Genomic DNA, 144,179 nt, shown 5'->3' with positions numbered 1-144,179 from the left:
GACATACTATCTTACACCTGTCAGAATGGCTAAGATCAAAAACACTGAAGACCCCAGGCAGTGGTGGCAAAAGTCTTTAATCCCAGCACTTGGGAGGCAGAGCCAGGCAGATATCTGTAAGCTCGAGGCCAGCCTGGTCTACAGAGCAAGATCAAGGACAGGCACCAAAACTACACAGAAAAACGCTGTCTCACAAAAACAAAAACAAATCAAAACAAACAACAACAACAACACAACAACAAAAAACAAAACAAAACAAAAACAAACCCCCCAAAAACACCGAAGACAGCTTATGTTAGAGAGGATGTGGAGCAAAGGGAACACTCTTCTATTGTTGGTGGGAATGCCCAAACTTGTACAACCACTTTGGAAATCAGTATGGTGACTTCTTAGAAAATTGAGAATCAATCTAACTCAAGACCCAGTGACACCACTCAACTCAACTCAACTATGTTCATAGCAGCATTATTCATAATAGCCAAAACCTGGAAACAACATAGATTCCCCTCAACCAAAGAATGGATAAAGAAAATGTGGTAATATACACAATAGAGTACTATTCAGCGCAAAAAAAAACAATGACATCATGAGGTTTGCAGGCAAATGGATGGATCTAGAATATATCATCCTGAGTGAAGTAACCCAGACAAACATGGTATGTATTCACTCATAAGTGGATACTAGATGTAAAGCAAAGGATAACCAGACTACAACCCTCTGCTCCAGAGAAGCTAGGAAACAAAGAAGACCCTAAGAGGGACATATAGATAGCCCTAGGAAGGGGAAATAGATGAGATCTCCACAAGTAAACTGGGGATGAGGGGGCGTGTAATAGAGGGGAAGGGATGAGAACATGAGGGAATGGGATGGTCAAGCTGGGGGAGGGATGGAGTGGGAGAGCAATGAAAGAGATATCTTGATAGAGGGAGACATCATGGAGTAAGGGAGAAACCTGGTGCTAGGGAAATTCCCAGAATACCGCAAGGATGACCCCAGATTAGACTATGAGCAATAGTTGTGAAGGTGCCTGAACCGGCTTACCCTGGTAATCAGATTGGTGAATACCCTGTCATCATAGAGCCTTCATCCAGTAACTGATGGAAGCTGATGCAGAGATCCACAGCCAATACCAGGCCAAGCTCCAGGAGTCCAGTGGAAGAGAGGGAAGAGGGATTATTTGAGCAAGGGGTGGGGTGGGGGTCAAGATCATGATGGGGAAATCTACAGAGAAAACTGAAGCAAACTCATAGGAACTCACAAACTTTAGACTGACAGTGTGGAATCTGCATGGGACTGGACTAGGCCCTCTGCATATTGGAGACAGTTGCGTAATTTGGTCTGTTTGAGGGGCCCCTGGCAGTGGGATTAGGATCTATCCCTGGTGAATGAGACGGCTTTCTGGAGCCTATTACCTATGGCGGGAGGCCTGCTCAGCCTTGATGCAGAGGGGACGGCCTTGGTCCTGCCTCAACTGAATGTACCAGGCTTTGCTGACTCCCTATGGAAGGCCTTTCCTTTTTGGAGGAAGGAATGGGGGCCAGGGCAGGGGAAAGGCTGTGGAGGAAGTGGAGGAGGGATGAGAAGGGGATGTGTGGTTGGTTTATAAAATGAATAAAAACAATTTTAAATAAAAAATAAATGATATGCTAAATTTTTCCCTTTTATAGTTTGTTCTACTTCTGAACATCCCCAAAGCCATTAGCCCAGAATAGAAAAGCACCTCTTTTGTGTCTCACTCTGAATTTCAGCCTTTTCCCACCTCACTCTCTGATAACAGGCCTCCAGCCAGCCACTGTACTTCAGTTCTTCAGGATGCACAGGATGGCCTTGGCTTTTAGGTAGCCTTGCAGTGATCATGAACTTGCCTATGAATCATTTCTCAAGAAATACTTTGGTAAGTGATGTTTTTAGAACTCAACCAGAGTTTTCCACTTTATACAAGGCATATATCTATGTGTATATCTAGCCATTTATGAAAGTGGACTCCAGTCTGCAGCGCACTTCCAGGAAGGGCTTGGCTGAAAGAGAGGTCTGAAAGGCAGATACTCAGGACAAAGTGCTCTGTCTTTCTTCATGGAGTTCTCTGTATGGTAGCGAGTACCTCTTCACATCAAATTCCATTTCTTTGAATTCTATTTTACTCTCCACTGTGCCGGCAGACCTCTCCCTCCATCCCATTGAGGAATCTGTCATTAAAGCACTCCTACAATAAAGTGAGATTATAAGTATGACCCTAAGGGTGTCCATGACCTCTAGAAGACGTCTGTCAAGAGTGGAACCTGAATTAGAAAAGGGATGGGGAGGAGCTGACGTCTGAGTTGAGTCTGACATGAACCTTTGTAGTATATCACTCAAAAGTTAGGAGGAAGAAAGACATAGGCAGAGGGGAGCAACAGTCAGAATTTCTGGACCCAAATCAGAATGCTGCAGCATGAATGCTGGCCCTGCCCCAGCTGCATAAGAAGCAATTGAGAGCTGTCACTGTAGAAGAGGATCTGGATGGGCCCTCTCCTCTATTCTTAAGCAGAGGAAAGTTAACACTTTATTCCAAGAGCACAGAGGAGCCAAGGAATGTTCTAAGAGAGATGTGATAGTAATACAGTCCCTTATACAAGTGGATTCTATGGTTATAGGTGGGATGGTCTAGTGGAGGAAATGATAGAGAGAAGTTTACAAAGTGGTGGGAATTGAGGACTGAGTTGGAGAAGGGCAGTGGGCACAAGGAACAGTGGCAATGTGGTCTCACTAGGATGAAGTAATATAATTAGCTTACTGTGTACCAATAAAGGGGGAGAAGAAAAGGGTGAAGACAAAATTGTAAGCCTGGGCAACTGCAAGAAGGAATCTCAGAATGGAAACTGGTAATGCAGGAAGAAGGAATTCAGGAGTGGAGATGGATTAAGAGATGTGACACAATACAGAGACACAATCACGAGACGTGTGGATACGTGGGGCTAGAGAGATGACTCAGTGGTTAAGAGCACTGGCCACTCTTCCAGAGGACCCGGGTTCAGTTCCCAGCACTCACATGGTGGTTTACGACCATCTGTAACTTCAGTTTCAGGAGATTTGACCTCCTCCTCTGGCTTCCAAGAGCACTGCACACACATGGTGTACACACATACATGCAGGCAAAACATCCATACTCATAAAATAATAATTAAAAGATGTAACTAACAGAAATCAATAGAGAAATAAAAATAATTAAAATTGAGCAGTCTTGAACTCCAAATCCTAAAGAGAAAAAGTTTGAATAATCTCTAGATCAGTGTAGGATGAATGAGGAGGAAATGGCCCACTCTGTCACATTCAGGAGGACATGACTTTGAAAAATTATCTCAATCTCTTTGCCTTGGGCAAGGAAATGTCTTCCTAGAAAATGCCTCTGGAATTGTGTTTATAGTGCCTTACATAACCATCAAATATTTACTCTCTAACAAAGAGATTCTAGTCCAAATAAAAAGGACCCTTGTGTTTACTATAACACAAAGTTTAAAAAAAAAAGCCAGCTGCTTCTTCAAGTCAGCACACACTCAAACAGAGACACCCTTGATTGTGTCCTGTTAATATTTCATGGAGAAAGTAGCACAATCAACTTTCTTGCCATGGTTATTATCTCAGTTCAGGACTGGAGGATGGGTGGCAGTCTTCATTGCAAAGCAACTAATGTGTTGTGCCCACCCACAACATCCACATCTCCCAGTGCCCTTTACTTTTACCTCAGTAGCCTGCTATAGAAAGCATACAGGTCACTGCATTTTAAGTGGGTTTTACAGTGTAATGAAAATGTTTTGACAACAAATGATTACTCTGTTTTTTCAATCTTCTTTCTAGAGTTTCCATTTACAGTATCTGGCAATATGTAAGATAGACAGAAGCTTGGTAGAACTCCAAAGAACATGCAAAAACTTTTCCTGTCCAGTACATGTTTGGGACTTAGGTACCATGCGCTTTGTTAAATGCATGCCATGGGCTATTGTATTTATTTCCACAATGACTTATTAAGGGGCATTCATTAATTACCATCAGCTATCACTACTCAGGCCTTCTGAATTTACAAATTCATCTTTGTAACCCCAAAGTAAAAATTCATGGTGATTTTTTCACTCACTCTCAGACTCATGTAGACCAGCAGACAGTTTAAGCCACCTGAGTATATATTCCCAGCTGAAGTGAAACAAGGAGGTATCCTGCCTTCTTCTCTCAGCTCCCATACTATGAGCAAGCATCCTATTCACAAGGTGCTCAATTTTGAATCTTTGTGTTTTATAGTGGTGACTTTTGCTGTCTAAAATGGCTGTTAAATATAGTGGCGAAGGGCCAGCTAGCATTCCCTAGTGTAGGAAGCTGTGATGTGCATGATATCTTAGACAATCAGAGTGCAGACAGGAGTTATAGCACTGACAGGTGTGAGATCAGTGCTAATGAATCCACAATGTCTACTAAGTATGGCATATTTGATTTTATTATGTTTGCTGTGCTAAGGATTGAAGCTGGGATCTCATACACACCAGGCAAGTGCTCTATCATGGAACTCGTATTCCAGTCCACTGTTTCTTGAAAGTTTAGAAGCCTAATGCCTGGAGAGACCCACATGCGCTCTGTAAACTGGAAGCTGAGATTCAGGGCCGTGTGCTTAAGGATTTCTGAGTCTGAGTGAGACTCACACTGTTCAGTTTAATGAACTCAATGCTTTGATGCTTCTGAGAACCTCATCAAGGCTGGGTATGGTGGTGTACATCTTTAAATCCAACATTTGGGAGGCAGAGTGATCTCCAAGAGTTTGAGGCCAGTCTGGTCTACATAATGAGTTCTAGGCCAGTCAGGACTACATGGTGAGATGCAGTCTCACAATAAAAATTATCTAAAACTGCTTCCTTTCTCCTTTCTATAATCTCCCAGTGTTTGCATTGTCTACATCAGCTATTTGAATTCTGAACATTTCTTTCTCCTAGAGCATAAATGTCTCGTTTCCTGGCTGCCACTGCAGTGTGGGGACTGGGGCTACCCTTTGACGCTGGGCATTTGGCTTTCTCAGTGGCTGTATCATCTCCTCACCCCGGCCAACAGGGCACCGGGGCGGGCCAACAGCACCCAGAGGCATGGGCAGAATAACAAAGGCAGAGGAAATGTCAGAGCTTGTTGGCTCTTATTCCCAGGAATTCTAAGCACAGTGTCTCCATGACACTTTGTGTTGTTGCCTACATTTTATTCCTTGAACAAAAACTCATCGCTCAGCTCCTTGCTTCAGCTCACTAGCAATTCAACCACAGCTTCCTGGGCAAACTTTCCTGCTCTCAATCACTTAGCAAACTGAAACATAATCCCTAGCAACACAGCAGGGTTAGCAACAGCATACAGCTTTGCTTAACACTGAGTTGGTACATACGTATCTTAACTTGCTGAGCCTTTGTTCCCCTGGAGCACTGAATCTCCAGTAAATATCTGCATGCTCCAATTTATCATGTGGCTTACAAATGCTTTTGTGTGAATATGAAATGACTGTAGATTACTGGAAAATGTAAAGACAAAGAAGAGGAGTATCAAGGGGTTTGACAGTCCTGTTTCTCACACGCAGCGCCTCTCAGCCTGAAGGTGTGCTTTCTCCACTGTCAATCTCTCCTATGGTTGGTACAGTGTGTGTGTGTGTGTGTGTGTGTGTGTGTGTGTGTGTGTGTGTGTGTGTGTGTATTGAAATGGCTTCATGGTATCCTCAAACCCATGGACCTCCAGCACCCCACCTTATGAGATCAGATGTGCACCACCATACCCGGTTAAACTTGAAAAAATTCCAATGTTATATTGTAGATGTAATTAATACTATTACTTATTACTTTCTGGAAAAAGGTCCCACTGTGTAGCCCAGGCTAGCTTTGAACGTGTGATCCTTCTACCCCCGCCTCTTGGGTGTTGGTATGATAGGCCTGAACCATTGCTCTCAAGCATTTAATGATACTTAATTGACAGTAGAATACTGTCAGTGCAGTTTTATCATAAAATATGTAAAAATCTCACATAGATTTATGTTTAGGTAGTTTACTGTTTTATGATAGACACCAGCTCTACAATAGCAATCTTGGCAGCAAAACCTTTGGACACATCTCTGATTGTTTTCTTTGGAAAAATGATTCAAGATGAAATTGATAGATTAATAATACACACCTTATTATGAAGGCTTCCACACTGCTGCATTATAAATATTGGTTAGCATCCAGTTTGGACTTCTGAACTGAATTCTCTGTACCCTAGTAAGTATACTTGTGGAAGGCCTAGAGAAATACACTTATTGGACGGTGCTCTTTCAAGCATTGCTAATAGACAAGGAAAAGTCTCTGTGTGTTTATATAGGAGTTATAAAGAATGCTTTACCTACAGTAAATTTTAGGCCAGTCTGTTGTAATGTATTACTTGAACTTGCCTGGGACCTGCTTGGAGTAGCTGTTATGATGGGATAATGACTCTGAACACTGTATGCTAATTTTCTATGGATTTTGCTGTTGCTCCTTAAATTTGTCTAGGCTCACTCTTGAGTTCAGGATTCCATTAAAAACAACCAACACTGGCGTGGTTGCTGAAGCACAGAGCTCCGCTGGGTAGCCTGAGTGGGGGAACAGAATGGTCTCTCCCCTGGAGAGAAAGCCACTATGCCATCAGTGGCCAGTGTCATCGACTAACCTGTGACTAATACCCCTGGAGAAATCCACCACTGCCTGACACCAATCTTCCTGCTTAAGGATCGCGTCTCAGCACAGGATATATGCAGCTTTCATGTCTCAATGAAGAAGCAGCCTGGACCACGAAATTGTCCTTCACGTGCCATGAGTGTGAAATGAGTGAGATTGTATAAAGCTTTGGCTGCGGTTTATAAATCAGATCCAAAGTCCTTCTCAAGGTCTGTGCAGATCAGAAGGAAGCTGGTACTGTGCATGTTTTCAGTGGGTGAATGCCCAGATTGTCACCAAGAGTTTTGTCCATCTTTTGTTTTCTGGGCACAGTAGTGATAACGAATGGGCTTTACTCTGGACCTACACTCATGCTGAGGCTCAGTCCATGTGCTGACTGGCAACTTAGGTTCTGACTCTTGGGGCTAGAATGGCAGGTTATTTGTGTTTGAGACCAACACTTCCTCTTCTTGTACATTTTCTTCACTTCCTGTTGTTCCTATTTCCTCCTTAGCTACCTTGTCATAGACAGGAAGGACCTGATAAGTTTCCAGTAAGATGATGATAGCATGTGTTATCACTGTTAAGAATATTTCATTTTTGTCCTTTTGAAATGTATTATTTATTTATTTATTTATTTTGAACATTTCATTCCTGTATACAATGTATCTTGATCAAATCTTCCATCCACTCCCCCTAAAATAGGACCATAAGAAAGAAAATACTTAAAAAAAAAGATTTGTTTTTATTTTACATGTAGGAATGTTTGTCTGCGTGTATTTATGCGAACTGTGTGTCTGGTGTTCTTGGAGGCCAGAAGAGTGTTGAATCCCCTGGAACTGGAGTTACATATGTGGTTGTGAGCTGCCTTGTGGGTGCTGAGAACTGAACCTGGGTCCTCTAGGAAGAGCAGCCAGTGCTTAACTGTTGAGCTGTCTCTCCAGCCCCAAAGAATATTCCTAACAACAACAGAATAGTTTTCATCATGAGTTTCTAGGCCATTGTGACGTGAATGTTTGGAGAGAGGAATATTTATTTGGCAGTTAAGAGGCATGTGGGAAATATCAGAACCAAGACTAGAGGAATAACTATATTTCTGGAACTCGGTTGTTTGAATTGGCCAAAGGGTTGTTACTTAATCTGATTGTTGTCATCTAAACAGGCAGGTTGCTGGTGAAGACACATTCATTCTCATAGTTTCTTATATCCCATCCACTTCCTTGCTGGTAGAAGAATAGAATTTAGACATGTCAAAAATTTGAGTACTATTAAAATCAGCAAATAGCTTCTTCTTTTGTTAAGATTGTTTTTTCATGGTTCATTTTAGCAAATTTATGCTGGTTTCTGTTAGAAATGTTTCTGTACCTCACTTTTTTTAGAAGAAAAACATACATACTTAAATTTAATTTATTCTCTTTTATGGCTAGTAGTGAAGCACAGATTGCATAATAAACAAGATAATTAAATCTGATCCTCCCCACACCTTCAAGCAGTTACCTCTTAGGTTTCAGATCTCTTTCTAGGCAAAAAGCATCTACTCTACCAGGCAGGAGAAGCCGAAGGAGCATGTGTTTTACATATTTTTATTTACTATTTGGTAACAAGCAGCAACTGATTAGTCTGCCTGGAACCAGGCCATGTGGGTTAGTCTTCAATTTTCCTTAGGGGAGTGAACTTTCGAAAACCAATTTCTTTGATCTCTTAGGAGAGTTGTGGGTGTATACAGTTTCCATTTTTTTTTTAAAGGCTTTGTATGTGTATATTTTCATTTGGTCTGTTATTTGCTCTTCATAACTTTAGTCTGTATTAATGCATCAGGACCTTCTCTTTTGGAGGATGGAGCTCGCTGGCTTCTTCATCTACAGGAGGAAACAGCTCAGCACCACAGATGGATTAAAAAAAAAAAAAAGCTCAGCCTTTGTCGAGCTTATCTTAGTACAGCAGCTAAAACTCAGTGAGATAATAAACACTGTACAGTAAGACCAGAACTCCGGTATGAGCTTCTTTTCTTTCGTTTTATTTTCTTCTCTCTCTCTCTTTCTCTCTCTCTCTCTCTCTCTCTCTCTCTCTCTCTCTCTCTCCCCTTTCTCTCTCCTCCTCCTCTTCCTCCTCCTCCTTCTTTTCTTACATTTAACTGTGTTTGTATTGCATTTTACATTTGGCTTTTCCACTGGGGACTAAGATCCATTTTAGTTAATTTTTTTTGCATTTAAAAATTAATTAATTAATTAATTAATTAATTTCCATCCTGATGACAGTTTCCCCTCCCTCCCTCTTCTCTTCCCAGTTCCCCAATCTCCCCTGACCCCGCTACCCACTCCTCCTCCTTTCTCTTCAGAAAAGAGCAGGCCTCCCATGCTTATCAGCCAGCCATAGCATGTCAAGTTGCAGTGAGACTAGGCACCACCTCTCCTATTAAGGCTGGACAGGCAACCCAGTAGGAGGAAAGGGTCCCCAAAGCAGGTAACAGAGTCAGAGACAGGCCCTGCTTTCACTGTTAGGAGTCCCACAAGAAGACCAATCTACACAACGGTAACACAGGTGCAGAGGGCCTAGTTATCTCATGCAGGCTCCCTGGTTGTCGGTTCAGTCTCTGTGAGCCCCTGTGAGCCCAGGTTAGTTGATTCTGTGGATTTTCTTGTAGTGTCCTTGACCCCTCTGGCTCCTACAATCCTATCTCATCCTCTTCCACAGGATTCCCTGAGCTCCCCTAATGTTCGGCTGTGGGTCTCCACATCTGTTTCCATCAGCTGCTGGGTGAAGCCTCTTTGATGACAATTAGGCTAGGCAGCAATCTATGATTATAGCAGAGTATCATTAAGAATCATTTCATTCCCATGCTCATGGATAGGCAGAACTAACATAGTAAAAATGGCAATCTTGCCAAAAGCAATCTACAGATTCAATGCAATCCCCATCAAAATACCAACACAATTCTTCTCAGACCTGGAAAGAATAATACTCAACTTCATATGGAAAAACAAAAAACCCAGGATAGCCAAAAGAATCCTGTACAATAAAACAACCTCTGGAGGCATCACGATCCCTGACTTCAAGCTGTACTATAGAGCTACAGTAATAAAAACAGCTTGGTACTGGCATAAAAACCGACATGTGGACCAATGGAATCGAATTGAAGACCCTGACATTAATCCGCACACCTATGAACAAATAATTTTTGACAAAGAAGCCAAAAGTGCACAATGGAAAAAAGAAAGCATCTTCAACAAATGGTGCTGGCAAAACTGGATATCAACATGTAGAAGGCTGCAAATATATCCATATCTATCACCGTGCACAAAACTTAAGTCCAAGTGGATCAAGGACCTCAACATAAATCCAGCTACTCTGAACCTGCTAGAAGAGAAAGTTGGAAGTAGTCTTGAACGCATTGGCATAGGAGACCACTTTCTAAATAGAACACCAGTAGCACAGACACTGAGAGAAACAATCAATCAATGGGACCTCTTGAAACTGAGAAGCTTTTGTAGGGCAAAGGATACGGTCAACAAAGCAAAGCGACAGCCTACAGAATGGGAAAAGATATTCACCAATCCCACATCTGACAGAGGACTGATATCCAGAATATATAAGGAACTCAAGAAATTAGACACCAAAATGCCCAACAGTCCAATTAAGAAATGGGCTATAGAACTAAACAGAGAATTCTCACCAGAGGAAACTCAAATGGCTGAAAGACATTTAAGGAATTGCTCAACATCCCTAATCATCAGGGAAATGCAAATCAAAACAACTCTGAGATACCACCTTACGCCTGTCAGAATGGCTAAGATCAAAAACACTGAAGACACCTTATGCTGGAGAGGATGTGGAGCTAGGGGAACTCTCCTCCACTGCTGGTGGGAATGCAAGCTTGTACAACCACTTTGGAAATCAATATGGCGATTTCTTAGAAAATTGGGAATCCATCTCCCCCAAGATCCAGCTATACCACTCTTGGGCATATACCCAAGAAATGCTCAACCACACCACAAGAGCACTTGTTCAGCTATGTTCATATCAGCATTGTTTGTAATAGCCAGAACATGGAAACAACCTAGATGCCCTTCAACTGAAGAATGGATAAACACAATGTGGTACATATACACAATGGAATACTACTCAGCAGAGAAAAACAATGACATCATGAGGTTTGCAGACAAATGGATGGATCTAGAAAAAATCATCCTGAGTGAGGTATCCCAGACTCAGAAAGACAAACATGGTATGTACTCACTCATAACAGGATACTAGATGTGGAACAAGGATGACTGGACTGCTACTCACATCACCAGGCAGGCTACCTGGAAAACAGGACCCCAAGAAAGACACAGGGATCGCCCAATGACAGAGAAATGGAATGAGATCTACATGAACAGCCTGGACATGAGTGGGGGTAGTGAAGGGCAAGGGTCGAGGGAAAGAGAGCTTGGGTGAGTGGGAGATCCCAGCTGGATCAACAACAGAGAGGGAGAACAAGGAATAGGAGACCATGGTAAATGAAGACCACATGAGAATAGGAAGAAACAAAGTGCTAGAGAGGCCCACAGAAATCCACAAAGATACCCCCACAACAGACTGCTGGCAATGGTCGAGAGACAGTCCGAACTGACCTACTCTGGTGATGGGATGGCCAAACACCCTAATTGTCGTGCTAGAAACCTCATCCAACTACTGAGGGATCTGGATGCAGAGATCCATGACTAGGCCCCAGGTGGATCTCTGGGAGTCCAATTAGCGAGAATGAGGAGGGTTTATATGAGTGAGAATTGTTGAGACCATGGTCGGATTAAGCACAGAGACAAATAGCCGAACGAACGGAAACACATGAAATATGAACCAATGGCTGAGGGGTCACCAACTGGATCAGGCCCTCTGAGTGGGTGAGACAGTTGATTGGCCTGATCTGTTTGGGAGGCATCCAGGCAGTGGCACCGGGTCCTGTGCTCATTGCATGAGTCGGCTGGTTGAAACCTGGGGCCTATGCAGGGTCCCTTGGCTCAGCCTGGGAGGAGGGGACTGGACCTACCTGGACTGAGTCCACCAGGTTGATCTCAGTCTGTGGGGAAGGCTTTGCCCTGGAAGAGATTGTAATGGGGGCGGGCTGAGGGGGAAGGTGAGGGAGGCGGGAGGGGGGAGAACAAGGGAATCTGTGGCTGATATGTAGAACTGAATTGTATTGCAAAATAAAAATTAAAAAAAAAAAAGAATCATTTCATTGACTTTTTTTTTTTTTTTTTTTTTTTTTTTTTGCCAGTCATGTTTGGTTCTATCCCAGGTCTCTGAGCTTTCTGTCCTCTGGGTCCTGGCCCCCCAGGCAGTGTCAGGGGTGCACTCCCTCTCATGGTATGGATCTCAAGATGGACCAGTCATTGGTTGGCCACTCCCATAATTTCTGCCCTACATTTACCCCAGCACATCTTGTAGGCAGGGCAATTGTAGGTGGAAAGTTATGTGGCTAGGTTGGAGTCCCAATTCCTCCACAGGAAGTCTTGCCTGGTTATAGGGGATGGCTGGTTCAGGCTCCTTATCTCCTACTGCTATGAGTCTTAGCTAGGGTCACCCTCATAAATTCCTGAGAGTTTCCATTGCACTAGGTTTCTAGCTTATTCCAGAGATGCCCCTGATTCCAGCTGTCTCTCCTAGTACCCTCTTTCTCCATCCTCCCCACCTGATCCCTCCTGTTCCCATGCCCACACCTCCATCCAGACCCCACACCCTGTTCACCTGTGATGTCTGTTCTATTTCCTCTTCACAGTGAGATTCACGTGTGTTTCCCCTTCACAGTGAGATTCATGTGTGTTTCCCCTTCACAGTGAGATTCATGTGTGCTCCCCTTCACAGTGAGATTCACGTGTTTCCCCTTCACAGTGAGATTCACGTGTGTTTCCCCTTCACAGTGAGATTCATGTGTGCTCCCCTTCACAGTGAGATTCATGTGTGTTTCCCCTTCACAGTGAGATTCATGTGTGCTCCCCTTCACAGTGAGATTCATGTGTGCTCCCCTTCACAGTGAGATTCATGTGTGCTCCCCTTCACAGTGAGATTCATGTGTGTTTCCCCTTCACAGTGAGATTCATGTGTGCTCCCCAGTCTTCTTTCTTCAGCCTCCTTCCCCCACAGGTGGGACCAGAGAGTGTGTTTATCTCCAGCTGCACTATCGGGGCACCTGTGTTTGGCTACTTGGCTGACAGGTACAATAGGGAGTATCTAAGGTGGGGGCCTTGTCTTCTGATTCATAGGGACCCCAGGGCCTTCCTTTATTAATGGAACTGGGTTCTGGATTTTCCTCTTGATCTGGAGGTTGAAGAGGCCAGTTAGCCTACTGTTGTATCACCCTGATTGCAAACTCTTCCCGGCAGACCTGGCAGAATTGGTTGTTCAGCACCTTTGAATTGCCACACCCATGCAGTATAGGTTACACCGCAGCCTCCAAACTGGAGGGTGTGGCTAGGGGCAGACAGTAGGCCTTACACAGGTAACACCAGGTGTGTGTGTGCGCGCGCGCGCGCGCGCGTATGTATGTGTGTGTGTGTGTGTGTGTGTGTGTGTGTGTGTGTGTGTGTAGCTGTTCTGCAGCTATTCCTGGTAGTACGAGAGCCCCTAAGAGGAGCTGTGTAGGGCTCCACTAAGATTCACACATGCAAACCTAAGCCTCGAGTCATGGTTGCAGACGCTGGGACCGGAACCATCTTAATTCCTTTCTGTTCTTCCTTAGCGTCAGTGCTGTGTGCATTCGGCTCTCTGATTCTCGGCTGCATTGCCATGTGGTCCTTGGGGAGATCCAGCCCTACACTCCTGGAAACTTGTCTTCTTCCTCTGATAGTCTCATCTTTGGGCCCAATACCTCCTTGACTTGACCTGGGCATGGAGATAAGCCTCCATTGATACTTAACGCCCTAGCTGGTCCACGGGCATCCTAGGCTCCTGTATTTCCTCTTCTTGTCCCTGACCTATCCCTGAGGTATCATTGTGACCACCTACATTTTCATCTTCACCCCGTGAAGTGAGCCATGGTAACTGACAGTCTACCATGTGTAGTGATCCCCACTGGGTACTCAATGCTGAGGCCTTCCAGTTTGTGCTGTTCCCCTTGATAGGTAATGCTGGGCACCCTGACCTCACTGGTCTGATCTCTGATGTCTGGATCAGAGATGGCCCTGCTCCTTCCTGTCTGGGTTCTGGGACCTGCCCTTCTTGTTTGTGCTTTCAGCTTGTGGTTCATTGGAACTTTGAGCGGAGCGGCCTTCCGAGGCACCACCCCGGCCACTGAGGGTGACTGCCGGTGGGCTCAGCTTCGGTGGCAGAGCCAGCTGACTGAAGCACAGTGCTCCAGTGAGGCTACCCCATTAGGCTCACCGAGCGTAGCAGGGTTACCAGAGGAGATATGGCTTACCTATCCACACATCCACCACAGGTGCCACGGGGCCAGAGCCTGAGGTGGCTGAGTGGAAATACTCACTGACCCAGGTTCCATGAGAAAGCCCTGTGCTGTGTCCCAGCTCCAAGGCACCATATGGGCAACCCAGGAAGGAGATGGGAGTCCCAAAGAGGGGGTCTTCTCCACTTGAGCACCCACAGGGCTTGAGTGCTCTTTTTAATGGAATAAAAATAAATTTAATTTTACATTAATTAAAATAATGTAATTTTAAAAAGAGGGCAGTTCGTGCGCCAGCATCTGTCCAGCTTTTAGTGAGGGCTGCTTGCTGCTCCAGGAGTGACCCATGAGCAGAAAGACAAACCAGGATGAGCAGCAGAGTTGACATGACAAAAGAGAACCAGAGAAAAAGCCAAGGAAGTTGGACTCAGTTTAAAACAATTTACTCTTGAGATAAGGAACTCACTCTCATGGGAACTACATTAATCTCTCCATACGGCAGGGCCCCCATGACCTATTTACCTCTGAAAGAACTACTGCCTCTTACTGTAGTGAGACTCATACTGAAACATGTGTTTTGGAAACAAAATGATGTAAACGATAGTATCACCCTAGGGCTGAAGAACATGAGAAGCCCAAGAGTATAGAGGCCATGGTGGGTAGACAGACCAAGATCCAGCAGGCTAATGCCACCATCTACACTACCACCTTCAGAGAGGATGCTATGAGCGCGTCCATCATCTCTAGGACATGTCTCTGGTGCACTTTCACTTCCCATCTTCAGCGTGCCATTCCTGACCTGCTGCTGGCTTCAGTACGGACTATAGGAGCTCGGATTGCAAATTTGTGAACTTTTGTACCTTGCTGATACCACAACACTTCTCTCCACTTCAAGTCTTGAGCAACCCCACCTAGACAAGCAGGTGCACCAACGTGATAAGACTGGCCGGAACCACAAGTTCCTCTTCTTGCCTTCCATTTGCTGTGACCTGGTGACTTTCTGATGTATCAGTAATATCCCCTCATGCTCTTTGCTTGTGTCCTCTACCCAGGATGCCAAGAAATGTATTGGTCCATGTTCCTCAAATGTAGTGGCCCTACCTGTTTGGTAAGCTGCTTTCTTGTATTTTTCCCACAGTGCCCTTGCATGGTGTGCTGTGTCCCCTCTGCAGATGTGTGGATGTAATAAATCCTTTGAGTTCATATGCTTTGCAAGTGTAAGTCAGAAAGCTGAACTGGAGAGAGTGTAGCAACCTCACAAGGGGTCTCCCTCCCCACTTAAGAGCACAGGGCCTCAGTTCACGCCACAGAAGCTTCTTAAGAAACAAGAGATTGCCTACCTTGAAGGTATTATGATGAAAGTACTTTGAGATTTCTCTTTCTTCAGTTTCAGGGCTAGGGATAAAATCCAGAGCCTTGAGCATTCTAGGTAAGATCCCACCACGGAGATATACCCTTAAGATAACACTTCTAATTCTGAAGAAAAAAGTGATCCCATGGAGAAAATGGGAAAAACAGAAGTGAGGGGCCTCTAGTTAGATAGGGGGAGGGAGACAAATACTGGAGAAGGCTGGTTAAACAACAGTAAAGGTGTCTAAAAAGGTCATTAGGAACTATACTATTACTATTTACCTACAAACACCTACTATACACATAAGTCAGTGTATAAATATGCATATATAGTTTAAGTGAATTTTTTCATCTGGGCTGAAAATCCCCCATCTAAGAGGCAAAATCCATCTAACAAAACTCCAACACCAGGCGTGAGAAGTCCCTTTAAGTTGTGGTCTATGAGACTCCCAAAGCATACAACCAACTGTATTGTTGCCCTTGGCCAACCCCCCACCCCTAGGAGGTGGAAGGTAAGTCCCTATTGCTGAAGACACCATGAACTTCAGACACAAGGCCCAGAGATCCAGCTGCTGGGACTGACCTGAATGTACCCTCTCTGAGGACAAGGGTTCATGGTACCAGAAGGTGCCACGCAAGCTTCCAAAGGACGGAAGCAAGCAGCAGTCCTACGCAACTATGACACCTGTGAACCACCAATGACCTGCATGACGTTATGTCACGGCAATGGCACACATACCAACAGCTGTCTCATTGGACTTAAGACATGTTCTAGTACTAGTACATTGTGCCTGGTACTGGAACCTAACAACTACCCAGGACTATTAGAGTCTCCCCGACATGACTGTCTGAACACGAGTCGGAAGAGGACACAATGATAGACATACTAACCAGGTTGTGGGCGCAGTGAGGAAGCTCATGAGGTCTCAGTTCTAAACAGAATTATAGACAACTAAGGAACGCTGAGCGCAGGAGAAATAATCTTCCCCAGGGACGAGCACACCAATTGCTTAGCCAGTCCCGACTGGTCATCCCCAAAAATTACACATGAGTAACATTACACATACTGACCAGGTTCTATTTACACATTTAGGAGTATATTATTTTTACACACACACATTCATATACATATATGTATGTAGCAATAATTAATGAAATTGAAAAAAGGAAGGAGGGATATATGGGACAGTTAGGAAGTAGGAAAGGGAAGGGGGAATTATGTAATTATACTATAATCTCAAAAATAAAATAAATTATTAATCAATTTACTTAAAAATTTTTAAACTGTGATAAAATAAAAGCCTTTCTAACCCTCAAGTGTGACAGGTGTTTTCCTCACTTAAATAACAGAGTATTTTATATATGTACCAAGAATTTTATCCTTTTCTACATATATATGTACATAAATCTGTGGGTATTTTTATCCTCTCATATAAATGGTACCATTATTCTACATATTACTTTTAAAATTTCAACTATGCCTTTTAGAACTAAAGGTGATAAATAATATTTAGGGGCTGAAAAGGCAGCTCAGAAGTAAAGAGTACTTGTTGCTCTCTCAGAGGACCTAAATTTAGTTCCCAGCACCCATTGCAAACACCTGTAACTCCAGTACCAGAGGATCTGACACCCTCTTCTGACCTCCAGGGGCACAAATATACACAAGGCATATATTCACACACACACACACACACACACACACACACACACACACACACACGCACACGCACACGCACATGCACATGTTGACATCTGAAAGCTCAACTAGCTGGCATCTCTTCTTTCCTTCTGCTCTGTAGGTCCTGGGGCTTGAACTCATTTTGTCTGTCAGGCTTGGCCATAGGTGCCTTTATCTGCTGAGCCAACTTGTGGGATGGTACAATCTCAGTTTTATTTAGTTTTAGTAAAAATATGAGTTAAGATAAAATTATTGGTTTATAACTTGACAGTTACTGAAGAGGTCAGTTTAACACCGATCAACAATATAACACCAAAGAAAAAGGACCTCAGAGGCTAGAGTGGGATGTGGTGGTGCACACTTGAAATCCCACCCACTGGGAGGTGGAGGCAGGAAGATCAAAATCTAAGGCTAGCCTCAGCTACACTGTGTATTCAAGGCCTGGCTGGGCTATGTAAGACTCCATCTCACAAAACAATAAAACAACAACAAGAAAATCAAAGCGTGGAGGACAGTGCTGTGTGGGATGTTAATGCTCTTTAAACCTATTAGTTTCCCATTTTTAGAGTCAGATGCATCTCCATCATTGAAGGAAAACTCCAAAATATCAGCGTGACCTCTTGTCCATTCACAGTATCTCATAAAACCAGTTAGTGTCCTTTAAGTGTACTTTAGAAAGACTAATGTGTTCAAGGAACAAAAAGAGAGTGCTTCACCAGAAACCACTGCTTGTATCAAAACCATAGCTAGGAAAATATGAATGCATTTTTAATGTTCACAACCTGTCACAGTGATAAATGTATGGAAGTCTAGATTTGGACAAATTTATTCCGGCAGCAAAGTAATTTCAGCCGAGCAAACAGTGCTGGATGGATCCAGTGTGTTAGCTGGAGTTCCAGCATCCAGCTACAGCCTACCTGGAATAAACCAACTTTTCAGTGTTAAGATTTGCAAATCTTTACTCTGTCTTGGACTTTGAACTTTATGAACGTATCATGAAGCCGAAACAGTCTCTATAGTGATTGCCTTGAGAGACCACGTCTTACATAGACCTTTTGGGGTGAGGTGTGGTTACAGAGGGCAAACAAAAGCATCTCTGTTATCTCCCAGCAAGTAATGGCCTGGGAGCAGGCTCCATGCCCTTCCTCCAGGCAACTGAGTAAGTGACTGACCTTTCTGAATGCCTAATCCATCACCAATGGCAAGGAGAACATGAAAGAGAACAAGAATCACTTCTGGTATTTTCCACACTAACTGTGTCTCTGGGAGACCTCTGATGATAGAGATTTGGGAAGCAAAATAATCACTTTTCCTCAAGTTGCATCAATGGTTTACAAAAGCTATGTTACATTGCAAAATAGGTTATTTTAGAAACATCTTGCTTCAGGAAGAATGTGACTCCACAGCTTGGGTTTTCAACCTCTGACTCTGGAATCCTGAAAAATCATGTCTGCATGCCTTGCCAGACCTGATTCTCAGCATGCTCTCTTCTCTCTAGCCAAGGTCTCTTCCATGGACTAATATTCCTGTCTCCTTCTGAGCCTCAATGCCGCTGGACATCCCTGTCATCCCCCTACCCCCCAGAAATCCTACCACACTGTTGAATTTCTGAGGCCCGTACTGTGACCAGTCTTGCCTAACTAATCCTGCCCATGAGAGAGCTCACCACACCTCGGTGTGTTAATGGAACTATTCAGCAGCTTGTCTCCCTTTTCCTCAGCCTTCCTGCTGAGACGGTTTCCTCTTCTGCACTGTTAAGACAGCCTGTGCTCCCTGGGTAAGTTTCCTCTCTTCCCACAAACTTGTAATTTCTCTGATAAATAAAACTATATATTTAAAGTAAACAGCATGGTGTTTGGATATGCATGTACAGTGTGAAATGGTTTCCATGCCTAAATTAATAACATACTTTGCCTAATATCTTTTTAGTGCTTGTCTATACTTGTCTATAAGAATATGGATCTCTCTCTCCTTTCTCTCTTTAGTAAATTTCAAGTACATAATACATTATTTTTTTGGTCTCCAGAACACATTCATCTTTCCTACAGTTTGGGTATCGAGTGTTTCCTCAGAGCCTATATGCTGAGGATTTGGTCTCCAGCTGCCAGCTCTATCGGGAGGTGTTGGAGCCTTTGGGAGGTGGGGCCTAGTTGGAAAGAGTTAGGTCATTGGGAACAGGCTACTGAAGAAGAAATTGGAAGATTGACTCCTTCTCTTCTCCCTTTGCCTCCTAGCCTCTGGGAGGTGAAATGCCTCCTTTGCCACATGCTCACACCAGGATGCATTATGCCTCCACATGCCCAAGGCCACAGAACCAAGTGACCATGGACTGAAACTGTGAGTTGAAACAGACCCATTCCTCCTTATTACTTGATTAGCTCAGGTATCAGAACAATGTTGACGAGCACAACTTCTAACTGAAGCTTTGTTCCTTTCATGCACAGCTGCCCAGCCCACCCCCCATCACTGCCAGTCTCCCCTCTGATTCTGCAAGTGTAACTTTGTCAGTTTCCACGATCACATTATTGGGTCATGCAGAATTTGTTTTTCGTGCCCGGCTTACTTTATTTAGTGTATTGTTCTCCAGGTCATTGAGGCTGTATTTTTCTCCTTCACACCATCTACTAATCCCCAGGTGGCCTGTCAACATGGGGAGGTGTTGTTATACAGGTACTAGAGAGCCACTGTGCTCCCTGACCACAAAATTAGCAAACTGTGTGCATTGTTGCTGTGTCCATTGCCAGTGTTCAAATCAAATTTAATCAATTTTTTTTTCACATACAACAAACTGTATTTGTGAGTGAGTATTTTTGCCATGTGAAATGCTGTTAGCACTGAAATGATACTGTTGTGTGAGCCAGTTCAGTTCCTCCAAAGCACAGCCCAGACTATCATTAAAGGTTTCCAAAGTGCTCGGGAAGGTTACCGGGTGGCATATGTAGTAGAGACTAAACGTTTATAGAGGAGCGGTCTTTTATAGAGGAGTTATCTGCCCTAGATTGGTGCAAGATTCCAGGAAGGCATACAGGGGTTACTGGAAAGTACTCTGTGGCCCAATGCACCGTCTTATTTTTGTATTTCTGCTGGATGCCATGGAACAATGCAGGGCTAGAGCAAACTGAAAAATATTAAATGCTAAGCCAAATAAATTGGAAATATGTCAAGCTGATACCTGTGGCTTTCTAATTTTCTGCTTTGTAATAAACTTGTCAGGATTTGAGGCATATGCTGGCACAGTGTTTTAGGACAGACATGGCCGCACAAAATGGAACTTGGGAATGTTTCAAAGGAGTGGTGTGTGTGTGGCCAGGCCCCACCTTCCCCAGCACAGTGAAGCCCTGTTACCCAAACTTAGGAATTACTGATGTGAAGTGACTGTAAACCTTGGGACTTCACAGATGTGCAGACCACCTCAGGAACAACACAGATGCAGGGGACGGCCTCTCCAAACTAGGTCTTTTCACTACATAAATTAGCTATTTTTTCCCAAGTTAAAATGTGGTTCTTTTCACTATAAGGCTGTCATTGTTCGGAATGTTTGTCTACCACCTTCCTAGCTGCATTCTACCTTCAGAACCATTTAGAAAGATCCAGACTTCAGTACTGCAGGGAAAGGATAGGAAAACCCACGCTGGGGATTTTCCATGCCAGGGCAGATGTTTCCCTTCCCCATTTCCTTTCTCTTCTCCTCCCATCCCCTTCCACTCTCTTTCATTTTCAGTTTTTTTTTTTTCTCCTTTGAGACAAAATCTTCCCTTGTAGCTCAGACAGCTCTCAAGTTTGTGGCTTCCCACCAAAGCCTCCCAACTGCTGGGATTAGAGTCATGCATCACATCTAACTCAAGCACGCACTGAATTCTAGAAGGTTCTAGAAGGATAGCCCCACAGACTTCCCCTTTCCAATTCTTCTTAGTTCTTCTTAACTCTTCCTTTCTCTTTGCTTTAAAAAAGCTTCTCCTTCTTCCCACTACTCCGTTGGTCCCTGTGTGTGTGCTCGTATGCATGCATGAGCATGCCATGGTGTCTGTGTATGTGCTCATATGCATGCACGAGCATGCATGCTATGGTCCCTGTGTAGAGGTCAGAGGGCAGCTTTCAAGAGGACATTCTTACCTTCCATCTTGTTGCCTCCCATCTGCTTGTAGTTATGCTGGGCTTACAGATGTGTGCCACTCTATCTGGCTTTTTAAAAACCAAATTTTAAAAAGTATGTGTGTGTGTGTGTGTGTGTGTGTGTGTGTGTGTGTGTGTGTGTGTGTGATAACTGGAGGTCACAGGACAATTTGTAGGGGTCATTTTTCTCTTTCTACCATGTGGGTCCTGGGGATTGAACTCAAGTCGTCAGCAAGTGCCTTTACCCACTGAGCCATCCGGCCTGCCCCACCTCTGGCTTCCTGTGTGGGGTCCAGTGGAACTCAGACTGTCAGTCTTGAGCAGCAAGTGCTCTTCCCTGCTGCCCTCTCACCAGCCTCCTCTTTCCATTTCCCAAGAGCAGAACAAAGATGGCGAGAAGCAAGGAGATCTGATGTAAACATGTTCACGGGACTTTCTTGGCTTGAGGGCCACTTGGGGAAGGACAAGCTCATTGTCAATTCCCTCAGACAGTGATGAAGTCCAGAGTGCTGCACCTGGTTCTTTCTTTTCTTAACCCTCAGGCATTAGGTCCTTCTAGCAAAGACGTTCGTGTTCTCACAACCCTCCATCTTTACCCTTTGATGTGAGTCACAAGTGGACAAAGCTCTTGGAACTTGTGAGCCATGGTCATCCTGAACACGCAGAACACATACTAATTCAATAAATGCCTTATTATACTCATACAGTTCAAGTATGGGTTCTGGGTTCCGATATTTAGCTCGATCCTGCTGTTGCCCACTGACGGCAGCTTCTCCATCTCTGGAAAACTCCTAGTTTTTCATTTCTCAAGTGGAGATAATCGTGAGGGCTAAAAGGCATTAAATTTGTAAATAGTTTTATAAGATGTCCTCTGGTCTGCTAGCACTCAGTGTCAGCTGTGGTTTATATGTGGGTTACCATTACCACACAATTTTCTAATTTTACCAGTTCTGTTGGGAATGTCATCCTATCCAGCCTCTCATTATAACCATATCTGGGTCACCCTAAGTTAACTTTGCTTCTGAGGTGCTTCAGGCCTCACCTCGCAAAATGATAATATTAATTCATCCCTTTTTAATTTATCAAGGGACCTCCACTAGTTACTAATTTAGCAGAGCTCAGACTCTCCCTGTATGTCCTTGAACTTAGATGTTGGAGATTAAGCATGAGGAGGAAAAAATGATTGCTTAGCTTTACAGCTGTTAATTTTCGTCGTTTTCAAAATGGCTCTTAGCAGCAAGTAGGAGACAGGGAAAAGGCGGCTTCTAAATGAACTTGATTTAATGTGTTCCGGACACAAAGTTTTCCCTTACAGCTCTCAAGCTCACAGTACGTGAAATACAATCTGTGATGTATTTAGTAAATGGTCAAAGAGAATCTGGCATTAGCGACAGCCTGACCTCATTCAGAAGTTGCTTTTGTGGCTGGCTTTTAGTGGCAATGCCTGACTGTCCCCTCAGTCCTGGGAAGGCAGAGTGTGATTAATGCTGGACCCTTGGGATCAAAGAGGGGACAACCTTCCCTTTGCATGTGGCTTGGAACAGACAACAGTGGCTGTCCTGAAGTCACGGCGTCTATGGGGTTCACAGAGGACATTTGGAAGGGAAATGGTTGTGGAGTGAGGTTCTCTGCTGTGGAGAGAGTGGAGGCCCTTAGGTAGTTCTGGGACACCACATGGCCCTAGGACATTGTAGTGTCCAGACCACATTTGCTGAGCAAGGTAATGAAAAGTGGCTTCAGCTTTACATGGAGGGACAATCGTTTCCCTGCTTTGTTTTAAGCTGCATCCATTCACTTTTGTTTTTGTTAAGACTCATCAAGGAGAATTTTCTATATAGAAACCTTCTTTGAGACCAGGTCTTACTATATAGTCCAGGCTTGTCTAGAACTTGTGACTTTTCCTCATCTTCCCGAGTGCTGGGAATGCAGGTGTGAACAATATGCTTCAAGGTAAAATTTAAAAAATGTTGATTATAAAAAAAAATTTGAGAATAATTTTTCTTTTTGTATACCTTGTCTTTACTGAGAAGACATTATATGGAATGTGTAAGCTGAAATAGGAATTTGTAACTGGTGAACTTAAAATTCTTACAAGAAACTGTTGTTTTATTTTTGGTTCCCTTCTTTATTTAAAAATGAAAAGCTTGTGGTTAGGGATGTACCTTAGTGGTAGAGCACTTATGTCTCATGTACAGGGTTCTGGGTTCCATTTGCATCATTAAGAAAATAAAGGAAATGTAACAGTCTTGGATAGATGAGCTGTGAAGCCCCTGTCTGAGTGTGAAATGCTGTGGCTTTGTAGAGGTTTAGTTTATAAGATAAACTGGCTCCTGAGAGAATCCTAGCCAGTAAATATTTGAGTTAAAGGTAAAAATCAAATTGCATAGTATCTTTTCTTTTTTTTTTTTTTTTTGGTTTTTCAAGACAGGGTTTCTCTGTGTAGCTTTGCGCCTTTCCTGGAACTCACTTGGTAGCCCAGGCTGGCCTTGAACTCACAAAGATCCACCTGGCTCTGCCTCCCGAGTGCTGGGATTAAAGGCGTGCGCCACCACCGCCCGGCTGCATAGTATCTTTTAATGATGTCTTATCAGCATCTAAACGCATAATTTTAAAATGTATAATTGTCACTAGCCAGAATATATTTATATTCTTCACACATGATATACTTAAATGATTTTTATGTGTGTGTGTGGTATTCGGCATTGAATCCAAAGCCTAATGCACGAGGGCAGAAAATTTACAAATTAGCCACACTCCCAACCCTTAAAATTCAGCTTTCACAAAACAAACTTGTTTTTATGGACAGTAGAGCTCTGAATCTTTTCCAGTTTTTCATACAAACAGACACACGCAGATAATATAGACATCATATGCACATAGCCACAATGTTCACAGACACAGTTATATAGAACTTCGGACACATGACATATGTACACACAGATTACAGAGACACATGTACAGGTGCACACATGCACACACACACACACACACACTACACTAGAGGCACATACACAGACACACAGACTCTCGCACAGACACACAGACATGCATCTTGAATTGGAGATGTGTGGTGGAGGACACTCCTACTGTGGCAGAAGTACCAGACTAACAGCAGCAGAGAAAGGCACTTCGGAAGAGCCACAGAGATGCCTGAGGCAGGGGAGAGCTGCCTGTGGTTCACCCTGGGGGCACTGCCAGCTGCTTTTCTCCAGTTTACTTCTGTAAAGGTGATTCAGAGAGTGGAAACCAATAAAAGAGAGGTCAGTGAGATGGAGGGGGAGAAGGGAGAGAGAGGGACTCCCGGAAGATGGACTTCACCTAGGAGAGGGAGGGTGTGCACTCTGGTGTGTCTGGTGTTCAGGCACCATTGGACGCAGTGTTTCTTTACCCTAATGGGTACCGAGATGGACGATATATGGTCATCTATACCTCCACATACTCTACACATAACTAGCATGCTGACAAGATTACTTGGGACTTTGGAGAAAATCCCTGAGGATTTGGGGACATTGAGAAGCAGTGGTTCCTGAAGGAAGAAAATGTCACTGCAGTTCAATGTTTTCTTAAGTTTATTGATAGAAACCTTCTAGTCTAGCTGTGTAGAAGTATGTGTCAGGACTCATGATATTAAGGTAGGATAAGACTTACCCCATCAAATCCTTGCCCCACTTATCTCTAGGGTGTTACCATCTCTCTGCCATCTCTCTCAAATGTAGGGTGGCTTTTGTGACTCACTTCTTTCCAATAGAATGAGGCAGAGAGGATGGGAAGCATCATCCCAGATGACATCATAAGAGGCTTAGGGTCCCCTGCTGCCACATTCTTCTGTCTTCTTTTTGGAGGGACCCACAGAGATCTGACATCTCTGGCCAAACTTACTGAAGACTGAGGCTGCCAGCCCAGGTGAATGACTTTGGAACAGATTCCCTCTTAGCAGAGCCTTCTGATGGCATCCCCATCTTGTACGAAGCATTGAGCAAGAGGCACACACCTAAGCCCTGCCCAGACTCCTTACCTGTAGGAACTCAACTGAAAGATGGAGGACTCTTGTGTTTCGAATGTGAAGTGTCTGCCATAGGCCATCTTTCTAGCCTGGAGTCATAGTTCCTAAGCCTCTTAGAGACTCAGGTTTCTCAATGATCAGATCAGATGGGAGGGATAACAACACTAATCCAGCAGATTGTCAACCGAACTAAATCAATTGTAGTGTGTACAAGAGTGGCTGATATGCCTAAATGCGTGTGAGATAGGAAAGTGTTGGTTAAATAAATGGTCCTAAAAGCTTAGTGTAACATAAGTGCAAAGTTCCAGATTAAAAAAATGTCTGTGTGAGAGTTGTGTGCATACGATGTAGGTATCCAAGGAGACCAGAGAGGGTGTCAGATCCCCTAGGAACAGGAGTTACAGGTGGTTATGAGCCCAACTATGTGGGTGTTGGGAATTGAACTCAGATTTTCTGAAAAAGGAGTAAATACTCTTAACTGCTGAGTTTTGTTTTTCTATTTTCTGTGACAAGGTCTCATGTAGTCCAGACTTGCCCGTGCTCTTAAGCACAAAACTATATCTCGGGTTGACACACTTCAGTAAGCAGGAACAGTTAGACAGAAGCGGAGCTACGGAAGCCAAAAAGCAAGGTTAGTCCATTTAGAGACGCTCCCAGAACCATGGACTTTGATGGATTAGGGCTTTGTTTTTGTTTTGGCAGGTGGTGCTGTCAGCATGCTGAGTTTTACAGCCTGAGTGGTACTTCCATCATGGAGTCAGTTGTGCTAAGGTTTGGGGATCTACAAAGGTCTGGGGCCTTGTTACATTAATAAACAATCATTGACAGCAATACGTAAAAACGATTATAAGTTTTGAGAAAGTGGGATTTATTCCAGGAATGTAATGTTGGATTAACATTGAAAAATAAATCAATGCCATATTACACTCAAGACATAAAAGACAAAAACTACATGATAATCTAATAGTTACAAAAATATTTGACGAAATCCACCATTCTTCTTTATGAAAAAAATGTATAACAAAATAACTTCCTTAAGCTGATGAGGAGACTCTTCCAAAAAAAAATTAGCCAAGATTATACCGAATGGTAAAAAATAAAAATAAAAGCAGTGGTTTTCCCTTATGCTTAGGATCATGATAATATTTTCTATGGTCATCATTTTTATACAGTATTGTGGGGGAAACAGCAATGACTGCTGAAAGGAATATGGTTTCTTCTTGAGATGACAAAAGTGTCTAAGTTAAAGTATGGTGAGAGTTATGTAACGCTGTGGATATATAGAAACGTTTAATTACAACTTTAGGTAAAATTTATGTATATAAATTATATTCCATACTACTATTAAAATCCATTCATGACAATATTAAAATGATAAACATCATGAAAAATGCCTAGTGTTTTCTCAGCACCAAGTGTGTACTTGGGAGTACCTGACAAGCATACCCAGAGGTAAACTATGTGCTTTTCAATGTAATTAAGTTGACAACCAAAATCAACTATCTGGTCTGCCCTTTGTCAACCTAACACTCAGCCACATTTCTTTACATCATAATGTTCTACTCATAGAACTGACATGTCTCAACTCATTCTCAAAATTCATTCACTTAACCTCTTAGAGTCCCCATAACATTACCAGTTTCAACATTGTTTAAAAGTTCAAGCTTAACTGGGGGCACATGCTTTTAATTCTAGCACTCAGGAGGCAGAGGAAGGCAGATCTCTGTGAATTCAAGGCAAGCCTATTCTACACACTGAGTTTTTTGTCTCGTGCAATATATTTTGATCATGTTTCCCCCTCCACCAGCTCTTCCCAGCTCTCCCCCACCTCACTATCTACCCAACTTTATCTTCTTTTTCTCCTTCCCTCTTCTGTCTCTCAAACACAAAAATAAAATACTCACAAACACACAAAAATGAAACTCAAACAAAAGACAAAAGAAGCCAAACAAAATAAAACAAAAACCACACACACACACACACACACACACACACACACACACACACACACACTGAAAACAAAAACACACTGAGTTCATTTCATGTTGGCCAACTACTCTTTGGCATGGGCCTACCTGGGAGTGTGGTTGATATACCCAATGATACTCTACTGGAGAAAAATAGGGCATGGAACTATGTATAGAGATCTCAAAAAAATGTAACACAAATGGCAGAGAAACAATTAAAGAAATGTTTGACATCCTTAGTCATCAAAGAAATGCAAATCAAAACTACTTTGAGATTTCATCTTCATCAGTCAGAATAGCAAATAGCCAATAAAATAATGACAACTCATGGCAGCAAGGATATGGGGAAAGGGGAAAACTTTTTCTTTTCTTTTTTTTTTCATTTTTTTCTTTCTTTTTTTTTCTTTTCTTTTTCTGGAGCTGAGGACCGAATCCAGGGCCTTGTGCTTGCTAGGCAACCGCTCTACCACCGAGCTAAATCCCCAACCCCAAGGGGAAAACTTAATTGTTGCTGGTGGGAATGCAAACTAGTACATCTACTATAGAAATTGGTGTGGCTGTTCCTCAGAAAGTTGGGAATAGATCTACCTCAAGATGCAACTATACCACTCTTGGGCATATGCTCTAGTTAGGGTTTCTATTGCTGTGGAGAGGCACCATGACCATGGCAACTCTATAAAGGAAAGCATTTAATTGGGGTGGCTTACATTTTTGGAGGCTTAGTCCATTATCATCATGGCGTGACATTATGATGTGCAGGCAGACATGGTGCTGGAGCAGGAGCTGAGCATCCTTACATCTTGACTCACAGGCAATAGGAAATGGTCAGTCTCACTGGGTGTGGCTTGAGCATATATGAGATCTCAAAGCCCATCTCCACAGTGACACACTTCTTCCAACAAGACCACACCTACTCCAACAAGGCCACACATCCTACTAGTGCCACTCCCTTTGGGGGGCATTTTCTTTCAAGCCACCACAGCATAAAAGCAAAGGACTCCAAATCCTACTAACAGAGACACTTGCTCATCATGTTTGTTGCTGTTCTAGTCATAATAGCCAGGAAACAGAAACAGCCTAGCTGTCTACCAGAGGATGGATAATGAAAATGGGGTACATTTACACAATGGAATATTATTCAGCTGTTAAGAAAAAGAAAAATAATTATGAAATTTGCACAATGGAGCTAGGAAAAACGTCATCCTAAGTGAGGTGTGGCCCAGACTCCAAGAGACAAACATTGCATGTATGTGGATGTAGATGGCAGGAGGGGAGGATTTCTCAAGGAAGTGGCCATAGAATATAGTGTTAGGGAGAGATAAAGGGGGAACTAGAAGAGGAGGATTAAATAGGGAGGGTTATGAGACAGAAGGGTAAAGGAGGGGGTATGGGAAGGGACAACTAATACCAAAGGCCTTTTGAAAAATGATATGGAAGCTTAGCACTGTAGAAGCTTCCTAAAAGACACATATATGAAAGGAATCTAAACGGAATCACCGAGTAACAGGGGAGACAACACTTCAACTAGACATCTTAGGGCACTGAGTAAAACCTCCAGTGTTATAAATGGCTTACATAATGTTGAGTCATTGGCCAAAGGGGTCCCATGAATACCCCTAAACATCACAGGCTATTTGTTGTTCTTCACAACCTGATGGTAAAGCCCTATTGCTGAAGAAAACAATTATGTCATCAAGCATGGAGAAATCAAGCTCACCAGAAGCCTTACCCATGCTGACTAGAGTTCAGGGTGTTGGAAGGTACTCTGCATACTACCAGAGAAAAAATTGTGGTCAATATCACCAAACACTAATTCTTATAGATCTATGTGTGGCATTTAAGTCACATGATAGTATCACACACACTTTCTAGGGCTTCAGCATCACTGTTACTATGGCCTTACTGTTTGCTGTCTACAAGTCTGCACAGCTTCCTTCTCAGAGTCACCTGCATTCTGCCTGCAGCTTCCCTCAGCAGATACTCCACACTTCTAGGATCTCCACTGTATCTGTGATGTTACTCTTTTTTAAAAAGTTATAATTACATCATTTCTTCCTTCTCTTTCCTTCCATGAACTCTCCTTCTCCCTGCTCCTCAAAAGCATAGCATTTTTCTTTAATCTCTATCTATTTTAACACACACACACACACACACACACACACACACACACACACACACACACCCATGACCAAATGTTCTCTGGTTTTCTGTACAGTCCCCATCTGTTGCAAAGAGAAGTTTCTTTGATGATGAGTGAGAGATATGCTTATCTATAAGAACAAATATTTAGAATATAGTTCAAAGTTATCTGGCATAGTAGTAGTTTCTCCTCTAAAATTCATGATCTTGCTAACCCCAGGAGGTTGGCTAGTTTTCCAGTATGAGGCACGCTTTTCCTCTTGTGAGCAAGCCTTTGTTGGTTACCACCAAGATATGAATGCCACTATTATACTTTTAGAGCTATCTGGTTTCTTTCTTAGAGGTTCATACATTAACTTCCCTACTTGCAAGGATCCTGACACTGCCACACAATGCCTACCTTACTATGCTTTCCTTTGAAATCTTGGTGGAAGCCTTCATGACCTCATGACTATCAAATACTGTATGGCTGTAAAACCTAGCATAGTGTGGATGATGCCCAGGTCCATAGCTTGCTGGAAAACTATCTAGTCTCTCTTGGACTGTGGCTATAGAGACTTTTGAGTGACTGGGTAACTGATCCTGGAAAATATATCCATAGGTAACTCTGTAAGATCAGGGAGCCCTAGGGCTCTCTTCTCAAGAGAAAGTCTTTCAAATCAACCTACTCCTTCATATTCTGGAGCCTGTAACTGGTGGCATCTAGTCAATTTCTGAGTTGCTCTAAAGGCATATTTATTTCTCACTGTATCCATGCAAAGTACTTGGCTTCTTTTCAATGCTGCAAATTGCTTCAAGAAAATCACACTTTCCTTAGCTTCAACTTTACTTATCTGATCAATCTGTGGGTCTTTCTGCTTTGTACTTTGTCCCAGTTTTCTCTGTATAAGGAGACAGTAATAAGCATGGCACAGTCCAAATGCTGGGCTGCCTTCAACCTGTCTCCAGAAGATCAACCAATCTGTTACCTTTAAACTAGGCTTCCCACAACATTTTGGGAGAAGACACTGACGCGGCCTCTTGCCCCTTCCGAGAAGAGGCCTCCTTCTCATCTACAGCTTCCTGAACTCACGCTTTTGCCCATTCCAGGCCACTCTCCCGAGCTGCCAGAGTCTCCTGCTAAGCTCTGCTACTGTACCACTGCATTCCAGAGCTTCTCTAGACTGCTTCTCCATTTTTTGTTCTTCAAATTTACCACCCAAACAAGTTCCAAAGGCTTCTGAACCCCATGGTGCTGTCAGAACAACAACCACACTTCTTGGTAGCAGTTTCTCTGTCAGTCAGATGGATATCACGGCGGAACACCTTACATAGATGACTTAATGAGGGAGCGGTTCATCTACACTCATTGGTTCAGAGGTCTCAGCCCATCATGGGATGGGGGGTGGAGTGGAGCAGGGTGGGCAGTTGGAAGCATGGTCATTCGGCAGCAGAGAAAGAGCGCTTGCTCTTAATTATTCCTCCTTTCCTCCTTTTAGTCTTTGCAGGTGCTCAGGATGGTGCCTCTTACATTCAGCGTGGGTCTTCTCCCTTAGTTAGTCCTGTCTAGAGATGTCATCAAAGAGTCACCCACAAATGTACTATCCAAGTATTCAAGACACTCCTCAATACAATCAAGTAGATCACCAAGACTGACCATGAAGTCTTGTTTAATCTAATATATTCAAATCATTTTTCATGGGAAAATGGCTAAAACATCTTTTAAAAAAGCATTTTAATCTCTCTTTCTTTCTCTCTCCCTCCCTCCCTCTTCCCTCCTTCCTCCCTCCCTTCCTTCCTCAATTTCACATATATAAACCTGTGTCGTGATCATATCCACCCATACCTCTCCCTCCCTTTCATCCAGGTACACACAAGTCTCCTTCCCATCTTCACGTTCTTTACTTTTCCCCTGTAACTCACAGAGTCCAGTTCATGCAGCTTGTTGGAATGTTGATTTATCTAGTTGGCTAGATCTTTTGCATGTCTTAAGCAGGTAACCGTAACAGACGTGAGTTCAGGAGTGCAATATTTGTGCAATGTCCAGAAGAGAGTGTTTCATAGCACTCCTCTCCATCCTTTGGCTCTTTCCACCCCTTCTTCTGTGATGTTCTGCAAGCCGTGTGTGCGTGCATGTGTGTGTCTGTGTGTGCATGCGTGTGTATGTGTGTGCATGTGTGCGTGCATGTGTATTGCATGCGTGTGCGTGTGCACGTGTGTGTGTGTGTGTGTGTGTGTGTGTGTGTGTGTGTGTGTGTGTAGGGGGTACAGGAGATCATTATTTTTGACTCAGCTTCCACAATGGGCTCCCATACACAAGACTAAAATAACAAATCATTCATAATTAAGTTCCACATAAACAAAGCAAAGTTTATCTGCTATCTGACCTCCTACGAAATCAAAATAGACAATAGCAAAATTTTCTAAGTAGGTCAATTTTAATTATCTTAATAATGAAGTCTCTCTGCTTTAATCCTTATAAAAAGAGAGCACTATAAAACAGCATGATGTTAACCAGCCAGTTACTTTTCTGTTGATTTCTTTCTCTGTCTCGTCATTCTTCGAAATGTCAATGCATTCTTTGTTCTTTGGGTCTTCTTTCTCTAGCCTTTTTTTCTGTGTGTAAAATCAGCTCATCACACGTTTCTACTCTATGGAAGGAAATGTGCAGTTCTAGAATCATATAAGAAGCCAACTGAAACCTTTAAATTGAGTATTTTGTAGTTTTACCTTTGGGTGGTACTACGTTTTCAAAATATGGTGTGTATCTTACACATTCAAGCATGTCTCAGTTTTGTAGCCCCATGTCTCAGTTAGAATTTCTACTGTGATGAAACACCATGACCAAAGCAACTTGGAGAAGAAAGGGTTTATTTGGCTTACACTTCCATATTACTGTTCATCATCAAAGGAAGTCAGGACAGGAACTCAAGCAGGGCAGGAACTTGGAGGCAGGAGCTGATGCAGAAGCCATGTAGGGATGCTGCTTACTGACTTGCTCCTCATAGATGGCTTGCTCAGCCTGCTATAGACCTCAGGACCACCAGCCAAGGGGTGGCCCTACCACAATGGGCTGGACCCTTCTCCATCAATCACTAATTAAGAAAATGTCCCAGAGCTGGATCTTATGGAAGCATTTTCTCAACTGAGGTTCCCTCCTCTCACATGAAGTTTGTGTCAAGATGACACAAAACTAGCCAGGACACCTTATTTCAAAAGTCCCATGTTACCATGTGCCTTCTTAACAGTCTTAATGAACAGGCCAGATCTAGATCATTTTTCTCATCAAAATTTAGCTTAGATGGCTGTGAAATTGCTGGGGCAGAAGTTGATTCTGGGAGTCTGAGGTAGAGCCCTAGAATCGTATCTTTAACTATTTCCTAGCTGAAGTAACCATTACTGGCCTAGGGACCACAATTTACAAAATATGTGTTTAAACAAACCCAAGAAAGTCACGCATAAGAAATGCTTCTCTGTACAATACAGAGAGAATATACATTTTGAGCATTTATCACATTTTTTTGAGGTGATGTTCCTCTGCATTGTAACTGAGACTTTCTGGGTTGACTTGAAATGATCTTGCCTTTCTTAGTCTTTTCTGAATGTCTCCTGTAAATTATTATCTCTTCCTTGAGCTCCTCATATTTGATTTGTAACTGTTTTTTTTATAATATCTACTTAGAAAGTCTCCACTGAACAAATATGAACATTAATATGGAATAAGTTAAAAGAGTCCTTGAAGGTTCTTGTATCCTAATGAAGACTTTTCAGTGACAGGAGACAATTTCTTCATCAATCAAAACCTAGAGGCACAAATATCTGTATTTTCCTTTTATAATATATTGGACTGGTACTGAATCCATCCATTTACCCTAATTGAAGTACAAATTTGTAAAGCTATATCATAATTTATTGAGGTATGGTATGAAGTAATACATTTAATTTTCCCAGAAGTGACACATTTTAATTTCCAAGATGAACTGTCTTAATTTCATTATTCAGGTTGTGCTGGATAGTTTCATGTCAACTTGACACATGCTGGCATCATCTGAGAGGGAGACTCAATTGAGAAAATGCCTCTATAAGATTAGGCTGAAGGCAAGCCCACCAGGCATTTTCTTAATTAATGATTGATGTGGGAGGACCCAGCCCTTTGTGGATTCTCATGGCAAGTTGAGTAGGAAATAAGAAGCACTATTATTAAGTTAGTAGCACTCCTCCATGGCCTCCGGTTCTTGCCTCCAGGTTCCTGTGCTGCTTGAGTTCTTGTACTGACGTCTCTTGGTGGTGGACTATTACCTGGAAGGGTGAGTGATACAAATCCTTTTCTTCTCAAGCTGTTTTTGGTCATGTAATTCATCACAGCAATAGAAACCCTAAGACTCCAAGATTTGACAAATGCATCTATATCTAATGTACACATACCACATTCCTTTCCAAATTCAATGTATCTAGTAGCTATAGATTCAATATTAAATATCTGGACAGGCCCATGTGCTAAAAAGGCCAAAAAGGCCTGATTGCTGGTCTGTGGCACTATTGTGAGACGGTGAGTCCTTAAGGCCTAGCAGAACTAAATTACATTGTTGGTGTTATGCCTTTTGTCATCAGATCTTTCCTTTCTCTCTTCTGTTTTCTGGCCACCGTGTAGTGAATAGTCCTCCTTTGCATATGTTCACACCATGATGGCCACTGTATGGTGAATTGTCCTCCTTTGCATATGTTCACACCATGATGGCCACTGTATGGTGAATAGTCCTCCTTCGCATATGTTCACACCTTGATATGTCACATAAACAAATCAAGAGAGCCTAGTGGCCATGGGCTGAAACCATGAGCCCAAACAAAGTCTTCCTTTTTAAATGTAGATTTACTTAGATGTTCGCTGTAGCAACAGTAAGGTGACTATGGCCTACAGCTAGCACGGTTGTAGGTAAGGACTATCTGCCACAGTGTGCCTGATATGCCACACAATACCTTATACCATGCTTGCCTTGCTGAGTTTGGCTTGCATGAGTCCAGTTCCCCTTGCAATTTCCCAATTCCCTGATTCTGGAAAAAGAACGTTTATCCTGCACGGTGTGTTCCTGATGTTTTACAAGGATGCTCAGCCAGGAATTTACCTAGACATCAAGGAGGCCTTTGGACTTGGGACTTTTTAGCAATGCTAGGACAAGTAAGACTGGGGCGTTGTGAGGGTAGAATTAATGCACCTTGCGTTATGAAATGGGTATAAAGCTTTGGATCCAGGATGGGATGTAAGAACTTGGATCTGGAGTGTCCTCAGAGTCTCACATCGAATGTCTTAGATACCAGCCTGCATTGGTGCTGAGAGGTGGTGGGAACATCAGAAGGCAGGGACTAGTGGAAGAAGTAACCTCATACTGTCTTTGAAAATGGTGCTGGAAAAAGAAAAGAAAGAAAGAAAAATAAAGCTGGGGGCATGGGGGGGCAGTGTGTAGCTCATGCTTTTTATCCCAGCACTTGGGAGGCAGAGGCAGGCAGATCTCTGTGAGTTCAAGGCAAGCCTGGTCTACAGAGCTAGTTCTAGGACCAAGATTACACTAAAAAAACCCCAAAAAAACCCAACCCTGTCTCAAAATTATCAAAACAACATTAAAAAGAGAAAGAAAGGAAGAAAGGAAGGAAGGAAGGAAGGAAGGAAGGAAGGAAGGAAGGAAGGAAGGAAGGAAGTGTTCTGGTGGAACCCTACCTCTCTGCCCAGACCCTGCCCTTCAGAAAGTCCTGCCAAACACAGCTCCTCCCCCAGAGATGCTCAAGACCACTCACACAGGGTATTTAAACTGCCCCCCAAAAATAGACAGGTGTTTTTTTCCCCATCTTATCCCTGTCTGATCTCTGGGGGTCGGGGGGGAGGAGATCACTTGGGAACGCTTTACCCATTAAACCAAGGCTTTTTCTAATTCAGTCTAATTTGGTCTGATTTGGATTGCTGTGTTGGCAGAGAGGCTTACTGGGCTCGAAACACTTTTAAGAAAGAAAGAAAAAGAGAGAAAGAGAGGAAAGAGAGAGAGAGAGAGAGAGGGAGGGAGAGGGAGAGGGAGAGGGAGGAGAGGGAGAGGGAGAGGGAGGAGAGGGAGAGGGAGAGGGAGGAGAGGGAGAGGGAGAGGGAGAGGGAGAGGGAGAGGGAGAGGGAGAGGGAGGGAGGGAGGGAGGGAGGGAGGGAGGAAGGAAGGAAGGAAGGAAGGAAGGAAGGAAGGAAGGTGAAAATGGCACTGGAAGCCCAGATCCTCTTTTCTCTCTCTTGCTTCCTGGCCTCTGAACTCCCTGCTCCCTACCTTCCTGTCCTCTGTGAGGCAAGCAGCTTTACTCGACCACACCATCACCACAGAGGCCCAAAGTAAATGGAGCAAGAGAGCGCAGAATGATATTCTGCAACTATGAGCCAAGGTAAGCCTTTCCTCCTGGTAAGTTACCTCAGACACTCTGTTACAGGGTGGAAAGCTGACACACAGGAGCTGGTGAGTTACCTCAGACACTGTTACAGTGTGGAAAGCTGACACACAGGAGCTGGTGAATTACCTCACTCTGTTACACAGTGGAAAGCTGACACACAGGAGCTGGTGAGTTACCTCAGACACTCTGTTACAGGGTGGAAAGCTGACACACAGGAGCTGGTGAGTTACCTCAGACACTCTGTTACACAGTGGAAAGCTGACACACAGGAGCTGGTGAGTTACCTCAGACACTCTGTTACAGGGTGGAAAGCTGACACACAGGAGCTGGTGAGTTACCTCAGACACTGTTACAGTGTGGAAAGCTGACACACAGGAGCTGGTGAGTTACCTCAGACAATCTGTTACAGTGTGGAAAGCTGACACACAGGAGCTGGTGAGTTACCTCAGACACTGTTACAGTGTGGAAAGCTGACACACAGGAGCTGGTGAATTACCTCAGACACTCTGTTACAGGGTAGAAAGCTGACACACAGGAGCTGGTGAGTTACCTCAGACACTCTGTTACAGGGTAGAAAGCTGACACACAGGAGCTGGTGAGTTACCTCAGACACTCTGTTACAGGGTGGAAAGCTGACACACAGGAGCTGGTGAGTTACCTCAGACACTCTGTTACAGGGTAGAAAGCTGACACACAGGAGCTGGTGAGTTACCTCAGACACTCTGTTACACAGTGGAAAGCTGACACACAAGAGCTGGAGATTTTAGTTAGGTCTTGTATTTATATTTATCATTGGTTATATCATTGGGCATCCATCTCTATTAAAAACAGATTCCTTTTTAACTTATGCTATCAAAAAAAAACCCCCACATTTCTTCCTCTATTGGTGGTAAAAACCACCTGTTACTATCTAAACTGTTATGAAAGGTAAAAAGCAAAAAAGTTGGGAAGGATGAAGTTGCCTTTAAGTCTACTGGAAGGGGAGACAGGGTTGGACCCTCTTAGTGGCCAAGAAGACAGAAGTTTCTTTTCAGGAGATGCACAGAAAGACAGATCTTTATTTTCATGTAACCAAGAAACAAAGTTTCTTCTTCATGGACCTGAAGGAACACAAGCAAGGCCATTTTCTCACAGTCATCACTCAGGCACAAGGTTTCCATCAGCTCCATTGGCTTGGACATGTGCAAGTCAGGAACACAGGGTTCTTGTCAGGCTTCTGTTCCGGCAGGGAAGGCCATTCATGCTGGAGAACTTCCCAAGGAGGACAAGAAGCAATGGTTTAAATAGAAAATAAAGAAAGTTTCAAAAATACATTAAAATTTTATGATGATTTTTTTCCGTACAAAAACGAGAATCTAGATCCATTGTAGCCCATAGATACCATTTAAGGACATGAACATGTGGGACTGATAAAATTCTCATTGAGTAAAAGCATTTGCTGGGCAAACCTAACCACCTGACTTGGATCCTGGAACCCACATAAAGGGGAAGGACAGAACCCATTTAGGTCTGACTCACATCCCCTCACATCTAAACCCACTATAATTAATAAAAGCGTGCAGCTTTGTACTTTAGACTATATAGAATAGCTAGGTGTAGTGGCGCACACCTTTAATCCCAGCACTTGAAAGGCAGAGGCAGGCAGATCTCAGTGAATTCAAGGCCAGTCTGGTCTACATAGTGAGTTCCAGGACAGCCAGAGCTACATAGTGAGACTCTGTCTCAAAAATACCTGCCTCCCCAAAAAAGAAAGAAATAAATAAAAAATGCAGAATATGAAACATCACATTTTGGTTATTTTGTTGGAAATCTCTCAAAACAATTCCAGCAGACATAGGATCTTCATTTTGAGGGTCAAGTCATTTTCCAAGATGCTAACATTATTTTTCTCAGAGACTGGTATGTCTTCATGTGAATTGGTCAGTAAGTATGTTTGGAGAGCCTACCATGAGTGTGGCTTTTGCCAAGTCTTGGGGATTTAATGATGAACACAGTTAATATTTGCTTGCTAGAGCAAGGAGAATGATGCAAACACTTTAAGAATAAGAGCAAATGCCTTATGTGGGAGTCAAAGAAGGCTCTATTTCAGAGCTTCTCAACCTGTGGGTTATAGTTGTTTGTTTTTGCTCTTTTTGGGGGGCCCACCACCCAGCTCCCAAGTAAATCACACACAGAGGCTTATACTTAATTATAGATGCCCAGCCTTAGCTTGACTTATTTTCTTGCCAGCTTTTCTTTACCTAAATTACCCCATCTATCTTTTGCCTCTGGGCTTTTCCTGTTCTCTTACTTCTATAAATTTTACTCTTCTTACTCTGTGGCTTGCTGTGTAACTAGGTGACTGGCCCCTTGCATCCTCCTCCTTCTCTTGCTCTTTCTTCTTTTTTCCTCCCAGATTTCTCCTTCTATATATTCTCTCTATATATTCTCTCTGCCTGTCAATCTACCCATCCTTTCTCCTCCCTTGCTATTGGCTGTTCAGCTCTTTATTAGACCATCAGGTGTTTTAGACAGGCACAGTAACACAGCTTTACAGAGTTAAACAAATGCAACATAAACAAAAGTAACAAACCTTAAAATAATAGTCTACAATAGTGAGTCCGTGACTCCTTTCACGGTGACCACCTCAGACCATTGGAAAACACAGATGTTTACATTCATAACAGTAGCAAAATTACAGTTATGAAATAGCAACAAGAATAATTTTATGGTTGGGGTCACAAGGGTTGCAGCATTAGGAAGGCTGAGAACAACTGTTCTACAGGGAGAGATAACACTGTGTATATAACACAAGGCTAGATAAGCTTTGAGGGAACAGGAAGAGGAAAGGCAGGTGTTCTGCCTTTGGACTGGTGAACACCATGTGCCATACTTGTCCCTGGATACAACAGAGTATGTCTGGGGGCCAGAAAGTAGTCAGTATTGGAGTTATAGGCGAGATGATGGGTTCAGGCCAACTGAGATAGAGCTGTTGTGGAGAACATGGGAGTTCTGAGACTGCTGCACTTTCAAGATGGGGAAGAAAGGATGGAGGGGGCTCGCTTAGGCAATTTTAGTGAGAATTATAATTGGCTAGCCTCCTGTTACTCTGGTAGGTTTATCTACATGGATCTAACATATTTTGAAATTCAGAGTCTCTTTTGAAAAACAGATTTTAACTTGTTCACTATTAACAGCAGATATTTACTTAACTTCAATTTCCTTCCTTCAGACAGAACCCCCAAGTTGTACTTGTCACGCAAGTGCTGTGCCACTGTTACAGGCCTAACTAAGCCTCTATTTATTGGTTTTTTCAGCATGTTTCTGGAGCCACAATACTCGCTGTTGGTTTAATGCACGCGATACTGTCTCTGACGTTATCAGATCTTGTGAATTTTGTAACATTGTTACTTGTTGTTTCTCTCATGCTCAATAAACCACATCAATTCTCATAGTCTCCATTTCCTCATGCTTAAAAGGAATACAGCCCTTCAGAGAACTGTGGTGAGGATTGTGCTAATAAGTGCATCAATATCTGGTGCTCAAGATGCATGCATCAGGATCCTGCTTAACCCTTCCCTGACTGGGAATCTATTTTATAAGCTTAATACCACTTTTTAAAGCTTTTGAACTTTGTGACATTGCTGAAGAAACTGAGGACACTTGCGGAAAGGTTTAGTTGAGGTTTGCTGGGTTCAGTGATCCTTAGTTTCATTACATTGTTGACATCATCCAGAAGAACTTTATAAAATTATAATCTTTGCTCTCACACTTTCCCTAAAATCAACACTAATTCATTTAAAATAATTCTTCTAAAGACTGAATTGATTTGAGGATTCTGTTATAGTTTTTGTAAGACTGTACTGTTTGGCCATCTGAACTTGGTCCACCAGGATGCTCATTCATAATCAGGGAATGGTGATTGTGATGGCTAGTCTTGGTTGTCAAGATGATCACATCTGGAATCAACTAAATCCCCCAAATGGAGGGACATATATAAGGGATTTTTGCTTAATTTGAAGTGGAAGGATCCACTTCTGATCCCGATCTTTGAGATGGGAAGACACACCTCTAATCCAGATCTTATTAGGTAGGAAAACCCACCTCCAATCTGGGTCATACCTTCTGCCGGAAGCCTACATAAGGACATGGAAAAAGGAAGCGTTTGCCCTTTGCCTGCTTGCTCTCACCTCACTAGCAAGTCCATTCCTTGACTGGCATTACAGACTACTTCTTTGGGATTCTGGTGTACACTGAAGGCAACATGAGTCATCCAACCTTGTGGACTGAGCAACTGCTGGGTTCTTAAATCTTCTGTTCATTGACAGTCATTATTGGATTAACTGGACCACAGCCTATAAGTAATTCTAATAAATCCCCTTTCTATATACATAGGAAATTAATTCTATAAGTTTTGTTACTCTAGAGAACCCTGGCTAATATAGTGATCATTTAGGATAGTATTTATATCACTCTAAGATTTCTTCCCCAATAACTTTTTACTTAAATTAATTTCATCCATTTCTTTTCTGGGTCACATAATGAACTAGAATTTTTTTTCCAGACAGAAATAACATACTGAATTTTTTTCTAGTTGTGATGACTTTAAGAATTAGTCTACCTTAGAAGTTTCTTCATTGCAGGACACAACTCTATGTTGTAATAGGTTAGTTAAATGTGTTAATGAAACATACAGCTTATAGAAAAACAGATAACAAAATAGGTCATTACTGGAAATGCTTGTTTTATTTTTTTCATTGAGTTATGGATACCTGGGGCAACTATAGCTATAGAGACTTGCTGTGGAGCTCCCTCTGGGGACATAAAGAAGGTGCATTGGAAGTTGAAACCACCAGCATTGAAGAGATGAGGAAGAACTTGGCCAAAATCCTAGGGTGGGCATTTGTACCAGAAAAAAAAATGTGTAAACTTGTTTGGCCATTGGATATCTATCAACCAGAGCTGCAAGTTTGGGTACCTCATGCCTACTCTGAGCGTTGCCTTTAAAGAGAAAGGACCTAGAGCCTTGAGAGATAGAAGATGATTTCCATGCAAGCACAAGGACCCGAGTTCAGATCTACAGCATCTACACAAAAAATGCCAACAGTTGTCCATGTCTGTAACACTAGTGCTGGCAGGGGGATATGGGCAGTGTCTTCATTAGGGTTTCTGTTGTGAAAAGACACCATGACCATGGCAACTCTAACAAAGGAAAACATTTAATTGTGGTGGCTTACTGTTCAGAGGTTTAGTCCATTATCATCATGGCAGGCGGCATGCAGGTAGACATGGTGCTGGAGAAGGCACTGAGAGTTCTACATTTTGACCCACAGACAATAGGACCTGAACTGTGTACCATACTGAGTGTAGCTTGAGCAAAGGAGACCTCAAAGCCCACCTCCAACTGACACACCTCCTCTAACAAGGTTACACCTGCTCCAACAAAGCCACACCTCCTAATAGTTCCACTTTCTCTGGGGGCCATTTTCTTCTAAACCACCCACAGGCAGAGATAGGTGAATTACCAGAGCTCGCTGGCTAGCGCCCTAGCTGATCAGTGTGCTCTGGGTTCAGCGAGAGAGCTTGTCTGAAAAAGTAAGGCAGGGCCATCAAGGATGGCTCAGATGGTAAACTTGCTTGTGACAAACCCCCCAAAATGCTGGAAGTCGTCCTCTGACCGCTCTATGAATGCTGTTGTGCAAGTGCACATATAAATAAAACTTAATTAGGAGAGATTAAGTAAGACACTTTATGTCAACCTCTGGGCTCTACATGTGTGCTCATACACATGCACAGGCATCCCCCCACACACATGTGAACATGCATGTGTGTATACATTACACACAATTTTTTATAAAAGTATCTTCAGGATAACTTCTCTCAAGAAAAGTAACTGGAAATGGGGGAAGCGATTCATAAATATTCTTTGAGTGGAAAGCTGAACATTGTCCATGGGACACTTCCAGGATGGTTTTACTTTCTGGGAACTATGAGAGTTCAATTGTGTTTGAGTGCTCTATTTTGAATATCAGTAGAAAATTGTATTAGTTACTTTTCTTGTTGCTATAATAAAATACATGACACACATGCAACTTAAGGACAGATGTGTTTATTTTGGCTCAGATTTGAGAGTACAGTCCATAATGGCAGAGAGGGCAACAGGAGCTTGAGACAGCTGGTTAGCAAACAGAGAGAGATGAATGCTGCTACCCAGCTTCTTTTCTTTTTTTTTTATGTGGTCCAAGATCCTACAGCACATTTTGGGTAGGTCTTCTGATCACAATTAACCTACTCTAGAAAACTCTCCATAGACATGTCCAGAAGTTTGCTTCCATGGTGATTCTAAATCTAATCAAGTTGGCATGATTAGCCATCACAAAAGCATACCTTCAAGTTATTACATTATAAATTGATTGAGCAGCTTCTAAAGGCTAGGATCCTGGAAATGCAAAGGAAGGATTTTGATCAGTTCCCTTTTCAGAGGCAGATACACAGGTACCCAATGATGTCGAGGCTTCTGCTGTACCCTGCTATCTTTTCTTCATCAAACTCATCCAGAAATGGGGGCTTTGTCTAAGAAAGCATAACATAGAAGCAGCTTGGATATTTTTTATTGGCAGTAAGTTTCATGTAGTTGGAGATTAGGGTCAATTTTAATGAATTCAGTGGAGCTAGACGGTAAGATTTGGCTGCTGTGTTCCATACTAAGGGAAATGGATCTTGATTTTTAAAACTCTTATTACTATAATATTTTATGAATTCACTGAGATTTTCTTTTTTTCAAATTTTTTTTATCTTTATTTTGCAATACAATTCAGTTCTACATATCAGCCACGGATTCCCTTGTTCTCCCCCCTCCCGCCCCCCTCACCTTTCCCCCAGCCTTCCCCCCCATTCCCACCTCCTCCAGGGCAAAGCCTCCCCTGTGGACTGAGATCAACCTGGTAGACTCAGTCCAGGTAGGTCCAGTCCCCTCCTCCCAGGCCGAGCCAAGCGATCCTGCATAGGCCCCAGGTTTCAAACAGCTGACTCATGCCATGAGCACAGGACCTGGTCCCACTGCCTGGATGCCTCCCAAACAGATCAAGCCAATCAACTGTCTCACCCATTCAGAGGGCCTGATCCAGTTGGGGACCCCTCAACCATTGGTTCATAGTTCATGTGTTTCCATTTGTTTGGCTATTTGTCCCTGTGCTTTATCCAACCTTGGTCTCAACAATTCTCGCTCATATAAACCCTCCTCATTCTCACTAATTGGACTCCCAGAGATCCACCCGAGGCCTAGCCATGCATCTCTGCATCCAGATCCCTCAGTAGTTGGATGAGGTTTCTAGCATGACAATTAGGGTGTTTGGCCACCCCATCACCAGAGTAGGTCAGTTCGGGCTGTATCTCGACCATTGCCAGCAGTCTGTTGTGGGGGGTATCTTTGTGGATTTCTGTGGGCCTCTCTAGCACTTTCTTCTTTGCAGACAAATGGATGGATCTAGAAAAATATCATCCTGAGTGAGGTAACCCAGACTCAGAAAGACAAACATGGTATGTACTCACTCATAGGAGGATACTAGATGTGGAACAAGGATGACTGGACTGCTACTCACATCACCAGGGAGGCTACCTGGAAAACAGGACCCCAAGAAAGACATGGGGATCACCCAATGACAGAGAAATGGAATGAGATCTACATGAACAGCCTGGACATGAGTGTGGGTAGTGAAGGGCGAGGGTCGAGGGAAAGAGCTTGGGGGAGCGGGAGATCCCAGCTGGATCAACAACAGAGAGGGAGAACAAGGAATAGGAGACCATGGTAAATGAAGACCACATGAGATTTTCATATGGCAAAGTTTGATCATATCCACCTCCAGTTCTTTCCCTAGCTTCTTCCACATCCACTCTATTTAGCCATTTGTGTTCTTTCTTCTGAGAACTCAGCAGTTCCATAGCCTACTTTTTTTTTTTTTCTTTCGAGACAGGGTTTCTCTGTGTAGCTTTGCGCCTTTCCTGGAACTCACTTGGTAGCCCAGGCTGGCCTCGAACTCACAGAGATCCGCCTGGCTCTGCCTCCCGAGTGCTGGGATTAAAGGCGTGCGCCACCACCGCCCGGCTTTCCATAGCCTACTTTTTAATTGGGTTGTCTTCTTGGTGTTTAGGTTTTTGAGATCTTTGTGTAATCTAGACACTAATCCTCTGTTAGATGTATCGGTGACTAAAATTCTGGGAAATGGTCTTCCACAGTGCATGCATCAGGAAGTCAGTACAGACTGTTAAGAAGAGACAGACTTTCTCATCCGTTGATATGGACAATGATCAAGTAATGGGAAAGCATTGGGGTGGATTCACCTCGGTGAGAACTGAAATGGGAGGTTTGGAGACAGGCTTTGAAGTGGGATTCACAATATTGAATTAGAAATGAACACAGTACAGGCTGACCCCAAGCTTTCCATACCAGATAAATGGCAGCTTCTTCAGTTACAGTCACAAACACTGTTCATGAGGAAAGGGCAGGCAGGGAAGGTTACCACCAGGGAATTTTATTTTAGACATGAAATTTGAGAAGCAATATGTGGTGTTATTTACAAATTTAAAGATTTATATATGTTTTGTTTTACAATTATGAGTTGCTATTACTTTAAATCATATGTTTTTCACATAGAAGGAAATACTTTCTTAATATACTAATGTGGAGTAGGGTATAATTCTTTTAAAGGAAGTTATACAAAGTTGCCTTTTCTGTTACAGTCATGGTTTGTACGTGGTAAGCAGTCCTTGTGGGAGGCTCTATGTGAAACCACAAAGCCTCCCAGCTCTGGGATGCTTTCCACTGGTCATGCCACTGTCTCCAAAGCTGGTTTCTGGTGGTCCTCCCTTGAGACATTCTGAGTGTTGGCATGCTATTTTCATGGTTGTGACTCTTCAAGAACAAACACAAATCCTCCTCCTCACGGAAGCCCAAATGTTTGGATAATACCTTCTGTGAGTATCTGTGTTGGTTAGCTTTTGCCAACTTGACACTAATTGGAGTCACTGTGAAGGGATAACCACAACTGAGAAATTGCTTCCATCAAACTAGTGTGTGGCATGCCTAAACGGCATTTGGCATTTTCTTGATTAATGACTGATGTAGGAGGGCCCATGTGGTGATATTTTGTTTGTGCTCTAACAAATAAAGCTTGCCTGGAGATCAGAGCGTGGAGCTAGCCACTAGAGGCCAGGCAGTGGTGGCACACACCTTTAACCCCAGCACTTGGGATCTCATGCATTTGATTCCAGTACTTGGTGGACATACTCCTTTAATCCCAGTACTTGGGAGGAGGAAACAGGAAGTGATATGGAGAAAGTGATAAGTGAAAGTGATATGGAGAAAGTGATAAGGCCGGGTGGAGAAAGGAGCTCTACCCTTTCAGACTGAGGATTCCTAGAGGTAAGAAGTCTTTTTAGTGTCTCAGCTGCTCTGCTTCTCTGATCTTTCAGCTTTCACCCTGATATCTGACTCTGGGTTTTTATTTTTAAGATCAATTAGATTCTCGCTACAGGCCCAGCCCACTGTAGGTGGTACTATTCCTGGGCTGGCATTCCTGGGTTATTTAAAAAACTAAGCCATGAGAGTAAGCAGACTTCTTCACAGACTCTGCTTCAGTTTCTTGTTCCCTTTGCATGCCTTGAGTTCCTGCCCCGACTTCCCTTCATGCTGTACTGTGACCTATAAACTGAAATCAATCCTCTCCCCCTCATGTTGCTTTTGGTCATGGTGGTTATCATAGCAACAGAAAGCAAGACAGAACAATAGCTAATAAATAAATATTTCCTGGGTGAATGAATGGATGAATGAGCACATTCACATGTAGTTGTAGGAGTGACAGACCCTATGAAAGAACCCTGGAACTTCGCTGTAGCAACACACTGTATGACCATGGTTTAGTCAGTGATGGACTACATATGTTGTCTAGTGACACTGTGTCCATCTTAGCCTGTGGAGTTGTCTAGTGACACTGTGTCCATCTTAGCCTGTGGAGGTACATCATATGTTTACATAACAATGACATCACCTAGTGATATATTTCTTAGAGTGTGTCCCCACTAAGACACTGATGATTATATTTGTAGTTTTATTGTTCCTGGAATGTGCAGAAAGCTCACATCTCAAATGATTTCCCTGCCTTCTTTCCAGGACCTCAGCTTCTGGATGGATAGGTTTATTATCCTACCTCACCTGAAATGCAAACACCAGTCTCCTATTTACATGTCTATGGGTGGAGGCAGGTGTGGGTAACTAATCCAGAATACATGTCTGTGTCTAATTTTGGAGTTTCTTGATGTCAAATACCTAGTCACCTAGACTCCTAGCAGATCCTGTTTTGATCTGAGGTCTCAAAGGGGTAAAGGTTAAGTTACTGGGCCATTTCATTGTGTTTGAGATTCTTAAGTGATGATAGTTCTTGTATTTTGTACACTTGGGAAAATCTTGCAAGTATAAGAATTATAAAAACATTTCTGAATATGAATGCCATGATAAGAGTAACATGGACACTATTTAAACTAGTAGTAAAGTTAATTCAAACACAAGATGATCTAAGAAAATACACATATAGACTGTTGGCTTCTTAGAATGATCACAGCAATAATTAAGAGTACTTATTATATGCTGAGTACAATCGGTTTTGCTCTAATACAGTATGTACACGTTTAAAAACCAACATTCAAGAATAACCACAGAGCAATGCAGAAAATAGATTTAAGGGAACAGTGCTCTAAAAAATATCTGAACAATGACACACTATACACATATGCACATGCTCATGCATGCCCACAAAGATAAATTTAATAAATCAATAACATGTTTTAACACATGTACAATGGTAAAACACGCACAAATGATAAAATAAGTATGGCATCTTTAAGTTTGGAAAGAGCTGATGTGTGGTGTGCAAGTGAGTGTCAGGCTAAAGGTTGGCAGCTGCAAAGGGGAGCCTGGAGGCCACCTGGTATTAGATGGTCAGCTGTAGCAGCGGATGAGGGTGGCCTGGCTAGGAGCACATGATAGCCTGAGTACTGGGAACACACATGGGCTGTGCACCACAGGCTCACTTCTACTGGATACTGTTTCTGTGTTTCTTCAGTACTTCCCATGGGAGAAGGTAAGAGAAAAAAAGACATGCTCCAATTGTTTAGCAGTTTAATTGTTTCCTAATTATATTATATTGTTATATTAATTTTACAGACATAAATTTGCATCTTCTCTCTCTCTCTCTCTCTCTCTCTCTCTCTCTCTCTCTCTCTCTCTCTCTCTCTTTTGGTTTTTCAAGACAGGGTTTCTCTGCAAAACCTTAGCTGTCCTGGAACTTGCTCTGTAGACCAGGCTGGCCTTGAACTAGGAAATCTGCCTGCCTCTGCCTCTGTGTGCACTACTACCAGCCGGTGATAAAATACATCTAATAAGATGTGGTTACACCTGATTTTTGAAGTGTCATTTAGTTTGGAGAAGTCCTCTTTAAATGATTTTTAGTACTTGACAATTATTATGTATTAAGTCTTTCATGTTTTAGTTATAGCCTGTTTTTCAGTTTTCACCTCTGTGAAGGTCAGGGAATAGCAGGCTATTATGTCATATGTTTACTGACCCTAGTGGAAAGTAGTGATGTCAGTCTGGCTGGTGCTGCAAACATGCTCAGCAGCATGCTTGTTTTTCTCTTCTGTCATTGATAATTATGCTGATAATACCCAGTAAAGCCTAATCAAGGACTTCTAATCAGTGTAAACACGCTGAGCCCCATTAGCATTCCAAATGCTTATTGCTTTTCGTATTCTGTTAGTGTCCCTGGTTCCTCCTCATTACACAACCTCTTTATGGAATAGAAATATTTAGCATAAAACATCTTGAATGCTTTCTGTTTTGGAGGAGAAGCATTATCAATTGCTAAAGAGGCACTTCACAATTGATACCTCATTGAGAGCTGGTAGCAAATGTGAATGGATGAGTAGCAAATGGTGCTATGAACCGTCTTTTTGTAAAATAGTGACTGGCACCTCCTCACTTTCAGTTGAGAAGCAAGGAGAGGGTTTGGAGTGAGTTCCAGCTTGAGCTGGTCAGAACTGTGTTGATGTCTCAGTTCCTCCCTATGTTAGCAGGTAGTGTGACCATGGCCAAGGCAGGGAGTGTGACCATGGCCAAGGCAGGTAGTCCCCCAGGATTCATTCCTTCAGCTATTAACATGGTGCTTTTGTTTCATATTGCTATGCATTAATGTCTCATATTACACACAGAATTCATAATAAGTAATTGGTAAGTTACCTGCCAATGGAAAAGGACGGTGAAATCTACCAAAAGATGGAACTCTGGGTTGCTGGTCTGAGCAAGACAAGCCTGAAGAGGGAAACCAGATGTCTGGATAATCTTCTCCATGCTAACTACTGTAAAGTGCTCCAGGTTTTGATGTTTTCAAGATATCAGATCTAGAGAATTGGCTGAAACAAGCAGGCCCAGAAAGACACTGGATAGGGTGGACCTGGAGCAAGCAGAGACCCAAAGACATGCTTACAGAGGAGGGTTGGGTTGGGAGCTTAGCTCTTTAGTTGTTGTTGTTGTTGTTATTTTATTTTATTTTATAATTATCTCTCTTTAGGAGAGGAGTCTAGCCACTGATTTCCTTTTCTGTACATAAGTAGAATCTTCAACTAATACATAGGGTGCTGTATTGCCAACTTGATGGGATTTATAATCACCTTGTATAGAAAACTGTAACTGAATAGAGGGAGCTGCTGCTGTGAGAACCCTGGCCTTGTGGTCTGCAGGCAATTGGAACTAAGACTGTGGAAAAGTTTGGAGCTGTGGTCTAGAGAAGACCTAAAATTTTACAAGTAGAGCTTAATGGGCCATGCTGGTGAGAGTATAGAAAACCTGAATGCTGACTGATGTGAACACTGAGTCCCAGCTTAAAAGACCATGCATGTTACATCTGGCAAATAACCTGTAGCATTCGGTCAGTGTCCTGACAACTTGAGTGAGGTTGAATTCAAAAGTGATGAACTAGTTTGTACTGTGAAGAAACTTTCAAGCCTAAAAGAGACACATAGCACTCAGGTACAATATGGCTTCCTGTGTTTATCCAGGTTTATAGAAAAGCATGGGGTGTTCAGTTTGGTGAGAAAAGAGTGAGTGAAAAAAGTTGTGTCTGAGGAGAGTGCAGAGAGAGATGAGCAACTGTTAAAGAGCTTGGGACAATTAAGGAGAAACCTCATATTCTGTACTGGGACAGTAGGAAAGGTGCTTGGAACATAAGCCCCACCCATTGATGCTTCAGCCTCTAAACATGTAAATTCACCTGAAAAGGGATGGGGTGACTGAGAATGTCACTGAACTCATTTGCTGCTCTAAAACAACTGCCTAGGAAAGCGTTTCCCCAGGTTCAGCTGCCAGGGCACACAGAGGACACTGCGATGTGGCAGAAGCGGCCAGACTTCATCTCAAGTTGGCAACAGAACTGGTTTTGCAGGCAAGAGTGAGGGTCACGGAGGCTTTGTGCTAAGGTCACAGAAAACCACTGAGGCCAGGCAATGGGCAGCTGCATTGAATTCCTTGCAAGAAACCCTAAGAGGCCACCTCCTGAAGCTCTGGAGATAAAGCCCAAGCTGTAATGGAGCCCATGGGATGCTGGAGATGCCAGAAGACAGGACATTGACTTAGGAACAGGGTAGGCATGGAATGGAGCCAGCCTGAAAGAGAAGCTGTGTCCTTAACACAGCAGAGCTAAGAGTGAGGGCTACCTAAGACTAGGGATCCCAGCTGGTCCCAAAACAGCTCCAGATGCTGGTACAGAGCTGGGGTTTACGCTTGCTGAGTGAGGTTCTTTAGTTTGGCCTGACATTCCTTGTTCTGCTCTTGTTCTACCTCAGATCATTCATGGTCTGTGTCTCTGCTAGTGGCCACAGCTGAACCGTTATTTTCTTCTCAGAGTACAGAATAGATCATGTTTTTGAGCCTTTTACAAGAATGAAAGGAAACAACCCGAGGAAGATGCTTGGCATGGTGTGTGGTACATAAGGGACTGCTATGCGTTTGGTTGTTGCTGTTGTTGATGGTGGTGGTGGCGGCGGCGGCGGCGGTGGTGGTGGTGGTGGTGGTGTGTGTGTGTGTGTGTGTGTGTGCGTGCTTGGCATGGTGTGTGGTACACAAGGGACTGCTATGCGTTTGGTTGTTGTTGTTGATGGTGGTGGTGGTGGTGGTGGTAGTGGTGGTGTGTGTGTGTGTGTGTGTGTGTGTGTGTGTGTGTAACAAGTGTATTTCTTTATAAACTGTCAACAGATGTATTCACATCAGGAAACAGATCGTGCTCAAGAACAAGGAAATGGGGACTTCTGGATCTCATCTAGGCAATACCTAACTTGTAACCTTCAGAGAGTGTGGGAACTTTGCTTGGAAAACTTTTTTTTTTTTCCTTTTTCTGTAAAATTTCTTTCTTGCTTCAATGCAGGCTTGTTTCTCAAGTCTTAATCTGACAAACCAATCACATAAGACATTGTCAAGAATTGTTTCCTTGTATCTTTTATTTAGGTACCAAAGCAGTGGAAACCATCTGAATTTGTACCAGATGATTTGTCCAATGATGTCCTTCTCTAAGCAACAGGTCTTGCTTTTATTGACCAGTCTGAAGAAACTTGAAAGCATCTTTCTTCTTCTGAACAACTTTATCTGAAGCATCCATGGATGTTGTTTTAATATATGCTGGATTATAAACCAAAGTGAAGGGTCTTAAAACATATATTCCCATGAGTGAGTGGGCTTGGAATGCAGATGGGCAGGACAGAGATGGACACTTTTCTGCTCAGATTGTTAGCTCAGCCACTTTTGGCTAGTGGCATATGCTTTATTCTCCAGTGGTACCTCTGTTTTCTGTTTCCTGTGGTTGGCTGGAGCTCCCTCAGACTTGAGTGGGCTCGGGGTGGTAGGAAATGGCCAGCTCGAGGCTGTGGAAGATCATTCAACCACAGACTATTGGATTAAACAGTTCTGAAACTAGCTCAGATTGACATGTGACTATAGGAGGGCAGGAGGCATGGCACATGCCAGTCCAAGTTATGAAGTTGGCTGCAGTACTTAAATTATTTCCCTTTTGATCTGACTTGTTGCTTTTTAATAACAGGCGTGGCTTCACCTTGAGGGCAGAGCAGTGTCCAAATTGCTTCGGGAACTGAAGGCCTGGTGCAGTGAGGGGGTATTCTCACCTGACAATGGCATCTTCTCCTTAGATTCAAGAGGTCTCAGTGAATTTTGAGTCCTATAATTCTGTTAGCCAAGTTGTAAACTTGCTTTGAGGCATTTAAAAATATTAAAACACAGACAAACTAATTAAAGAGGTATTTCCTCCCTCCCCTAGTTTTAGAACCATAGGAAAAAATAAATAAAAATAAACTTGACCAGAAAAGTGAATCCACCCTGGCTTTTGTGCTTGTTTTTGTTGTGTATTTGTCCTTTGAATTGGAATGGGAATGCTCCTCTGAGTTTCTGAGTCCGTTCTGTGGGTAAAAGAGCTCTTATTTGTCTTTCAAGAGCGGTCACATGTCACTTCCTGGATGAAGCCCCTGTTGACACACCTGCCATCAGGTAAACTTGATCACACCTTTTTTTTTTTCTTTCTTTTGGCCTTCTGCACTCCGAAAGTCTCCACCTTAGTAACTATAAGTTTATTGCCCTAATATAAAGGTCAATCATGACATTTGATGGCTGGTGACATAAGGAAACTGATTTCTCAGCACATGGCACGTGAGGGCTACACAGGGGAGTGAAGCTTGGAAAGCTCACTGTATGTTGCAGGAGAAGGTTAAGAAATTCATATTTACCATAGACTGTTCCAGGGTTAGAGGTCTGCACAGGGCTTTGTGAGTTATTTTTCTTGTTGCTATGACCAAGTACTTGACAGGAACACTTTCAGAACTCTCGTCTGCGGTGGCAGGGAAGGTAGAATGCGTCACATCACTATGGAACACAGGACAGGTAGGGGCTGGAGAAGCACACAGTCCTCAGAACATTGCCCCAGTGATTACTTCCTCCACGAGCCCCACCTTCTACCTTTCACAAATCTCTCAAAGATGCTGTCATATCATGAATTTACCCAAGGATTAATCCATTCATTAGGTCAAAGCCCTCATGGTCTAACAGGCTCTGTAACTACAGCACTGCACAGGCCCAGCCAGAGACATGCTCTATTGATCTCCTAAGTGTTTATTAATCCATTCACACTGTCAGTGAAGCTTCACCATCACATGTGTATTACAGGCGCACTGGGGAAGGGCACCCCACCCTGCAGTGAGGAGCTTGCTTGGAAGAGTGATAATCTTAAATATGCCAACTCCAACAGAAATCATCTTGGTGCTAAAGTGAGTGAGAGAACCTCAGGATAACTGCTGTGGCCTTAGGAAAGGGGGCTGATTGCTGGGGTGTCTTTGTTTCAGCATCCTGGGATGAAGCAATGTCTTTTTTGGTTTTGTTAGCTTGAAGAGCTGTCGTATGTAGAACAACAATGGTGCTGGAACCACATGATAACTCCCCAGACTTTTTCCTGAAGACAGTACATGAGGCTGGAGAGATGATTCTGCAGTTAGGAACACTGGGAGCTCTCAGAGGACCCAGGTTCAAGTCTCAGCACCCACAACTGTCTATGCAACTCCAGTTTCAGGGGAGATGACACTCTCTTCTGGTTTCTGGAGACACCAGGCAAAACATACAGCAAAATAATTAAAAAAACTAAAAAGGTGTCATGTCTCTTCTAGCCATATTAATTTGATATTAACTGGTTAGCCCCATGTAGAAGAGTGAAATCAGTTCCCTATCTCTCACTAGGCACAAAATTCGGTTCCAAAAGTGTCAAAGACCTTAATGCAAAACCTGAAATTCTAAAACTACGAGAAGAAAATACAAGAAAAATATTTCAAGAGGGGAATGGGCAAGAACTTTCTGAAGAAGACTTCAATAGCTTAGGAAACAATTCCAAGATTAACAAACAAGCATGCACGTTTGTGTGCAAGGACGAAGCCTCTGGGCCGCAAAGGGAACAGTCCATAAAGTAAAGAGGCTCCCTGCAGAACGGGAGGAAACTTTGCCAACTATACATTAACAGAGGATTGACATCTAGATAGCTAAGTACATAAAGGACTCCAAAAATTAAACACTGCAATAAATGTGCTAATGAAGTGACTGGAAAACTCTTAAGGGAAGAAATACAAATGGCCAAATAGAAACCGGAGAAAGTGTTCAACCTCCTTAGCCACCAGTGAAACACAAATTAAACATTTTGGAAATTCTATCTCGCTGTTGGAATGTCCTCAATAAAACAAATAACAAATGTGGTGGGGATTGGGGAAAGATGATCTCTGTCTTTCTCCTCCCGTGTGTGTGTGTGTGTGTGTGTGTGTGTGTGTGTGTGTGTGTGTGTGCATTCAGGAAGCCAGAGATAACTTGGGGTGTCATCCTCTGGAGCCGTCTATGTTGTTTCTGAAACAGGGTCTCTCACCGGGCTAGAGTGTCAAGCCTCGGGATCTGCCTGTCTCTGCCTCCCCAGTACTGTGATACAATCACACACACCATTGTGTCTGTGCCCGTCGTGGGGAGGAACACTTATACACTGTTGGTGGGAATAGTACACCCACTAGGAAAGTCAGTGTGGATATTCCTCAAGAAAATCTGGAAAAGAGAACTATTATATGATCCAGCTGTACCAGTCCTGAGTACACACTGGAAGGAATCTAAGTCGGCACACCACAGAGACACTTGTACCTGCATGGTTATTGCTGCTCTATTCACAACCCCCAGGAAATGGGCCAGACTGGATGTCCACCAATAAGTAAATGTACACACATATAGTGGAATTTTAGTCAGTTATGAGGAAGAATGAAATTATGACACCTGCAGGAAAAGTGAAAAGTGAACAAATTAGAGCGCATTATGTTATGCCACACAAGCCAGACTCAGAAAGACACCCATTTTCCTCTTATATGTGAAACGCAGGTCTAAATGTATATATGTGCACACACACATACATATGGGACCTGAAAGTACAAAGGGGTGTATATTAGAGAGAGGAAGAGGCTTATGGGCAAGGGGCAGGAGGCAACAAGGGAGTGCAGTGGAACAGATGTGCCATGGGTGCAGAAGGAGATACTGTCTGTGAGGTGGAAGAAGACCATCAAGAGAGGAGGAGGGGGATGGGGAAAGCAGCGAAAGTTAAGTAAAACAAAATGCACGATGACATTTTAACAGTGAAACTGTGACTTGTTTGTGGGCAGAAGTAGGTTTTATTCCTTTGGGGTCATCCACGGACTCTACTGCTGAAGATTCGGAATTAAAATCACATAGAGAGCATTTGTCATGCACAGGCTAGCTCTCCTGTCAAGGAATTCCCAGAGGACGAGGAGCATGCAAGGTGAAGAAGGTGACAGCAGGATCTAAACTCACCCATGCACTAAGCAAGTCTTGGTAGAGTAGACAAGGGTGAGAAAGATGATTGGGAGGATGGGGAATGCAGCATCTCCGAGAAGAGATCCCACTCTCTCTGCTCCTCTGACATCTAGTGGAGATTGTTCCTTCCAGGGATCTCTGCTTATAGCAAATGACAGTTAGTTATACAGATCTTGGTTTTAAGAAATTGTTCTGAAGATATGGTGTGACCTCAGTTATGCAAACACTGTGAACAAATGATGACAATTTAAAGACTCAAATTCGACATTAGCTTAAGAGGGACCCCAAGCCAGTAGATACTTCCGTTCATAATATGAAGCATGGATATTTTTAGATTCTGACATTGGATTTGGCAGTTCTTGCTCTAGCCTGTCAATTAAAGAATTGGCCTATATCTTTGATCTGTGTTTAGATTTTCTGATGACAGAACTTTATAATAGCTAGAACTAGAAATACCATCTTGGTGGTGATACAGCAGGGGACCTATGAGAGGGCTTAAGGTGTTGATAATTAGCAGTGTGTGAAGCATACAGTCTCAAAGCAATTAAGGATGGTAATTGAATATTTGGTTGCAAAGCAGAACGGCTCATATGTAGCTGGAGGTACTGCTTGCTTGAGTTACATTATACAAATGAGGTTGAAAATCCAGAAAGAACGAATGTGGGCCAAACAAATGCTTGTCTCACACAGAGCCACGTTTTTTGAATATAGTGCCTTGTTGCTATATGTGACACTATTGGCTGCAAACTTTAATATTAAACATGTAAACTTTCAGCCTATCTCTTGTAAATATGGCACACCATTTACTTATGGAAAACTTAGCGGCCAAGGAGAGTCTGCAGTCATTTGATTTGGTAAACACTTCCATGTTCATGTACTTTAAATGCAATTAGTGGTCACACAATGGGCCACAAGGTCACATCTATGCTCATTTGGGAGGCATAGGGGAATGTTATTGATGAGTTCAGAATGGCCCAGGGATTTTATCATAGACGTCCTGTATAACCTTCGCATGGACTTCATAAGCTATGACATTTGATTAATGTGAAAATATATACAAGAAACTCAAAACAAACCCAGTCTTGTGAAAAAGTTTTCAAGTAAAGTGAAAAAGAAATGCAAAACTCCCTTTAGAGGAACATCTGTAATATTGGTGGATGTTTTTCCTCAGTGCTTATGGGAGAGTGGGCTGCATCGGTCTGCCTGGGGCTTATTAAGACAGAGGATACAATGCCGCTAAATATGTGGGAAGGCTTAGTTAGAATGCAGGCTGAATTTAGTGTCTGGTTATTTCTGTCCTCTGGATGGCAAAGCCAGTTGTACAGCCTCTGTGATAAAGAAATTACATATGCTTGAAACCCACAGGTTGTATCAGTGCTGAAGCTGGTCATCTCCTGACTTTTTCTCCTTAGCCTCCATCGGCTTTCTGAAGATGTATGTAACAGATGGTGATGTCATTTTTTTTTTTTTTTGAAAGTTAAGATTCTAGCAGGCAGTGAAGGATAGGAACCCAGCACTTTAAAGTTCCCCAATTAATCACCTCCATCCTGTTTGAGGAACTAGCTTGCATAAAGATGTTATGATCTAGGAACCACAGTCCATTAATTTCCTCACAGACATTTTGGAGTGTGCACAGGGTATATAAAACCTAAATAGTACTCCAGGCCTGAAGCCGAGCTTATTATGCAAATACATCTCCTAGAAACGTGGAGTAAAGGAGCTTAGGGTTAGCGAACAGGGCCAGCTCATTAGAATGAAGCATTAGCCTGTGGTTGGGAAACATGGTTCAGAGGTAACGACTTGACCTCATTGGATCTGGGAAAGTTCCTGTTTGTTTCGTAATGTGTGCATTTCACGAGGGCTTGGGAGCTGTGTACGCAGTAAGGTGAGTCTGCAGCAGTACCACAAACTTAAGAAAGTGGAACCAAACACCCTATTTCATCATTGAAATACATTTAGTATAAACCTCCCAAACTATACCCACTTCTTGATGCTAATTTTTTTTTCTGAGATGTTTATATGAATTTCTTGGGGAAAAAATTCTATACTCATTTTCACTGTGCTCTAAGGACGAATTAAAAAGTAAAACCAGCTCTCAAAGACAGCTCCCCAGGCCATGGTAGTGCATTCCTGCAATCCCAGTGTTTGCGCAGCGGAAGCCTGTGAAGTTCAAGGTCATCCCTTTCTCTACGGGGAGGAGTTTGAAGCCAGCTTGGTCTCCTTGAGACCCTGTCTCACAAAACCAAGCCCCAACAAAACTAACGGGTAAATGATGGGAAGTAAACCGTTTGACCAGAGTCTTACTGAGTCACGGTCTTCAAGCCCCCTCCCAAAGCAAGGCAACCCATCCGCCCTTCAGGGAATTGCCTGGAGCAATTAGGAGCGCCCGGGCCAGGCGTGTCCTGGGGTCCCGCGGTTTCTGGGAGGGTTCTGAGGTCTCAGGCGCAGCAGGCTTTCTGGGGAGCAGCAGCCCCAGCTCGGCTTTGGCAGGCTGCTCGGTGTGTTCCTGTGTTGAGGGGTGTGAGTCGGGGGCGGGTCCTTGTGCCGGACACGCCCCCCACCGGCCTTAAAACGCTCGCCCGTGCCCGACCCGCCGCCGCTGGCGCTCGCGGGGACTGCCAGGCTCCGCGCGGCCCCCAGCCCGCGCCTGCCGCGTCCGCGCCGCACAGTTGCCCATGGCTGACCTGAGCTTCATCGAGGATGCAGTCGCCTTCCCCGAGAAGGAGGAAGACGAGGAGGAGGAGGAGGAGGAGGGCGTGGAGTGGGGTTACGAGGAAGGTAGGCTCGCGGGGCTGCTGCCGCGGCTTCTCTGCCCCACGCGGTCCCGCGCTTTCCCCTCCGGAGCTGCCCCTCTGCGGCTCGCACCTGCTGCACCCAGGCAGCCCAGCCCGGAGCAGACCTGAAACCCAGCTGCTTTCTTGTCTTGGGAAGTCCAACCAAATGCGCTTTAGAAAACGCGTCCCGGATTGCAAGCTCAGTCAGTGCTCTTGGTGACTTTAAAAGGAGTTTCCTAAATCTGTCCCTGAAGACCCAGGGCTCCTAATAGCCATTAGTGTCCATGCTTACTGTATACACGGGGAAAAAAAAAAACAGTGCAACGGAGTTCATAAATGTATTATGGGATACTGTATTTGCTTTTTAAACAAATGGTACTCCTTAGCATTACGGGTTTCCGCTGTCTCTGAGCTTGTTGAGCGTTGCGGATATTTTCTAAGTATTGCATTATAATTGAACTGATGAGCAGAGGAAATTTCTGTGTTTTTTTTTTTTTCTAATCACTTAAAGATGACTTAAGTTTCCTAAATCCCTAAATCAAGGCATCTGTGTGCACAGATATAAACACGCAGTAAAAGATTTTGTGTGTGGTATTATATTTAACAACAGATCACTCACACAATGAATGTAAAAACCCATACACATTTCTCAAATTTCATTTGTGTTCACGTGGTAGTCACAGCTATAATGTCAAGGATTATGAGTTTTTATGTTATATTTTACTGTTATTAACTTAAAAAATCCTGTTCTCAATTTTCATCATTTTCTCATCAGGTGTTGAGTGGGGCTTGGTGTTTCCTGATGCTAACGGGGAGTACCAGTCTCCTATCAACCTAAACTCCAGAGAAGCCAGGTATGACCCCTCGCTCTTGGATGTCCGCCTGTCTCCAAATTACGTGGTCTGCCGGGACTGTGAAGTCACCAATGATGGACACACCATTCAAGTTATCCTGAAGTCAAAATCAGGTATTTTGGAAAGCATGTTTCTGCGCTGTTGTGAGCAAGTGGACAATCTCTGATTCAATTTGTGTGGTTTAAAAGGTGGCACCAGTGCAGTTCCTATTTTCATAGTTCTTTGTGTTTTCGGGGGATTGTTTTCTGAAATAGTGTGAAGGGCTAAGAGGGTGAAGGAGGCTGTCTCAGCTGGCTGTCCTCCCAAAGCTGTGCCTGGCGCAGCCTCTGTTGCTTGAACAAACATTTACTGACCTGTGAGGAACAGAGTCCGTACACAGGCATGCTTCTTTGAGTTGTTCTGCTGTGCATTTTGTTCTAAATTACTGATTAGCTGAAATCATTTAATTATAATTCTTTATTTCACAGTTTGTGAAACCAAAGATCAGAATTTATAGATGTCATTGATGTCGGTATTCAAGATAAACCTTTCAAATTAAATTTCCCTTCTCTATTATTGACAAGAATAATTTTAATAACAGTTAAAAGCATCCTCTGAACTCAGCCAGATATTTATATGGAAACCTAGCTCTTGGTTTTGTTTATTTTTAACTTCTTGAACCTAGATGAAATGAATCTGAAATGTTTTGTGGAAAAATTAAATTTCTGGGGAAACTGGATTTCAGCTTAAATGTAGGAGAGATAAAAGCAGTTTTTTTTTTTTTTAAAGAAATAAGCATTAACATTGTGTTTTTCAAGGGGAATAATGACTGTTTTCATCTTGGGAAGATTGTGACTTTCGAGTATGTTGAATGTTGACGTGCTTCACAAACAGGCTGTCCTTGCATTAATTCCAAATTGATAAAGGAGGTGTTCCAACCCATAAAACCTTTAGGTCTGTCACTGGACAAGGAAAGCATTGATTCCTTCCTTTAAGTCATCATGTTTCAGAGCTTTAATCGAAGTCTGTGAGAGAGAACATATATTCTTTGCAGCTGTTGAGTTTAATCAAGGTGGGGACAGCTCCCGAAGGACAGTCTGTGTGGGTGGAGTTAGTTTGTTTTTTCCCTAAGTTCACACATTGAACTTTGAGCGAAAATCGGAATGTTTTGGAGATGTTACCTCTGATCACTGTGTATTCTGCATTGTACTTTGTGTATTCCTCTGCCCCTCTTCTGCCCTGCCCTCCACTCCTGAGTGGTAGCAAGAGCTGCCTGTGCATCTGTCCTGATGCAGGCTCTGTCCTCCTCTCCTCTGGGAGCTTTCCTCCCGCATGCGCCCTGGCTCTTTCAGTCACTGAGTGATCTCTCCCTTTAATATTTCAGCAAACTTAAAAGTTAATTCGTGCTGTGCATGGAGGTGCACACCTTTACTCCCAGCGCTCCAGAGGCAGAGGAAGGTTGACCTCTCTGAGTCCAGGCTAGCCTGGTCTATACAGTTAACACTTATCTAAAAAAGCCAAGTAACTGAAAGACTGTCTTGATTAGTTTATTACTTTTTTTCTAGGATATTTCAGCTTCTCTAAGGAATTGTTTTTAAACTCTAAACACCATTATTTATTTAATTAAGTTTTTTCTTTATCAAAATGGACTACAGACATAATTTGAATAGTTAGCTTTTTCTACATTTTTCTCTACCCTAGCTATAGCCTATCTCATACCACCTACAACTTCTGTTTTTCTCTAGTAACAACTACTTTGAACCTTCAAGAATTATATATTTGTTTTTTGTAATTATGATATGATAACATAATTTTCCCTTCCTTACTCCTAACCCTCCCATATACCCTTTCTTGTTTTTTCATTCATTGTTATATACATATATGTAAATGTATGTACATATGTATTCCTAAATGTATAAATACAATCTGCTCAGTCTGTATGTGACTTAGGTGTTTGTTTTCAGGGATGAACGTTTTAAAATGGTTTCTCTTGTGTTTCTTAATAACGTGTTTATGTTATTTGCTCTGATATTTAGGAGCTCCCCAGGCTCCCTGCTGGGGAAGGGAAGGTGGGTCTTCTTATAAGCCTCTCCTGTCCTGGTTTTGCCCCACATGCCTAAATTATAGTTATTAAAATTAATACTCAAAACATTATTACTATGACCTTGCACCTGCCATTTCTGCCTGAGACTATATTCTGTTTTTCTTTATGGAACAATGTTTTCCCCTGGAGTTACTATATTTTTGTTTATTTATTTTTAAAGTTACCTAACAGGAACTCACTTTTAACTCTGAGAGATGATAGGTCCTGTCTCGGCACATTCAAAGGCATCACGTGGTCCTTCCTTCTTGTCCTTTCTGCTGCCCCTTGGAGCTGTTCTTCTCTGTCTGGACTGACACTGAAAAGCTAAAACACACACATTTTCACTTTTCTCTCTCACTTTTAGTTTCTAAAAACTGATACTGATTGTTCGAATTAATTTCCTTTTGAATTTCACCAATTCAGTGTTTCATGAAAATGAGACCTTTCTTCATTCTTTTCTGTTGCCTTCTTCCTGGGTTTTTGTTTATTCTGGGTTCCTTCTCTATCAGCTCAGCTCTATCCTTTCACTTGGAGGTTCTTGTCAAGCACCTAGTGTCCAGCTCTCTGCTGCTAAGAGTGACTCTAAAATGCGGTCTAGAAGCTTGGTTCCTGAAGGGAGGGGCTGCCATCTGGTCACATGGTCAGCAATGGAATCAGACAGTGACCTAGCTGTGTGGCAGAGATAGCTCTGGAGGTTGGCTCAGTGTCCTGGGACTTTACCTGCTTGCTATTTCCGCTTTTCTAGGGGGCAGTGGGTGGGTGAGGAGGGAGGGTTGTCCCACTTGTGGATGTTTGCATTCTGGCCATTGTCAACAGCCAAGGGAATGTCACCATCCGCTGTGTTCGTATTCTCTATTCACCTGCCAGGGACTACGAAGGCAGCTGTTTGCCTGTGGAGAACGCGGTGCAGAGTGAACCACTCTTTCTAGGGGTCTTCATTTCCTGTTTATAGTTTCCCACTCTGTGCCTCCACTCACATCCAGGCACACCCAGTGCCCCTCAGTTCTGAGGCTGCCCTGGTGTGCCTTTCCTTTTGGCTGCTATGACAAAATGTGATTTATAAATGACAGGAACGTCTCAGTTAGGGTTTCTGTTGCTGTGAAGAAACACTGTGGCCACGTCAACTCTTATAAAGGAAAGCATTTAGTTGGGTGGCTTACAGTTCAGAGGTTCTGTCCACTATCATCATGGTGGGATGTGGCGGCATGCAGGCAGACATGGTGCTGGAGAAGGAGCTGACAGTTCTACATCTTGCACAGGCACGAGGAAGTGGTCTATCTCACTGGGTTTAGCTTGAGTTGAGGAGACCACAAAGCTCACCCCCACAGTGGCATACATCCTCCAACAAAGCCACACCTCGAACTAGTGCCACTCCCTTCGGGGGCCATTTTCTTTTACACCACCACAAGGAGTTTCTGATTTCCAGAAATCTGGGAAGTCTCAGCTCAGGGTTGTACAGATGCAGCATCTGAGGAGAACATGCTCTGCTGCATAGACAGCACCTCATAGCTGTGTCCTATGTGAGGACTGAGCAGACGCCATAACAGGCTGCTCAGTCTTCTCTCAGAGATCAAGCCTTGGACCCTGCTTTATGGAACCGAGCAGGCAGTGTTTGAGGAAGACCCACAGGCAAAGGGCAATTAATCACTGGTGCCCCTGACAACAGGGACAAAGGAGATAGGATGGGCCACGGAGCCAGCCCCCACAGTTAGTACATGCTAGGCCAGCCAGCCTCCACAGCAGCTCTAGGACAAAGCCAGGGACTTGTCCAGGCCTGGAAAACTGTACCCTGGCCAGCCTCTAACTAGCCCTGGCCAATTAGAATGTGCTGATATGACTGCCACTTGCTTGAGCCAATCATATCTAAAGTCACCTAACTGCCTTAGGACCTCCCCTTGCCTGTGCTTAAAAGAAGCCCACACATCTCTCTCAGGGTCTTCGCCATCTTGCCTCTGTGTAGGATGGACGGCCCCAGCGTGCTGGGATAATAAATGGTCTTGCTGATTGCATATGTGGATGATGGTCTTTTGTGAAACTTCTCCAGGACCCTAACATCTTCAAGTTGCAGAGGGTAAAGGGAACACTCTTTCCATTCTCCAGGGTAGAATGCTCATCGCCTAAGCATCTCTAGCATGGCTGGACTTGGGAGCTGGCTTCAGTAGGCCATGTCCTGTGGTGGGTGTGCCTCCAGGGGGCATCTCTGCTGTTTCACTAAGTCAGAATTTCAGGCCAACCAGAGGATCCCTTGGTTTCTTTGGCTTTTCTCTGCTGCTTTTAAATTCCACCTTTGGCCATTCTGCCCTTGCACATTCTGCTCTTTTGTGTCGTGAGGTTTGAAGAGGGATGGAAGAACTTTGAGGAAGAAGGTTCTCCCTAATAACAGTGTGATGTCTTTTAAGTTTCATTCATTTATTAATCTGTTGGTTATTTTTTTGTTTTGTTTTTGAGATAGGATCTCAGTTAGTTATCCAGGCTGGACTGAAAATCACTGTGTATTGGAGATGGTTTTGAACTCCCAGCAATCCTTCTGCTTCTGTCTCCCACATGCTAGTGTTATAGGCATGAGCACCATGTCCCACTCACATGCTTTTTAAAAACTTATTGTTTTTGTTATTAGTGTGTGTGTATGGTGTGTGTGTGTTTGTGTGTGTGTGTGTGTGTGTGTGTGTGTGTGTGTGTGTGTGTGTGTGTTGTGGCTCTATTCATGGGGAGGTCAGAGGGCCCTACATCTCCTTCTACCTTTACATGGGTTCTTAGGATCAAATTCAGATTATCAGGCTTTGTAGAAAGTGCTTTTACCTGATGAGTCATTTTGCTGGCCCACAAATTATCCTTTTAAAGTAAAAAACAATATTCACAGGATAAGTGCAAGTGGTTTTTTTGTTGTTGTTGTTTCTTGTTTTTTGTTTGTTTGTTTGTTTTTAGAGACAGGGTTTCTCTGTGTAGCTTTGAGCCTTTCCTGGAACTCACTTGGTAGTCCAGGCTGGCCTCGAACTCACAGAGATCCACCTGGCTCTGCCTCCCGAGTGCTGGGATTAAAGGCATGTGCCACCAACGCCCGGCTGTTTTTTTTTTTTTTTTTTTTTTTTTTTTTTAAGGAATTAAAACTGACTTTTTACTACCTGCTGTGTTGAGATCTTAGTTTCTTTGAGAATGCCTGAGGCTGTGGACATTTAGTCATTTTTTTCTTTTCTTTTTATTTTTTTCCTGTTTTTATTGTAAAAAAAAAAAAAGAAAAGAAAAAAAACCTCACAAAGAATTACCTAAACGAGGACACCATTTTTGCAGTATAATTTCAGTGTTTATGCTTCACAAGCTAAAGTTGTTAGTGTCCTGTATATGGTCCCATCTGAAAACGCTGCCTTGCCATGAACTTGAGGCGTTTTTGAGCCCAGGGACTAGCCTCCCTACCATGCAGTTCTGATGAGCCTTTCTCAGGCTGAGGCCACTGATGATCTTCCCGTGTGCTCTCCCCAGTGGGAACTGTAAAAGCCTATCAGACTCCAGCTTTGCTGCGTTTGAAATGATGTGTGGAAACCCTCTAGCTGGTCTCTCACACAGTTGTCCGAGGGTCGTTTTAGTTCTGACTGCCTTCTTCCTGCCAGTTCTTCACGTCCTTAGCATCCTGGCCTGTCTAGGCTTCCTCCTCAGTGCCCCTCCCACACAGGCACTACAGTGTAGAGACTGTGTGCTGCTCTGCTTTGTGTTGTTTCCATCAACAGACAGGCCCTACATTGCATGCTGTGGCAGGCTGGGACAGCCTCTGCTTGAACAGCCCAGGGAAGGAAAGTCAGTCTTCACTGAGGAACACATTCTGCCCTTGAGCAATTCCACAAGCCAGAAAGTTCTGTGGCTTCCCCATTACGTCTATTTTAGAGTTCTGGACCTACACAGAGCATATGTATCAGGCTTTCACAGGCATCCTTTGGAACACCACTGTCATTCCGTCAGGCAGGGGCCATTTTTCCTTTCTGACACTCTTTTTTTTTTTTAACTCTTACTCTTTGGGGGGCCCACCACCCAGCTCCCAAATAATTACAGACAGAGAGACTTGTTTTTACTTATGAATTCCTGGTCTTAGCTTGACTTGTTTCTAGTCAGCTTTTCTTAACTTAAATTATCTCATCTACCTTTTACCTCTGGGCTTTTATCTTTCTCTATTCTATATACCTTTCTTTACTTCTTACTCCATGGCTTGCTGGGTGGCTGGGTGGCTGGGTGGCTGGGTGGCTGGGTGGCTGGCTCCTGATGTCCTCTCTCCTTCTTTTCTCTATTTCCTCTTCTCAGATTTCTCCTCCTATTTAGTCTCTCGGCCTGCCAGCCACACCTATTTCTCTCTCCTGCCCAGCTATTGGCCGTACAGTTCTTTATTAGGCCAATCAGGTGTTTTAGACAGGCACAGTAACACAGCTTCACAGAGTTAAACAAATGCAACATAAAAGGATGCAACACATCTTTGCATCACTAAACAAATGTTCCTCAACATAAACAAATGTAACCCATCTTCAACTAATATTCCCCAACATGATACATGTGTTCCTTCAACTCCAGAAAAGTCCTGTCCTTCACCTCTCAACACTTACTGATTGCTTACCACAGCAGTGTAAACTCCTTTGTCTGTAAAGCCTAAGCAGACACTCTTAGCTAGGAGAACACAAGACTGGAAATCGCTACTGGCTGTCTGATTTACCTGTAGTGATGGGAGGGGAGGGCCTGGACAGAGCATGCCTGGTGTGCCAGATGTTTGATGTGTCAGGAGAAGCTGGAGGTGTACCTGTGCAGCAAACACATTTACTCTTTGGTTTCCTTTGGCTGGCAGAGTGCATTTGGCAAGATTATATTTTTATCTTATGCAAAAAGTTACATGCTTTGGGTGTGGTAAATAGAAGTCAGAGACAGAGCTATTGAAGTGAGATTGTTCAGGGAAAATTATTAGAGGAGGGTTTGGGGAGGAAGTAGGATTTGAAGCCATCTTGAAGGGTAAATATGCTTATAGGTTGGTGAGATATGGAGCAGAGAGCTACAGAACGCACAAGGATATGGGGGAAATGTAGAGATGGTGGTACAAGGAAAGGCAGATCTTTTAGCAGACCTGAAAGATGTATTTGTGGTGAAGGGCTCAATGGGAAATTCAAGAGTGAGGGTGTGTTAGACCAGTCTTGAGGGATCGTGAACAGAGTCTAAAGAACGAGACTCCTCCCCCACAGGTGTCTTAAGTAGCATGTTGAATTAGGAAAGTTAACATGGTAGCACAGGATGAGCTGGGATGTAGGAGAGATTAGGATCTGGTTAAACTCAGGGCAAGAAACGAAGTGACCCAAAGACTGAGGCCATTTCGGTACCCGGCAGGAAAGTAGGGCTGACCCAGGGCTTTTCTGAGGGATAGTCTGCAGAGCACTAGTGATGAGTGAGTGTGTGGAGTAGGGGAGAGGAGGGGGTGGGTAGAGATGGGCAGGAGTGGAGACCTCGAGACTGGACCATGGTTTGGGTCCTGTCACTGTCTGTCTCTGTATCAGGTCTGCTCAGAAGCGGCAGAGTCACACTGGGCCTGGAGTTTGGCCCATTTTCACATCCTACTGGTAATTAATTGACCAGGCCACTTGCCCCATCTCCTTGAGCTGAAGAAGTTATCTAAAGCTATCACATACATCATTTGATTTCTCAGGACTGATGAATAGCAGGAATCTTCACATCTGAGGTATATAGAATAAGAAAATTAAACGTATTTATGATGATAGGAAAAATAGCATAAATATTAAAATATAATGATACCAGTTCTCATTTATTGACAGTGGATATGTTCTCGGATCCCAAAGACTGTGCTAAATTTTCTCTATACTGTTTTTCTAGTTATATACACTTATGATCAAGTTTACCTTACAAGTGAGGCACACAGTACAAAATTAGCAGTACTATGTAATAATCATATAAAAAGTTATAAACATATGCTGAAATAAAAATTATATGGGTGAAGTCTCTATGTTTGAAAATTTTGATTCAGTACTTTCAGTTTGTGGTTGAATGAAGGTAATAGAAACCATAGAAGGTGATTACAGGTAAGGATAAATTTCTAGTGGAACAGTGTAGTACTTAGATGTGTGGCACTGCCCAAGCCCATATGATAGCACATTACTCCATCTAACTACAAAGGGTAAATACTTTTTTTTTTTTTTAATGAAATGTGGTCTTGCTATTAGCCCAGGCTGAACTCCAGTTCTCCACCCTCTTGTTTCCCCTTTGAGTACTGGGGTTACAGCAAGTCCCCTGTGCTCAGTAAAGGGATTTTTAACTGTCTATTAGCATAGGAGAAACTGAAAATCACTCGAGACCATTTGTGTTACCCACTGTAACTTCTTATAGCAACTTTATTTATTTGTAACTTCCAATCTAAGTTTAGGCTAGACAGTCATTCCTAATCCTGCCTGCCTGGTGTGGAGCCTCTGATCACTGGTGACTAAACAGTTTTCTTCTCAGAACACATGTGAACCAGTCAGTATCTCGAGCCTTTCCCAGACTCTTCCTGCATTGGCTGCTGTTTTCTATTAGAATATAGATAAATATTAGCATATTCTTCAAGGTTCAGCTTGGCTGTCATCCCAGGAAGTCTTCATTGGTTCTGTGCATGCTACCTGGCTTTCACTTGGCCCGAGCTGGGTGTCCTCCTACTGTCCAAACATTCTCTTCACTGTCTCTGATACTTCTTCTTGGGAACACTGTTTAGGTGCTGGGGAGGCCTGTCTGCACTGGGGATGTCTGTCTGCACTGGGGAGGCCTGTCTTCACTGGGGATGTCTGTCTGCACTGGGGAGGCCTATCTGCACTGGGGAGGCCTGTCTGCACTGGGGAGACCTGGTTTATGCTGAGGTTGGATCATTTTGCTTTATGTACCCTGTGGTCATTCCACTCAGAATGTGTGCTCAGTTCAAATGAAATGTGAAGGAGTTCTTCTCCAGTTGCTGCTTTTGAATTACATGGTAAATTTGTTTTCATCAAAGGATTATGAGGCTTCGACAGGTTTAGGTAGATGTTTGTTCATCAGGCTGTCATATGATTCTCAAATTTTGTAGAGCTTCCTTTGCAAGCTCTTTCTGTGTCTCTTAAGCATCACGGCAAGGTCCATTAAAGGACAGACAAGAAATGGGGACCAGAAGCAACGGCGTCAGGCAGTTGCAGGTTCTTCTCCCAACTTAGTCACTCTGTGGAAATGCGTCTCTCATCAGGGCCATCCCATGTTGTTTCATTGTAATTTCACTGACATCGATGTCGTCCCAACAAGGACTGTGCCAAGCAGTGTCCAAGCATCACTGTCCAGAACGTAGTGCGGTGTGGGAAAGCTCCCGCTGGGTTGACTGTTTTCCTTCCAAACAGCATCTGTAGAAAGGGAGTGTAGTATCTTTAGTGGATTTCAATGGCTGGGGTCAGAGTGACAATTGATTTTGGTGTATGAACAATCAATCTCGAGGGATGATGGATAGGAAGTGCATTTACTTGGCACCTCAAACTAAATTCAGTGTTTTGTCTTCTTCTTCTTTTTTAAATGGCCTTTTGTGGCTACACGGTGTTAGAATGGTTTACTTTGGGGTTGTTAACCAGCAGCAAAAGTGAAAAATACCCAGACCCTGGCACCTGGACAAGAGCACCTCTTTGCCTCCTCTCCCTGAGGACGGACGGGGGAATAATGCCTTCCTCCTGTGCGCCCACATACCCTCACAGCATGTGTGGTCCACGAGGACCCTGTCGTTTCATTATAATTCCAGGAACACAGTTAACTGTAGCCAATGAGACTGCCACCCAGTGAACAAATATTCCTCGCCAGTGTTTGATCTCCATGAGTAGACGAATTCAGTTTCAACCTAAATGGATGTGAGGTCCAGGAAGCCAGGAATTCTGTCTGTTTTGTTAAAATCATTGTATCCTAAGCATTTTATACACTGCCTGGTGTCATGTAATAGATGATAAAAAAATATTGTAAATGAGTCCCATGGGTTTTGAGTACCATCCTATCAAAACATGGGCCTGTGCAGTTTGAGTTTGTACCACATTTAAAAACAGGATCTCTGGGACTGGAGAGATGGGCCCATGGGTTAGGACCTTGCTGTGTAAGCCTGAAGACCTGAGGTCATTTCCAACTCCCAGCACCTACAGTAGAAAGATGGATATTACAACACATATGCGTGTAAATACCTACACTGTGTGGGGGTGTGTGGAGGGTACAAGGAGAAAGGAGGATCTTTGGGGCTTGATGGCTTCCAGTCTATCTCCAGGCTCAATGAAAGAACCTGTCTCAAGAGAATAAAAGTGGAGAGTGATAGAGCATGAAACCCAACTCCTAGTGCACATCTGTGTACACATCTGTGTCTCTATACACATGTTCACATACACAATACACATACAACCATGCATAAGAATGAGTTTTTTTTGTCTTTTAAATTGAAGTTTTAATTGTTTTAAACACATTCAGGAGCTGGTGTGCAGGCATATGCCTGTAATCCAGGAACTCAGGAGGCAGAGGCAGGAAGATTCAAGGCCAACCTGGGTTATGCAGTGAAATTTTGTCTTGAGAAACTAACTCAAACATTCCCCTTACTCCAATAAAAGTCTCCCCCAAACAGAAACATTGTAAAAAGATTTTGGTAATAATTCTTTTATTTTTAAAATTATAATATAATCATATCATTTCCCCCTTTCTCTTTCCTCCTGCCAAGCCCTCCCACATACCCCTTCACTTGCTCTAAAGTCGTGGCCTCTTTTTCTTTAACATGTTATCACACACACGGCACACACACACACACACACACACACACACACACACACACACACGCACACACACACACACACACACACACACACACACACACACACTCCTAAATTCATAAATACAACATACTCAGTCCATATAACCTGAACGTATATAATCTCAGGGTTGACCAACAGGAAGCTCTTCCCTGGGGAAGACCATTTCCCCCACTTTCCGCATTCCTTCGTTACCCATAGTTCTTTGTTTAGGCCTGAGGCCCCATAAGCTTTCTCCCTTCTATGTTAGCATGTCTGTTGTTAGTGTCCTTGTTTAGGTCTTGTTTAGGTAACCCTGCTGATGAAACGTCATGTGTATAGCTTCTCTGAGATTTTTAGGAGACAAGATCTCAGAGCACACTTCCTCTGACTCTTACAATCTTTCTGTTCCCTCTTCTGCAATGATCCATGAGTTTAGGTACAAGAATTGTGTTGTAGATGTATCAGTTGGGTACCACCATCTCTGTTTCCTGCATTTTGATTGGTTGTGGTTTTTAGTAACGGTCTCTGTTGTAAAGATCAGTTTCTTTGATGAGGCCTGAGAGCTACAATTATCTCTGGTATAAGAATAAATACAATGTAGTTAGGAATTATTCTGGTTCAGTAAAGTGATAGTTGTTGGTCCTCCAAGATCCATGGTGACACTAGGCCCTGGTAGTTGACTGGATTTCCAGTTCCAGGCATGATTTCTCTCTTGTTGAGTGGGCTGTAAGACTAATTAGCTGTTGATTACTGTATGCATGCCACTACTGCATCCTTAGGGTTATTGTTACATGCTGGTCATTGTTGCATTATAGGCATCGTAGTTGGGTAGGATATTGGTTGCTTCTCTCCCTTGGAAGCTTACATTTGCCTTTTGGTACCATGAAGACTAGATCTGAGGGAGGGGCTTTCCGATCAGATCCATCTCAGGTCCTCTGGGTCCTGTGTCCAAAGTACATGGTATCTTCAGCAATTGGTACTCACCTTCCACTTCTGGGAGCCAATCAAGGGCAACAACATAGTCTGTGTTTCGGAAGTCTCTTCAATAGCCCTGACTCAAAGGGGGCTTCTCATGTTTGGTGTTGAGGCTTTTGTTAGATGGTGTGTGGCTCTTGTGGGGATCATTGTCAGCCCACATGGGAAGATTTTATTTAATCTGTGTATGCATACACAAGCTTATGTATATTAAATGTGATTTTAGGTAAATAGTCAACAGTATGATTTCTTATGACCTTTTCAGAATCCTTACTGTTATTTTACCCATTCCTCTCTCTTATTTATCTCCATTCCTCTCCCTAGTTAAAATCCCCCTCCACTTCCATCTTTCCCCTTCAAATCATTGGGATCCTGCTGCTCCCCTATCTTCCCCTCCCCCAACAATGTCTCTGGTACTTTCCTGGTTTCTGCAGTTACTCCAGGTTATGTATTCACATGCGAAGACTTGGGGCTGACAGCTGTCATTCACGCGTTCATGTTTGTATCCTGGACTTTGCTCTGTTGGTCTACCCGCCTGTTTTCATGCCAGCGCCATATTGCTTTTGTCATAATGGCTCTGTGATAGTCTGATGATCTGGAATTGCAATCCCTCTAGCACTGTTCATTTCACTCAGGGTTGTTTTGGTAATCTGAGGTCTTTTGTGATTCCATGAGAATTTTAGGAGAGAGTTTTCTGTTTCTATGGAGAATGAGACAGGAATTTTGATTGAGATTACATTGAACATGTAGATGGTTTTTGTTAGAATGATCATTTTTACAGTATTAGTTGTACCAATCCATGTGTGTGGGGTACCTCTCCATTTTCTAGTGTCTTTCTCTCTCTCTCTCTTTCCTCAGAGATTTAAAGGTTTCATTATAGAAGTCATTGACTTCCTTATTTAGGTTTATTCCTAGATATTTTATTTTCTTTGAGGCTGTTGTGAATAGGACTGTGCCCATGTTCTCTTTCTCTGTGGATTTATTGTTCTTGTAAAGAAAAGCTATTGATTTTTGCAAGTTCATTCTGTATCCTGCCACACAACATAATAATAATGTGTAAGACTCCCAGTATGGTCATTTTGATTTTATAGTTTTGAAAGGTGGATTTGTATTTGTTGTGCTGAAATCCATGTCAAAACCAGTTGTATCACCCTTTCCCATGAGAAGTAGCACACTGTTCTCTGTAGCTTCTCTAAATGTGTGTCCATGTGTATCCTCGGAAGGGGTTTGGGCAACTAGATTAACTGTTTTTCTTATTTTTTTTGTGCATAATTTTATGCTACTCTTGTTCTTTTCCATAGCAACATGGAGCTTAGCCTCTTCCAAGATAATTTTATTGCTTTCCTTTAAAAATGGAGAGTTCCAGAATTTGCCCTGAAGGCTAAAGTCAGGTCCATGCTGTGTATGGTGGTGGTGGTGGTGGTGGTGGAGATGCATTTTCTTCAGATGATGCTGGCTGAGGTGCTGTGTGAGACCCCCCTTTTCTCTCTGGTTTGAGTGACAGGGTACATAGAAGGTAGACTTCTGATCTCCCTCCTTGTTTTTCTCAAGATGGAGTTTGGACTGCGTGGGAGTGACTATCCAGAATCTGTGACCCCGTCTTGAAATAAAAGCCTGGAATACAATCTTAAAGCTATTCTTACAGAATAGAAAGGCAGAGCAAGTCCTCAGAGTTCTGAGTATCTGTAAACCTTTTTGATGCGTGAATTTAGATTTGTTTTGATTGTCTTTTGAAAAATCTGATAGAATTTTGTCCTCAAAGGAGAACCCAGAGTTTAGAAATCTAGGCTTAGAGAATATATTATTTTTTTCAGTTCATTCTCGTAAGGCAGTAAAATTTAGGTCTCTGTCTCTAACTTATCCCCATGGTGGGTTAGGCTCCAACTCTGGGCTTTGTCCTGGGCTTGCTAACAGAGTGGCTGAGGTAAACTACATTAGTCCCTCAAGCCCACCATTCCCCTCTCTCCATAGGGTTGAGAACTCTGACTTTAGGAATCTGTTGTGACGGAAGGGCTCTGAATTCCCTGCTATAGTCTTATTCTGCTGGCCGTGCATTCTGCTCCCCTTATTGGGATCTGTTCACTTCCCCTTGCAGAATTAAAATCTCTCCTGGATACTCTTTCATCCTGAGTTGATAGAAAGATGAGAACCAAACTTGTAAGACACTCTCAAGGACTGTATGATGTGTGGGATAGCTTCACCCTGCCTCTACTTCCTGCCATGTTGTTTCTTCTTGTTCTCTTTCTAATTTGCATTCTGGCTGTATTGACGGAAGATCTACATAAGCCCAGTTAGAACAGGTTCTTAGCTAAGAATTAACCAAACATACAGACACTGCTGCGCCAGTTCACTTTTGTATCACTTGTATTGGAGGGTGATGATGAAGCTGATCCCAGAGAGACTTTAGGCTCCCAAGCGAATAGTGCTCTGTTCATTGCCCCTTCTTCTAGGGTGTTGGTGATGAAGGCTGCCAGCTATTTGTGTAAAAGAACCTAAAAATTCTTAGCTGGTATTATTTTTGAATTAGAAGTTGTTAAAGGAGGAGCAAAAGTCTTGAATTAATCTTCATCTCCATTGAAATTAGTCATTGTATTTTATAATATATTTTATTTCAAGTTTTTACATAGGCTCTTTCTAGGGACTATTAAAATCCTTAAGAAGTTGCTTAAGTGCAGTTTATCACGAAGATGCATTTCCACCATACTTTAGTGTGTCCTTGTTTGGGACAGAGTTCTAAATCCCATTCAAAAGTGAGCACTAAATGAGGCCTGGGAGGACTGATGCTGGTGTTTTCAGCACAGTTTCGCCCAGGAGTAGGCACGTGTGTTGAATGGTCATTGGTCTTTAAAACTATGATTTAGTAGTAGATTGTATTTAGTTTTTATTTTAATTTTTTTGAGACAGGATTTCTTTGTGTAGCCCTGGCTGTCATGGAATTAGCCCTGCAGAGCAGGCTGGCCTTGAATTCACAGAAATCTGCCTGCCTTTGCCTCCTGAGTGCTGGGATTAAAGGCGTGTGCTACCACTTTTTGGCAGATTGTATTTATTTTTATTTTATTTGTGTGTGTGTGTGTGTGTGTGTGTGTGTGTGTGTGTGTGTGTGTGTGTAAGAGAGAGAGAGACAAAGACAGAGAAAGACAGAGACAGAGAAAGACAGAGACAGAGAGACAGAGACAGAGAATATGCCACATGTGTGTGGGTGCTGAGGAGGCCAGAAAGGGTGTTGGATTCCTGGAGCAGGAGTTACAGAAGGTTGTCAGCCACCTCATGAGGGTGCTGGAAACCAAACTGGAGTCCTCTGCAAGAGTAGCAAGTGTTTTTAACCAGTGTGCCACCTCTCCAGCCTCTCTGGTTGTATTAATATTAACTTTTTTGGACAATTTTATCAGCTTATATCTTTTCTCTGATTGAAAGTCTACTAATGCCAGTGGATGACCCAAAGATGTGGCTTAGTTCATTGGAAGATCAATGGTAGAGGACTGATTTGTATGGGGTTCTGACCATATTCTTGTCTCTTGATTAGTGCCCAGCTTAAAAGTCACGGTAAGGGGACTGGATAGATGACTCACTGATTAAGAGGCAGTACTACTCTTGCAGAGAACCTGAACTTGGTTCCCAGCACCCACATTAGGTGGTTGGAAATGGACTGTAACTCCAGCTCTAGGTGATCTGATACCGTTCTTGCCCCATGAGCACCTGAACGTAATTTAAAATAAATATTTTTAAAATGGTCTCAGGAAGGACTTATTTTCATATCTATTCCTGGACTGAAAAAAAAACTTAAAATATAGGTATTATTACCAAGGTCCTATCTGAATACCAAGCATAGGAATTTTAGTGAAATCCGGGCAGTTTAAGTTGACCTCAGTTGTAAACTGTTTCTCACTGACTTTGCAAATGCAGTCTTTGGAGCCCAGGGGAGCTTTTTGGGTCAACGACAACAGCAGCATCCAAGTGCCTCTGTGTGTGAAGCTTATGACATCATTCAGCAGTTTCCTCTTTTTCCAGTTCTGTCAGGAGGACCGCTGCCTCAGGGACACGAGTTCGAACTCTATGAAGTTAGATTTCACTGGGGAAGAGAAAACCAGCGTGGCTCTGAGCACACGGTTAATTTCAAAGCTTTTCCCATGGAGGTAAGAGTATTAATCTTGTAAGAATCTCATTACTTAGTAAAGAATTCAGCAAGTTACTGAAAATGCTTGTTTTAAAAGTAGATGTGTAACTCTTGAATTTTATGTTTGTGCTAAGACGAAAGAGTGCCCAGTAAATGTCAGCTTGGGGCAGCTAATGAGGCCACCTGCCTACTTTTTGGGCCCAGAGTGCACAGGGGGTAGGCCACAAAGCAATCAGCATTCATGCCTCCTCAGGTCATAGAGAACACACACACACACGTGCACACACATATCTGAAGTGTTCCCTACAGCAATTCTTTCTTTATGAATTCATATACATTCTTCAATACCCACTTGAAGAATTATGTCTCCCATTGTATTTTTCTGGTTTCCGTGCCTAGGTGGAATTCATTGTCCCCTGTCTAATCTCCCAGTGGACTTGATAGTTCCCTGTCTTGCGCTCATCCCATGGACTGATGCACGCTGAATCCACTGACTTCTTTAGCTGTGGTATTTTGAGGACAAGTTCTCCTATTCATTTCAATGCTGATTCTTGTCACGTACCTACAGGCTCATCATAAAGGTTCATGAGTTGATGAGATGTCCTTGTTGGTGCAGGACTTGTTTCTATTTCTTTCCATAAGAAATCTCGCTTCTCCCCAAGAAGCAGATGTTCACTGGGATCTAAGAGCCTTCCTCCACTCCCTCCCTCCCTCTCTCCCTCCCCTCCTTCCCTCGCCTGTTGTTTTAGTTAATTTCTAAGGCCTTACACCTTAACTATATCAGACCTCAACTTCACCTCCATATAGAATCATGTAGACAACCATCTAGTGGACTTTCTGACTTGGATACCTGGCAGATATTGCAGCGTAACGATCATCTAACACCTTTTGAAGAAGAACTATTTTGTGATTTGCTGCAATACTACGTTTCTTTCTCTGTCATCCACACTGTGGATGTGCATCTTATTAGGTATGAACTCACTCTTGGCCACACGCCATCTGCAGATCTGCCTCCATGATTTGAAATCACTACTGTATAACTATATACGCCATATGTGGACTGGACAGGATGACACTTGAATGTTTTTCAGCATTGTCTCAATAATTACTTAAAAATCCCCTCAGAAGCTCAAGATATCCATTTCATTCAAAACAAACTCAGGCTTTAAAAGTGCAATATGAAGCTCTTCAAGGGTGGAGGGAAAACCTGAATGGCAGTGTGTTGAAGAGGGTCTGATCCGAGCCTCAGGAGTTCAGGAAGAGAAGATGGCCTCAGGTTTCTGTGGAGGAAGGTTATTCCGAATACCTCCTTGCTCTTTGCTTTTTTTTTCCCTCCAAGGCATGGAGACATCCTCTCATTTCTACTGCTTTAAAAAACATTTCATATTACCTCAGGCTCCCATCCTGTCCCGAGCATACCTGAGAAAGAAGAGTGTGCTTCATACAACACCAAAGAGGAAGGAAGATATCATGCCTAGCAGAGGGAGACAAGGGAGGTCAGAGGGCAGGACAGAGCAAGCTCTGCCCTCCTGTTCGGGTCTGAAAGTCCATGTCATCACTTTGTTTAGTCAGTCTCCAAAGGTAGAGGTGCTGGGTGAGACACATGAATGGAGCAGCTCAAACTGCAGAAGGATTCTGTGGCTCTGCTTGGTACACAGTTCACAGCCTTGAGGGAGGTTTCATTATATTTTGGGATCAGCAGTCTTTCCCCTTTCTGGGCAGTCAGATAGAATTTCCTGACCTAGTGTTGATGTAGGTTTAGCCACTTGGTGGTGTTTTAACTGCTATATCCCATTAAGCACAGGAAATGGTTTATTTTGAGTGAAGATTAAATTCTGGCAGTGAGGCTTTGCTTCTGTAGAGATATTTATATTTGGGATAATGGAATTACTGACTTGATTTTTTCCAACGTTGTTAAGGAGTGATATTTGTATTCTTTGTTATCCTAGATTATCCTTGATGCAATTCCAGGGAAAATACTTCCATCAGTCATCTGTCATTTGCTTGGACTGTGTTCTATTGGTGTGTATGTGCTGTGGCTACACAGGATTTAGAGGAAGAGTGCTTCGCCACAGCTCTTAAAAATAAAGGATATAGGGCCTAGAGAGATGACTCTGTGCTTAAAAGCATCCATTAATCTCAGAGAGAACCCAAGTTCGGTTCCCGAGCACCCATGTCAGATGGCTTTCAACTACCTGTAACTCTAGCTCTTCCCTCTTCTGACCTCCTTTATGCGCGCGCGCACATACACACACACACACACACACACAATTAAGGAAAAAATAACAATCTTAAAATAAAATAAAGGCTATGGATAAGGAGCTGGCTTTTAAGGAGATGGCTCTCCTGGTGTGGTGGCAGAGAGGACAGAGTATGCCAAGTGGGAGAACATTCCAGAGTCTGGAATGAGATGGCAAATGAGTGATTGCTTAGATAACTCTATACCGATCTCCAGTCCTGAACAGACATTAAGAACACCTCAAATATGAAAATATAGCCAGGACGGAGGAAGGTGTGGGGACCAGGTATCCTTTTAAACACAGGATAGTCTTCACTTTCTTCCCCCTGAGGATACTATGATCTTTCCTTTTCTTCTCCCTCTTCCCTTTCCTCTCCTCTTTGATCTTGCCTCTTCTTCCTCTGTCTTCTGCTCCTTTCTCTTTCTTCTTCTCTCCTTCCCTTTTCTCTCTTTCTCTTTCCCTTTCGTTTTTAATTTTTTTTTTGTGGTTCCAGGTATGGAACCAGGGTCTGCATCCTAGACTAGTGCTATACCACTGAGCTACATCCCAGCTCTTGTGTATATGTTAAGACTCACGTCAGAATCACATATTCATGAGTTTTTTTTTCCAAATTGGAATACAGTTTAAATCATCTTTAAAATTACTTTCCTGAATATTCAGTCTAGTAACATAACAGTAGCACACCTGACTACATGCACCTTTTTTTTTTGGTGTGTGATTACTTCCTGAAGGACAAGGATTCTATTAGGAAAGTCCTCACCCATGCCTATTCCTTAAAATGTTTTTTTTTTTCTTGAACGTTTCCTCTAATAGTTTCAGACTTTTAAATCTTATATGTTTTTGATCAATTTGGGTTTGGTTTGTGTACATGGTGAGAAATAAGAATTCAGTTTCACCCTTTTCCTGTGGAACCAGCACCTTTTATTGAAGAGGTTGTCATTTCTCCAGTGTGTATTATGGTATCTTTGTCAAAAACCATGCAGCTGTAATTGTATTGGTTTATTTCTCAGTTCACTCTTCTAGTTCATCTACTTATCAGCTTTTGTGCCAATATGAGTTTTGATAATAACACAAGTCTTTAGTATAACTTAAAATCAGATATGGGGAGCACTTCTAGGATTGTTCTTTTTGCCCAGGACTGCCTTGGCTGTCTAGAATCTTTTGTGCTGCCGACTGTGATGTATAGCTTAGCAATTTGATGGGCATTGCATTGAGTCTGTGAATCTGTAGGACACTTTTGGTAGCATAGACATTTTTACTATACTAATTTTTCCAGTCCATGAGCACGAGAGATCTTTCTGGCTTCTGGTGTGTTCCTCAGTTTCCCTCTTCATTGTTCTAACATTTTTAATAAAGATGTCTTTCACTTCCTTGGTTAGTTAGGGTTATTCCATTTTTTCCCCCTCCCTAATTGTGTTTGGGATTGTTGCCCTGATTTGGTTTCTCAGCCTGTTAGTTACTGGTATGTAGAAAGGCTACTAGTTTTTATGTTGGTTTTGTTTCTTGAAACTTTGCTGAAGGCATTCATCAACTCTACGAATTTGCTGGTGGCTCTTTAAGGTCTCATGTATAGAACCATACATATTTCTCTTTTATTTCCTCCTATTTCCTTGATCTAGCTAAGACTTGAAACACAGCCCTAGCTAGTGTGGATGCTTTGGCCTTCTGTTGACTTAATGGACATGCTTTGCGTTCTTTTTCACTGGTCTGCTTTGGCTGTAGTTAGTCATGAGTGGCTTTATTATACTGATGATGGATGTTCCTTCTATTTCTCGTTTCTTCAGGGATTTTACAATGAAAGGGTAACGAATTTTGTTTGAGCCCTTTTCTGTTTCTATTAGGTTACCATGTGAGTTCCATTTTTTAATTCAACCATGTGATGTATTGCATTTATTGATTTGTATATGCTGAGCCATCCCTGCATTTCTGGAATGAAACCAACTTGATCATGGTCATTGAGTGATCTTCTTTCTGGGTTCTTAAGTTTACTTTGCAAATATTTTGTTGAGGATTTTTTCAGAGAGATTGACTTATAATTTTCCTTTTTTGTTGCATCTTCATTCAGTTTTGATGTCAGGGTAATACTGGCTCATAAAAAGAGTTTGGCTTCATTCCTAAATTTCTCTTTTATGCATTAGTTTGAGAATCACTGAAGTTAGTTCTCCTTTAAATATGTTAGAATTCAGCAGTGAGTCTATCTGGACATTTTATAGTTGAGGTTATTGTTATTATTAGTGATCCAATCTGATTATTTATTACAGATCTGTATATAAATTGTTTGATGCACTTTGGTTTAATTTTGCTAGATCATATGTGTGTAAATTTTATTCATTACCTTTAGCTTTCCCAATTTAGTGAAATGTCCATTTAAAATACGATGTGATGATTTTCTGCATTGTATTGGTGACTGTCATATGACTCCCTTTTCATCTCTAATTTTGTAAATTGGATTTTCCTCTTTCTTTTAGCTAATTTGGCTAAGGCTTTCTCACTATTGTTTCTCTTTTCAAAGCTCTTGGTCCTTTTTTATTTTTTATTTTCCATGCTATATCATTAGTTTCTGCCCTGATCTTAGTTATTTCTGTCTACTGATTCTGTGTTTGGCTTGTTTTTGTTTCTTCAGGGCTTTAAGGCACAGCACATCATTATTTGAGATTACTTTGAACTTTTAATGGAGTCACTTGTGGCTATTAACTTCCCTTTTACGATTGTTTTAATTGTATCCCACAGGGTGCTGTGTTGAATTTTCTTTTAATTCTAGGAATTTTGAAATTTACATCTTGATTTCTTCAATGACCCTTTCAGCCTGAATACTTTTTTTTTTATGTTACTAGGAGTCAGCCCCACCACTGCTTCAAAAGTTAGCATGATTCCTGACTCTTTTGTTCTTTTTCTGTCTTTTTGAGAAAGGGTTTCTTTGTGTAGTCCTGGTTGTCCTGGAAATCACTCTAAAAAAGGCTGGCTTTGAACTCAGAGAGACCTGCTTGCCTCTGCCACTCAAATGCTAGGATTAAAGGTGTGGGCCACCACTTCTCAGCAATTCTTGACTTTTAACTATAGCTTCTTTACTAAGCAAAGTTGAGAAAGCATGTCATTTGTGTACAGCTTTGTCATTTTGCTAACAGCAGTAGACTAGGGCATCCATATGCACTGGACTTATTTATTCCATATATATTTAATATTGCTCTACATCCATAACTTCCATATATTTAGGTTCATAGTTTTATGTTTCAGGTGTCAATGAAAGAAAGAACTCTCACAAAGGAATAAAGGACATAGTTTATTGTGGAGCCAGATATGAGTGACCATAGCTCAGGAACACAGACTTAGGTTACCTCACATACCATGTTCCAATGAAGTATCAGTTCATGACATTTCTGTAGTGAAAGAACGAAGAAAGCCACAAATCTAAACGAAGACTTGTCAAATACACTGGTTTGTATAGCTTGTAGGTGGGTTATAGTAAAACTGGGTTGGGGCAGTACTGTTAGAGGCCTTTGATGCTTGTTGTCTGACAACATTCTTAGCCTTTTGATTGGTGGAAAGCTAGATTTCTGTTATGTTAATGTATTCCAAAAGTTTTGTATCTATTTGTCAGGATGTTGGGTCTGGCTAGTCACGGGATGTTAGGTGGGTCACAGAATGGCTCTTTAGACTCTGGAACTGCAACATTCCAACCTGTCACTGCAGTTCTGACCAGTCACTCTTTGCAGACACAGCTGCTTTCCAGGGACTCTCATCCACACAGGCTTTGTGTTCTGGTTCTGTCATCCATGGTCCATCCTATCCCTGCTGCTCTGAGTAGCCTGACAGCGCTCTGTCTGATTCTTGGTAAATCATGACCAGTGTTTGCACAGGAAAAGCTACCCTCATAACTGTAGGGGAGATTGCTTAGATTTTATGCTTAGCCAATTAAGAATAAAAATCAATCAGGAGCCCAGCATGTGGCCAAGTTTTAGTTTTTCTCAGTAAGAATGTCACTTACCTTCTGCCCCTCATTTGAGATAGGACCTTTAATTGATGACTGTAGGGAATATATGGTTTCAGAATAAATCGCAGAGCTGAACAAATTGGACAAGTTAAATATTTAGTTCTCTGAATTCATCCAGATTTATTGCTACTAGACCATAGCCTTCTGTCCTTCCAGCATACCCTACAGAACTGTCCTTACATAGGGAGTTTTCCCTTGGTTCCTGAGTCTTGATTTCCAAAGCTGTCATGTTACATAACATTGAATAATTTCAAAAATCCATTCCTCTTGATAATCTGTGGAGTTATTTTTGTCTCTACTATCTTTTATTAAAAATAGTTATTTTTAATTACTTTTTGGCATGGGATAGAACATGTTTAATAATATAATGTCACTATTAAAAATTAATGTCAGCATTAAAGTTAGCATTAGTATGGCAAAAACATAAATGAAAATATAAAAACTTAATAGGGAAATATGAGTGTACAGTTTTATAATTGTGAACCCAGAAGATACTAAGTACAAGACAAAGATATGTCAAACATAAGAAAAAGATTTAACCATGTGGTAGTCAGTAAACTTTATCAAGAGATTTCATGATCAAAGCAAAAGATAAACACAACCTGAAGGAAAACAAGACAGCATGATGGCTAATTTTCTTCCTTTATAATGACACATGTAAGTTGGTGAGGCTCTTGTAACCCATAGTGGCAGGCAATAAAAGTCATTTAAAAAGAGTCAGCACAGCATTCAGTTAGCTGTTGCTATCTAAAATGTTCTTATTTTAGATACGGGTGACAAAGAAAATGCTCATGTCAAGCAGATGAGGCATCTTGAGCATTATTGTTGAAAGATATAAGATGGTAGACCTTTTAGGAGAGAGCTGTGGTAATGGTTGTAAAATTTTTTTGCAATATTTTACTTACTCTTTGAAAGTTTTATACAGTATATTTTGATCATACTCATTCCTCCCCTAACTCCTCCCAAATCCTGTTTTTTTTTTTTAAATTTCTAAAATATCTTTTATTAGATCAGTCCTGTGACTGGCTTTTAGAATTATCTGGATGGTCAATTCCTTTTTATTATTAATTAAGTTTGCTCTTTGATTATTTCACACATATATATGATGCATTCTAATTATCTTCCCCTCATTCCTTCCTACCCCTATCACCCCACTTATTCCCTATAGATCTCTTTACCATATGTATGTCTTCTTGTTTTGTTTTATTACCCATTGAGATTAACCAGGGCCATCTGTATCACTCTGGGTTTAGAACTGTTCATTGGCTGCTGGGCTCACTAGTGGATATGCAGCTGAAGACAATGCCTCCCGCTTCCCAGAATGTCAGTAGCCAATAGCTTTGCAGTAATGGGTAAGGCCCATAAGGTCCTCTCTCATCCAAGGCTGACCATGGCAAGGCTAATCTTGGGCAGAACCTGTGTGGACAACCTCAGATGGTGTGGTGAGTTCATATTAGAGTTGGCTAGATGACATTTCATAACCCTTCTCCCTATCTTTATTCTGCTCCTACATCCTTTCTGCCTCCTCTTTGATGTTCCCTGAGCATTAGAGGGGGTACTTTAAGTGTCTTATTTAGGGCCAAACCCCACCTGTCACTTAGTTTCAACATCTAGGTCAGCCATGAGTCTCTGCATTCACCACCATTCTTTTCAAAGAGAGGCTTCTCTCATTAGGACTGAAAGAAGCATTTGTCTGTGTTTAACCATAGATATTTAGGAGACAATGTGTGCATTTGACCATGCACCAGTAGTAAGTTCTTCCCTAGGTCTATACCTCCTTAGGCATAGGGTTTTGACCAGGTTTGTGGTACTAGGCATGCACGGATTCTGTCCTGTGCGGCACGTGTCAAATCCAGTCCGTATACTTGGTTACCTCCAGAACAGCTGTGCCTCTGTCACATAGGATGGTTACTTCCTGTCTGGCAGGTTAGTGTTATAAATTGTAGGGTTCACAGTTGTGTGTAACCGCTGATGCCTTTTCCCTCCCTCAAGTGCCTGTGTAACACCCGGAACTTTGAAAGCTCACTAACTCAGTTCCAGCCCGATTTCTCCACATCCTACAACCTTTCTTCCCCCTGTACTCATTTATTTTTTTCTTTTGAGACAAGGTATATAGCCCAGTCTGACCTTGAACTCAAACTCATCCTGCCTTAGCTGCCTGAGCTCTGAGCTTATAGGTGTGCACCACTGTAGATGGAATTCTAAACAGTCTTATTCAATAAGAAACACAGAGCCAAATAAGGAGTTAAAAGCCCAGAGATCAGAGCAGTATCCAAGAACGAAGACCACCTTATCTTACCACTCACTGCTGTCCTTCCCCTGAGAGAGAGACCTTCTTCCTGTGTCCTGTCTTTTTATTGCCTTTCTGTTCTGCCTTCTCATTGGCTCTAAACTCAACCACATGACTTCCTCATCACTGCCTGTCTGTACAGACCTCCAGGTCTCTATGGTTGATACTGGGATTAAAAGTTCAGGTCACCTTGCTTTGGATGTGTCCTTGACCAGAGACTCTGCCTGCCATGTGATTGGATTAAGGGTGTGTGCTACCACCGCCTGACTCCTGCTTATGGCCTGCTATGACTTCTGATCTTTAGGCAACTTTATTAACATACAAATAAAATCACATTTCAGCACAAATAAAATATCACCATACACCACCATGGTGGGATTAGGTTAAGCACTTAAAAAGCTCACTACACTCTTTGTTTCTCTCATTGCACTCCAGATGCAGGAGTGTTGTTGGGGATGGGCACTGATTCTGCACAGACTAGCACTCTGGGCCGGAAAGTCTCTGGTTTAAGAATACCTTTGGTGGCAGGCCAGTGGTGTTGTAGTACAGGCCCTTATCTTTATTTAGGCTGATTTAAGGAGTTGCTTTTGTCTTGTGTACTCTGAGAGGGCTAAGTGTTGAATGAGCTGCATACCAACTGTTTATAGGACATTGAGTGCGGTAAGAAAGGAGATTCTCATGCAGAGCATGGACCTTTACTTTTCAAGAGTCCGGGCCCTCCTGCCCTCTCCGCTCTCAGACATGTGCCAACTCCATGGATGTCCCTTATTCCACCCCTTTTCCCCAGGGAAGTGGGTGTCTACTGTGAAATATAGCCTTGGTACAAATGACCTGGTTTTTATAGTCACTGCTTCCAGGTAATTTTTGTATTTCACTGAAAAAAGATACGCTTCTTTTTCACCATCGTTTTTTTTAAATTGCTCTGAAGAGATCCCAGGAAGAGCTTGCCTGGTCAACAGATAAATTATGGATGAGTTGTTTTACTTCCAGAAGCTGCTTACACAGAGCTTCAGGTGTGCAAATGTTGCCTAGGAGGGTTGACCACTGACTTTTGAGGAAATGTAATATGAAGACTTTATGGCAGAATGTGGTGGGAATTATATACAGAGACTCAATAGTTAAAGCATTGCAGATATAAAAGGTACTTTTGAGTTCAGCTGTCCAAATATCTCTGTAACACACAACAAAGCTCTGAGGGTTTGAAAGGATCTAGTATTACCAAATGTTTGTTGGAAACCTAATATATAGTGTTGATGAAACATGGAGTCTGGTTAAATAGTCCATTTAATGGATAGTTGTTCTCCCAAGGGCTCTTCTGCTAGTGTATCACATGGACACACAATACATGAGTTATTTATGATACCTGCCTGTATGCTTTTTTTTAAACTCTTTTTGGGGCCTGCCACTCAGCTCCCAAATAAATACATAGAGACTTACTCTTACTTATGAATGCTTGGCCTTAGCTTGGCTTGTTTCTAGCCAGCTTTTCTAACTTACATTATCCCATTTCTCTTTAACTACATTTTCCCTTCTGGGCTTTTAACTTTCTTTATTCTATATATCTTTCTTTCCCTCTTACTCTGTGGCTGGCTGGGTGGCTGGCCCCAGCATCCTCCTCTCCTCCTTTTCTCACTCCTCACCCTTCTCTAGATTTCTCTTCCTATTTATTCTCTCTGCCTGACAGCCCCACCTATCCCTCTCCTACCTAGCTATTGGCTGGCTACTCAGCTCTTTATTAGACCAATCAGGTGTTTTAAGCAGGCAAAGCAACACAGTTTACAGAGTTAAACAAATGCAACATAAAAGAATACAACACATCTGTGCATCATTAAACAAATATTCCACAGCATGAACAAAGGTAACACCTGCCCTGTGAAGGGTTGCTGTGTGGGCAGCCATCTCAAACGCAGAGACGGGGGGGGGGGGGGGGGGGAGGGATCCAGAGGTTGTGGCACTTAAAGCAGGCTGTAAAACCAAGATCCACAGTGGACTAGTAACGGTGAGGGCTGTGGCGTTGCCAAGGTGGAACGTTTGCTGTGCCTGGAGAATGGTGTACTTAATGGACAGCCTGGCTCTGCCTACTTTGCCTTTCCTGGATCTGAAGAGGGAGTTGGCTAGGCTCAGGATCAGAGCTCAAAGAAATACCCAAGAATCAATGTCTGCTTCAAGGAGAGTGCTTCCCCCCAAGCCAATTCTTATGAGGAAAATCAACAAGTTTGGGATTTTCCTTGCATATGTAGCTAATACTTTGAACTGAGCTTGCCTTGGGGGAGGAACAGCTGCCATTCAGAGGAATTAAGACTGCTGCTAAGAGAAGCTCTGCAGCCTGAACATTCAGCTTCTCTGATCAGCTTTACTATTTCCAATAAAGTTTTATTATTTTCTCAATAAGAAATAACATCCTGTCTCTGCATATAATAATAATTATTTGGTATTCTGGTATACCCCGGGGCTCACACATTGAGCTGCTTGGCTAAACTGACCACTGGTCTCTCTAGTGGTCACAGCTGTAGAAACTCCCTCTCATTTCAGCAACAAACAAAAATTTTATGTTTCCTGAATTCTACTGAACACTTGCCTTTTTGTTCCATGAAAACCATGGTCTCTGCTTTGGTCCAGTATTTCATTTATTTTTGTGTGTGCAGAAACTTGCCAGATTACTGAACAGAAGATAAAGTTATGATGTTGAGCAAACAGAAATGTTCTTGCCGTCGCACCGCACTGAGGCACCCGCCCTTCCTCCCAATCTGACCTTCCGCTTGGAAGTTTCCTTTGATCTTTCATCTGTAAGCAGTTCCTTCTCCATCACTGTTTTGAAGACACACAGAAAGTTGTTTTGTCAAGCTAAATTTGGAAGAAGCATTTATATTCTGGATGATTTTATGATACAAAGCAAATCAGTGCAGACTAATAATACTCATGGGATGTAATTAGTGCATGGGTAGTTATAAACTTGAGTTCTAACAGACTAATGGTCTGTAGTGAATTATGTCTCATCTCACTGTGCTTTCAGATAATAAACATTGATTTCAATATTTAGTCTGTAACTGAGCTCCTCTCTCTAAGCTTACATACATCTCTTTGTGCATTCCTTTTATCTATTTATCCACCTATCCACCCATCCATCCATCCATCCATCCATCCATCCATCCATCCATCTATTCATCCATCCATCCACCTGTAAAAATGTTTTAAAACCTACTATTTAGGCCTTTGACTACATAATGGGGAGATGGTGATGAATGCAACACGAAGCTCGTAGTTTTTCATATAATGGGGGAGCCTGAATGCAATGTGTATGATTTGTGTCCTCTCCATTTTTGTCCTAAAAGGGAGAGTATTTAGATAGAAATAAATAGAATATATATATATATATATATATATATATATATATATATATATATATATATATATACTCATCTGTTTCTGTGATTTAGAAAGGAACTCACTCCTTTTACCTGTCCATACAATATGCAAATTCTGACCATTAGAAGCTAATGAGAGTACTCTTTGAAGACATATATGAGAATGTAAACATCATCTGAGATACCAATGTTTGCTAACCACATAGGATATCAACTAGTATATGAAAGACATTGTGCCTGTCATAACCCAGGCACAAACTGCTGTGGGCTGAACTAATTTCAGTAACCTAACAAAGTTAGAACCAGTGAGATTTGGAAAGCCAAAAGAATGGAAATTCTATTTCTTATGTATGCATAATAATCATAATAAAAAGGACATCAGGAAAGAGGGCCTTGGAAATGGATACTGATTAGAACCTAGTCATTGGATTATAAGTGCCAATATATTCAACTGAAGAGGAAGGAGAAGTTACAAAGATCAATAAAGGCTTTCTACTTTTTTCTCCATGCATACACCCTGACAGAAAGCCATAAAGGGAAGAGTTATGAAAGGAGGTCCATCTGGGAACCGTGGGCCATGTGGCAGGAATGAGCAACTCTTAGTTCCTTCTAAGCTCTTCAGTCTTAGATGTGAACTGTTTCCAAGTCCCATGTTCCCATGTAATGGGCAAGAATTTAGCTCAGGGCTTGGCAGAGTCAACCCTTCTGTAAGTTCTGTGAATAGAAAGAGATGGGAGAATATTAAGGGTGATGGACCTCAGTGATTGTGATGATAAAATCTTTGTAGTTACTGCAAATAAGACATACAGAGTGTATGCATGGAGAAAAAAGTAGAAAGCCTTTATTGATCTTTGTAACTTCTTCTTCCTCTTCAGTTGAATATATTGGCACTTATAATCCAATGACTAGGTTCTAATCAGTATCCATTTCCAAGGCCCTCTTTCCTGATGTCCTTTTTATTATGATTATTATGCATACATAAGAAATAGAATTTCCATCTCCAGCTGTCACTAATCTAGAGGTAGTGGGGCCTGGGAGATTGGAGCTGAAAAATGAAGTAGACTAAAGTTTCATACAATAGCCAACTTTTTTCAGAACCTTAGACAATTTATACTCTGAGAGTTAAGAAAGGTCACATGAGTAAATTTCTCATGAGTTTGAGCTGCATGCAGTCACAAGGACAAGTTACACATGGCAAACATGTTTTTCCATAGAGGCATATAAAGGATAGTTTAAACATTTAATTGAATAACAACAGCAAGCAATAATGAGAAATCTGAAGTAAACTCATTCCTCTCCACCACACCTGGGAGAAGCATGAACACACATTCCAAGAACAATTCTGTGTTTTGAAGAAACTGAGATCACAAGACTCATGTCTTATTTTCTTGGAGTTTTCTCACAAGCGCTCAGGATTCTCCTCACACGACTCCATTCCTGGACCATGTTCTGCCAGTTAGCTATTTTACAGGGAAAATAAACATTGTGCTGGGGAGGCTAATGATCTTACAGTACTAAGCTGCTGGTGATTGAGAGGATGTTAGAAGATTTTTTAGCTTTGCAGTATTCTTTGTCTGATGAACATGCAAGTTTTGGTTTTGGTTTTGGTGCTTTAGTTTAGGTACTGGGTGTGTGGCACTGTGGCAGAAAGCCTGCCTGGTACACAGATTCCATTCTCAGAACTATGAAAAAGGAAAACAGGTCCAGTGATGTTTCTAGGATAATTGAATTTTTGCTGATTCTTGAATGTGATTAAATATTTTTTCTTTTAGTTTTGTAGGACTCTGCAGAACAATAGTTCAATACAGAATCCTACAACAACATCCAATTTCCAATATTCCTAGATGGAAAGACAGATTTTGGTGGTGGTAGTGGTGGTGCGGCATGATTTCCTAGGAGGCAATTGGCCCTGGTGATGTTATGTTATAAGTCAGAGAAAGTTACATACTGATTCTAGTTCATTGTGTTTGCTGTTCTGTTTCCACACAGTTGTTTAACTTAAATTCCTTCATTGATACACGTAAAAATACAGTTGTCCCTGACAATGTAAAACAGAGAGAAGCTATAAAGACCCAGTAGTGTAGGCGCTCTAGAGATGGCTCAGTGGGAAGAATATTTACCACGTAAGCAAGAGTACTGAATTCAGATTCTCAACACACAGTGGTAGCCTGTGCCCCTAACCTCATTGCAGGACCACAGAGATGAGTGGATTCCTGAAGCTCACTGATTCAGTAAAAAGAATTGTCTTAAAAAATATGGTGGAGAGTGATTGAGGAAGGTACCCAATGTTGACCTCCGGCCTCCATTGGCACATGCACAGGTCTCACATACACACATGTGTAAAAAGGATCATGCATACCCCCCCACACACACACACTAAAAATAAAATAACAGTGTAAGCATTGAGAATACCATCCACTCAATTTCTCCTATGATAGTAAAATATGTTGTTATTAAGTATGGTCTGGTATTTATTCAATGCTTTCTGAAAACATTTCATGAGCATAGTTAGGTGTATTTGATGGAAATGCTGTCATGTAGGGCTGTAGAGTTACTCTGTTGTTTAGAAGCCCAAAAAGATTTTTTTTTAAAAAAAAAAAAGAAGAAATTTGAGTTTCAAGTTAAATATAAACATTAACTACAAAAACAAGATATTTAAGACCATCTATTGGGAGGCTTTTCCCATTCATTAATGTCTGTTTTGGAGAGCCCACAGCAAGTAAATTCTCTGAACCCCACCTAACAAGTCTTCTAGATGAAATGGCTTGTTCAGTGGAACTGTTTTATAGGTTCCAGCATTAGTGTATTTCCCTGGAATATTCCATGAGAACTCTGCATTGGTGAGTTCGGGAGGAGACCCAGTGGAGAGATGCAGTCTCCCCAGGCTGTCCTCTGATCTGTTAAGAAATAGGGCGTTATGAGAATCCTCAGATGGACTGTAAAACATCCCCTTTGCCATGGATGGACATACACCGGAGACAGCAAGTGTGAGGAGATCAGACAAGGGAGTGGAGGGGACCAGACAGCTGTGCCTATGCAGTTAGTTATAGGCAGGGGGGAGGGCGATAGCCCAGATATGGCTAATTACTTAACTTCCTAAGAGTAGCTCAAATTTCACATAAGCTTTAAAAAAAAAAGGAGGAGGAAGGAGCTATTTGTACTGGAGGAGTAAAGAGGACTGGCTTTGTTTAGGGAAAAAATCTCTTACTATAGAAACCAGGAACAGGGAAGAAATGTTTCCTGTTAATGGCACCAGTTTCTCAGATTTCTCTACTCACCCTTTAAAGCTGCATGTCACCCACTCACCCTTTAAAGCTGCATGTCACCCACACACATGTTCACCCACTCACCCTGTAAGGCTCTGTGGCACTAGATACTAGAAAGAAGACATTGCATCTGGGAGTTAGCAAAGCAATCCCATTTCCTTTATTGCATACTGGTTCGTCTTAACCATCTGTTGCCACTCACATCCCTTTTAAAAGATTCAGGGACCCAGCGGTGATGTCGCATGCCTTTAATCTCAGCACTCTGGAGGCAGAGGCAGGCGGATCTCTGAACTCTAGGCCAGCCTGGTCTATAGAGAGAGTAGTGGGATGGCAGAGTCTAACCAGAGCAGCAAGAAAAAAGGACAGTGTTTCTAAAGGTTGAATACATTAGGAAAGAAGACAGCGGAGTAGTTGATGCATTCGTTGAACAAACGTTTGTGTCTGTGTTCAAAGCAGCACCCCATGAGAAATATGAAATGCAAGAAAACAGTATTTGTTTCCAGTGACTCTTGAGTCTGTTGGGAGCACTGAGAAAGAAATGCACTGACTGACATTAAATGACATTGTAGAACAGCCAGGACAGGCTTAGGAAATGATGACTGTGTGTTCATTGCTGTGCTTGGGGTTGACATGGATGACAGATGTCCAGGATGTAAAGAAATGCTCATTCTCCACAGGGTGGCAGACCTAGTCAGAAATGACTGCTTGTCTGATGAAGGCTTTTAGGATGTGAGTGGTAAAGAGGACTACAGATCATGGAATAATGAATTTCTTCTAGGCTCAAAGAAAACTAGAAAAGAATGGGTTTTGGAAAGGGGCTTTGATAATGGAGTCAGAGTTTTCTAGATAAGCAAGGCTGTGAAGGTTGTTTCTGGGCCAAGGAGTAACATTATTTTGGACAGAAATTCTGGGCATCTTCCAGGGTGGAAAAGGGCACTGAATATTCTGGAGGTGGGTTCAGAAGACCCTGACTCCAGCCTTAGAATTAGACTCTAGTCTCTTGAGGAGACCAGGAGGTATAGGCACGTTTAAGGAGGGAGATTGTCAGGGTGAGCCTGGGCTGGTAGAGTGGGAATGAGGAAAACAGGAATGTGAATGATGTAGAACAAGACACTGGGAAGCTTCTGGAATGTCGAGAAATGGGACATGAATAATGAAATATTATTGAAATGAATAAGGAAATAATGGACTCCTTGAAGACTGAATCTCTCTAATCCAAAATACTGGGCACCAGAAGTGCTTCTGATTTGTGGTTTTGGAATATATGCTTGTAACAGTGAGATATAATGGGGTTGGGCACAAGTCTAAATAGGAGATTCATACACATTTTATATGAACCTTATACACATAGCTTAAAGGTGAATTTTTAGTATATTTATGATATACATGAAATAAAGGTTCACAGTGTGAATTTTCTACTTGTGTTATCATATTAGCTTTGAAAAAGTTTTAGATTTTGTATCATTTTGGAGTTCAGATTTTGGAGGTAGGGATGTTTGTTGTGTAATAGAAAAGAAAGTGAGGTACTACAGTAGGGAGATGGTGTGTGAAGCTAATGAATGGGTCAGCAGGTTTTAACAATGGAGTCGTTTTTATCTTGTCACTGTCTATGGTGCTTTTAGTTCTACCCACTTTCAAACTGCACAGAGAATAATAGTAGGAGGTCTTCGCCCCTTGGTGTGTTGATAAAGATGCCCTGGGCTACCTATAAGGTGAAGACATAAACACATGTGAAGCAGTGCTAAGCTGTATATAATTGGAATCTTAAGCAGAATAGTAACCTCTCCATGTAAGTGTTGATTAATTCAAAAGCACTGTTAATTTTGTTTACTATTAATTGCATTCCTTATTTATGGTTAGTTGCATTTGATTTGTATTGTCAAGTAGGGAATTCAGCATTAGAATGTTCCCTGCCTTTTTCAGTCCAAGTGTCTTAATTTCTTGATCTTCACAGGAGAATGCGTATTTCTCCTTTGGTTTCCTAGGCAACATCTGCCACACTCTCTCTTATCTGGTGATGTTGTTTGGAAGGGATTTATCTTGGCACCTTTGTTCCCTAAAATTGCCACTGCTCACTGCTGTTGATTGCTGCTCCTGGAGTCTCTGTTTCTTTATCTCCTTCCATTACCTAGGGCATTTTCCAACATGCAAATCTATATTTTGTCATGTGCCCCATAGAAGGAGATCTCATAACTTTTATATATTTTTATATATAAAAAGGGCAAAATATAAAGATTGCAGACTAAAAACAGCCATCAAGGAAGCATTGGCTTTCTCGAGTTTCCTACATTTGCCTATATCAAAATTTTAATAGAGATGTAATTTTGACTTAGAAGTGAAAACCAGTTTTGTGTCAAGCAATATAGAATTTTACTTAAAATATTTAGAATTTGTTGTACTGGTGGTCCTGGTCCAGGGAGAGCTAAAAGCTTTTGGGCAACTAGAGTTTTGCGTTTTGATTCTGGCTGGAATCCTCCTTACAGGGCAGGGTCTGACTTCAGGAGCATGTAGGTTTTGCCTCTGATTGAAATGAGTGTTGAGTCCCCTGGGATACTGAGATTTAAGAGAATGGTAAATGATGCTGCCCTTCTCTCCAAACCTTCTGTTTTGGAGAAGTTGGAGGAAGATAGTATAAAGGCTGACCAAATACTCTGAGTCATTTTTGGCATGATGCCCAGTAAGCATGTATGTGATACTTTTCATGAGTCAAGTTTTGAGCATGAGGCCCTGGGGGAATGATGTTATTAATGATGCAGTCACAAGTAGGCCAAGAGAATCAGAAGAAAGTTTTCAAGGTCAAATAGTCAAGTTGATGTTGTGATTGGTGTTAAGTTTAAAAATATCATTAAACTCAGCTCAAGTCTAAGAATTTTCAGACTTAGATTGTCTTGACATCTCACAGAATAGCAGTTCTTGGCAGGTAGTGTGTTTTAAGTAAATAAAACAAGCAGGTGAAAGAGCAAAGAATAGATGAGAGAGTTCTAGGCATTGTGCCATGTACTGAGGCCACAAAGGTGACAGGGAGGTCATCCTCCCACTTTGGAGACTTTCTGTTTGCTATCTAGAGTGCTTTCCTCTCGGAGAGCTCCGTGACTTGCTACTTCAGACTCTGGGCCTCTATCACATGTCACGTGAACAGGGAGGCAAATCCCAGTGTTCCCTCTTCTCCAGCTGGTTTTCACTCCAGCTTTTTATAGAAATTTATTGATATACATATAATTATAACTGTACATATAAAGTATGTGCAGCTATGTAGTTACATATATTGCTCTGTCTGTATAAATGCATGAATACAGATAGTTCATAAGAGCCTGCTTTAGCAGGTGTAGAAATTAGGTGGCTGGAGATGAATGGCTGGTTAGGGACAGAGACTGGAAGCTTGACTCTCAGGTTGTCACTGAGAAATGGCTGTGGGCAGATGTTTGGTACCTGACTAATGTGGGTGTTGCTGTACAGTATTTCAGCTATGAGTTTTTGATTCACCCACTAAACATTTGTTGGGTACCTACTATATATGTTCTGGACAGTTTCCAGTACTGACAACATTTTATAGACAAAGCTATAGAAGTCACTATGCCAAAAATACTTTGCCTCTAGTGAGATTTCTTGGTGATACACTTTAGGGGATCATTGTTAAATGCCAGGTGTATTGTTCATATGACCTCTAAAGGGATGGTGACCTTGGCAATGAGCAAAGGTGGGGAGAAAAGGACCTTCAGAGATCTTGACAGCTTCAGGGTTTGCTGGAGGTCAGAGGGAGTCTGGCATGTTTTGAATTTGACAGTTGCCATTCATTCTGTAAAATGCCCAGGAAGGGGTTGGGTTTGCAGATCTGTAACTCAGAACAGAGCAGACTGTATTTATGGCAGCTGCTAATTTTCACTCATTTATCCAGTTCAATCTGGTTCTATGGAAATGATAACTCCAGGAACACATAGTGTCCTTTCTTTATCCAGTGTCATAGGTAACATTCACAATTTTAATTGTGTTGGTTGGTGTCCTATTACCATTGCTTATTGGTATCACAGGCATATAGAATATTGGTTAGCAAGCCTAACCATGCAAGTCTCTGCCAGAAGGAAATTAGAGTCTTGGTCCTAGGTAGTGGCTGTTTCCTGTGCCTAGCTGCCATAGTATGGGTGGAGCTACAATAGTATTATATGTTATTCTTACTCACATCCCAGTCAATTCATTCTTGAAATTTATTAAGCACCTCTTAATAATAAATTGCTGCTGATATAATCTTTAGCTAGATATTTAGGAAATATTGATGTGAGTGTAAAAGATTTGATATTTAGGTGTATGACCTTAAACTGACCTTTGATGATAGTTTTTTTTTCTTTTGTTTGTTGGGTGTATGTGTATGCATGTGGGATATGTGTGTAATGTATGCACATATGTGTAGACAGAATTTTCTCCAGTCCCGCCTGGCCCTACAGTCTGGACAAATCTCTCCCACCCACAGTACCACAGCCACTTATAAAAATAATCATTCAGAGGCTTATATTAATTACAAACAGTATGGCCTATGGCTTCAGCTTCTTGCTAGCTGAATTAACCTTAACCATCTTAAATTAACCCATTCCTACTAATCTATATGTTGCCATGTGGCCATGGCGTTACTGGTCTGCTGGCATCTTGTTGCTTCGTGGGTGGTGGGCTGGCATCTCCTCACTCTGCCATTCTTCTCTCACTCTCTTGGATTTTCCTGCCTGGCTACATCCTGCCCTGCCATAGGTTAATGCAGGTTTATTATTTATTAGCCAATGGGAGCAACATATATTCACAGCATATAGAAAGGCATCCCATAGCACTTCCCCTTTTCTGTCTAATCAAAAAGGAATGTTTTAATTTTAACATAGTAAAATTACATATAATAAAACAGTTATCAAGCAAGAATTACAGTTATAACATCTAGTCTATTTGTATGTGGCAAAATTAAATAAAATATTCTATCATCTATCCTATTTTTGTGAGTCTAAAGTTTCCTATCTAATTTACCTTTTATCACAACCAAGGAAAACTATAATTATCACTATCTAGTCTTAACTCCATCAAAGACCCCAAAAGGATATAATATTACCTAAGTAAATAGGAAGTGCATTGTAAGCAACTTCCCAAATTCTAGAAATGACAAGAGATAGCTGGCTGCCTGGACAGTCACCCAAAGTTTCTCTGCAACATTGGGACATCCATCTTCAGCCTATAGGTCTAGAGTCTCTGGCAGACTTTTTGGTGAATCAAGAAATTTGAAGGGTTTTCTCCCCTATTGGCAGAGTTCATCAGTCGCTTCTCTCTGTGTCCTGCAGAATGTTTGGCAGTCTCCTCTGTGAAGCAGGAACCCGAAGGACCATCTCACCTTGTAAAGTTCAGTGGTCACCTTTCTATGGGTCCTGCATGTCCAGTTTCTACAGCATCCTGTCAAGCAGTCAATGCAAGGGCATTCTTGTTCCCAGTGGTTAACTTTTGCCACAAAGAAAGCAAACTCATTATGAATTTCTTCAATGCCCATCATCTTCTTTGAAGTAATTGGTGCTGCCAGGAGCAGACATGTCTCATTGTCCAGAAAAGTCTAAGTTCTTAAAACATTTTAAATGCCATATTCTGTAGGTCTTTGAAGTTTTTGAAGATTACCTACCTAATTTAAATATATCTATGTATATCTAGAAAACTTAACTAGCATGACTGCAAGTTTGATCATCATAGATGACTAATTATTAACCTGTATTTCTTAATTATACATTACAATTTTAAATGGGTTGCATAAACATAATACCTTAAACAAGAGTAGAAATATATATATACAGTAAAACCAAATTAACTTTAAATTTGTATCAATAAATTAAAATCCATACCAATTAAAATATTTTGAGATTAACTATTGTTTTTTGGATTAAATAGATTGGTATTTAATAGATTCAATAATCTACCCTTTTGTCCTATAATTTCTATATCATACATTTCTGTATCATATTCCCCTTTCTTCTTTTAGAAAGAGAATTGACTATGGCCAATATCAATTTGTAACCAAGCCCTTAAACAAAGACAAACATCCATAATCCATTTTTGGGGAATGTGGGTGTAGTATGCATCTGTGCATGTGTGTGGAGGCCAGAAGAGGTTATCTAATGTCTATTCTACTCTGTCACTCTCTACTTCATTCAATTGAGACAGACTCTTGAGGCAGAGTCTCTCACTGAGGGAGGCAGACTCTCACTGAGGCAGAGTCTCTCACTGAGGTAGTCTCTCACTGAAGCAGACTCTCACTGAGGCAGACTTTCTCACTGGACCTGTAAGTAGGTAGACTGGTGGTTGGCAAACCCCAGCAGTCCTGTTTCTGCCTCTTCCCCAAGCTCTGGGGTTTATAGGCATTCCCAGCCATGCCTGACTTCTTTTTGAGGATTCTGGGAATTCAAATTGGGTTCTCATTCTTACCCATTGAGACATCCCCTCTAGCCCCAAACAATATACTTTCTTGCCATTGACAACTGGTTTTTATCCCTCATGCCTTTATTTTGAATACTACACATGATAGGAAATGTCTTTAGAATACCTTTGTGAAAAATTCTAAATAAGCAAAAAGCTCAACTTCCTTTATTTTTAGCAAATACCAGGAAAATTTCTCTTTAAGTTATTTGTGTGTGAGCTTTTGTCAGCATCTTCCACATCTTGTAAGAGCTGGTTTCCGGTAAAAGTGGAAGAAGCAACTACAAAAAAGTAAGAAGCACTTTGTCCCACTGAACAAGAACTCTCCAGGACAGCCCCAGTGCTGGGTGATTCAGCTGCTCAGCTGTGATGGCCTCAGACTGTTATCCTCTCTTTAACATTCTGGTTTGTTTGTTTGCTTCTTTTCCATTTGGTTTTGGAGATGACTGTATTTGCAAGCCTTAAGTCCTGATGACCAGTTCTTAGAAGTGAGAGGAGGGCTTGTATTCATTCTCTTGCATTTTATAAACAAACAGCAAGTCAATGGCTTAGTATATTTACAACCTGTGCTTACACTGCAGTTTTAGAAAACGTTTATTGCTCCCAGTCCTGAAGTAGTTTGTTGTTCTCTATCCCCTATCCCTGGAGTCGAAGGCTGAGTTGCTGTGCCCTCCAGAGCTGCCTGCTTAGGTAGTTCCCATGAGTAGGATTGTGCCTCTGTGGACTTTTCTTCATCCTGTCACTTAGCATAAGGTGGTGGCATCTACCACACTGTTCCTTGGTATTTCATAGTGTTCTGTTGGGTGGATACGTTTTGTTGATCTACTAATTAGCTGTTGAGTATTTGGGTAGTTTCTATTTTGTGGCTCTCCTGAATAATGTGGCTTATGAATATTGTATTTCTCTGTGTACATGTTTTTATTTTTCTTGGGTTTATATGCCTGGGAGAAGAGTTGCTGTGTCATATACTAACCCCCTGTTTACATTTTAAAAATTGCTCCTCTCCTTCCCAAAGTGACTGGTGGCTGTTTCCTTTACAATTCTACAAGTAGTGTGTGTATATACTGATTTCTCAGCACCCTGACCAACATTAGAGTTTTTACTAGAGCATTCTAGCATGTATGAAGTAATATTGGATCATTACTTTGAGTAACATTTTTCTGATGGTTAAATTATACTGAACATCTTTCCATATGTTTACTGACCATTTATATTCCTTTTAGTTTGAAGCCCTTGTATACTTCAGAATATTAAACTGGGCTCAATGAACCTTGCTGTAAGACATTTTCCTAATGTGTGAGGCCCCAGGTTAACCCCAGTACTGAAAAAACAAAAAAAAGAGAAAAAAAGATAATTTGTTTTATTGTTAGTTGTAAAACTTTATCAAATCAGACAAATGATTTACAAATGTTTTCTCTCATTTCCTAGGTTAAAATTTTACTTTCTTGGTGGTATTATTTGCAATGCTTCATACAGACCAAATTACCTTTTTTTTCTTATTGTTTGTGTTTTTAGTTCAATTTTTATTCTTTATTTATTCATTCTTGCTTTCTGAGACTGGTGTTGCCTATGTAATCCCAGGCTGGTTTTAAACTTCAAAATGGCTTCTTGCTTGGTTTTCCTGAGCATAACAGGTGTGCACCACTATGCTTCATTTGTTTTTATTTTTTTAGGGTAAAAGTTTTATAGATAGATGACAGAAACAGAAAGTCTCCAAATCATGAGTGAGTGTCTTAGTTAGGGTTTCTGTTGCTGAGAAGAGACACAATGACCACAGCAACTTTTGTAAAAGAAAACATTTAATTGGGTGGCTTAGTTTCAGAGGTTTAGTCCATGATCATTATGGTGGGAAAAGGTGGCATGCAGGCAGACATGGTGCTGGAGAAGGAGCTGAGAGTTGACACATCTTGATCTGCAGGCAACAGGAAGTTGTCTGAGACACTGGGCATGGCTTGAGCATAGGAGGCCTGAAAACCCACCCCCAAAGAGACACACTTCTTTCAACAAGGCCATACCTACTTCTATAAAGCCACACCTCCTAATAGTGCCACTCCCTATGAGATTATGGGGGCCAATTACATTCAAGCTACCACAGTGAGTGTGTAATTCATTTCCTTTCACAAGGTATGACTCCTTAGTTCCAGGCCCACTAACTAGTTATTTACTCAATGGATGTTTTTCTAGTAGACATTTTTTTAACATTTACTTTTCTAATTGTATTTTCCTTAATCCTTCTGTTATAAGCAGAATATCTGCCTCACCATACCCCACCATATTTTGAAGTGGTAACTGTACAGTGGTTACCGTTTACGTAGACAAATAATGTTTTAATTAAGCTTTTGTCAGTGATAAAGACTTAATGGCCTATTGGTTAAAATTATCTGATGCCGCCTCATACAAGAGTGAAGCAATGACTGTGCACCTCTTTTTTTAAATCATCTTACATTTTTTTGATGGTTTCTTCTTCTGTGGCCCAGGCTTACCTTAAGTCTGTATCCTCCTGTCTCAGCCTCCCAAGTGCTATGGTTACAGGCATGTGTCACTGTACTCAGCTTCTGGTTATAATTTGAGACAGCAGAATTAGCTGTTGTGTTTCATGACTGCAGAGCAAGGAAGGGTCTTCCTCTCCAAAGGGGTCCGTCTCAATGTACAGACACACATACCAGATACAGTTCTGGCTTTTCACTGACTTCATTTGTCTAAAATAAAAAGGAAGTTTGCAATAAAAGAGTAGAGGCATGTGTCGCTTAGCACCATGAACATGTGAGAAGCACACTGGTAGGCCACTCTGATACTGTGGGAACTTAGGAATGTACTCACACCAATCCTGATGGTCTAATCTAGTCATGGACACATAGTCAGGAGACTCAGTGCATACCAGGAGCCTTCAGCCAGCCAAACACAGCATGGTGTTTTACAGGAAACTTAGAAAAACCTCAATAGAAGGACTGCTGTCTAAAATAACAGTGAGGGACTACAGATTGGCCTGCATGGGTAAGGCCTTGACTTCAAACTTTAGCACCACATAAAACAAAAAACAAAAACAAAAATAAAAACCAAACCTGACAAAATGGTTTAGTATAGCAGAAATCAGTTATGGCTTATTATCCTGATCAGGTATCTCATATTATATATAACTGCATATATTTTTATATGATTGGCATTTCAGCTGATTTGTTTTTTAGGCTAGCATTGCTACAAATACAGGAATAATGGGTTCCTGGGGGGCAGCTATGATGTCACTAGGACATAGGACGTTGTGGTAACCTATTGTGTCCCACAATATATTGTACACCCTAATAAACTTATCTGGGGTCAGAGAACAGAACAGCCACTAGATTAGACATAGAGGCCAGACAGTGGTGGCACATGCCTATAATCCTAGCATTCCAGAGGCAGAGATCCATCCAGATCTCTGTGAGTTCAAGGCCATACTAGGAGCATAGCCAGGTGTGGTAGCACATGCCTTTAATCCCAGGGCTTGAGATCTCATGTCTTGCTTGGGAAAGACATATGCCCTTAATCCCAGGAAGTGATGGTAGGAAGCAGAAAGGTATGTAAGGTGTGACGACCAGGAACTAGAGGCTTTCAAGCTCTTAGGCTTTTTAGCAGCAGTTCAGCTGAGATCCCTTCTGGGTGAGGACTCAAGGGTTTTCAGTCTGAGGATTTGTGGAAAACGAATCAGCTGAGGAATCGATAAGGTGAGGTTGGCTGTGGCTTGTTCTGCTTCTCTGATCTTTCAGAATTCACCCCAATATCTGGTTCTGGGTTTTTTTTTAATAAGACTGTTTAGCAATTCATGCTACAGGACTTTTTCAACTTCTTGATCATCTTATAAACACACTCACATGTTATTTCCATTTCATTTGTCATTAAAATTGATGTAGATTTTATGAGAATGATCTGCATAGCTGAGATGATAATGATGTTGGTAAGTGCGATTTATGTACCATACAAACAACTGTAGTGGCATGGGGAGACCTATCTGGACCCATACAAGTTCTAGGGACACTTTAAGCACTTTTGTCATTGATGATAATTATCATGCTTTGTTTTTTTTATGACTGTACTGGCTATGTAGCCCAGGCTAGCCTCCCTTCTCCAGTGCTGGAACTGCAGGATTGCAGGCATTTACTTCCACACCCAGCAAATTTATTTACTTATTTATTTTTCTATTCTCTTTTTATGGGGGAAGGGGGGTGCTGGCAGGGCCTTTTACATGCTAGGTAAGCACTCTGTGGCTCAGCTCCATCTCCACCTGATGATAAATCTTGGATTGTAAATAAGGTATAGTATCTAGAAATGTTTTCCCATATCAACATATTCTGCACAAAATTTAAGTTTAGTGCCAGAAAATGTAGTTAAAACTTCTTATCTGAATTCTGGTTCATACCCATTGATCTCTTTCCTGTATCTAGTTGACCATTTTGTTTTTATTTAAACTTTAAATGTTTCCATTCAAATTCCATTTCAGTCAAGCAACCAATACTTAGCTTATCATAGCATTGGAAAGGAGCTGGTCTCTGTGTTTTGGATCAGTAGTTTCTTAAGCTCCAGTTCTGTGGAATATCCTTTACAATTATTTTATAGCACCATGGGAGTCTTAGCAGATCTCAGCAGTACAGTCCCCTTTAATTTGAAGTAGAACATCTGTAATGTGGTTCACAGTGAGTTTGCTGAAGAATAGTTCTTTGTGCTGCTCTCTTGAGCAACTCTCTTGAGTTGGATTAGCATGTTTTGATTTTAAAGTGAGTTACAAAACGTACATAAATAAGGAAGTACTTTGTAAGAAAAGCATACATGTGTGTTTATCCAGAGCTTTTTTGTCTTCATATTAGGGCCTCCCTCTTCACTTCTGGTGGTTGGAAAGAAGAAAAGCCAGCTACTCAGGGGGATGGGTAAAATTCTATTATATGTGTTACTGTGTGTATGTGCGTTTGTTTAGCCTGTCAAAGTTCACTCCTCTCACAATATTCCGAAGACAGAGGTTTGTATTGTTGGGCAGTTTATGTCCATGCATTGTCTTGTCAGCATGAGGTTAATGCAAAATGCATTCCACTGTGATTCCCAGGGGATAATGAGAGTCCTGTTAACACTTCTGAAGACAGTGTGAGCCAGACACATGCCATATCTTATTTGGTTCATTATATGTATATTTTTATGTCTATTTTTCAACTGAATAATCAGGTCAAGAAGCATTAAATAAGTTGCCCAAAGCTACTAAGGTAATGGCTGAGATGAGACCTGTCATGCTGTCCCCTGCAGGGCATGCCTTTCTCAATTCTAGTAAAATGATTCTGATTTTTGTTTTGGATAATTCTAACTGAAAAAGCCCCAAGAATACTCTATTAATAGATGAGTCCCTTGTAGATAAAGTGAGAATTAAAGTGAAGTTTTGTCTCTTTTCAACATTATCAGATAAATTCATTTCATTGTAAATCGTTTGCATATTGTAATTGGGTCTAAAATATTGTTCTAACAATGATCTTATTAGGCAAAGTATGAGTATATGAACTTGGAGTTGGGTCAAAAACTGACCATGGTGTTTCAAGAGAAATGAAATCATGTTAGATTTTGAAATCCAATTAAAATTGCTTTATATGCATTCCTGGCACTAAAAAGAGCACACATCTCTTACTGTTCTTATCAAAATACTAGAAATAGTTAATATAAATCAAGCCACGTTTGTCACACTTGATGACTGTGGAAAGATGTTCTGTTTAGACACTGAAGGCTGTGGATTCCAAGTGTACCCTGTGGGCAGTAATGGCCTCTGAGGAACCAGTGCAAGATAAAGAAGCGGGTGGGATGCCAGCTTTGGAGGCACTGACTCCAGTTAGATTTTGATCATAAGTATGCCTCAGATACCTAAACTAAGGAATTAATGCATTTGTCTAAGAGGCTGAGTTTGGGGGCTTTGTGGAGGTAGAATGTGAGATGTTACTCTTGGCTGTGTATAAGGAAGAAATGTTGGAGCAGATTTCTGGTTTGGGTTCCACCATTAGAACTGAGAAACCAAGAAGTGGGAGAGGCTGGGGGTGGTGAGGGCTGTGACAGGCCAACATCAAATACCCCACAGGAGGGCTTTTACTAGGCTGTTCAACACAGAGACTAGCCTCAAGAAGCTGTTTGGGTTAGAGATGTTGATTTTGGAATCATAGGCATCTGGGTGATAGTTAAGACATGGGAGTGGACAAGGTCACCCACCATCAATGTGTGAAGGGAAGGAAAGAAAAGAGGCTATAAGATGGAGCCTGGACAGAGCCAGGGGAGCCAAGTCAGAAGAGGTTAGAGCAGCTGGAGGTGGAGGGATGGAGGAGGGAGCCAAGCAGTATGTGTCATGTAGCCCACAGACAGGGTGGACGTGAGATTGTGTTTGGGGGCAGCAGATGCTGCAAAATGAGCAAGGCTCCCAAGGCCAGACTGTGTGACGAGGCAGAAGGACGGTCCTTGGGTGAGCCATCAAGTGGTGGGAGTAGGAAGTAGATTGTGGTGTATCGTGGAGGAGATGGTCAGGGGGTGGTGAGGATGGTGGATAGGGATACATTGAAGAAAAAAGGAATCTGCTGCGCAGATAAAGCAGTGGGAAGGTACTTGTGGTCCAGGAAGATTGCTGTTTTAGTTTAAGGTGAGAAAAAGATACTCTAGTTCAAATGATGGTGAGAGGGAAGTTCCTTACAGAGGAGGACAGAGAGGACCAAAGATCCTTCTAAGGGTAGCGATAGAATGGCCCAGGGTATGGGCAGGTGTTCGGGAGAAAAGATGGGCAAGTGTTTCTGTCAGGAGAGGACAGGGTTTGGTTTTGTTTTCCTCTCCCAGAAATGAGTGACCTTGTTACTAGAGTATTGACAAGTGCTTGACCCTAGTAGATGGGCTTTTGAGGTTGGGCTGAAGCCTGGTTTCAGCCAGCAGTGCTCTGTAAAGTTTGTCCTTGATGCGTATAGGGCAAGTCTCTATTCTTCCCTTACACAGTTCTCAGCCATCGGCTGGGAGGCATTTGAAGTTATGAGCGATCATGGTGGCCTGGCTTACTATAGTGAAAGTGTCATTAATTATCTTTGAATTTTTAGGAAATAAATAAATGAGTTTAAATGGTGTCATGGGGAAAGTAACATGGAGTGACCGTGTATACTGTCCTAGTTACCTTCTACGTCAGTTTAGGCATACCTGGCAAGAGAGGATCTCAGCTGAGGACTCTCCACCACCATGTTGGCCTGTGAGAATGGTGGTGGGGTCATTTTCTTGACTGTTAATGGATGGAGGAGATCCCGATCCACCATGGGTGGTGCCACTCCTACGGTGTAGGCTGTAGGAATTTGGAAACAAGCCAGTAAGCTGTTCTTCCTCTGCTTCAGTTCCTGCCTTAGCTTCCTTCAATGTAACCCATAAGCCAACGAAACCATTTCTCCCCGTTTGGGTCTGGTCATTGTTTTACAGCAGCAACAGAAGGCAGGCTGTGACATTTACCATCTGTTGTCACTTACCATTTCTCCTCATTCCACCTGGGCTCTAGCCAGCATTTGCTTACTCTGAGTAGTCTAGGAGCTTCCAAAGGCCAGTTTTGATCTCCGCAGTGTCTTACAAAAGTGGATCATCTGGTCCCTTGTGTAGTGCAGACTCAGCTTGGGTAGTGCCTCCACAGTTAGTAGCAGGATGGCCCGCTCAGCTGGATGTGCTGTTGTTTCTGGCATGGTCTCCCTGGACCACTGGTCCTCCTTGGGCTGCACACTCCATTTCTTCTGGTTATTTTGTCTTTACAGAAAGGTTTGTCATTTGTCTAGTCTTTGCATGAACATTTATTTTTTGAATTCCACCCCATTCAGACTCCCTTGACCTTCCTTCTTTGAAATAAGCTGGCACAAAGCCACACTGGTTATGTTCAAGCTCTGCCTCTGCTGTCACGTATTGGCTATGCCACCCTGGAAAGGTTATTTTTACAAGTTTTATCATCATTCACTTTTTGTAGAAGTTGTTATTGGTGATTGCTTTCATCTATTTTCTGTTGCTAAAATAAAATACCCGAGACTGGGTAATTTACAACGAAAACAGGTGATGGCAGTGATATTGGGCTTTCCTCTTGGGGTTCTCAATCTCCTTAAAGACTTTAAGAACAGATTCAAATGAAAGCTTGAGGACAGTTTTATTAGAGTTTGAAAGACAACCCCAGGGCAGGCAAGCTGTAAACCTTGGCGACTGCCTAAAGGAGAATGGGGAAGAGAAGGGAAAACAAGCCATGCTACCTAGCTAAGCCAGCACGCCGGCCAGCCTCGTGGTGGACAGGCAACCACACAGTGGGGATGCCGGCCAGCCTCGTGGTGGACAGGCAGCCACACAGTGGGGATGCCGGCCAGCCTCGTGGTGGACAGGCAGCCACACAGTGGGGATGCCGGCCAGCCTCGTGGTGGACAGGCAGCCACACAGTGGGGATGGCAGCTTTAGGGAAAGAATAAGGAGTTTCAAATACCAGAGAACACATACTCAGGCTCTGGACGGCACCTGAAAGAGAAAGATGAGCTAGAAGTTATGCCAGAAAGGACGTAAGCAGTGGTCCAGCTGCATCTTACTGTGGCTCTCAGGGACTACACTAGGGGGTGGGAATTAGAGGAAGGAAAAACACATAACCCATGAAAGGAATTATTAATTCTCTTAGCCCATTAGCACATAGCTTAGGCAGACACCTTCCTGAAAGGGGGTCCTTTAGTCAGGTGGTTGACATGCCCAGGTATTAACTTTTATTTTATTAGTTAAAAAAGTAAAATATCATATCATTTCCCCCTTTTTCTTCTTCCTTTCACTCCTCCTGCATGTTCCCTCCTACTCCCTCGAAATCATGACCTCTTTTTCCTTGTTACTGCTGCATATGTGTTTAAAATGCACACACAACCTACTCATTCTGCTCATTGTTACTTGTGTGTGTATGATTGTGATTTGGGGCTGACCACATGGTATTGGATACACAGTTAGGGCCTTACCTCTAAGGCAGACAATTTAGCCTGTTCTTAGCATTCCTTAGTTACCTGTAGTTCTTTTTCCAGGGGTGAGGCCTTGTGAGCTTTCCCACTTCCGTGTTGGCATGTCTATTGGGTTGTTCTTGTTTGGGTCATATTTAGGTAGCCAAGTTGGTGAGACTTCACGGATGTAACTTTTCTGACTTTCCTAGGCTAGGAGACACAACTTCACAATGGATTTCCTGGTTCTCTGGCTCTTACAATCTTTCTGCTTCATTTTCCAAGATGTTTCTCGAGCCTTCGGGCACAGGAGCTGTATTGTTGATATATCAGTTGGGGCTCTGTACCCCACAATTACTTGTTCTTTAAAAGTCCTACCTAGCTGTGATACTTACGAACCACAACGACCAGTGTGGTACTATATTCCTAAGGGTGCAATAGAGATGTTCATATCTTGGTGGCAATTGTATTTAAGGCTTGCTCAACGGGAAGGAAATCATGCCTCATACTGAAGCCTATGTGGAGCTGGCGACATCGTGGATCTTAGAAGGGAGCCTACTACTCCTACTTTACTACATCAACATAATCTTTAACTATATTCTAAATACTAATTTTTATATTCACAAATAAGTATAGCTCTTACCCCTCATTAAAGAAACTTCTCTTTTCATCAGACAGAGACTATTACAGAAAACCAACTGTGTTGACCCTCAAGGGTGGAGACAATGGCATGTGTCTATCTAGCAAGTGGTTCTCAACCTTCCTAATGCTGCAGACCCTTCGATACAGTTCCTCATATTGTGGTGATCCCCAACCATAAAATTACTTTGTTGCTATTTCATAACTGTAATGAATTATAATGTAACTATCTGATATTCAATTGCTACTTTTATAACTTGAATTGTAAATATCTGATATACACCTTCCAAAGGTGTATATCACCACAGCTTGAGAACCATTGTTCTAGAGGTCGATTATCATAACAATTTCATCAAGCTCCCAACACTAGACCTAGGAAGTCCTGAGAACACAGCACTGGCTACTGCTCACTGTTGGTGAGTGCTTTCTGCTGTGGCACTGTAGCAGAAGCAGAAAAGGTGAGTACTCACACTTAAAAAGCCAAAGCACAGGGTTGGCCTTGCTCCCTAAGAAGTCACTCTTGTAGAAACTATGACACCTTAGGAAAACAAGAACACACAACCACAGAAGTTAGCTCAGTCTGTAAGAAAGACAGGCCTCTTGAAGACCTAATCCCCTTTCGCCATCCAACAGCTGCCACCATGGGTTCTAAACTCGTGTGTGTGCCTTGCAGGAGACAAACTGTAGCAATGATCATGATAGCATCTGCCATTGTAACAGTGTAAATAAGGAATGAGTCATGTGATACAGAGACCAGGGTCTCGCAGAGACTGGGACATCCTGGTCTTTCACTGTGCACTAATCCTTTTGCTCATCCTTTTCTTCCATTAGGCTGTAAAATTTGTATTTTTATTCATGGGTCTTTTTATAAAACAATTTGAGGTCTTTGTATTTCTGATGCTGAGGAATGCAGCCATTGATTTAGAGCTTCTGTCTCAAGTGTGGCATGTGTCCCCATGAACAGTGGGATGTCACCACTGTTCACCCTACCAAATGTACAGACCTAATCTGTGTGACATTCAACACCACCAAGACCTTTTTGACAGTTTCTTTACTTTGCATTCTTTATTATACAAAGTAATAAATATAGTATAGATTAAGTTACAACAGGTTAATTGCATCCATAACCTACAATTCAGATCTTTATAAAGTAACTGGCTATTACCTGGGGAACTAGGAAACTAATGCCAAAAAATTAGTTTTGACATATGAGAAAAAAGGAAAAAAACATGCAATTAAAATTTCTTGTATACTTATATACTTTTTTTCTTTTGAGACAGGGTCTCACTGTAGCACTGGCTGTTCTGGAACTTGCTGTGTAGACTGTCTCTAGCCTTGAACTCACAGACAGCTGCCTGCCTCTGTCGCCTGAGTGCTGGGAATAAAGGTGTGGGTCACCATGCCTGGCTTATGTACCAGTTTAACTATCAGTACTCTTCATAATTTTTTCCAAATAAAATCAGTTTTAGGTTTTTTGTTTTATAGTGAGTATAAAGTATTTTTAAATGTCACAGTTTTTCATTGTTTTGACTCACATGACAGTTCCCATAAGGCTTTCTGAACCTTTCGTGGTGAATTTCCTACAGGAATCTTCATTTTGGGAGAGAGCCTGCTGATGTCACAATGACATATTCCTAACAGGGCAGCAATATGCAAGGAAACAAAAGGAAGTCAGTGTTCAGAGAGGAAAGAACGCTGCTCCAAAGGAAAAGTCATTTTATAAATTACGTAGAAAATTGGGTGCCTTTGAGCTGGTAGATTCTTACCCCAAGGAATACTACAAATACCATCTTGTTATTGTCATTGGTGAATCAGCATCCTGCTTCTCCTTTACCTATGACATGATTCTTAATCAAGTTTAGGCAACCATGACAAGTGGGTGTCAGGTTGAGAGAGAATTTCCAGTAACTCACTCTCTGTTCCACGAGTCACAGTGACATCTGTCTACATTGTGAAATGTACTTCTCGGATACCAGCCACACTATATGTTGATAGTGAGTTTCAAAGTGCTGTCCTAAACCCCCTTTACCTTCCATGAGCTCTCAGAACTGAGTGACTCTAGAGAGAAACATTGCTATTTAATCCTCCAAACTCATACTCAGTCACTTGTGATTTCCTTTTTCTTTGTATTTTAATACTTAATAATTTTTTGTCTTTCAATCTTTGATATCATAAGGATATGTTTTCCTTCTTAAAAAAAATCGTAACTCTGTATGCCTAGTGTGTATGAGGCCTTGAGTTTTATCCCTACCACCATGAAAAAATGCCTGGCTCCTCCAGATGCTATGCAAATGCATGTTTCTAAAATACCTTTCTTAGTGAAGAACAGGAAAGTGAGACACTCAGCTTCCGAGCCTGACACTCTACCTGCTTGACACCACCTCACTGGCCACAGCTGACTTCTTTTGGCATCAAGGAAAGCAGCTGAACAAAGCCAGGACACAGGGCAGGACCTGGTGTTGGAGTCCTCTGGAAGTCTGCTGTGGTAGCCTAGCTCAGAGGAAGGTGCTTCATGACCACAGATGGGGAGGAAGGTCTTGATTCCGTTAGGTCTGAGTTCAGAGGTCATCGTGAATGCTTATGATTATCAAAATTTACAGCAGCCTGTGTGATGCCCTTCCGCTTTACTCCGGACTATTAACAGAACAGATGAGAAGACTGAAAGTCGAAGGAGAATTGTGATTAAATGCATGCGTGCTGATTGTCCTTGTTTTTGTTACAGTTGTTTAGCACCCACATTGGCTCCTTTGTAGGTCTGTCTTCTGACAGCCCTGCCCACCTCCTAGGACAATGGCCTTGCCTTGCTTTGGTAGATGCCTTCACATTCTGCCTTTGTCTCTGAACTTCTTCTACATAATGTTAAAAGAAAAAAAAAAGAAAGCATGTGCAGACCCTCTCCCAACCCCCACCCCTTGTTCTTTGTAGCTCTTGAAGACTTGACATGATCCATGGCTGCTTTCTTCTGGAAAAATCTTTTCTCATTTGCGCTAACAGAAGTCTGGAATTTTTTGAGTTCCTTCAGAAACCTGTTTGATAGGCTTGTTTTCTCATCTCAACCTTCTTCCAAGCTCTGGCCTTGTTTCTGTCATTTATCTCAGGCCCACAGGCAGACTGATGCTGAAGCTGACAAGGAGGGCTGTTTTTTTCAAGACAGAGTTTCTCTGTGTAGTCCTGGCTGTCCTGGAACTCGCTCTGTAGCCCAGGCTGGCCTCAAACTCACAGAGATCCGCCTGCCTCTGCCTCCCAAGTGCTGGGATTAAAGGTGTGTTGTGTTGTCACTGTGACCGATTACCAAAGAGGACAGTCTAAAGGGCAAGATTTGTTGAGGATCCTGGCTTTCAGAGTTCTGGATGGTGGTTTTGGAGGGCTCATTCCACTGCCACCGGATTGCGGATGCAGGGACAGGACACCCGGCTGCAGGACCTTTTGAGAGAAGGCTCTTTACCTTGTGTTGGTCAGGAAGTAGTGTGTGTGTGTGTGTGTGTGTGTGTGTGGGGGGGGGGTCAGGTGTAACTCTCAGCGGCACTTCCTGGTGACCTACTTCCATCAGCTAGGTTCCACCCTCTAAAGTTTCTAACCAACTCCCAAAATAGCACTACCCACTGGGGACCAGGTGCTCAGCATGTGAGCTTCAGGGGACATCTTCAGACACAACAGGTATGTCTCCCCACCTGGCGTCTACATTCTCTGGACGCCTCCAGTTTTATCTCAGTGGTCTAGAACAGGGCACCAAGTTCTAAAACGACTCATCTTACTTTGGGTTACATATTGGGGATCTTAGCTGTCCATCCTTCTTTTTTGTCTCTCGGATCTGTTAGTTTAGATTCTTGTCTGTCCCTCTCCCTAGCTTCCTGTCTCACAGCTCATGTCCTTCTCCAGTCTGTTTCCCTAGCATGTCGGGTGAGGCCAGAGGGTAGAGAGGATTCACAGGTTTGGGAAAGGCGAGGTCGGAGGAGGTAGCAAGAGTGGAGAAGTTCTGAGGAGTCCGGTCACTCTTGAATCGAGCGTTAGATTGTTAAAAGGGGAAGGAAGGGATTAGGACATGTAGATTCGATTGGAGTGGGAAACGAAGGAAGTTAGAGATTTTGAGCAGAGGAAATGTGAACGCTGGGTCTGGAGAGATTAGTGGGACTCTGTAAGGCAAACGGGTAGGGGCAGGAAAGGCGTTGGGCAGTGGAGATAAGGCTGTCGTCTGAAGCCCGGGAGATGCAGCCTTCTGCTGAGAGTCAGCCAGAGTGCACCTTTGAGAAGAACTGGTGTCAGTTGTGGAACTGTTCTGCTTGTGGTAACAAGAAAACCTCTGAAAGGAAATGCCATTAAGCATTTGCAGATAGAGACTCCAGAAAACTCACGGGAGTGCCTGCGGAGACTGGTGAGTCACAGGTGCCTTTTCAGATTTTACAGCTTTTTCCATTCTAGTGAGTCATTCTTTTGTGTTTTACTGCTGCTGTGTTATTTACGTTCATAATAAACCCCATTTATCTTGAAGATAGCCTTCTGTTAAGCTCCCATGGAATCCTGAAACTTACTTTCTCAGTGACAAACCAATGGCCACATGACTTTGACATGTCAGAGTTTCACGACTTTGGACACATTTGTCTGCGGCTGTGAGTTAAGTATATGAGGATTAACGCTTTCCAGGGACGAATGGTAAAGCCACGCAATGTGAAAACTCAGTCAATGATTTTCTCCGAAACTAGAGGAGGCTGAGTTACAACAGGCTGTAAGTTAGCCTGTGGTCTGGTGTCTTAGGACTGCAGCCTGCTCGGCCAGCATTTCTGGTAGGGTGGATCATTGTAACATTGTAGGGTCTGAGGAAATGCTGAAGGAAGACTCCAGACTCAAATAGTATCTAAGAACAAAGAGCATTAAATATTCCAGCATGCAGAGGTCAACATCTGTGCAAAATGGCAACAACCCCAAGAGGGACATTTAGGCTCCTTTTAAGCACGGCTAAGGGGAGTTTCAGGGTCAGCTACATAATTGGTTAAGCAAGCAGCAGTTACATTAGTATATTTTTTAAAAGATTTTTTCTTTCTTTCTTTATTATACATCAGTGTCCTGTCTGTATGTATGCCTGCAGGCCAGAAGAGGGCACCAGATCCCATTATAGATGGTTGTGAACTACCATGTGGTTGCTGGGAATTGAACTCGGGACCTCTGGAAGAGCAGTCAGTGCTCTTAACCTCTGAGCCATCTCTCCAGCCCACGTTAGTATATTTTTAATTGGTTGAGGTTTAGTTTTATTGTTTTGGACACATCTGCACAAGCTTGGATGTGACTCAGAAGGGGCTGCTGGGTTCGTCCTTGAGACACTGTGAGGCTGACTCAGACCCTCTGTGTTTGTTCTCTCCCTCGACCCTGAATGTAAGGGTCTTGTAGATAGATGGTCCTTTGTTGGCAAAGACACCTGTTTGCCCTTCTCAGAGGACTGGAACCTAAGTTCAGTTGTGAGAGTGGGAGAGTTTAACCCCTTCAACATTTGTCTCTTTCTGAGGCCTTGTGGGTAGGAAAATAGTTGTCAAGAGTGAGGAAGGCTGGGTTTGATTGTCAGAGAAAACCATTCTCTGCTGCTCCAACACACCTGTGTTACAAGGCAGTAAGATCTTTGACCCGCTGAGGGTGTTTGGTAGCCACAGTAAGAGTTTGGGTTCGGTCTGTACCAGGCATTTTCAAGGCAAAGACTAGCCAGGTTCCTCATAGACTAGTGACAGCTGGGTCCTGGTCTGGGGGTTCAGCTTTATTCCAGTGTCCTTTGAAGGAGCTAGGTGGCTGTGCACAGTGGGCCGTCTGAAGCCTGGCAGTGGATACAGAGACAGTGCGAGCTAGTCCTTAGCAGTGGCCAGCAGCATTGATACAGAGACAGTGCGAGCTGGTCCTCAGTAGTAGCCAGGAGCAGATACAGAGACAGTGCGAGCTAGTCCTCAGCAGTGGCCAGCAGCAGATACAGAGACAGTGCGAGCTAGTCCTCAGCAGTGGCCAGCAGCGGATACAGAGACAGTGCGAGCTGGCCCTCAGCAGTGGCCAGCAGCGGATACAGAGTCAGTGCGAGCTGGTCCTTGGCAGTGGCCAGCAGCACTGATACAGAGACAGTGTGAGCTGGTCCTCAGCAGTGGCCAGCAGCATTGATACAGACAGTGTGAGCTGGTCCTCAGCAGTGGCCAGCAGCATTGATACAGACAGTGTGAGCTGGTCCTCAGCAGTGGCCAGCAGCATTGATACAGACAGTGTGAGCTGGTCCTCAGCAGTGGCCAGCAGCATTGATACAGAGACAGTGTGAGCTGGTCCTCAGCAGTGGCCAGCAGCATTGATACAGAGACAGTGTGAGCTGGTCCTCAGCAGTGGCCAGCAGCATTGATACAGACAGTGTGAGCTGGTCCTCAGCAGTGGCCGGCAGCACTGCTATGTTCGGTCTGCACTGTAAACAGGGAAAGCTGCTCTCCACCCCCACCCAGACTTCACCTCCCTGCTTCATTGCCCTTGCTGGCTATAGATAACCAATGCTAATGACAGAAAAATAGCACAGGCATACAGGAGGAGTGAGCACATGGGGAGACAGAGAGGGGTGAGTAAACTGAGCTTATGAAGTACCGTGCTCCTTAGGTTACAGACAGCCTCATGCTCAAAGGAGGCAGTGACTTGTGAAGTTCACAGGGCTGCAGCTGCCGGGCTGAAAGGAGAGTCTTGCGCCTGTAATTCTGGCTGAGGTCTGTGAGAGTGCTTTGCCTTGTGAGAGAGTTGCAGGTGCCCAGGCTGCAGCATTTCCCTCTGCCCTTGTAGTAGTCAGCCACGCCCCCAGCAAGTCTGCCCTTTTCCTCGCCATGTCTGCCTTTGAAGTTTATCTGCTGAGGCCTTTCCACTCCTGTCTACTTGGGCCTCTCAGAAGCCAGTTCATAAGACGATGGGGGAAAAGTGGCTTCATCTCCCTTTCCAGCTGCTCATCACTTTGTAAACTACAGCCTTAGTGTGTAGGTTTCGATTCAAACCCATTTGTCTCCAGAGTCCTTTGTTGAACTATTCCCACTGGAAGAAACCATAATACATGTGCATTCTACAAAAAATTGTAGTTATGCATTATCATATTAATAAAGTCTCTCTTTAATCTGGGGTCTCTCTTTATCTGGGGGTATTTGTTCCAAGACCTCCCGTAGATGACTGAAGCTGGATCTTTCTAAACCCATATGTATGAACTGATTTTCAGATATATAAATACCAATGATAGAGTGATTTATCAATTAGACACAGTACAGAGTACCAATAACTAATAATTAAGAGTTAAATCATAATAATGAGTGTGGTAAAACTATTTCAAACACAATTTCTGCTTAGTTTTTTGGCCACAGGTAACTGTAAATATGGAAAAGACACCACTGATAAGAAAGAGTACTGTATGTATTACGTATTTTGTGATGTGTAGCCGAAATGAACTGAAAAGGCATGTGGTAAAAGTAAGTAGAAGCAGAAGCTGTAAACCTGTCTATCCAGGGGCATTGTTCGCCCCCTCCCCATTCAGTCCTAAAGTAGGTTCAATGTGCTGCCCATCTGGCCACCAGGCTGTTTCTCCTCGTGCCCCGGCTGCTAGTCTTCAGATGTAGACCCCTGTTGATCTCTTCTCCTTTTTGTTTGTACTGCCTGTATTACTCTCTTGTCCTCAGGCAAAGGGAAAGGGTGGGGTGTGGGAGAGGGGAGGAAGAAGAGAGAAGAAAGGAGAGAGAAGGCAAGGATTTACATTACGGAGTTAGTCTCCGTGATTGAGGGGTGGCAAGACCCACACCCCCAGGGCAGACTGGAGGTGAGGCATTCTTGCAGAAATTGGTCTTGTAGTTGGAGTTTCAGTGAGAAACTGATGTAGGATTTTGTCTTGTCCTGAAGGCAAGATTCTTTCCTACTCAAGTTGTTCTCAAGGCATTCAACTCAGTGGATAAGGCTGACCAATGCTATGGAGGTTAACTAGATTTTCTTAAGGTCTGTTAATTTAAATAGTAATCACAGCTACGAAATACCTTCAGAACAATATTTGGACTGGTGTTTCGCCAAATTGAACTCTATAGCTTAGCTCTATAACAACTTAACACATAAAAATGACTATACTAAAAGCTAGGCATGGTGGTACATGCCTGTAATCTCAGCCGCTGGAGGCTGAGGAAGGAGAAAAATACCACGAGTTTGAGGCTAGCCTGGGCTGTGCAGTAAGTACTATGCTAGCCTGGCTTACATAGCAAGGCCTTGACTCACAGGCCTACTCCTCTTCCCACCCAAAGCTCCCTGCCGATAACCCTGTTGCAGTTTTCCCGTGGTAGCTCCTGTGGCCCCCCCCTTTCTTGTATTCCAGCCTCTGGTGTGTTCTCCCTGCTGCCAGAGAGGCCTTTGAAGAAAAGAGGTTCTTGGGGAGGTTTGATTGCTTCTAAGTAAGGTATTATTACCTTTGTAATCCTATGCTGCTTTAGTGTTTCATATTAGAACTATGAAAAACTCTAAAGCACCTTGTGCCTGACCCTCTTCCTTCCAGCCCCCTCTTATTATTGCCAGACTTAAGTTCCCACAAAGGGCTTCCAGTTCTTCCTTTGCCTTGGTGATTTCCCTATTTCTGTGGCTTTGATTTAAGGAACTGAACCAACATTCATCTAAGGAAGAACTGCTAAAATGAGAGGAATAAAGGAGGGGCTGGGGAGGACAGACATAATCCGAATAAACCAAGTGTTTGAGATGCAAACAAACCGTGCTGGGATTGCAAGACAGGAAAGGGGAGTGTTCTGGGAAAATCCCATGTGAAATCCTGGCTGCCAGAGGCGGAAGGTGCCTGGAGACTGAAAATCAGGCTGACAGGGTATTAAAAGCACCACGGAGAACTCACCGACGGAAGTGTGGCCAAAGGTGGGCAGGCGTACAGTGGCGCCCCGTGACTTGAGTGAGAAGGAGGGGCTTAGAGAGTGGTCGTGAAAACTGGCTTCACCCAAGCTGCAGTTACTTGGTTTATCTCAAGTGGCAGTGAAGCTACCAGGCACTCTACTGGTGGTGGCAGTGCTAGGGTCTGGTCCTAGAACTCCACATGCCAGTGAGCTGGAAACAGTGCTGTAGGAAAGTGTGTGATGGCTACTCAGGGCAGGCATGGTGGTTGCAACTCAAAATGGTTGCAGCTAGGTCAAGCTTGCTTAACTCAGGTGGGATAGATGGATGAGGTTATGAAGAGAATTGTGTCCCTGGTGAATTCCAGTGCATGTGATATGAGTGTATTTGGAAATCAGTTCTTTATAGAGGTAAGTAGGAAAGGACACTTATGCATAGGTCCTCATCCAATATAACTGTGTCCTTGTAAGAAGCAATGATTAGGACATAGTCACACATGGGGGGAGACCATGTAACAACATGGAGAAAGCCACCTGCAGGCCAGGCACAGAAGCCTCACATGGAGGCGATTGTGCCAGCACCTCATTCCCATCCTTGAAGCCTCTGGAAGTATGATAAAATGAATTCCTGCTGCTGTAGCCTTCCAGTGTGTAGCATGCCATGACAGTGTCCCTCAGAGAAGGAGTATGGATGGAGAGCCCTGAAGAGCAGAGCAAGCCCAACACTGAGAAGCAGCAAACATGTAGTGTGCTGTGCCACAGACCCCGCATCTGGTTACTGCTGTGGACCATAGCTAGCAGGCTGGCCAACTTCCAGGATATGTTGGAAACTGGCCTGGAACTTAAGTTGGCCATCTAATCTCTTTTCATGGAGAGGTGGAGTCTCTCTCTTGTCTTCAGGAGAAGATAAAGTCTCAGGACCATGATGATGGTCCTTTGGTGTCAGAGTGAGGGCTGCTTGTTGACTTTGAGATGGAATCTTCTTGGTCCTGAGCCACCAGGTCTCCAAGGAGAACAAGTTGTCAAGACTCCTTTGCTACTTTTATTTTGAATTATTGTGCGAGACAGGTAGGGACCACAGATAGCTGCTGTTTTATCTTGAGATGGCTGAAATGCTAGTGTTTCCCTTATTTTTCTTTAAGTTTTTACAACAGTTTAAGATTTGCTGAAAAATTGTGATGATAATACAAAAAAATTTCTGTGTGTCCCATAGCAATTTTCTCCTATCAACATACATTTGCTAGAATTAGTGGACTAACACTGATACATTATTAAGTCTATATTTTATTCAAATTTCCTTAATTTTTAGGGAATTTCCTTTTGTCTCAAAATCCCATTTATGATACCTATTACTGGTAGTGCTGTGGGGTTCTTCACTTCCTGTTGTCTGCGCCATTTTCTCGCTTTCTTTTGGATGATTTTGACGGTTCTGAGATGTCCTGGCCAGATGTTTTTCCTGACATTTTAATCATGATTATTTGTAGTTAAGGGTTACTGGGAGGAAGCGCACAGAAGCACATGTCATCCTCACTAGATATCAAGACACCTTCTGTCCATGTGACAGGTTGTAGGCTGACCTTGATCATGACTTCTGTTTGTGTGACAGGTTGTACGCTGACCTTGATCATGTGGTTTTGTTAGGCTCCCTTCCTAGAAGGTCACCCTTTGCCCCCTCTGTGTACAGACTCTTCGAAACAGTCACCATATACTGTGCACACGGAGAGAGTGGGGACCCTTAAGGCTCTTCAGAGTGTGCAAGTGTCTCTGAAGGGCAGGTGTGAGCAGTGACTCGGCTGAGTTGGGAAGAGTAGCAAACCAAACTAGACTCCACACCCCCAAACAAACAGAAAACAAAATTCGTGCTTTTAAAAAGTGTATAAATGCTTTAATTTTGGAAAAAAGTGCCTGATAATATTGATATGAGAAGAAAACGTCCTTTAAGCTCTGTAATATGATGACTAAAAATACCTTCTGCCGGAGGAGGGCTCAGAGCTTTGTTGATCTACCGGGAACCACTGGCCCTTATCTGTACCACAGGGCTTTGGAAAGCCATTGTTGCAGCCACAGAAGAAAGCTTAGAGTGATTCTCCTTGTTATTATTAATTGAGAAGTGATAGGAGGTTGCATTCAGAAAGGCAGTGCCTTGATTGCTCACACTGGACAGTTACAGTCCTGGTGAGCTTTCCCAGCCTGGCCTCAAGTTGCTGACTCCATTACTGATTCTGTTACCTCCCTCTAGTGGTCAGTTTTATTTTTAATGTTTCCATTTTTTTCTTTTATTAAAAATAGATTCTTTTCTCATACAGTGTATCCTGATTATAGTTTCCCCTCCCTCTATTCCTTCCAACTCCTCCCTACCTTCTCTCCCCTCTGGACTCACTTCCTTTCTGTCTCTCATTAGAAAAGAACAGGCTTCTAAGAGACAACAACCAAACATGACCAAATAAAATATATAAGATGAAGCAAAACCTATCTTATCAAAGTTGGGCATGGCACCCCAACAGGAGGAGAAGAGTCCCAAGAGCAGGCACCAGAGTCAGAGACCTACTCGTTCTCACAGTCAAGGGACCCATAAAAATACTAAGCCAAAAGCTTGTAGACAAATCCAATAGTTGAAAACAAAATTTTAGGCTATCCTTATGGTAGTCTTTTTGGAAATTAAATTAAATGTTAAAATGTATAGTGATCAAATTTTAGGTAAGCTTTTATTTTTGGCGAGAGAGAAATTGCTTTTTAAATGAGAAAGTGTTTCAATTTTCCTTTATTTATTTTGTGTGAGTGGTGTGGAAGGTTGAGGGGTGGGGTGCATGTGGAGGTCATGTGGGGACTGGATTTGGCTGCTTACAGTGAGTATGGCTGTGTAGGAGAATAAGTGCATATTCTAGAGAAGCCTGAGAGCCACACAGCTTCTCAAGGTGGGTAGTGCAGATATTGTTTGCCTTTGCTTTGCAGATAAGGTTTTATCTGTCATCAAAGAAATGACCTTTTTCTAAAAATACGGCCTCTCCCCCAACAGATTGCTGTTTCTGGATATTCTCAGAGAATTGAAATAATTTACCAGATTTTGAGAATGGCTTTTTAAGGTTTCCTTCTGGAAATACTGGGCAATTTTTGCAGGTCACAATCTCATCTCCCCTCTCTGTTGGTACTAGGGTTCACACTTAGGACCTTCGGCATACAACCACTCCACCACTGAGCATGCACACCCTGCCTTCATCCTTTGAATGAGTAATAGTGTTCGTCTAGACCTGTAGTTTTGCTCTCTTGCAACCCGGATTTAAAGAAAGGGCCTGGATTTAAAGAAAGACTGCTCATCCAGTGTGCAACCTTTGAGTTGCCCTGAGCAACAGAAATAGGGGGACTTCTCTTGGGGCAGCAGTGCACTTATGACTGATTGATTCTTTTTTATGCTCAGTACCATGTAGATTCTGAGAATGGGCTAATGCCTGCTTTTCTGAGTAGTACGTTACGTGACACTGTCCGTGTTTTGCCCTCAGCTCCACCTGATCCACTGGAACTCCACTCTGTTTGGCAGCATCGATGAGGCAGTTGGGAAGCCCCACGGCATTGCCATCATTGCGTTGTTCGTCCAGGTGAATTGTTTGCTGTGCTGTGACGTTGTTTAGCAATGCTGCTCTAAGTCATTTTGTCAAATACTATTTCAATTCGCAATTCGCAATTCGCAATTTTATTACTTGGAGATCAAATGAAACACAAATAAACAGTGATAATATAATAGTTCACAAGATTCAAGCTGTATTTCTTGTATAAAATAGTTCACTTTTTATCAGACATTTTCTTCAGAGTGTTATCTGGGGTCTTTGGAGAAACAACTTAGAAAATGTTTCCTGAAGTCAGACTTCATTTTATTTAGGGAAAAAAATTTTTTAGACCTGGGCTTACTAAAAATATCTAAGAAAAATCAATAATAAAATTATGTAGTGGATCACCTTGTCTTTTTGTTATTAATAATTTTCACTTAAAGATGACTTGAAATGCTTTATAAAAAACAATGATAAAAGTGAGACTGGCAAAGACCATGGCAGACTTAACTAGTCTAAAATGGGCATTGAGCTCTGTGATGGCAGAGAATGTTATATGGTTTATCAGACACATAACATGGACCCATGTATTGTAAAGTAGAAATTTAAAAGGTATCCTACGGCGAGTATTAAACTTTATCCTCAGCTACATGATATGATAAAAGACTTATTAGAGATGAAAGGGTCTTTGGGAATTTTAGCAGCCCCTGGGTCTCAGAAGAGCATCCGAGGCCCATGGACAGAATTAAGAGAAATCCTTGCAATTTAAATCGAAATTCTTTTCCTGCTCTTTACTTCATGATTACATAGGCACAGATCTATTTCCTTTAGCTTTGCAACTATTATATAGGTAGAAAGGAACTACAAATTATTGGCAGAATGCTTTTAATTTTTAGCATATGGAAAAATTAATTCAAAAAGACCCTTTTCTGTGACCTGGAAAAGTGAGTGGAACATCAAGCTGACAAAGTTGAGGCAGTGGAGGGCATTATGTCATCATTTAGGAGTGAGAATAAAAATAGCAAGCTTAGGGACACAAGTCATCGTGTGGGGAGATGGGACAGGTGAGCTTCATGGCCCGACTTGGTACACAGTGGCTTTGGGAATTAAATTAGGTATGATCGTTTAGTGTCTCTACTATCTGATCCTCCGTGTGCAAAGGTGTGTGGACGAAGGGGGCCTGGGTTGCAAACCTAGCCTCCTGGGTCTAGCCCCTGTGTTTCCAGGAACAAACTTGTGGCCATGGAAAGCCCCAGAATGTGTGCAGATGCTCTTGCCGCCATGTGTTTGCTGTGAGGAAAGCCTCAGGTGGCTGTGTAAAAATGTTTTCTCAGGAAGAAGTCACATAACCTGTGAGAGTGAAATCTCACCCTGTAAGGAGTGGCTGGTGAATGTCAGGGGATGCAGAGAAGAAAGGGGCTGAGTCTCCACATCCCAGGCTGGTGCCCTGGCCACAGCAATGGAAGGCCAGGAGGAGGAGGGCACTGAGTGTAGACTTGTTTCTACAAGCTTGACTCGAATGAGAAAGGGGCAAAGGAGCAAAATCTAGCGGCAGATTTGAAATCTGAGGTCTTGTGCTTTGCTTCTGAGTAAGATGAACTAGTGCAGATGCAGTTTAAAAAAATACAGAGAAGAGACTGGCTGGCTAATGCAGAGGCATCTTACAGGGGAAGAGAGGATATGGCGCACAGGACATCTGCTCGGCTACCTGGATATAGGCCTCCTACAGAGCCACCATTTTCCTTAGGTGAGGAGAGGGCAGGGAGTTAGGGACACTTATGTTTGGTGCCTGTCATTCTTCTGAGACACACAAAGCATGTTATAGAGTAAGAGGGACCTGAATGCAGGGTTTGGCTTTGAAACAGCCAGGCAAGAGAGATAACAGACATTCTATGAGGCGAACCCACCGAAGGCTGGACAGCATGGATTAGATGGAACAGCACCTAAGGGGTTATTCTCCATCCGCATAGGAGCAAAGACCATTCTAGCAAATTGTTGTGATGATCAACTGAAGAGCAGGTGATTTAGGAGGGTAAAAGGATGGAAGACCTGAGTGGTAGAAAAGATGTCATTCAGTTTAATGAGAAGGGATGAATCAAGGGGCTGAGTTGGCTGCCGACAGTCAGTAAAAGGAAAGAACAGAGGACAGGGGGCTGGGCGGATGGATAAGCTTGATCAGAAAGAGTGGGAGTTGAAAATTTCAAAATAGCAGGAAGGAGGAATAGAGGTTAAAAAACCAGTCAGACCATGGCGCTAACATGTGGCCATTTCAGAGGTGGAAGCTGAGCTGGTCAGTGCAGTGTGAGAGCGCATGTCTGGACTCACGAGAGCTCACATTGTATGGCTTCACATTGTTCTGATGTGCACGACTCTCAGTGCTTATGGTCTGACAGGAGATTCATGAAGGGAAAATTGATCCAAACCAGTCAGTCATGCCTCCAAGAGCTATCTCCTGGTAAAACCATGACAGTGAGAAGGGTCCCCTTCTCCTGAAGACCAGGGAAGGCTTCTGTTTGAGATGTTGGCTTTTGTATTCATGCATGTATTTACAAAGGATGCTTTTTAAACCTTAGAATTTTATACTCTATTTTTAGAACCCATCTCAGGAAATTTTTTTAATGAATTTTATTTATATTTTATGTATAAGTGCTCTTCATGTATACCTGCATGCCAGAAGAGGGCATCAGATCCTATTATAGATGGTTGTGAGCCACCATATGGTTGCTGGGAATTAAACTCAGGACCTCTGGAAGAGCAGTCGGTGCTCTTAACCTCTGAGTCATCTCTCCAGCCTGGAGATTTTTTTATTACATTGAGCTGACTGGCCATTTTTAGTTCATTGTTTCTTTCTTTTGCACATTTCACAGTTAACATGAGGAGAAACAAAGGGGTGTGTATTGACAGCTACCCTAGCTTCTCCCAGGTCATTCTGCAGACGTCTATGTACACAGAAAAAGCCTAGTGTAGTGTGTCTGTCTGGCTGAGATAATCCTGGGCTCTACTCTCTCTTCCTCTCTGATGTTAGGGTCCACTGGAAGCAGGCTGAAAGTAGCAATCAGGTGACACTAAACATTTCTAAAGACAAGAACACTAAGTGCCAGAAAACGTATTTCAAGTATCAGGTTTTTTGAGCGTTACTTTAAATATATTACATATTTATACATAATATATAATACGTATATAACATGTTAGTATATAATTTTATGTTACATATCATTATAATATATAATATATAAATTATATATCTATATAAGTATATAGATACTTGAAGTAGAAATATATATTTAAAGTAGAAATCTTTGAAAAACAGTTGTATTTTACTAAGAATGAAGAAGAGGTTATTGACTAGCAATCAGCAGTAATCCATAGATATTTTAATTTTGATAACTTTGACATATGAAACATCATATATACCTCTGAGTTAATGAAAATCTTCAACTTTGTTGAAATATTTATGACATTGCTCTCTAAATGTCAAAGGCGAGAATACAAGGCAAAATATGTAAATAAATAAAAATGAGAAATCTGGGTATGTTGGTACATGTCTTTAATCCCAGCACCCAGGAGGCAGAGGCAGATACAGGCTAATGTCTGAGGCCAGCCTGGACTACATACCAAGTTTCAAGCCAGGGCTGGTTAGAGAGAACCTGTCTTAAACAAACAATCAAACAGACAAGAGTTTAGACACATATTGCGCCACTTTAATTCAGAACTACTTATGACATAAGTTTTTCTATAGCAAACTTTTATGGTTCTATATATTACATATGACACAATGAGTAATAAATATCTGTAGCAAGATGAGTTTGGTTAGATTCTCTGGTATTATATTGCACAAGCTTTTACAATTTTAATTACCTTTAGTTTTTGACCTGACCATAAATAGAAAGTTTGTTAGTTCCCAAGAAGGCCATTCAGGTGGACTGGAGTCTTGTTTCTGGAAGTTACTTTGGATAAAAGCTAGGCACTAAAAAGGTGTATTTGTGGTTTGTGTTTTTTCAAAAATTTTCACATTTGTGCTTTCACAAATATTTTTGAAATATCTGTGTATTTCAGATAGGGAAGGAGCATGTTGGCTTGAAGGCAGTGACTGAGATACTCCAGGATATCCAGTACAAGGTAAGTCATTATTTAAAAGAAGTTCAATATGAGTTCCCAGAGACCCTCTCTAGGCTTGATAATTCTCTAGAAGGGACTTATGGGACTCTGAATAGTTGCTAGAGTTAACAGTTAAGGTTTAATTCAGTGTGATACTGGGAAAGGGACATAGATTGAGTCTAGGGGACTTGGAGCAAGTCCCCTGATGTTTCTCCTGGGCTCCCAGTATTCCCAGCATGATCCGAACTAGGGGAGCTCTCATGACCCTTGATGTCCAGGGATTATTTTCAGGGACTGGTCAGTCAAGCCTGAGTTGCCTACTTAATTTCCCCTGGCATCTTAAACCCTGCTGTTGTTTCTCTCACGGAGCCAGACAAGGCATCCTTGTATTTCCGGGATTAACACACCAGCTCACATTGGTGTGAAGCTCCCAGGGCCAGACCCAAGGGCCGGATTGAAAACCTCAGATGGTCACCTTAAATATGGCATAGCCCAAGGCTTCAGGTATAGGAAAACATCTTACCAAGGGTGGGGATACCCCAAAGGCTCAGAGACCTTCCCCCGGAAGGCAACCAAAGGCTCGTCCTGAACTTAGGATGTGGAGGCTTTGAGCAGCCCGGCCCTGCTGAGTTCAGGGGGTGAGGAACAGACTTCCTCTGATAACTTTTGCTATGGCATCTGTTTTAGTAAAAATATTTCTGTGGGGCCAGTGGTACTAGTTGTACACTCTATACCAGGCATTATAGGAGGAATTTAAATTCAAAAGCAAACAGCCATAGCCTCAGAGCAGGTGTATTTTGTTAGATCCAACTGATCTCACTCCAATGAGAAAAGAGTGGTCTACTGACGAATATTGGGACTTGGCAAGATCATCACAAAAGACTTGAAAGTAGATCCTTAGTTTTAATACTTTTTGCTAAAAAATTATAAATTTTACATTAACATGTCTTGAACTTCTCTTTTTTCAGGGAAAATCCAAAACAATACCCTGCTTTAATCCTAACACTTTATTACCAGGTAAGCATGTATCTGGTGACCTGAAATGGACTTGAACTGGGTGTGTCACCACACTGTTTTCCTCAGAGTGTTCATAATCACACATTACTAATTAATAAAGTTGCTTTGCAATTTCTGTTCTCTATAGCAGGTACAAGTTCCAGATCATGTTGATAAGGCAGGAAACCTTTTGAATGTTAGGAAACCCTCGCTACTGCTTCCATATTCCAGAAAGAACATTCGCAGTGACATCATTTGTAAAATGTAAAATTGTTGCCTCAGTATAAAGTACCCACAACTATCAAATCACTGACACAGTGCTAAGACTATTAGATCACTTTTAGAATGAAATAAACTTTATATCTAATTTTATAAGGTCACTTTCTTACAGCATCATGATTTAAATATTCTAACTGTATTTATGCACAGGTGATAATTATACATAAAACACTCTGAATATAACTTGGAGTTCAATGTGTTTTTTAATATAAAATTTTGGTCTCCACATTTCTCTGCTTAAATTGTGTGCTGTTCCATAGTGTTTCAAACAAAATCAAATAGATTGGTCCATTGTGACTTCTTTCTACACTTAACTGCTCTATCACAAACTAGTTTCCCTCATATATTGAGCCCTTACTTCGGAGTATTTAATTCTGAATTCCTCTTAGGCAGTGCTGAAGAGTTCAAATCTGTGACTTCTTTTTTCTTCTTAGAATCTTAGTAACGTGCTGCTGAAGTAATAATGTAAAGATAGCTCAAACAGAATGTTTAAAACCCTTAGTCTTTGAAAGCAGACTGCTTGGGTTCAAATCCTCTGCCAGTTTTGTGTGATCTTGGACAAATTATTAACATTCTGTAACTTAGTTTCCCCTTATAAAATGGGACTAATGTGACTCATTTCTTTGTTGTGACAATTCAATAAATTGATTTATACTACTCTAAATATTACTTGACATAGTTCAATAGATATCAGCTGTGAATCAATTAATATAAAAAATGGTAGTAGTTTCCTAAATGTATTAAGCTTGATAGATATAAGTCATTGATAGAAATCTCTGTAAATATAAAGGGAATTAATAATGTTTTGCATTAATTATTTTCTTTATAAATGGTAGTTTAAGAATTTACATATAAGGCTCTAGCTTAAAAATGTCATCCATCTAAGAAGTGACAGACTGACATTTTGGAAATCATTGCTGGAGTCTTAAGGCCATCAATGTTCCCTTTCATAACATGTCCATGTGTTTGCACAGACCCTCTTCTGCGGGATTACTGGGTCTACGAAGGCTCTCTTACTATCCCACCTTGCAGCGAAGGAGTTACCTGGATATTATTCCGATACCCTTTAACTATATCCCAGCTGCAGGTGAGTATGTACCTTTGAATCTTTCAGAGTGAAGTCCTGAGGTCAAATATTCTTTCTGTAAAGGGAAAATATCTATTTTATGCTTTAGTTCCTGTTAAATCAGTCATAACTTTCAGATGAAAGTTAACTGTTATGAGCCAGGGAAAGCAATGGAAAGGTCAAGAATGGACAAAACCAAGGCTCATTTATGATCTGTACTTTAAAAGTTAGTTTTTATGGAGTGAATAGAAATCACTGTGAAATAGCCAAACTTTTGATTAGTCTGTCCATTTCTCTATATGGATTTTTCCAGATATGGGAAAGAGATGGTTCTGGAAATAGAGGGAGACTGCTGATTATTTCATAGGCATGCAATAGCTTTTTCTCAGTGTTCAAAACACTGTGATATGTTAGGGTATGCAAGAGAGCCAGAAAGAAAGTCCTGGGATATTCTGGATCACTCCCTGGCTTTACTCTTGCTGTCTCAGGTTCTACATAGATTCTCTAAATGCTAAGGAAAGCCATTTGTGGGGACTCGCATCCACAGGGAAGCTAAGGTGGTAATGTCATCTCAAGGATAGGAGTTTAAGACTCAGTAGCAAGATGCACTCTACAAAAGAAGAAAAAAAGACCAATGCTTAATCCACAGAGAGCAGAGACAGACACCCCAGTAAGTTTTGGCTGGATGTTAGCTGGGAAATCATGATTCAGTACTTCCTAGAATGTGCTTAATGATTTTGAAGGGGCTGGGGTTATAGTTCTGGATATAAGTATTATATTCTCAAAAGCTGTATTTTCCCTTCATTACCAAATCCCAAACGCTTAAGAAATAGAACACACCAAGTTTTCTTCAGTAAAGTTTTATGATTTCTTTATATCCTATCATTTCTTGAAGCTAAGAGGCTCAAGTTTACTAACTTCTAGATTGATTCCTTTGCTAGCATTATTTTTATTTTAAAAATATTATTTTTTTAGATTATAATTACATAATTCCTTCCCTCCAAACCCTCCTGTGTACCCCTCGCCCCACATCTTTCAAGCTTATGGCCTCTTTTTTCATTATATTGTTACATAAGTGTATATATATATGTAAATACATATATTCATAAATACATAAATATAACCTGCTTAGTCTGCATAATGTTCCTTGTATGTGCTTCTCCAGGGCTGACCATTGGTGTTGGATAACCAGTTGGTGTGCTGTTTCCTGGAGAAGACTGTTTCTCCCACTCTCAGCACTCCTTGTTTTAGCATTAATTTTTTAAAATCGTATACTTAGCATTTTCAATTTCCGCTTGTCTAGAGAACACTTTAAAGTTCCCTTTCTTCCTGTTCTCCATCCCTTCCCCTGTTTTTGAGTTTTTACCATATCCTCTTCACTTATTTTCCATAGGACAAACCCTAATTCCGTTCTTCTTCTTCATCTGTTTGTTCTTATAAGAAGCTGTGTCTGAGTGTCACGGGACACAGAGGATACAGGATTGAAACACACCCTTCACTCTCAGAAGTGTTGCTGTCACTTGGGAAGGAAAATGACTGCACAGGTGGTGGCAGCTGTGGTAATGTGTCCCAGAGAGTCAGGCTGGAAGGCCCGAGGAATGACTTCAGAAAGGAGAGGTTTGTTAGGTGGGAGTGAAGAAGCTAGAAAATTTACTCCAAATATTAAAGATAGAGCCTTGGGCTAATGGCGTCTAATTTAGAGATTTAACAGTAAGTTGGCAGCTTCTGTAATAGATAAACCTCCAGTTTTGTTGACCTAGAGTAAATAACTATTTTATATGGGTTTGTTTAACCTCAGTGTATTGGAGATTTTATGATCTACCTGAGATGGTGTAGAGGTTCCCTCGCCAGCCTGTTCTGGGCACGTGAAAGCTGAGTGCCATTCTGAACATTCCCAGGTGTGCCATAGACATGATATACCATTTCACTGTCCAAGTAAGCTCTAAGATGCAGTGCAAAGCTACTGCTTTGTAGCTCTCTCTGGTTTCAAAGGGAACCTGGCTTTGTGTTGTCCCTCTGGTAAGGCCAAAGGTCAAGGCTAACCATCATTCACCAAGTCATGCTGGGAGATAAACTGTGCCAACTCCCTGTGTGTTTGGAGGAAATGTCTCCTCTTCCCTTGAGAATGGCTAAGGGTTTAGGTATTTTTAGCACAGAGCACTGTGACATCTCCTGAGAGGGAAGCAGTGTGTCTTAAGTTAGGTTTTCTATTGTTGTGAAGAGATACCATGACCATGGCAAGTCATAAATGAAAACATTTAATTGGGGTGGCTTACAGTTCAGAAGTTCAGCCCATTATCATTATGGTGGGATATGGCAGTGTGCAGACAGGTGCGGTGCTGGAGAAGTAGCTGAGAGTTCTATATCTTGTAAGCAACAGGAAGTGAACTGTCTCACTGGGAGTAGCTGGAGCATAGGAGACCTCAAAGCCCACTCCCACGGTGACACACTTCCTCCAACAAAGTCACACATACTCCAACAAAGCCATGCCTCCTAATAGTGCTACTTCCTTTGGGGGCCATTTTCTTTCAAACCATCACACAGTATAAATGCACATTCACATAGGTATGTCATGGGTTTGTGTCTATGAAAATACACTTTAGAATGGTTTACTAAAATACGATCTTAGGAGAGGTCTGTTTTTGACTTGAAGATTTCACTCACTGCTTCTCATAGAATTTCGAAGAAAGTAAAGTTAAATAAGAGAGGTCCCGAGAGGGCAGTAAAAATTAGAAGTCCAAAGAAAGAGGATATAACCATGAAAAATCAAGATGTGCATTATTAAAGGAGAGAGGAAGGAGGGAGGAAACAGGGAGGGAAAGAAGGAAGTGCTCATACATGAAACACTGGTAAAGAGCAGGCAGACTCTCACGCTGCACAGTTGGGAAAGCAGAAGCTGTGTCCTGCCACAGGTGGTCAGTGTTTATAACCCGGCTGCTGTCCAGCCTCATGCAAGCTGCTGGTGCCTCCTCTTCACTAGCAACACTGAGAAAAGTGTGCTAAATCACAATGCTCTCATAGTAAACTGACAGCAGCTTGCAGAGAAACAGGGTGGGCTGGAAACCTCTGTGGAGGTGACTTTTTCATATGATTCCTGGTTGATGTACTATATGTGGGAGTGAAAAAGATGATCAGGAAGATTTAAATGAGAATAATTTTCTTCTTTTTAAGATCTATAGCCATTAAATAAATTTAAGATAAGAAGTGCTGTAATTAGTAGAAATCCTGGAACAACAACAAAAACTTTTTTTTACCTGAATTTTTGTTTAAAAATGAGATTTACAAAACAGAATAAGAATGCCAAACATCATCAAATATGATAGAAATGTTAAGATATCTCCTATTTTGACGGCCATTGAAATGGAGACAGAACCATCTTGCATTGCTAGAATATGCTGATGGAACAGTGGCCATACAGCAAGAGATGTGGACATACATCGAGAGAAGTGGGTTGGTCATTGCTTTCTGCCTGTCCTTCCCTCCTATCTATTTACATTTCTTAGCTTATCTTTATTCCCGTATTACCTATCTCTTGTTCTTCCTTTTCCTTTCAGGCTAAAACAGTGCCACTGAGCAAAGGGGGATGGCTACCTTTTCTTCTTAGTCTTGCCTTCTCTCGATCCCTTTTCTGTCTTACATAAGGACAGACCTAGCGCTGACAGCCTGAGTTAGAGCATGAGGTATACGTGGTCTTTAGGATCTAGGTTATGTCTGTTTTGGATGCTGGGTATCAAGCCCAGGGCTGCTGAGCATATGCTCTTCCCTAAGCTGCACCTGTTGTTATGGACAGATGAGGAAATCTGGTAAGTTAGGGACACAGCTGGCTGCCTGGAGGGTCTTATTGCTCCATACGGAAATGAGAGGCTATTGCCCTGAAGACCTGGTCCACACCATGGCCATGCACGAAAATGATTCAACTGATTTGAAATGCTAATTGTAACTTTTCATCTATGTCCGTAGCTGTGGTGGTTTGAATGAGGATGGCCTCTATAGATTTATGTGTTTAAAAACTTGGCCCCCAGTTGATTAAACTGTTTGGGAAGGATTAGGAGGTTTGGCCTTGTTAGAGGAGATGTGTCACTGGAGATGGGCTTTGAGGTTTCAAAAGTCAACACCATTCCCTGTTAGCTCTATTTGCCTTCTACTTACAGATCATTATGTGAGCTCTCAGCTGATGTTCCAGTGCCAGCCCATTCCTCACTGCTGCCATACTCAACTCCATGATGGTCATGGACTCTAACCCTCTGGAACTATGAGTCTCAAGCTAAATGCTTTCTAAGTTGCTTTGGTCATGGCACTTTGTTGTAGCAATGTAAAGTAACTAACACAGAGGTTGGTTCAGAGAATGGGCTCATGCTCTGATAGACTTGACTACATTATTCGTTAGCGTAATGTAGAAGACTTTGGGACTTTGGACTAGGAAAGTGGTTGAAATCTATAAGCAGGGCTTAATGGGCCATGCTAGTATGAGCTTAGAAGAAAATAGTACAATGTGGGCTGTGGAGGCCCAGCTCCAGAGGTTTCAGTTTGGAACAATATTAACAACTGGGCTAGAGACCATTCTTGTCATATTTTGGCAAAGAATGTGGCTGCCCATGTCTAAATGGAAGGAAAAAACAAAACAAAACAAAACAAGCTAACATGGCTATGATTTTAATTTGTCACTTCCAAAATGTAGGTGTTGACAATGTGATAGTACTGAGAGGTGGGGTCTGCCATGAAGGTTTCGTCCTTGTTTATGGGATAAAGATGTAAGAAGAGTATTTGGACTGGTTTTGTTGGCAACAGAGGTTTTAAGACAAGCTAATATTTACTGTCACAATATTAACTCTGTTAGTAGTTATTACTCACAACACTTAGGCAGATACCAAAAAAAAGGGGGGGGCAAGCAGGATGAAAAGAAATACAAAGTATACAGTTTAAGGAGAAAAAGAGCACCAGGAAATTTTCTGGAGCTGAGGCTTTTGCTGAAGGAAATAAGGAGGGTCCAGATGCAGAATGGAATAAAGGGAGCAATGGCCTTAGGGAAAAACTCCATGCAGCCAAAGAATATTCTCCACCTAAAAAAGAAAACAAAGTAAAGCTTATGCAAATGTAATTCAAGGAAGGTGCCAGGCTTCATGCCAAGCAAGCAGCCCAAGTTGGCAGCATCCTTCATGTTGTTTTGGCTTTAGGTCATGAAGGATAGATGGGTAAAGTGGCTGTGACATCTTCCTCCTTGGTTAAGGAAAGCTAGAGGAGGTCCTGCATGGAGGCCCTTAGAGTCCATTGTATGAAGCTGTGAAAGCAAAGCCTGGATTGAATTGCAGACTCCAGGATGTTGGAGATGCCAGAGCTGTGGTATGTTGCCTGGGAGAGCTGCGAACAGGGAGTAGAACTAGGCCAAAAGAAAGAAGTGAGTTTCAGTCAGCAAAGTTGGAAGGATGGAACCATCTAAGCCCTATGATATCAGAGATGGAGTTATAGAATTTAAAGTATACCCCACTGGGTATCAGTCCAGTATTTTTTTTCCTTTTGGAATAGTAATGTATATTCTATGCTATTGTACTTCAGTAGTATGTAATTTGCTTTTTGATGTTAATTTTATAGTGGGTTTCAATTAAGAGATTGTCTTAAGTCTCAAATGAGACTTTGGACCTCAAAATTATGTTGAGACTGTGAAAGACTATGGGGACTTCTGAAGTTGGACTAAAGGCATTTTGCGTTATGATATGGTTAGGAACCTATGGAGGTCCGGGAGTGGAATGTGGTGGTTTGAATGACAATACCATTCACTACCCTGTACATGTGCTGATATGCTTAAATACTTGGTCCCCAGTTGGTGGAACTGTTTGGGAAGGGTTAGGGGATGTGGCCTTTTTGGAAGAGCTGTGTCACTGGGGGTGGGCTTTGAGGTTTCAAAAACCAACACCATTTCTAGTTAGCTCTCTCTGCTTCATGGTTGTGTCTCGGGATGTAAGCTCTCAGCTACTGCTCTAGCACAATGCCTGTCTGATTGTTGCCGTGCTCTCAGTCATGATGGTCAAGTGCTCTAACTCTCTGGAACTGTGAGCCCCAAATTAAATGCTTTCTTTTATAAGTTGTCTTAATCATTGTGTTTTGTCACAGCAACATAAAAGTAACTAAGACCATGGGTACAGTGTTAATGAGTTCCTTGAAAAACAGCTTTCACTCTTCATTTCATTGTGTGAAGACCCTGCCATGTGCCTACTCCTTGTGCTTATAATTTCCAACCTCTCGAGCTGTGAGAAACAGATTAATTATTTTTAAATCACCCAGTCGTGGGTATTTTGTAATCACAGCACACATACACACACACACACACACACACACACACACACACACACACACACACTAATGCACTTGTAGGTCTCAGACCAGAGTGTGCACCCACACCCTTAGGACATTTTTGGGCTTCACCTGAGTGAGATGCTGACAGAGCAGGTGTGCTGTAGGACCTGACAGTTCTCATTTCCATTCTTCAGAGCCACTTCAAGAACTACTGTGTACCCCACCCTGCACTCACCCCTAGCTGTGTATTAGATATGTATTCTAATTCCAAAATGCTGAGGTTCTAAAGGTGAGTGTGAGGGTAATCGGTAGCCCCAGGCCCTGTCTAGTGGAAACACAGCCATATGTACATACATATGTGTAAAAACAAAACAACAAACAGGTGGAATTGATCCAAATGGTGTGCTTAACCCAATATTCACGTGATTGCAACAGACTGTCAATATAAAAGGCATTGCTGGGATGTTTTTGAGTTCTTACTCTCATGCTAAGTCTCTGGTCCTCCAGGAGTGTCACACTGATATGCATCTCTGTTTGCACTATTGTGTGTGAATACTCAGGGAAGTGGAGCTGGTGGCATAAGGTTTCCTCATCTGGGAGACTCCTGCTCTTAAAATGTGCTATTTTTAAGTTCTTGCAGCACCTTTTGTGACACTTTGAACATTTCCTCTGTCTTGTGTGATAAGAGCATGTCCCTGGTGGATGCAGCCTCAGTGACCTGTGCTTCTGGAGGGAGTTTTAGTCTGTGGCTCAACAGCAGTTACCCAAAAGAAGGAAGGAAGTCAGCTTGGGCTGGGGCTGCTGTGGGCTACAGATGGGAGTGAGAGGAAAGTTGGCTTCAGTGTGCCTGGGGAGAGGATGTTCTTTTTCTTATCTAATTCTTCCTCAAGGAAACGTGTCTAGGTTAAGGAGGCCGTACAGAGTCACTCATAGTTAAGAAGTTAGAAGCCTCCTGAGTGCTGGGATTTTAGTTGTGAGTAATGATGCAAGTCTGAACTTAACCCACTTCATTGAAATATGACTAATATAAAAAGCTATACATATTTAGCAAAAATCTCCATAGAAATATATGCATTTGATGGGTTTGGGAATAAATACACAACCGTGAACTGATGACACCATCAGGGCTGTGAACATGTTCATTGCCTTTGTCTTAGTTGCTTTTCTGTTGCTGTGAAGACACTATGACCAAAGGGACTTATAGGAGGATGAATTTATTGTGGACTTACAGTCTCAGAGTGGGACGGTCATGGCAGGGAGCATGGGAGCAGGCAGGCATGGCATAGAGCAGTAGCTGAGAACACGTGTCCTTAACTCTAAGTAGGAGAAAGAGAGAGAGAGAGAACCAACTGGGAATTGCAAAAGCCCACCCCCAGTGACACACCTTCTTCAACAAGGCTACACCTTCTCCTCCTTCCCAAACACCTCTACCAACTAGGAACCAAGCATTCAAGCTCATGAACCTATTTGGGCCATTCTCATTCAAACCATCACAGCTCCCAAAGAACTCTGCTGTCAGTCACCTTGGTCATGGTGTCTTCATAGCCATAGGAAAGTAACTAAGACAAGCCTCCAACATTTCCCCTCATGACCTTTATTAGTATTATGTGTTCTTTGTGGAGCACTTAATTCAAGATCTAACTCATTAATACTGTCAAGTCACAACACAATGCTGTTAGCTGTATAGTGTATCCTCTAGAACCTCTTTATCTTTATAAAACTGAGCCTTTAGATCTTTGGCCATCTCTTCCCATTTCTTCTTCCCACAAACTTTCAGTAACTACCATGCTGCTCTCTGCTTCTGTGACTTCTGTTTTACATTCACATATAAGTGAGATCGAACAGTATTTGCCTTCCTGTGTCTGACTTCTCCTCATCTGTGTATGGAACCACAGGAACAGAAGTCAGTACCTTGCAGAGATGGTACTGACTCAAATGTTATTTGTGGCCCAAACCCAGTGTCTTAGGTTTAGGGTGTAGTTGAAGTTTTCCTGTGTCCACCCAGCTCCTGCGTCCTTGTGTTTCCACAGCCACTCAGACCCAAATAAACACACACAGGCCAATATTATTTAAAACTGCTTGGCCATTAGCTCAGGCCTACAACTAACTAGCTCTTACACTTAAACTCAGCCCATTTCTGTTAATCTATATGTTGCCACGTATTTCGTAGCTTTACTTGTGTGCCTTTTACATGCTGCTCCCTGAATGGTGGGCTGGCATCTCCTGACTCAGCCTTCCTCTTCCCACAATTCTCTTCTCTGTTTGTCCTACCTATACTTCTTGCCTGGCTACTGACCAATCAGCATTTTATTTATAGAGAGTCATATCCACAGCATTAGGGTTTCAGTTGCTGCAGTAAAACATCGTGACCTTAAAGGAAATTGGGGAGGAAAGGGTTTGTTTGTCTTACACTTCTAGGTCATAGTCCATCACTGGAGGAAATCAGAACAGGAACTCAAACAGGGCTGTAACTTGGAGGCAGGAGCTAATGCAGAGGCCATGAAGGGGTGCTGCTTATTGGCTTGTTTCCCATGACTTGCTCAGACTGCTTTCTTATAGAACCCAGGATCACCAGCCCAGGGATGCTACTACCCACCATGGACTGAACCCTCCTGCATTGATCACTAACTGAGAAAATGCCTTACAGCTGCATCTCATGGAGACATTTCCTCAACTGAAGCTCCTTCCTCTAATGACCTGAGTTTGTGTCAAGTTGACACACGGTACTAGCCAGTACACCTAGAAACACCAAAATGTCCATGGTGGCCAAGTTACTAGAAGACATTGACTCCTGTGCTTCCTTTTTAGCACAATGGCACAGGAAATAGGAATCAAAATAAATCTGCTAGGTTGGATGGCCATAGGAACTGGGCATCTCGGGTAAGATAATTGGCCTCAAACTGCAAACCGTGGGAGTTAGCCTCTTGAACGCACTCAGAAGGAAACAGTTTTAGAGTGGGGCTTTAGTCAGCACTTGGGTTTGTGAGTCTGTGAGGTTAAATAGATGTCCTAGACCAGTTGGGTTGCATCTCTTGCTCACACAACAGCCTCTGCTCAAGTAAGCCCACCTTCAGGAGATGGGGCTTCTTCCAGGGCGCAGCATATCCAATCACGTCTCTCATCCTCTCCATTCTCCTCTTTTCCTCTACTTCAAATTATTTAAAAATGAACAGCATGTTTCAGTGCAAATCCATAGGGTGACCTATGCCACATATTTGTTTCCCTGTGCTAGTGACGGTCTCTAAAGCTTGCTCTCTGGGTTTATTAAAGACTTTTATCTTGAAACATCATTCTGCTCATTTACCACAGCCTCTCGTTTTGGCATGGGCTGATTCCACATGCATTCAAAACCATTTAAACTGATAAAGGATTTTGAGGGGTGGTTATTTCAGAAAAATGACGTTTTAGGAAGATGAGCATCCTGTCTATCTCAACTGATGTTTGAAATCTTCAAAGTGTCACTGCGATCAGGGAAAAGCATTCTTGTGAAGTAGTTTTCTGCAAAGTGCAATGATTGAGGCATTTGCTAGATCTCCTCTCAAGAAGTTGTTTTCACAGAACGTGCTCCAGGCTGAGGCTCTGGCCTTGAAGGATGCGCCTTCAGCTTAGGAAAAGAAAATATAAAATTAATCGAGTTTTAAAACAAGCTTCAAAGTTAGTGAAAAATAGCAGAGTTCCTGTGATGTGCTTAGGCAGTTAAGACTCTAGACCACACTGCTGTTCACCGCCCCTCCCCATGGGTCATGAAGTTTCGCAGTTTCCTCATTAGTTTAAAGTGGGTGCTGAGAGGCGGGACTTTAAGATTTCCTGTTGGATTGATTTACTGTCAATTTAGCTAAGGATTTATCTCAATTGTTAAAGGTCTGACATATAAGGAAGTTGCACAGTGGAGGGCTTGTTAGTAACTGTGATCAGTGGAGCACTGCTGGAGCACTGCTGGAGCACTGCTGAGTGCTTGTTCATGGCTCTTCTTTCACTGTTTATGTCACCCTGTGTTATTGCCATCATTGTCCTCTCTGCTGCACAGGAGAAACGGGGGCATAAAGAGGTGATGTCATTTGGTCATTTAGGTCCCTGGTAGCAGAGCCAAGAGAGAACAGCAGTCATTCGGATGCAAGCTCACTCTGTCACCACTTTCAAATAGTGTAGGGTTCTGTGCTGCCCAGAGTCTCTCCATTTTCACCCTTAGGAGCAAATATGAAGGGAAAAAGCAAACACTGACAGAGGATTCTCATGAATCCTCAGTTCTAGAAAGCTTCTATTGCCATAAACAGAGGGTACTGTGCAAGACCCTGAGAACGTCTAGTGGAAAAAAAAAACTGTCAATTTAGTAGTGCCTTGCTTACCTGGCTGGCACCGCTATGTAAACACAGTATGTAGGCATAGTGAAAACGCAAATCAACAGGGCAGTTCCAGCTGGATCAGACTTTTCCTCACTAGAAAAATCAATCAGTATTTGGACACATAGAAAAATAAAACATTACAAGTCATCTTTGTAACCAGGCTGCTAATCTAACCCATTTAATTTCCCCCAGCTCTGTGTTCCAACACATATGGGAATGGCCTTAATTAGAATGCCATGGGACGTAGGAGAACACATGTGTAGGGTTTTGCTGTCATTTAGAGATTTCCTGGCCCTTTTTAAGTCTGGGCTTTTAGTGTGAAGCCCTGAATTAGTCGATCTCCTGCATTGCTTCTCTTTAAGGAAGACAGACTTCTTCTGTGTTAAAGACCTTTGTAGCCACAGTCTTCTGGTACAAAGATGTTGACTGGATGGGTGTTCAGACCACAGTGCTCAGGACCTGGGACATGCAGGGCACAGTTGTACTGATCTGACCAGAACTTTAATGAGGTGTTGTGGAGCTGGGAAGAGTCAGGTGGATTTGGGGCAGTGGCTAATTTGGAGATATTCTTTGCTTCTCTAGCCCCAGTTTCCTCCTCTGTGAAAAGAATGAAGCACATCCATTTTGTATTGCTGTGTAGCATTTTAGTGAAGTGACATGCTGTGGGTTACTCAGGTAACAGGTGGAATGAGCTTGGGGAATGCACATGATTGTTTTTGCTTGCTACTTACATTCTTCTCACATTCACATCTGGTAGACTACAGATGCTTAGAACTCTCAAACCTGACAGGTCAGAGCAAGGTCCTCAGAAATCTGGAAACCTCTCCACATGTCACAGGTAAGTCACAGGGCTAGACAAGAGGCAGGGGCAGTCTTTTGATGAAGGAAACCATGAGTTCTTTTATTAATTTATTTTACTCTATTAATATTTCATACATGGATATAATGGAATACTGTCATATATTTACCCTCCAACACTTCATTTATTCTTCCTCCTCCTCTTCTGTGATAACCTAATTGGGATAAATACAATTTGTGCTACTCATATGTGCATGGGTACAAGGCCATCCATTAGAGCATGGGAAACCTACTTGTGGCCATACTCTCAAAGAAGAGTGATTCTCCCTTCTTCAGCAGCTAACAACTACCAGTGGCACCTCAGTAAGGTGAAGGGCCAGGGGTTCATCCCCCAACTGTATTGAATGGCTTGATCTTAAAAATGTCTGTGTGGGCAACCATAGTTAGGGTGACTCATGAATGTAAGAGCTGTGTCATGTCCAGAAGACACACTTCACATCATTCCTCCCCATCCTCCAGCCCTTACATTCTTTCTGCCTCCTCTTCTGTGATGTTCTTTGAGCCTTGGTGGGAGGTTAATAAAGATGTCGCATGCTGGCCTGAGCACTCAGTCCCTTCTTTTCAACACCTGGGGTCGTCATGTGCCTCTGCCTTGATTGCTGTGTGTGCAGTTAGTTACCCTGTAACAGTTGTGCCCTTATGACACCAGTGGGGACATCTGTCCTGGCCGGTCAGTATTGTAGCATTCAGCCTCCCATGCTGTGTGAGAACAGTAATGTCGTTTTACCCTCAGCTGTGTGCATAGCATAGTCCAGCACTGTGAGTGCTAGTGAGCAGGGAAGTTTTCTGGGCAGATTGAGATAGATGTCTCTCTGGCCTGCAGTCATGGAATGAGGTGTGTTCAGCAATAAGGTCTTACCTTGCAGTTCTAGTGGGCATTGAGGGGCAATGACAATATCCTTTGGGGTGCCTTCCTGACCAATAACTTGTGGGGAGGTGTCCCATGCCTTACACTGCAAGTTTTCTTTAATAACCCATATCCTTTGGGAGTGGCCATGCCCACCCCATTTAAGGTACCTCCACTTGAATTCATTGTTTTAAAGTTGCATTTTAAAATTAGCTTATTAACTAGTGTGTTTTCATAAGACCGTTTCATCCATAATTAGTTTATGTCAGTGTTTTTATTATTATTAGGGTTTTTATTGCTGTGAAGAGACACCACAACCACGGCAACTCTTATAAGGAAAACATTTAATTGAGGGAGTTTGCTTACAGTTTCAGAGGTTCAGTCCATCATCATCATGGCAGGGAGCATGGTGGCATGAAGGGAGGTATAGTGCTGGAGTAGCTGAAAGTCTTATATCTTGCAGACAACAGGAAGTCAACTGAGACACCAGGCAGTATCCTGAGCATAGGAAACCTCAAAGCCCATCCCCACAGTCACACACTTCCTCCAACAAGGCCATGCCCTCTCCAACAAAGCCACACCTCCTAATAGTGCCACTCCCTATGAGGTTATGGGGGCCAATTTCGTTCAAACCAGCACAGTTAGCCTATCCATCCTCCTCTTGTGTCTTTCTGGGTCTGAGCTACCTCACTCAGTATGATCTTTCCAGTCTCATTGCAGATGTCATTTTCCTTTACAACTGAGTAAGAGTCCATTATGTATATGTATCACAGTTTTCTTATTCACTCATTGGTATGACTCCATTTCCTAGCTATTATGAATAGAGCAGCAACAAACATGGATGTGCACATGTGTCTGTAGTAGGATATAAAGTTCTTTGGTTTGTGCCCAGGAATGGTATAGCTTGGTCGTATGGTAGTTCTGTTTCTAGTTTTTTTAAACATCCGGATTTATTTCCAAAATGGCTGCACTACTTTACACTCCCATCAACAGTGCATGAGAATTCCCTTTTGCTATATCCACATTAGTGTTTGTTGATTGTATTTTTTTTTTTTTGAGACAGGGTTTCTCTGTGTAGCTTTGTGCCTTTCCTGAAGCTCACTTGGTAGCCCATGCTGGCCTTGAACTCACAGAGATCCTCCTGGCTCTGCCTCCTGAGTGCTGGGATTAAAGGCGTGTGCCACCACCGCCCGGCTGTTGATTGTATTATTGATGAGGGCAGTATGATCTAACTTGGGAGAGATGGAATCTTAAAATGGTTTTAATCTCCATTTTCCTGATGGCTAAGGATGTTGAGTCTTAAGGATGTTATTAAGGTGTTTCTTAGTTAGACACACACACACACACACACACACACACACACACACAAACACATACACTTGAGAATTCTCTGTTAAGTTCATAGCCCATCTTAAAAACAATTTTAACTTATTTTTAAATTATGTGTCTGTCTGTGTGTGGGTATGTGCAGGCGCCCTCAGAGCCTAGAAGAGGGTGTCAGGTCCTCTGGGCTGCAGTTACTGGTGGGTTTGAACCTCTGACGCGGGCGGGTCCTGGGAAGTGAACTTGGATCCTCTGTAAGAGCAGTTCGTACTCTTAGCTGCTGAGCAGTCTTTCCAGTTCCCACAGGCCATTTTCAAATCAGCTTTCTTTTCTTTTTCTTTCTTCCTTGTTTGTTTGTTTGTTTGTTTATTTATTTATCTGTCTATTTATTTATTTATTTTTGGTTTTTTAAGACAGGGTTTCTCTGTATAGCCCTGGCTGTTCTGGAACTTACTCTGTCTACCGGGCTGGCTTCCAACTCACAGAGATCCTCCTGCCTCTGCCTCCTGTTTATTAATAAGCAACTGCCTGACAGGTTGTTTATTTTCTTAATGTTTAGTCTTTTCAGGGGGTTCTTTATATATTCTAGGCACTATAATTCTCTGTCAGATGACGATCTGGCAAAGATAATCTAGGAGTCCATGAATTCCTGTAGCAGCTCTGACCAGTGCTGACAGAGAGCGACATGGTGGCTAGGAATGTACTTGGGAAAATTTTAAGAACATTTACTTCCTTGTTCACCCCTTTCTCTCTCTGTGCTTTAAGCTGACACAAAAATTTGTGTGATAGGATTTTCACATTAATAAATCCAGTAGGTTTCTACTGAGCTGGAGTTACCCAGATTCCTGTTGTCTTCTTTTAAGGGCCTTGTCTCATATCCTTAGGTCTGGAACAACCAAATCTGTTTTCCTGGTTTAAAATTTTTTCATTTATCATTAAAGTGCAAGCATGTATGTGTGTGTGTGTGTGTGTGTGTGTGTGTGTGTATGTGTGTGTGTGTATGTGTGTGTGTGTTTGTGTGTGTGTGTGTGTGTGTGTGTGTGTGTGTGTGTGCTATGAGTTCAGTGCCCTTGGAGGCCAGAGGTGGGGGATGCATCCCTAGAGCTGGAGTCTCAGGCCGTTGTGAGCTGCCTAGTGTAAGTGCTGGGCACTGAACTTGGATCCTCAACAAGGGGAGCTTTCTGTCTTAACCACTCAGCTCTCTCCAGCTCTGGTTTTCTCTTTTTGAAGTTCACCCTTCATTTTTTTCTCTTATACTGTCATCTATGCGTATTTTGGGTTGTTTATGAAACTCTGAACTTGATAATGTGCAGTTAGTGACTAATCACCTTTATTCTGCTTTTCTTTTCAGATAGAAGAATTCCGAAGGCTGAGAACACACGTTAAGGGGGCAGAACTTGTAGAAGGCTGTGACGGGATTTTGGGAGACAATTTCCGACCTACCCAGCCCCTGAGTGACAGAGTCATTCGAGCCGCATTTCAGTAGCCAGAAAGACTGTGATCAAACCCATCTGCATCAGGGTATGTGAGATTGGACAAGGAAATGAGTTACCTTAACCCAGCATCCCAAAGTCACTCTGTAGGCTGACTGCTGGAATACACTTCATTTTAATACATTTATGGTACATTCTCGTGCCCCATTAATGACAAGTCAGGTGGTCCTTTTCCTTTCATGCAATATTTTTTTTAAATATATGATTCATTTATTTTCTACTTGAACATCCCCGTAATCCCATTTTCTACTTTAATAGTGGCTTTCATAAGGAAAGGCACCTGGGATGCACACTCCTGTCCATTACTCTTTTCTGTTTGTTTCTTAGAAGTACTTTTTATTTGCAAAGTCAAGAAGCATATGTTAGCTGTTTTAATGTTGTACATTATTTTATTGATGGTCAATATATTGAACTCAGCATATTTATTATTTAACCTTAGGGAACTCATAAACATGGGAAGGATAAATATATGCAAAGATTACTGTGTATTGGAATCTTTCTTTACCTTGTAAGCCACTTAAGTGTGCATAGATCAGAGACATTGTGGCAGCCAGCTGCTTCCCATAAGGGGGTCACATCTGCCAAAACAGTGCCTGGAGAAGCAGGACGAAGCTGGGACTGGTGATGAACTATGGCATGATATGAGAGTTGTACATGGGATGAGGAAGTCACAGCTAAGTGGAAATCTCAGGCCTTGCCGGTCTCACAGTCTTATGACCTGGCCACTGTTGATGGAGATTTCCAAAGGTGATGGTCATGTGTTCTTCAGTCTTCTTTCTTGTCTCTGTTATTACTCTGTACAGTGTACAGTATAGTCTTATTCTCTGGAGTATGCTTTGCTCACTCTGTGCTGTATACCCATCCTTTTGCCTACTGACCCCATAACTGCCCTGGGCTCAGCTCAAACACTGATTTCAATAGGTATCCCCGCTTTCCTATTAAAGCAGACTTCATTTCATGACCCCCTTTCCACTTAGCTACTTATGTTTCTTATTTTTCTATTGTATTTCAAACCTCCAAGGGTCGAAAACAAACCCACTATAACACATCACGTTATACCTGGATTGACTTCAGGGCAACTGGAAGTTTCTCAGAACTGCCCATGTGGAGCATTAGACTCAGTTCTTGTCCTTTCTCAGCTGGCCAGTGTAGTTAATCTTCCACTTTCTCTAATGTGAGATGATGAAGGTCCAGCAAATCCACCATGTTAGGAATGGGAAGACGTATAAAGTAATTCAGACGTTAAAAAGAGAAAGTCCAAGGATGCTTTAGGCCAAACCTCAAAATAGATGAGCTGAAGAGCTAGAATGAACTAAGTCCAAAATCACCATTGAGAATATTTTCTGACTGATTGTGGGTGTACCCAGGGAAAGACATTCATGGTTTCTGCCCTCATAGATCCTAGAGTCTGAGGTAAGAAATCTGACAGTAGAGAAATAGGACTCAAAAATACACAGTTGCAAATGTTAATATATTATGTGAATGAAAAGAACTAAGGAAGTGCCAAAGGAACTTCTAGGAAGAGAAATATCTTCCTGAAAAGGCCTCAAGGTGTGCTTGCCATGGAGGAGGTAAGATATGAGTGCATTGAGGTCCCGGAAGGAAAGCCTGGTGTGTTTAGAGTATAGAAATAAAGGGTAAAGTAGGTAAGTCCCAAGTGGCGGATGTTGTCAGTCACACTAAGGTATCTTTATATTATTGTGGACATATCATGAACCTATAAAGACTTTGACTCAGGGGACTGACTTTATCCCATGTTTCTTTTTAATAGTACACTCTGAGAAGAAATTGAATAGATTGAATTAAAGTGGACCAGAGCAGGAGTAAAAGAGTTTAGAAATCTGTTGGGTAGCCAAAATTATAGATATGGAGGCCTTGACCTTAGATTAAAAGCAGTAGTGATGGAGAGTAGGTAAGGCATAGGAAATAGAAATTATAGATGATATCCAGTGATGAACTGGGTAAGGATGGCAGGAGATGGAATTGTCAGGTTAAATGCTGAGGTTTGGGCCTTAGGAAATCATGGGTAGGATGCAATTGAGTAACAGCGAGAAAGCTGGCAAAGGTCATTTTGGGGATCAGAAAGATGAAGAGTTGATGTTGGAGCATGTCGATAAAGAGATACCTGTCTATCACAATAGTGGGCTGATAGGGAGGTTGCTAAAATTCAGGGGTAGAGATGAGGAGATGCACTGGTTAGTGTTCTCATTGCTCAGAAACAACTTATGGAGGAAGGAGCCATTTTAGCTTAGAGTTTCAAAGAGTTCAGGCCATGGTTGCTCCGCTCTGTTTGGGCAGAACATGATGGTACTAGAGTCTTGTGATAGAGGACTTTCCTGGGAGACAGGAAGCACATGTAACGAAGAGGCCAGGACAGGATACAGCCCAAAGGACATTCTCTAGTCATCCGCTTCCTCCAACTAGGCATCGTCCCTACCTCTCGCCCTCTCCATCAATGTCATCATATTATGAATCTACCAAAGGACTAATCCATTGGGTAGGTCTGAGCCCGCATGGTCTAGTGTTCTGTAAACACCATGCAAACCCAGTGGTGAACTTTACTAGTCTCCTGGGTGTTTCTTCATCGAGTCAAGTTGAAACTCATAAATAAGCATCAGAAAATTAGTCTGTGTAAGATATGGACGTATATGACATAGAGGAAAAAATATATGGCATTCAAATGTATCAGAGGGATTATTTTACTCAGTGTTTATGAAACCTTATATGGGGCTTTACAGTGTAGTTAATCACAAGACAGGAGAGTCAGGCCGTTCATTGCCTAAAGCAGTCAGTCCATTTCTTGAACAGTGAAGCTGGAAAGTTGATGTACACGGCTTGACTGGGAGACTTCTTTTTCTTAGCAGTACCTGGGCTGAGGTCAAAGGGGGCTCCACCCTGGTGGTACGAGTGGCTTGGCAATGAAGGGTGCATGTTGCCATGACTGAAGTTAATAGAGGGGTAGGGCTACAGGTCCCACACCCTGGGCAATTCTTAAAGGGTTGTTTGTTTGACTTCATAAATGGCTACCCAGTGGTTTTTCAAAGTACTTTCAGTCCCATCAGAAGTGTAAGCTACAGTCCTTTCAGGCACTAGCGCTGCCTAGCTTTATTGATCTTCCTAAAAAAGCTATCAACATGTCATGCACACAGATTAACAGTATCCATTGTGACATTTTATACATAGATACCTTATGTATTTATCATGATCAACTGGGTTGGGTGGGGCAGAATGCCAAGACAGATTTTATTTTGATCACAAGAAATACTAGAACTTGTCTGAGTGTGGGGGGAAGGAGAAGAACATGCAGCTGAGCACTTTGCCCTTGGGGGACAAGATCTTGCTACTGAAGACTTGAAAACTTGGAAGGCTGTAACCCTGAGCACACTCGGAAGACAGTTTTATTAAGAGTAGGTGTTTTGCATGCTCCAAGAGGATGGAGGAAGGGAGTCCAGATTTATAGACTGGACCTGTTTGGGCCTTGCTTTCATTTTTAAATGAGGAATAGGGTAGTAACCAGAAGGGTACAGTGGCAGTGGAGCTGGGAAAAGACCCCAGTAGAGCTGGGAAAAGACCCTAGTGGAGCTGGGAAAAGACCCCAGTGGAGCTGGGAAAAGACCCCAGTGGAGCTGGGAAAAGACCCCAGTGGAGCTGGGAAAAGATCCCAGTGGAGCTGGAAAAAGACCCCAGTGGAGCTGGGAAAAGACCCTAGTGGCAGAGACATAGGAAGAGGCTGTGTCAGAGGGCCACAGAGAGATGCAAGGGGGCTGGTGAGCGGCAACTTAAGAGGTTTCCAGGCTATAGTTGGCATTTTCTTGTGAATATAATTAACTGTAAATGACAGTTTTAATGACATGATATTACTGGCTTGGGTGTTTGATTCATAGTTAGTCTAGACTAGAGTTGCTTCTGAGTACTTAAAGAACTGTCATTATTCTCTATGTGTCCTTTGTCCCTCTGTCTGTCTTTCTCACACACAGATGCAGAAATCTCATACTGTTTATGAGATTATGTATATTCCAGATCCTTAATTATTTGACAGAAAAGTGATGTTTGCTCTTTCTAGGTTTTTAACTAATTACAATTGAGATACCTTTTTTTTCCAAGAGGGAAATCCTTCAAAATTTCTAATTCTGATTTTGTCCTTTTCTGAATGCATTTTCATCCTTTTGTCTTGAAATGTATAATATAAATGTATTCATAGTTCTACATAAAATTATATTGGGAAATCAGATTTATGGATGTGTTCTTTTTATTTGATATTTAATAATGCCCTAAGGCACGTAATTCAAATTTTTATTAAAGTGAAGTTATTTGACAGTCAGCCTTTGAATTTAATGCATGAATGTTTCATTTAAGCTCTTGGAACTAAAAGGGGGAGGAAATTCCATGGTAGTTGTTCTCCTAAAAATGTTTAAAATAATTCAGATTTATTTCAGCTGTGCTTTTTGAAATAACTTTAGTTTTGGAATTAAAATGACAGGTTTTTAAAATGTGACATTTCTGGGCATCTGGAGGGCATTGATAAAAAGAATTATTATTCTCATAAGGAATATGAGACCTTTTTATATTAGCATTTAAGAAGTGTGAGTTAGGATTTGGTAGTTGTTTATGGAATTAGCATGTAACTCACCAAGTTGCTAGGAATTCTTTGGTTCAGTGGTGATGGCTCACATTTCAGGGAGACAATTGCTATTAAGAGATCCATTATTTATTGAAGTTTTAAAGAATGTTTATTTTTATTTTTATTTATGTGTATGTATGAGTGCATGCCACAAATGTGCAGAGGCCGGAAGATGGCGTCAGATTTCCTGAAACTTGTGTTACAGGATGGTGTGAGCATTCTGGTGTGAGTGCTAGAAACCAAACACAGGTCCTCTGCAAGATCAGAAATTTAATTGCTGAACTATCTCTGCAATCTTAATTAATCTTTGAATTTTTTAAAAATAGGACTCAGAAAAACCAGATCTTAGTAACAGCAATAAATAATAAGACTTGGTACGAGGTCCAGTTCTCACACAATGCCTGGTATCATAATATTGGTACCGATCTTTTGAAAAATAATTATTTGCCTATTTTATTAAGTGTTAGCTCAATTTAAAAGCTACTAGACTGGCCACAGAGTAGCTCACCTAGGACTCAAATATTAATCCATGAACAGGTTTTCACTAACTGCAATAAATCAATGATTTACTTTCTGCAAGCACCAAGTATACATGTTTCTTTAAATAATTTTCTTTTCCCTCCTAAAATATAACACAACAACAAACAGAAAAATAAAGAAGGAAAGACCAGCAAACATCACAGAATAATCCTTTGTCAGAATTGTTGCCATTTTTCTTTCTGAATCTTTGAAGTTTTCCTTGACT

General features: G+C 42.2%; 1 protein-coding gene across 1 annotated transcript; it reads left to right on the top strand.

Annotated features, from left to right (window-relative positions):
* The first annotated feature begins 56,722 nt into the window (after positions 1 to 56,722).
* On the top strand, positions 56,723 to 138,836 carry Ca8 (carbonic anhydrase 8). Its single transcript, XM_059255648.1, has 8 exons — positions 56,723 to 56,891; positions 57,663 to 57,854; positions 73,561 to 73,685; positions 117,175 to 117,270; positions 121,276 to 121,338; positions 122,286 to 122,334; positions 123,567 to 123,679; positions 138,672 to 138,836. Exons 1-8 carry the CDS (start codon positions 56,789 to 56,791, stop codon positions 138,804 to 138,806), a joined length of 876 nt encoding a protein of 291 aa, XP_059111631.1. The 5' UTR covers positions 56,723 to 56,788; the 3' UTR covers positions 138,807 to 138,836.
* Positions 138,837 to 144,179: the final 5,343 nt, after the last annotated feature.

Source organism: Peromyscus eremicus, chromosome 2, assembly GCF_949786415.1.
Source record: "Peromyscus eremicus chromosome 2, PerEre_H2_v1, whole genome shotgun sequence".
NCBI lineage: Eukaryota > Metazoa > Chordata > Mammalia > Rodentia > Cricetidae > Peromyscus > Peromyscus eremicus.
Note: the sequence above shows the minus strand (reverse complement) of the source record. Positions and strands in the feature narration are given on the sequence as shown.

Coding starts and splice junctions, on each gene's coding strand:
- Ca8 (XM_059255648.1), top strand. CDS start 56,789: ATGGCTGACCTGAGCTTCATCGAGGATGCAGTCGCCTTCCCCGAGAAG. Junction 73,686..117,174: donor TCAAAGCTTTTCCCATGGAG/GTAAGAGTATTA, acceptor TTTTGCCCTCAG/CTCCACCTGATCCACTGGAA. Junction 122,335..123,566: donor TCCTAACACTTTATTACCAG/GTAAGCATGTAT, acceptor GTGTTTGCACAG/ACCCTCTTCTGCGGGATTAC.